The sequence below is a fragment of the Geotrypetes seraphini genome, chromosome 1 (assembly GCF_902459505.1).
Source record: "Geotrypetes seraphini chromosome 1, aGeoSer1.1, whole genome shotgun sequence".
NCBI lineage: Eukaryota > Metazoa > Chordata > Amphibia > Gymnophiona > Dermophiidae > Geotrypetes > Geotrypetes seraphini.
The window spans coordinates 96,631,781-96,775,959 of NC_047084.1; the positions used below are offsets into that span (position 1 = coordinate 96,631,781).

A 144,179-nucleotide genomic window follows, 5' to 3' on the forward strand; every position below is an offset into this window, starting at 1 on the left:
AGATCGGCTAGGCGCACCTGATCTAGAATCAGGGCCTAAATGCTCACCCCCAGTTATCTTACTGCTAACACAGGTTACAAGTAACGCTATAGAAATAAGTAGTAGGGCGGAGAGGAGGGCACAGGGGGCATCTCTGCCACGGGGGCTTCCTACCCTCCCTATGCCGCTGCATGCATGCCTAAGTCCCAATTTTTCCTGGCAGCGACATGTGCAATTGGAGTGTAACTGAAGGCTCGACTACCACTAGGCATACAGTGCAGGGTGAAATGACTTGCTCGGAATCACAAGGAGCTATAGTGGGAATGAACCCAGTTCCCCAGGACTAAACATTAGACTGGCGGAGTCAAGCGATACTGTCAACATGGAAGAGAGAAAATACCCCGAGCTAATGAAATAGCTGCCTCCACAATTTGTGTACACATGTTAACTGCCCATGGTATAGAATTTACCCCTAAAATGGCATTGCCTACCTTTCTTTACCTACACAGAGTCATGCATAACAACTTAAGAACATAAGAATAGCCTTACTGGGTCAGACCCAAGGTCCAGCAAACCCAGTAGCCCGTTCTCACGGTGGCCAATCCAGGTCACTAGTACCTGGCCAAAACCCAAGGAGTAGCAATATTCCAGCATCTCAAAGAATAGCAAGATTCCGGAACCCCCAATGAGAGCAACATTCCAGAGCTGAGATTGTGACGTCATAATGCCTCATTGCACAGTGCCTCAGAGCCAACCTCATCAGTGATGTTGATTCTCCTATACATGGCTCATATTAGAACATAAGAATAGCCATACTGGGTCAGACAAATGGTCCATCTTGCCCTGTAGCTGTACCTGGCCAAAACCCAAAGAGTAGCAACATTCCATGCTACCAATTCAGGGCAAGCAGTTGCTTCCCCATGTCTTTCTCAACAACAGACTATGGATTTTTCCTCCAGGAAATTGTCCAAACCTTTGTTAAAACCAGCTACACTGTCCGCTCTTACCACAACCACTGGCAACGCCTTCCAGAGCTTAACTATTCTCTGAGTGAAAAAATATTTCCTCTTATCGGTTTTAAAAAATATTTCCCCGTAACTTCATCGAGTATCCCCTAATCTTTGTAATTTTTGACAGAGTGAAAAAATCGATGTCTTGGCGCTATCCACGCTCTTCAATCTCTCCCTTAGTACGGGTAAGGTCCCGTTGGACTGGAAGACGGCTAACGTCATTCCACTCCACAAGAAAGGCTCCAAGATGGAGACAGCAAACTACAGATCGGTGAGTCTCACATCAATAGTGTGCAAACTAATAGAAACTCTAATCAAATGCCAATTGGATACGATCCTGAATGAGGAGAATCTACGGGATCCCCGTCAACATGGATTTACTAAGGGGAGATCCTGCCAATCCAACCTGATCAGCTTCTTTGACTGGGTGATGAGGAAGCTGGATGTTGGGGAGTCCCTGGACATCGTATACCTGGACTTCAGTAAAGCATTCGATAGCGTACCACACCGCAGGTTGCTGAGCAAGATGAGTTCTATAGGATTGGGCGACACATTGACAAAATGGGTTGGGAACTGGCTTGGAGGTAGGCTTCAGAGGGTAGTGGTGAACGGCACCCCCTCCGAAATGACAGAGGTAATCAGTGGAGTGCCGCAGGGCTCGGTCCTGGGCCCGATCCTATTCAACATCTTTATAAGAGACTTGGCAGAAGGGCTGCGAGGTAAAATAACATTATTCGCCGATGACGCCAAACTAAGCAATGTAGTGGGCAAAAGCACAACAGACATAAATTCAATGTCCGACAACATGATGCACGACCTACTCCTACTGGAGCGCTGGTCTAGGTCCTGGCAACTCAGCTTCAATGCCAAAAAATGCAAAGTCATGCACCTGGGCAGCCAAAATTCATGCAAGACTTACACCCTTAATGGCGAGATCCTAACAAGAACTGAAGCAGAACGAGACTTAGGGTGATCGTCAGTGAGAACATGAAGACTGCCAATCAAGTGGAGCAAGCTTCATCCAAGGCAAGGCAAATCATAGGTTGCATACGCAGGAGTTTCGTCAGCCGTAAGCCTGAAGTCATTATGCCATTGTATAGATCCATGGTGAGGCCCCACCTGGAATACTGTGTGCAATTCTGGAGGCCGCATTACCGTAAGGATGTGCTGAGACTGGAGTCGGTCCAGAGAATGGCCACCCAGATGGTTTCGGGACTCAAGGATCTCCCGTACGAGGAACGGCTGGATAAGTTGCAGCTGTACTCACTCGAGGAACGCAGAGAGAGGGGTGATACGATCGAGACATTCAAGTATCTCATGGGCCACATCGAGGTGGAAGAAGATATCTTCTTTTTCAAGGGTCCCGCGGCAACAAGGGGGCATCCGTGGAAAATCAGGGGCGGGAAACTGCACGGGGACACCAGGAAATTCTTTTTCAATGAAAGGGTGGTTGATCGCTGGAATAGTCTTCCACTTCAGGTTATTGCGGCCAGCAGCGTGCCTGATTTTAAGGCCAAATGGGATAGACACGTGGGATCTATTCACAGAGAAAGGTAGGGGAGGGTCATTGGGGTGGGCAGACTAGATGGGCCGTGGCCTTATCTGCCATCTATTACTATGTTTCACTTATACCCGTTCTACTCCACTCAGGATTTTGTAAACTTCAATCATATCTCCCCTCAGCCGTCTCTTTTCCAAGCTGAAGAGCTCTAACTTCTTTAGTCTTTCCTCCTACAAGAGGAGTCCTATCCCCTTTATCAATGTTATAACAAGTCATATTCATGCATAAACATCTGTGTTATGTGACTTAACAGCTTTTAAAATTACCCCTTAAGTGATAGTGGTTTTCAGTGAAATTTCCTTTCAATAATACCTTTCAAGACTTTATTTTTGGCATGGATTTAAAGCATCCATTGAAGAGAACAAAATCACATTATTTTCCTACTCAGTAGGTTGTCAGCCACCCTGCAGCTTTGAAGCAAAGATTGCATTGTCGAGTGTGAAGACACGGATACATAAAAGGCTTTTGTTGTACTGTATATAATTCACTGGTGGAGACAAGTGATACTGTCAACATGGAAAAGATGAAATATCCCGAGCTAATGAAATCGCATGAAGCATAAACAACTCCAGTTGAACAACTGCACATTAGATATACTACTTTGTGCGTTTCCACAGAACCGATGCACTAATTAGAGAAACAAACAAGACCCCAAGAACTTTCTTTCACAGACAGAATAATAACCAGAGAATGCCACACAGGGCATTACTGCAGCATCAGTTTACATACAATGAGACGTTTAAATATATCACGAGCCGTATCGAGGTGGAAGAGGATATATTCCGTCTTATAGGACCCTCGTCCACCAGAGGGTAGCCGCTGAAAATCAGGGGAGGGAAATTTCATGGTGATTCCAGAAAGTATTTCTTCGCCGAAAGGGTGGTCGATCGTTGGAACGAACTCCCACTGCAGGTGATTGAGGCCAACAGCGTGTCAGATTTTAAAAATAAATGGGATATTCACGTGGGATCTCTAAGGGTGTAAAGGCAGGGGGGTGGATCAGTATAATCAAGGGAGGTGGGTCCTTAGAGTGGGCAGACTTGATGGGCTATGGCCCTTTTCTGCCGTCATTTTCTATGTTTCTATGTTACATGGTTAATAAAGTGTAACAGAAAAATATAGATTTACTGACTCAAGTATATTTTTATTTATTTTTCATGTATTTCTATACCGCCTATCAAAGTTACCTATGTGGTTTACAGTTAGATACACAAGCTTTTTTCCCCTTCTGTCCCGATGGGCTCACAATCTATCTATCGCACCTGGGGCAGTGGAGAATTAAGTGACTTGCCCAGGGTCACAGGGAGCAGCATAGGATCTGAACCCACAACCTCAGGGTGCTGAGGCTGTAGCTTTAACCACTAGGCCACTTCTTCCAAATATTAAAGTGCAGTCAAACCTCGGTTTGCAAGTGCCGGGGTTTGCGAGCGTTTAGCAAGACGAGCAAAACACTCCCAAAAAATCTTACCTCGCAAACCGAGCGCCGTCCAAATACACGAGTGAATTAAGCTGGCTGCCGTCCCGATAATGGCTCGGTTGAACCTGTTTTCCGGACGCGTTTCATTTTGAGTTTCAGAGATGAGTTCTTGCTTCACTTTTCAGTTGAGTCACTCTTTTTTGATGTTTTGATTTGGCGCTGGGGTTTTGGCTGGTAGGGTTCACTCAGGGGTCGCTTGGGTTCCACCTGTTAATTTATCTGTTCTTGATTTGTGAACGTTTTCTACTTGATTTATTGCACGCCCAGGGTGCTCAGTGATGGTGTGCGGGTGGGGGTATATTACCTCTACCTGAGTTATGAAGTATTGGAGCTAGTCTCCCTTTACTGCTTGCTCACACTGAGAGCACCCTTAACTCTCGATATTATCTTGGCAGCCTTCACGCGGCTTGCGTGGTGTGCACAGGTTTGGTTCCTGAGCGCTCCCTTTGTGAACCCTTTTTGGACTATTTCTGCCTTATTGTTGTGTTGAGTCCCGATAACGGAAGCAGTCTCCTCCCTACTCCTGACTCTCCCAGCACGCTCCCTTTGGCAATTGGCAGGTGCTCTTTCTCGTGCGCATGTGCCTACGTTCCACGCAATCTTTTTCTTTCTCAACTCCCTCCCCTTCCATCACCAGTCGCACCCCCAGCCATGTGCGCTCACTTTTAACCAATGAGCGTGGGACGGTGAGCTGCAGCTGTGACTGTATAGGAGCATGCCCCAGAAATCAACGGAGAGGGAAGGTGTCTCTGCCCGGGACTGTTCTCCGTGTTGCCTGGCTGTGATAAACGGCTGAGGTGGAGCGGATGGATGCACCATGTCCGCCAGCCCGGGGCTGTCCTTTCCTGCAAGCCTCGCCGCCGGTGCCGGTGGTGACAGCAGTAGAAGAGAGGGGTTGGGGCTTCGCTGACTGTGCTGCTGAGATTGGAAGGGAGACGAGACATGTCGGTGAGGAACCGGTACAACCTGGTGGAGGATGGAGGAGATGCATCGTTCTGAAGCAGGATGCAGCTGTACGGGGACCCCGACGGAAGGAAGTGACCCTGCTGAAGGGGCTGCGGCACCCGGACATCATTCAGGCAGGTACCCACCGCTGGGCCACCATAGCAAACCTTGGTTGTGGAACGAATCGTTTGAGTTTACATTGTGGCCTATGGGGAACTTTGCTTTGATATACGAGTGCTTTGGATTACGAGCATGCTTCTGGAACGAATTATGCTCGTAAACCAAGGTACCACCCCTCCCCCTATACACCCCAAAGCTATGGTGAGGTAAATGTTTAAAGGAGGGGGCTACAACTTAGCTGAGCTCCCTCATCGTTTCTTTGAAGTTGCCTTTCATGGGAAGGGAGGGGGGAGTATCAATGGGACTGTGCTGAGTGAATACTGAGATCAGAACTGAGGGCTTGAGGTTCCCATGAGTAACCATGTGAGGGTGGCTTAGGTTTGGCCTGAATTTATTATAGTTTGTCACAACAGTGCGGGACAGAGCTACGGCTTTGAGCAGTGAAGTCCAGGAGGGGTGTGTAGGAGTTGGGCTAGTTCAATTCACAGAGCTGTATGGTTGGAACTGGCAAATAGAAATGAGCAGCAGAGTTGCTGACGGGTCTGGTGGCCTGTCGAATTTGGCAAGATTGAGTGGATTAGAGGTGATTGGAAATGTTAAGTAAGTGAATTGGGGGTTGGGGAGTAGAGGAAGCTGATGGGGAGCAAACACAATGGTGGTTCTACTAGTCAAAATGGAAGGGTTTGGAGTGTGCAAGGAGTGAGATTTTAAGGTTCAGGTGGAAGCATGTTTGTGAAGTATGCGTTCAATTCTGGTCTCCTTATCTCAAGAAAGATATAGCGGCACTAGAAAAGGTTCAAAGAAGAGCGACCAAGATGGTAAAGGCGATGGAACTCCTCTCGTATGAGGAAAGACTAAAACGGTTAGGGCTCTTCAGCTTGGAAAAGAGACGGCTGAGGGGAGATATGATTGAAGTCTACAAAATCCTGAGTGGAGTAGAACGGATACAAGTGGATCGATTTTCACTCCATCAAAAATTACAAAGACTAGGGGACACTCGATGAAGTTACAGGGAAATACTTTTAAAACCAATAGGAGGAAATATTTTTTTCACTCAGAGAATAGTTAAGCTCTGGAACGCATTGCCAGAGGATGTGGTAAGAGCGGAGAGCGAAGTTGGTTTTAAGAAAGGTTTGGACAAGTTCGTGGAAGAAAAGTCCATAGTCTAAAATTGAGAAAGACATGTGGCTCGGGCTCAGTACTCTTCCAGTAAGGCTATTCTTATGTTCTTATGGAAGACTCTGAAGAAAGGGCATGGGATTCTGGGCAGAAATTTATCAAGGATATGGTGATGGTGTGAAAAAAAAAGACCAATTTAGCTACTAAAACAAGTCGCTGCTGTGAGTGACTTCACTGGTGGTGTATAATGATAGAAGGGAAATGGTAAAGAGAATTTCAGGCAAATTGAGATGACAATGGAGTGCTTGTCTGGGGCTGTAAGGCTAGGCCCTCCAACCCAGCCTGCTGATTAACTGTTCCCCTTAACTATATCCATGACATCCTGTTTCAATCTTTGGAAATCAGAGCTGAGACTGTGATGTCATAATGCCTCATTCCACCAATAAGAGCCAACGTCATCAGTGATGTCACAATGGCTTGATTGTCCTGTACTCCCCTCTGCCCTACAACCCAGCCAGCTGATTAACAGTTCCCCTTAACTGCATCTATGACATCCTGTTTGTCTGTCTTGCCAGTTTAGATTGTAAGCTCTTTCAAGTAGGGACTGTTTTCTTACTCTTTGTGACTCAGTACATGCTGCGTGCGTCTGGTAGCGCTATAGAAATAATTCATAGTAGTAGTAGGTAAGCTGGAAGCAGATAGAAGGATAAAGCACAAGGCAAAGGGTTGTATAGAAATCATAGACAGTGAAAAGTATTTCCTGTTGTACAAGAGGCTTCGGCTTCTGAGCCCAGATTCAAAGTTAGCAACAGTATTTTGCTTTTATTAATGACAGAAGGTCAATTTGCTGCGGAGAATGTTGGGAGAAGTTATTGAGCAGGAAAGCAGGTCTAAGTCCGATATGAAAAGAGAACAAAATTGCTGCATAGCAAGAAATGTTTACGGAATCAAGAATTTACATAGAGAGAAGCTTTGGGAATTATTGGATGCTAGAGACTAAGGGCCCTATTCTATATATGATGCCCATAAAATTGGGACCGCCTATATTGCACTTTGCACAATTCTATAAAACTGCGCATATCTTATAGAATGTGCTAAGTATCTTAAAACTTTTAGGTGCACCCATTTAGCCAAAGGAAAGCCAGGCCTAAATACCTAGAAACATGATGACAGATAAAGGCCAAATGGCCCATCCTCAGCGTCCACTATCTCCTTCTCTTCCAAAGAGATCCCACGTGATTGTGCCACGCTTTCTTGAATTCAGACACAGTCTCTGTCTCCACCACCTCTGCCGTGAGACTGTTTCACGCATCTACCACCCTGTCTGTAAAAAAAAAGCATTTTCTTAGATTGCTCATAAGAACATAAGAAATGCCTTCATCGGATCAGACCTTAGGTTCATCTAGTCCGGCGACCCGCACACGCGGAAGCCAATCCAGGTGTTCCCTGCTGAAGACCTTGCTTACCCGTATCCCTTAATGTGTTTTGCAAGAAGGTGTGCATCCAACTTGCCCTTGAATCCCGGAATGGTGGTCTCCATCACAACCTCCTCCGGGAGAGCATTCCAAGCGTCCACCACTCGTTGTGTGAAACAGAATTTCCTGATATTTGTCCTGGGCCTGATGCCCCTGAGTTTCAGTCCATGACCTCTTGTCCGAGTCACATTTGACAATGTAAATAACGATGTTTCTTGCTCTATTTTGTCGAATCCTTTTAGTATTTTGAAAGTCTCTATCATATCCCCTCGCAGCCTTCTCTTCTCGAGGGTGAACAATCCCAGTTTTCCGAGGCGCTCTTTGTAGCTCAAATTCTCGATACCTATTACTAGCTTCGTGGCTCACCTCTGCACCCTCTCCAGCAGGGTTATATCCTTCTTTAGGTAGGGAGACCAGTGTTGGATACAGTATTCCAAGTGTGGTCTGACCATTGCTCTGTAAAGCGGCATTATGATGTCCGCCGATCTACTCATGATTCCCTTCTTTATCATGCCCAACATCCTGTTTGCTTTCTTTGCCGCCGCTGCGCATTGAGTCGACGGCTTCCGGGTCTTGTCTATCAGTACCCCCAGGTCTCTTTCTTGTTCGCTCTTGCCCAATGTTGCTCCTGAGCCTATCACCTCTTAACTTCATCCTATGCCCTCTCATTCTAGAGTTTTCCTTCATTTAAGAAAGATTCACCTCCTGTACATTAATGCTACAGAGATATTTAAATGTCTCTATCATATCCCGTTTCTTCCAAATTATTGAGGTAACTAAGTCTGTCCCCATATATTTTATGACAAAGACCACTAACCAATTTTGTAGTAGCCCTCTGGACTGACTCCATCCTGTTTATATCTAGATGAGGTCTCACCAGAATCTGGGGCATCAATAATTCCTTTTTCCTACTGGACATTCCTCTCCCTAGGCACAAAAGCATCCTTCTAGTTTTCACCATTGCCTTTTCAACCTGTTTGGTCACCTTAAGATCATCACATACTGTCACACTCAAGTCCAGCTCCTCTTTCGTGCCCAAAAGTTCTTCACCCCGTAAACTATACTGTTCGCTCAAGTTTTTGCAGCCCAAACTCCTGACCTTGCATTTCTTAGCATCAAATCTTAGCAGCCGAATTTCAGACCATTCCTTCAGCTTCATTAGTTCCTTCCTCATGCTATCCAAACCATTAAGAGTGTCTACTCTATTGCAGATTTTAGTATCATCCATGAAGAGGCAAATCTTACCAGACAGCCCTTCAGCAATATCACTTACAAAAATATTAAAATAAGAACAGGCCCAAGAACTGAACCTTGAGGCACACCACGGGTAACATCCCTTTCCTCAGAGAGATCTCTATTGACCACCACACTCTGTTGCCTTCCACTCAACCAGTTCTTGACCCAGTTCATCACGTTGGGGTCCATACCAAGGGCACTCAGGGGATTAATAATAGGAAGGAACCGTATATGCTGGGAGGAGAGAAGCTGATATGCACGGACGGGGAGAGGGACCTTGGGGTGATAGTGTCCGAAGATCTAAAGGCGAAAAAACAGTGTGACAAGGCAGTGGCTGCTGCCAGAAGGATTCTGGGCTGTATAAAGAGAGGCGTAGTCAGTAGAAGGAAGAAGGTGTTGATGCCCCTGTACAGGTCATTGGTGAGGCCCCACTTGGAGTATTGTGTTCAGTTTTGGAGACCGTATCTGGCAAAAGACGTAAGAAGACTTGAGATGGTCCAGAGGAGGGCGACGAAAATGATAGGAGGCTTGCGCCAGAAGATGTATGAGGAGAGACTGGAAGCCCTGAATATGTATACGATTCAGACGTTCAAATACTTAAAGGGTATTAACGTAGAACAAAATCTTTTCCAGAGAAAGGAAAATGGTAAAACCAGAGGACATAATTTGAGGTTGAGGGGTGGTAGATTCAGGGGCAATGTTAGGAAATTCTACTTTACGGAGAGGGTGGTGGATGCCTGGAATGCGCTCCCGAGAGAGGTGGTGGAGAGTAAAACTGTGACTGAGTTCAAAGAAGCGTGGGATGAACACAGAAGATTTAGAATCAGAAAATAATATTAAAGATTGAACTAGGCCAGTTACTGGGCAGACTTGTACGGTCTGTGTCTGTTCATGGCCGTTTGGAGGAGATTGGGCAGGGGAGGGCTTCAATGGCTGGGAGGGTGTAGATGGGCTGGAGTAAGTCTTAACAGAGATTTCGGCAGTTGGAACCCAAGCACAGTACCGGGTAAAGCTTTGGATTCTCGCCCAGAAATAGCTAAGAAGAAAAAAAAAAAAAAATTTTAAATTGAATCAGGTTGGGCAGACTGGATGGACCATTCGGGTCTTTATCTGCTGTCATCTACTATACTATCTATTAGGTGCCTGAGTGGAACACTGTCAAAGGCTTTGCTAAAATCTAAATACAACACATCTAGTGCTCTCCCTCCATCCAATTCTCTGGTCACCCAGTCAAAGAAATTGATCAGATTTGTCTGACAAGACTTGCCTCTAGAGCAGGGGTAGAGAACTCTGGTCCTCGAGAACCGTATTCCAGTTGGGTTTTCAGGATTTCCCCAATGAATATGCATTGAAAGCAGGGCATGCAAATAGATCTCATGCATATTCATTGGGGAAATCCTGAAAACCCGACTGGAATACGGCTCTCGAGGACCGGAGTTCCCTACCCCTGCTCTAGAGAATCCATGTTGCCTCGGATTCCAGAAACTTCACTATTCTCTCTTTTAGAAGAATTTCCTTTCTTTTACTTACCACAGAAGTCAGACTTACCAGGCTGTAGTTCCCTTACTTCTTCCTTACTTCCACTTTGGTGGAGATGGAACACATCCGCCCTTCTCCAGACAAGCATTGAAAAGGTTAGCCAGTGGAGCTGCCAGAACTTTCCTAGGTTCCTTCAGTACCCTTGGATATACACCATCCAGCCCCCATCGCTTTCTCCACCTTGAGTTTAGTTACCTCCTCACAAACACAATCCTCTGAAAATCAATCAGAGCCTTGTAGACTCCCTCACAACCCTAAAATTATATAAGATGAAAAGGAAAAGAGCAAGAGCTCAAGTGGCAAGATTTATTCTTATGCTGTCGTCTTGGATCCTCCATGAAACAAGCTTTACACATTGAAAATATTTTTAAAATCCAATGCAGCTTATACACAAACAACTGAGCAGTATATAATAATTTAGCATTGGTAAACGCCCATACTAAATCAATTGCACACTTGAATGCTATAAATCAGGGGTGTCCAACCTACGGCCCGAGGGCCGCATGCGGCCCCGTTTTTTCCTCTGCTGCCCCTGGGTGTTTACCATCTTGCTGGCTCCCTCCTCTGTCTTGCTGCAGCGTTTGCGCGGCCCCAGAAACATTTTTTTCGGCCAATGCGGCCCAGGGAAGCCGAAAGGTTGGACACCCCTGCGTATAAATGATTTAGTAGGCATATGTAAAATATGCAAATAACATTATGCTAATTTTTTGCTATTACTAATTTCTAACGCCAATTAATTTAGGATCTACTGGAAGAAGGAGTTGATTATTATTAGTAGTATACCATCTCTTTCAAAATATTAACCATATCATTAATCTACAAATTAGCGAAAGATACGGGGACAAATTTGTCCCCATCTCCACAGGAACTCAATTTCCGCGTCCCGTCACCATGAGTTTTGTCGCTGTACCCGTCCTTGCCCCATTCCTGCAAGCTCTGCCTTAGCCGCGCAAGCATTGAACACTTACGGCCTCTTTTACATAGCCACACTAGCGACTGCGCTGCACTAACGGCCCCGAAGTCCATAGAGATTTAAAGGGCTTCAGGGCTGTTGCCGCGTGGCTTTGTAAAAGAGGCCGTTAGGATTTTAAAGTTTTGAGTTAGAGAATGACACGGTGACAAAATTCATCACCGTTCCCGTCCCCGTGGATAACTGCAGGAAACCATCTTCATGTCATTCTTTAAGGAGAGAGGGAAGAATCAGAGTATGAATGGCCACAACCACTGACCCTCAAGCTTTGCTTTGAAGAATGCTGGTGTAGAAGGACCGAGGTTGAAACAGACACTAAAGAATGACAGTCTCTGGTATCCAGAGCAGATATTGTGATGTCATAATGCCTCATTCCACCAGTGCCTAAGAGCCAATCACATCAGTGATGTCACAATGGCTTCATTATCCTTGGCTCACATAAGAATCAGAGTATGAATGGCCACAACCACTGACCCTCATGCTTTGCTTTGAAGAATGCTGGTGTAGAAGGACCGAGGTTGAAACAGACAATACAGAATGACAGTCTCTGGTATCCAGAGCAGATATTGTGATGTCATAATGCCTCATTCCACCAGTGCCTAAGAACCAATCACATCAGTGATGTCACAATGGCTTCATTATCCTTGGCTCACATAAGCACAGCCACTGACCTGCAAGCTTTGCTTTGAAGAACGCTGGTGTAGAAGGACTGAGGCTGAAATAGACACTAGAAAATGACATGGGATTATTTCCCGCGGTTATCCGCGGGGACGGGAACGGTGATGAATTTTGTCACCGTGTCATTCTCTATTTTGAATCTTGTGCAGATGAGGATGGAGATTTCAGGAATGGGGCAGGGACAGGAAAAGAACTCGTGGGGACAGGATGGGAAAATGAGTTCCTGCGGGAACGGGGAAAAATTTGTCCCCTCCGTGTCATTCTCTACTACAAATCTCCTCGCTTAATATTTTTTAAAATAAAGTCACTCCGACTCTGATATCCCCCTTTCCTTAACCTGCATAGCAGACAAAGAACACATTAGTCCTCATTCCTCACACCAATAATGGTGGCGTTCTAGTCCCAAACCCCCAAATATTATTTTGAGGCAAGTTTCTACACACCCCGATAATTTTTCGTGGCAGAAAGAAAAGCTAGGGCCTTCTGTCAGCACATCCGCTAATCGCAGTCTAGTACTGCCTGGCAGTGATTCATGATCCAATGATCTTTGTCAGTTTATCCTCTGTAGAACATTATTTTCTTTGCATGCATCCATCTGGAGGAATATTTCCATTCCACTGTAAATTTCTCTTTGGAAATGGCAAAGATTATCCACTCTTAGTGACACTGGATTTCTGATGGGATTGTTGGAAGTCATCCTGCCACTGTATCGCGCAATGGTGCGGCTGCATCTGGAATACTGTGTCCAATACTGGTCGCCGTACCTCAAGAAGGACATGGCAGTACCTTTGGGAGTCCAGAGAAGAGCAACTAAGCTGATAAAGGGTATGGAAAATCTCTCATATACTGACAGATTGAAACAGTTAGGACTGTTCTCCCTGGAGAAGCGGAGACTTAGGGGAGACATGATAGAACCCTTCAAGATCCTGAAAGGCATAGAGAAAGTGGACAGGGACAGATTTTTCAAACTAAGGGGAACCACAAGTACAAGAGGGCACTCGGGGAAATTGAAAGGGGACAGGTTTAGAACAGACGCTAGGAAGTTCTTTTTCACCCAGAGGGTAGTGGATACATGGAATGTGCTTCCAGAGGCTGTGGTGGACAGGAGCACATTTCAGGGCTTCAAAGAAGGTTTGGATAGGTTCCTAGAGGAAAAAGGGATTGAGGGGTACAGATAGGTAGAGATGGGTTATAGGGATAGGAGTAGAGGTAAGTTATAGGAATAAGAGTAGAGATAGGTTGTAGAGCTAGTCAGGGACCACTGCTCAGGCAGTGGGCCTGATGGACCGCCACGGGAGCGGACCGCTGGGCGAGATGGACCTCTGGTCTGCCTCAGTGGAGGCAACTTCTTATGTTCTTATATTCTTATGTTAGACCTCAATGTCATCCTTCACATCCATAATTAAAGAAACGAGTCTAGTAATAATAATAATAATAATAACTTTATTCTTGTATACCGCCATACCCAGTGAGTTCTAGGCGGTTCACATTAGTTAAACAAGGATTACATGCGGTTAAGAATTGGTTGAACAGATTTACATTGATTGAATATAATTACATGCATCGTTACATTAATTAAACCTAGTTATGTACAGTTAGGTAATAATTGAACATGCATCGTTACATTAATTAAACATAGTTGTGTGCAAGGGATATCCCTGCCGTGATTACTATAGTGGCCGCAGTTGTGGCTACGGCCACCAGTCTCCCTCTCCCCTCCCCGATGATCGTGGCAGGAGGGTGCCCAACCCCTCCTGCCCACAGAATCCACGATCGCTGGCAGGAAGGTGCTTAACCCTTCCTACCGGTAGGTCCTGCCCCTCGAAGATTGCCAGCAGGAGGGTACCAGGTTTGCACCTGCTGGATCCCCCCAATGACTCCTCATCTGCACAAGCCTCAAACACTTAAAATCTTAAGTAGCAACATTCTAGAGCTCAGATTGTGATGTCATAATGCCTCATTCCACCAATGCCTAAGCTCTGTCCTCATCTGCACAATCATAAGTAGTAACTTTCTAGAGCTCAGATTGTGATGTCATAATGCCTCATTCCACCAATGCCTAAGCTCTGTCCTCATCTGCACAATCATAAGTAGTAACTTTCTAGAGCTCAGATTGTGATGTCATAATGCCTCATTCCACCAATGCCTAAGCTCTGTCCTCATCTGCACAATCATAAGTAGTAACTTTCTAGAGCTCAGATTGTGATGTCATAATGCCTCATTCCACCAATGCCTAAGCTCTGTCCTCATCTGTACAATCATAAGTAGCAACATTCTAGAGCTCAGATTGTGATGTCATAATGTCTCATTCCACCAGTTCCTAAGCTTCCCAGCTCTAACTTATTTTCCCATTTTCTTCCTCTCTATGAAATCCCATTTAATTTATTTTTTTGTGCTGTTGTAAACCTCTCTGGTTTGCCCCTGTATAGGGTAGCATCAAACATATTTTAATAAACTAAGCAAAATGTAATACACTTTAGCAAAAAAAGACAAATGCACATAGATTGATGTTTCTCTGAGCTAATTTATTTTTAAGTGAAATAAGCTTTCTCACTTGTTTTTCTCTTCCCACTTTCACAGAACCAAACATGCAACTTGATTAAAAAAACAAAACAAAACCTAAACTACACTAACTTGTACTTTCTCAGACAGCTTCTGCTAGATTTAATTATCTGTCACTCCCAAAGCTCTGACAGGTAGACTCCAACTGCAGTTCAGTGAATATGGTCACACAGGCAATTTTGTCTTCAGACTGCTACTTTTTTTTTGTTGTTGTTGTTCAGATTCTTTTAAATTGTTTCAGTGGAGCAAGGAAGAAACAGACTGCCGGAAGTGACTCAAGCAAGTTTTTACCTTTGCCATTGGCTTTTTGACATTCAAGTTTTCAAGTTTCCAGCTTATATAAGATTTGATAAAATCGCTTTTTTCATAGATTACAAAGCATTGAACAGTAAAAAAAATGGAGGAGGCCAGATGATTACCAAAACCTCACCTCCAGACTACGGAGAACCCAGACCCCATTCTCCTACCCACCACTCAAGGGAACTCAGCGCAAGAAGATGTATGACACCCTCCTAGCGACGCAGGCAGCGAAACTGGACCCCTCTATCTCCAACCTGCTGACAGCAGCAAGAGACTTTAAATCATTTTGAAAAGATATCAAAACTCTGCTATTCAAAAAATCTTTAGAGTCCTCTTAACTCTCTTTATCTTTAGAGCTCTCCTTCCCTTCCCCGCAATCTCCCCGGTGTCTCCCTCCCCTCTTGCTATCTTTCCTCAATTACTCCTCAAAGCCTCTAATATGCATCCAACCCATTTTGTAATCTCCTGGAAACGTCCAGCCATCTTCTAATGTAATCCGCTTAGAACTGCAAGGTACAGGCGGAATAGAAGTTACTAATATAATGTAATGTAATGATTATTGGGGCAATCACTGACATACTGTCAACGACAGGGAATCAGAGGGAGGAACTACAAATTAGTATAGGAAAGAAACCGAAGAAGGGAGAAAACAAAAGGGAATTTAATTGATCAAGGCTTGCCTACTTTACGTGGAGATGTCAAATGGCTTCCTGTTCGTTTTAGGATCCAATTTAAATATGCAAGCATTATTTTCAAACTTCTTTAAGGAATATTTGATCCTTTGATTCCTTTATACTAGAATGCTCACAGATCCCCCTACTTGAGGAACACCCAGAAGTACAAATTATCGTTTCCCTCTTTCAAGGGAATTAAATCAGCCGGGAAACTTTGTCAGTCCTATGCTTTCAAGTTGGTAGAGATTTGGAATGGACTTCCTGGTTCTATTAGAGCGATAGACCAATTACAATTATTTTGAAAAAACCCTTTAAAATCCTGCTATTCTCACAATACCGAAATAGTTTACCTGCAGAATCTACTAATCGCTAGCATTGCAAGATCTACTTTTATGATAGACTAAATTAAATTCTTCTATCCTTAGTTCTCCTTATTTTATGTATATGCTGGTCTCCTGACTACTTGTAAATCGAGTCGAGCTCCAATGAGAGATGACCCGGTATATAAACCAAAGACTAGATTAGATTAGAGATTAGACTCCAGCTAATCCAGAACACTGCAGCCAAGTTGATCTTCGCAAAACGCAAATCTGATCATGTCTCCCCACTTCTGTCCAAACTTCACTGGCTCCCAATGATTTCCAGAGTTCATTTCAAATGTACCTGCCTGGCTTTTAAGATCATTCACGGCATCCTCCCCCACCCCCCCCCAATCCCACTATTTTATAACTCCTCGAGTCCTGACTCCACCAGGTCCACCCAAAAACATAAACTCTACATGGTATAATCTATGCGGGTAAACTGGGAAAATCCCTCCTTTTCAAAATCACAGGGCTTTGGAACAATCTTACTGTCCTACTGCGGAGCCTGAGCTCCCTCCAATTGTTCCGTAAGCACCTGAAAACTTGGCTTTTCACAAAAATGTAATTTTTCTCTTCCCTCCTTTACGCAACCCCAACCCTTTATTCTGCTCTTCCTATATTTAAGTTCTTGTAAACCGTGCTGAGCTCTACATCTGTGGAGAAGATGCAGGTGGAATAGAAGTCACTGAATAAACTGAGGCTGTACTCACTTGAGGAACGAAGAGAGAGGGGAGACATGATTGAAACGTTTAAGTACATCACGGGCCGTATCGAGTCGGAAGAAGATATCTTCTACCTCATGGGACCCTCGACTACCAGGAGGCATCCGCTGAAAATCAGGGGAGGGAAGTTCCATAGCGACTCCAGAAAATACTTCTTCACTGAAAGAGTGGTGGATCATTGGAACAAACTCCCACTGCAGGTGATAGAGGCCAACAGCGTGTCAGATTTTAAGAGAAAATGGGATATTCACATGGGATCCCTAAGGGAGTGAAACCAGGGGTCGGGTAATTGGAATGGGCAGACTTGGTGGGCTATAGCCCTTTTCTGCCGTCTTTTTCTATGTTTCTATGTTTCTATATAAACTTAAGGTTTAGTTTAGTTTAGTTTAGATTAGATTAGGATTAGATTAATTAAAGGTGTCCCTGAATAGGTAGCTTTTTAATTTTGCTTTGAACTTTTCAAGGGTTTTTTCTTCCCTTACTAGGGCTGGTAGCAGGTTCCAAATTTGAGAAGCAGTAACTGAGAAAAAAGTGTGATAGACAACTGTAGATGGGGTCACGACTGGGGTAGGGATCAGTGTGGGGGGGGGGTGGATGTGAGAAAAAGATTCCCCTGATTATTCTTTCTGCCAAAACATCCACTATCCAGTGCAGTGCAGTGGTTAGAGCTACAGCCTTGGCACCCAGAGGTTGTGGGTTCAAATCCCACACTGCTCTTTGTGACCTTGGGCAAGCCACTTAATCCCCATTGAACCAGGTACATTAGATAGAGTGGGAGCCCGCCGGGACAGTTGAGGAAAAAAGCTTGAGTACCTGAATAATTTGTAATCCACATAGAATTGTAGGATGTGCAGAATATAAATTAAAAAAATAATAAAGAAATAGAATATAAATTAATTATCCTAGGGTCTCATCTTATCGTCTGTCTCTCCCTTCCATCGTCTCTCCTGCATTCTCAGATTCACTTAACTTAATCTTTAATGATTCCATCAGTCTCCTACTTTGCCCTCTCTCTCACTCCTCAATCCTCCATTTCCCCTTCAGTCTCTTTCGCCTTGTCCTCTTTTCCTCTGTCTCTCTCCCTCATTCTCTCCTGTTTTCCTTTCTCATTTCTGCACTAGTGCTGCCCGATTTCCGATTCAAATCGATTCACCGATTCACTTTGGGTGAATTGATTTGAATTGATTCGTTTAAAAAAAAAAAATTGGCCTGGCCAATTCAGAAGTGCTACAGCCAGGCGGGAGGTGGGGCCACAGGACGAGCCTAGCACACCCTCCTGGTCGCCCGAAGATAAGCTGGTGTATAAGATCGCCGCCTTGCGTGGCCTGGAGGAGACCAAGAAGCTGGCCAACAAGTACCTGGTGGAGGACATGCTGCTGCTCAACTTCAATGAGCCGTGCGCCCTGCTCAACTCACTGCCGCTGCCCGTCGAGTCCGAGTTAGCTCTTCCGGATGTCCGTGTTCTGGCTGGAGCACGAGCGCGAGATGCGCATGCAGCACGCGCCGGACCTTATGAAGCGCCTCTGCTTTGCCCTCAAGCCGGCGCCCGAGCTCATGGAGCGTGTCTAGTCAGTCGACTTCATGCGCTCCAATCCCATCTTTCAGAAGCTGCTGCTCGATGTCATGGACTACCATCTCATGCCCTTCAGGCACCACTGCCGCCAGAACCTGGCTAGCAGGTAAGGGGAGGGGGTTTACTCCAGAATGTGCCTATGTGTGCGGTTTGTGTATAGAATCAGCACTGCCCTCATGTGTGTATGTGTGTGCAGTCTGTGTATAATATATGTGCATACAAACTGCATACAGTCACTTTCATGAGTATATAGTTTGAGGTCATGTTTGTATTGTCAGCACTGTTGTCTGGTATGTACAGTACATGCACACTACAGATCTTTGTGTTCCTGTATGGTACATGCATATGTGTGTACTGACCCTTGTGTATAAAGTGTTAAGTGTAGAAAAGATACATCAGTGCTATACCAAAGGTCTTCAGTGAGCAGGGGCCAATGTTTACATTTGTTCTGGCACCCCCCAACACACACATTCACACATAGGTATCAACTCTGACAACCCCCCCTCCCCGCCTGCCTCCCAAATGGTCTAATAATCCTAGTTGGACAGCAGTACAGTCAGATGACAGTGCAGTGAGCCTAGTGCTTCTCTGACCTGCTCTTCCTGTTGCTAGTGCCTAGTAGAGAATGACACGGGGAAAAATTCTGTCCCCGTCCTCGGACCACCCCGTCCCCATCTCTGCCGTCCCCTTTACCGCCCCGTCACCGTTCCCGCTGTCCCTTTCACCGCCCTGTCCCCGTCTTCAGCATCTTCTCCTCTCCATCCCCCCACCCCCAGCACCCTTCACGCGGTCCAGCAGCTCCCTCCCGCCGGCCAGCCGTGCATTTCCCTCCCTCCCTCCCTCCCTTTCCCTTACCTTCTCTTGTGGCGAAACTGGCAATTTGTATAAGGCTATGCGCTGTATTACAGCTGGAGCCTTGACGTTGCGTCGGCTTGCCTGCTAGAAAAGTCTCCTCCGATGTAACCGGAAACAGGAAGTTGCGTCAGAGGAGACTTAGCCAGCAGGCAACGCGACACAACTTCAAGGCTCCGGCTGTAATACAGCACATAGCCTTATAGAAATCGCCAGTTTCAACAAGAGAAGGTAAGGGAAAAGGAGGGAGGCAGGGAGGGAGGGAGATGCATGGCTGGCCGGCCAGCAGGAAAGATGGGGCCGCCGGATTGAATGCTCATTCACCGCGCGTTCACGCTTATTCACCGTGCGTGCTAACCATTCACCGCTCCACCGTGTCATTCTCTAGTGCCTAGTTCACAGTTCCCATGTGATTACAATATGTTAGATTTGAAATGTGTATCCTGCCAGAGCTGGTGTAAGACCGCGAACGTGAGCTAGGATTTAACAGAGAGGAAAAATCTTTTTTGTTTGTTTATTTTGTTTACACCACAGCGCCAGTGTGGGTAGGAGAGGGCAAAGGGGGTGAAGAGGCTATAAAATAAACCCACCAGAATGTTTGAAAAAAACACCCAATTGGGCAAGAAAATCGAATCGAATCGAAAAACCAATTCAATAGGTTGAATAGAATCGAATCTAATCAAATTTTTTTTTTTCTGAATCGGGTAGCACTACTCTGCACTATTGCTTGGTTACATGCAGAGTGCATCTGACCAAAGGGGAACTTTTAAAGTGGAGCTCAAGACAGAGCAGAGCTGCATCCCAATAAGAAACATTGGCAATGCTTTATTAGCGCATTTTCTCTCGTAAATGAGTTTAACAGGCTTTGCAGGGGCCCTTACAGCCTTATAAAGTCTGCCACCGTTGCCATGACTCTAATCTGCCTCCTAGGACCACTGGCAGGCCGGCCGGCTAGTTCAAAAGGTGCAATAGAGTTGGCAGCAAAGACAAGATCAATAGCACCTGCCGGGCAATTTTTGACTCGTGGGTTCTAGTTTAGTCAACACTGCCTTAAGCCATTAAATTAGTCATACCGTTTCCAGAACTATTCTTAAGGGAAGTAAAAGGTAGTAAAACTGCAAAATCACTTCCTTGCACACCTATATCAAAATGTTCTATTTTTTTATGTATATTATGCCATGCCTCAGAGACCAAAGAATCAAACAACACTTGTTGAATCTTATATCGGTCAAAGCTCTCAATCATTGGCAAATGGCATTTTTTTAGTTGCTTAAACTTTTGCTTAAACTTTTTATAGAAAAGATTTTATACTTTTAATAAATTATCTTATGACTTTTAAATATAGATGTCAAAACATCTTTTTTTGCCACAAATATCATGAGGGTAATATCATAAGTGTCTCTATTTAAAACATGAGCACTTATCTTTGTAAGATGTTTGCACTGCTTTAATCCCTACGGGGCCACCGTTTCACCTGGCTTGGCTTCATCAGGGGAACGTGGACAGTGCCTGTAAAAGATGTTAAAGTGCATTTTTAACAACACTCAGATATTTGTATAAAAATTCAATACATACTTTAATTTTAGGTATTGTAAACTGCAGCAGACTTACGGAAACAGAAATTCCCTCAGCATACAAACTCATGAAAATGGCGCCGGAACCACCCGACGCTGAGCCCTTTAAATTACCAGCTGATTGAATGCCGGTGCGCCGTGAAAAACGTCAAAGACGCCGAAAACGTCCTGACGTTTGGTGAAATTCACCTGATCAGAAGGATCCAAAAAAAAAAATTTTTTATCTTCAGCCTGAAAGGCCAAAGTAAAAAACCAAAGTGAAAAATCTGAAACCAAATTTTTCTTTTGCTTTTTTCTTTTTTGTTTTTCCCAAATCAATATCAGTAGTAAGGTGACCAATCTATTTTGTCATTTAAACCCGTAGGATGTAAAGATTTTAGGGTAAATATCCAAAATGTCTCTCTTCGTTTTAGTGCTGCCCCTCTATCTCCTCCCCTATGGTTCTTTTTGATGACATCAATAATTACTCCTTTCAAATTATTGAAAGAGTGAGAGGCGTCTATACAATGTTGTACAAGTGGTTCCTTGATTTGTAATCTTTTAATATTAGACTTATGTTCGGCTAGACGCATTTTAAATGGTCTTGTCGTCATGCCAACATAAATTTTCTTACACGGGCATATGATAATGTAAATGACATGATCTGTTTGACAAGTACTGAAATGTTTAAATTTATAACTTGTCTGGGTAACTGGATCGATAAATTCTTTGGATGGAATAGAAAAGTCACAATATATGCAGTGACCACACTTGTAGTGGCCTATCGGTGTCAGTGAGGAATCCTTTTTCTGAAACCCTGAGTTCGTTAAAAATTCTTTCAAGTTCTTCCCTCTTGAATATGCGAAACGTAATCTGCTTTCACCAAAATTTGGAATCGCTTGTACAATGTCCCAATGTTTCTTGATAATTTTTGTCAATTGGGAACTATTGGATGAATGTTTTAGAACACAGGTCATACAAGGATCTTCTGCTGAATCTACTTGTCTGTGGTCTTTTAATAACAAGTCTCTGTTATTATATTTAGCCCTTCTATAGGCGTTTTTTACTATCTTTGATGGATAACCTCTCATCTTCAGTTTTTTACTCAAATTTTTTGCTTGAATTTTAAATTCTGATTGTAATGTGCAGTTACGTCTCAGTCTAAGCATTTGTGAAAATGGAAGACTGTCTTTGAGATGTTTGGGGTGACAACTTGAGTATTCTAAAAAAGTGTTTTTAGCTGCAGGTTTTTCAAATGTGCGTGTGTTGAACCCTTGTTGTTCCATAGATATTTCAATGTCGAGATAATGAATTCTTGTCCTGGAATATGAGAATGTAAATTGGATGTTATTATTGCAGGTGTTAAGCCAAACTACAAATGCTTTAAGTTGACTGTCTGAACCCTTCCAAATGAGAAATACATCGTCGATGTATCTCCACCAAATATATATCAGATGGTCAAAAGGAGATTGTGTGATCCATTCATTCTCAAAAGCAATCATAAACAAATTCGCCACTGAGGGGGCAAACGTTGCCCCCATGGCTACTCCTTGTATTTGTTTAAAAAGGGTTCCTTCAAAGTCAAAAAAATTTTCTTGCATGGCCAACGTCGCAATAGAAATTAGAAATTCAGTTGGAACTGGTTGAGGTTTAGGCTGAGAATCTAAGACATTTCTAATAACATCAATGGCATCACACTGTGGAATAGAGGTGTAAAGAGATGAAACATCCAGAGTTGCCATTATAAAAGGACCTTCCCTAAAATCTACTGAATCTAATTTATTCAGAAAATCCTTAGAGTCTTTAATATAGGATTTACATTTAGGAACCTCAGATTTTATAAATTGGTCCACATACCTCGACAATGGTTCTAGTACAGACCCTCTAGTAGAAGTTATTGGTCTAAAAGGCGGGTTTAAAGGATCCTTATGTAACTTTGGTAAAAAATATATGTTAGAAGTTACAGGATACTTAGTGTTAAGAAATCGATAATCACGATTTGTGATGTATCCAGCTTTTAATCCTGCATCTGTGAGTTTTCTAATACGATTTTGGATCTTTTTTGTAGGATCTAATTTAATCTGAATATATGCATTGGTATCATGAAGATGGGCTAAGGCTTTTGTTGTATAAATTTCCTTGTCTTGAATAACAATTGCACCTCCTTTATCAGCTGACTTTATGATAATCTCAGTATTATGTTGGAGATTTGCTAGAGCTTTATGTTGATCTCCAGTTAAGTTGGACTTGTATTTGTGTTCCTTGGGGTTTTTGAACAATCTTTGTGAATCCTGTCGTACTAAATCCTTAAAAACAGTCAATCTTGGATCCAAAGGTCCCCCTGGTTTCCAAGTGGATTTAGGTGCAATAACTGTTTTATCTCCATGATCTATTTTCGTTGAAAAAAATAACTTTACTTCCAGAAGTCTACAGAATTTCTCAAAGTCTATATTGAATTGAAATTCATTACTTGGTACTGTTGGAACGAATGAAAGTCCATGATTCAATAATTCAATTTCCGATGATTCTAGGTTTTGGTGTGATAAGTTAATAGTTACTGTTGATGTCGTACTTGTTGTTGTTGGGATCTTGTCCATGGTCTGCTTCTGTTTTGCATCCTGCCTCGCCTGTTTTTTCGGGTTTGATAACCCCCTCTTGACCCTAAAAAAGTTTTAGATGAATTGGTGCTGCCTGAAGAGCTAAGACTACTGGAAGAATGACTTAAATCACCACTAATATTGGGAACTGTTGCACTCAATGTCTCCCGGGTGTTCATCCAATGATACACCCTGTTGTTTGTATAGTCTTTCTCGTCTCTATAAAACTTTTTGAGTTTAAATTTTTTAATATTTTCTTTAAACTTGTCAAGATTTTCATTAGTTTTAATTAACTGATTTTGATAGGCTTCAATCGTATGTGTGGATTTTAGCGTGGACATGGTTTTTTCAAGATCATCTTTTAGACTATCAACCTGTTGTCTGCTTTTTTCGATTATCAGCAGCATTAGATCAAAGGAACACTTATTTAGAATCATGTTCCATTTTTTAAGAAATTCTGCATCTTCTTTGAAATTTTGAGGTTCCTTGTTGATCCGCAAACCTCTAGGAATTCTTTCAAATTTGCAATATTCAACTAAAATTCCACTATTGAGTTCATTCTTTATAATTTTTTTGTTCTGATTGAAAAAAAGGGCCCAATCAGTAGTATTGTTGTCACTACCAGCTGAACTAATGTCAAACTGGGACGGTATGCTAAGTATGGATTCTGTTTGTTCAATGTTGAATCCAAAAGTGGTGTTCCAACTGCTTGAAGTCATGTTTAGTAAAGTATGGTAATACCACAAATCAAATACTATAGAAGTGTGTAATATCCAGTAAAACTGCAAAATCACTTCCTTGCACACCTATATCAAAATGTTCTATTTTTTTATGTATATTATGCCATGCCTCAGAGACCAAAGAATCAAACAACACTTGTTGAATCTTATATCGGTCAAAGCTCTCAATCATTGGCAAATGGCATTTTTTTAGTTGCTTAAACTTTTGCTTAAACTTTTTATAGAAAAGATTTTATACTTTTAATAAATTATCTTATGACTTTTAAATATAGATGTCAAAACATCTTTTTTTGCCACAAATATCATGAGGGTAATATCATAAGTGTCTCTATTTAAAACATGAGCACTTATCTTTGTAAGATGTTTGCACTGCTTTAATCCCTACGGGGCCACCGTTTCACCTGGCTTGGCTTCATCAGGGGAACGTGGACAGTGCCTGTAAAAGATGTTAAAGTGCATTTTTAACAACACTCAGATATTTGTATAAAAATTCAATACATACTTTAATTTTAGGTATTGTAAACTGCAGCAGACTTACGGAAACAGAAATTCCCTCAGCATACAAACTCATGAAAATGGCGCCGGAACCACCCGACGCTGAGCCCTTTAAATTACCAGCTGATTGAATGCCGGTGCGCCGTGAAAAACGTCAAAGACGCCGAAAACGTCCTGACGTTTGGTGAAATTCACCTGATCAGAAGGATCCAAAAAAAATTTTTTTTTTTTTTGGATCCTTCTGATCAGGTGAATTTCACCAAACGTCAGGACGTTTTCGGCGTCTTTGACGTTTTTCACGGCGCACCGGCATTCAATCAGCTGGTAATTTAAAGGGCTCAGCGTCGGGTGGTTCCGGCGCCATTTTCATGAGTTTGTATGCTGAGGGAATTTCTGTTTCCGTAAGTCTGCTGCAGTTTACAATACCTAAAATTAAAGTATGTATTGAATTTTTATACAAATATCTGAGTGTTGTTAAAAATGCACTTTAACATCTTTTACAGGCACTGTCCACGTTCCCCTGATGAAGCCAAGCCAGGTGAAACGGTGGCCCCGTAGGGATTAAAGCAGTGCAAACATCTTACAAAGATAAGTGCTCATGTTTTAAATAGAGACACTTATGATATTACCCTCATGATATTTGTGGCAAAAAAAGATGTTTTGACATCTATATTTAAAAGTCATAAGATAATTTATTAAAAGTATAAAATCTTTTCTATAAAAAGTTTAAGCAAAAGTTTAAGCAACTAAAAAAATGCCATTTGCCAATGATTGAGAGCTTTGACCGATATAAGATTCAACAAGTGTTGTTTGATTCTTTGGTCTCTGAGGCATGGCATAATATACATAAAAAAATAGAACATTTTGATATAGGTGTGCAAGGAAGTGATTTTGCAGTTTTACTGGATATTACACACTTCTATAGTATTTGATTTGTGGTATTACCATACTTTACTAAACATGACTTCAAGCAGTTGGAACACCACTTTTGGATTCAACATTGAACAAACAGAATCCATACTTAGCATACCGTCCCAGTTTGACATTAGTTCAGCTGGTAGTGACAACAATACTACTGATTGGGCCCTTTTTTTCAATCAGAACAAAAAAATTATAAAGAATGAACTCAATAGTGGAATTTTAGTTGAATATTGCAAATTTGAAAGAATTCCTAGAGGTTTGCGGATCAACAAGGAACCTCAAAATTTCAAAGAAGATGCAGAATTTCTTAAAAAATGGAACATGATTCTAAATAAGTGTTCCTTTGATCTAATGCTGCTGATAATCGAAAAAAGCAGACAACAGGTTGATAGTCTAAAAGATGATCTTGAAAAAACCATGTCCACGCTAAAATCCACACATACGATTGAAGCCTATCAAAATCAGTTAATTAAAACTAATGAAAATCTTGACAAGTTTAAAGAAAATATTAAAAAATTTAAACTCAAAAAGTTTTATAGAGACGAGAAAGACTATACAAACAACAGGGTGTATCATTGGATGAACACCCGGGAGACATTGAGTGCAACAGTTCCCAATATTAGTGGTGATTTAAGTCATTCTTCCAGTAGTCTTAGCTCTTCAGGCAGCACCAATTCATCTAAAACTTTTTTAGGGTCAAGAGGGGGTTATCAAACCCGAAAAAACAGGCGAGGCAGGATGCAAAACAGAAGCAGACCATGGACAAGATCCCAACAACAACAAGTACGACATCAACAGTAACTATTAACTTATCACACCAAAACCTAGAATCATCGGAAATTGAATTATTGAATCATGGACTTTCATTCGTTCCAACAGTACCAAGTAATGAATTTCAATTCAATATAGACTTTGAGAAATTCTGTAGACTTCTGGAAGTAAAGTTATTTTTTTCAACGAAAATAGATCATGGAGATAAAACAGTTATTGCACCTAAATCCACTTGGAAACCAGGGGGACCTTTGGATCCAAGATTGACTGTTTTTAAGGATTTAGTACGACAGGATTCACAAAGATTGTTCAAAAACCCCAAGGAACACAAATACAAGTCCAACTTAACTGGAGATCAACATAAAGCTCTAGCAAATCTCCAACATAATACTGAGATTATCATAAAGTCAGCTGATAAAGGAGGTGCAATTGTTATTCAAGACAAGGAAATTTATACAACAAAAGCCTTAGCCCATCTTCATGATACCAATGCATATATTCAGATTAAATTAGATCCTACAAAAAAGATCCAAAATCGTATTAGAAAACTCACAGATGCAGGATTAAAAGCTGGATACATCACAAATCGTGATTATCGATTTCTTAACACTAAGTATCCTGTAACTTCTAACATATATTTTTTACCAAAGTTACATAAGGATCCTTTAAACCCGCCTTTTAGACCAATAACTTCTACTAGAGGGTCTGTACTAGAACCATTGTCGAGGTATGTGGACCAATTTATAAAATCTGAGGTTCCTAAATGTAAATCCTATATTAAAGACTCTAAGGATTTTCTGAATAAATTAGATTCAGTAGATTTTAGGGAAGGTCCTTTTATAATGGCAACTCTGGATGTTTCATCTCTTTACACCTCTATTCCACAGTGTGATGCCATTGATGTTATTAGAAATGTCTTAGATTCTCAGCCTAAACCTCAACCAGTTCCAACTGAATTTCTAATTTCTATTGCGACGTTGGCCATGCAAGAAAATTTTTTTGACTTTGAAGGAACCCTTTTTAAACAAATACAAGGAGTAGCCATGGGGGCAACGTTTGCCCCCTCAGTGGCGAATTTGTTTATGATTGCTTTTGAGAATGAATGGATCACACAATCTCCTTTTGACCATCTGATATATATTTGGTGGAGATACATCGACGATGTATTTCTCATTTGGAAGGGTTCAGACAGTCAACTTAAAGCATTTGTAGTTTGGCTTAACACCTGCAATAATAACATCCAATTTACATTCTCATATTCCAGGACAAGAATTCATTATCTCGACATTGAAATATCTATGGAACAACAAGGGTTCAACACACGCACATTTGAAAAACCTGCAGCTAAAAACACTTTTTTAGAATACTCAAGTTGTCACCCCAAACATCTCAAAGACAGTCTTCCATTTTCACAAATGCTTAGACTGAGACGTAACTGCACATTACAATCAGAATTTAAAATTCAAGCAAAAAATTTGAGTAAAAAACTGAAGATGAGAGGTTATCCATCAAAGATAGTAAAAAACGCCTATAGAAGGGCTAAATATAATAACAGAGACTTGTTATTAAAAGACCACAGACAAGTAGATTCAGCAGAAGATCCTTGTATGACCTGTGTTCTAAAACATTCATCCAATAGTTCCCAATTGACAAAAATTATCAAGAAACATTGGGACATTGTACAAGCGATTCCAAATTTTGGTGAAAGCAGATTACGTTTCGCATATTCAAGAGGGAAGAACTTGAAAGAATTTTTAACGAACTCAGGGTTTCAGAAAAAGGATTCCTCACTGACACCGATAGGCCACTACAAGTGTGGTCACTGCATATATTGTGACTTTTCTATTCCATCCAAAGAATTTATCGATCCAGTTACCCAGACAAGTTATAAATTTAAACATTTCAGTACTTGTCAAACAGATCATGTCATTTACATTATCATATGCCCGTGTAAGAAAATTTATGTTGGCATGACGACAAGACCATTTAAAATGCGTCTAGCCGAACATAAGTCTAATATTAAAAGATTACAAATCAAGGAACCACTTGTACAACATTGTATAGACGCCTCTCACTCTTTCAATAATTTGAAAGGAGTAATTATTGATGTCATCAAAAAGAACCATAGGGGAGGAGATAGAGGGGCAGCACTAAAACGAAGAGAGACATTTTGGATATTTACCCTAAAATCTTTACATCCTACGGGTTTAAATGACAAAATAGATTGGTCACCTTACTACTGATATTGATTTGGGAAAAACAAAAAAGAAAAAAGCAAAAGAAAAATTTGGTTTCAGATTTTTCACTTTGGTTTTTTACTTTGGCCTTTCAGGCTGAAGATAAAAAATTTTTTTTTGGATCCTTCTGATCAGGTGAATTTCACCAAACGTCAGGACGTTTTCGGCGTCTTTGACGTTTTTCACGGCGCACCGGCATTCAATCAGCTGGTAATTTAAAGGGCTCAGCGTCGGGTGGTTCCGGCGCCATTTTCATGAGTTTGTATGCTGAGGGAATTTCTGTTTCCGTAAGTCTGCTGCAGTTTACAATACCTAAAATTAAAGTATGTATTGAATTTTTATACAAATATCTGAGTGTTGTTAAAAATGCACTTTAACATCTTTTACAGGCACTGTCCACGTTCCCCTGATGAAGCCAAGCCAGGTGAAACGGTGGCCCCGTAGGGATTAAAGCAGTGCAAACATCTTACAAAGATAAGTGCTCATGTTTTAAATAGAGACACTTATGATATTACCCTCATGATATTTGTGGCAAAAAAAGATGTTTTGACATCTATATTTAAAAGTCATAAGATAATTTATTAAAAGTATAAAATCTTTTCTATAAAAAGTTTAAGCAAAAGTTTAAGCAACTAAAAAAATGCCATTTGCCAATGATTGAGAGCTTTGACCGATATAAGATTCAACAAGTGTTGTTTGATTCTTTGGTCTCTGAGGCATGGCATAATATACATAAAAAAATAGAACATTTTGATATAGGTGTGCAAGGAAGTGATTTTGCAGTTTTACTGGATATTACACACTTCTATAGTATTTGATTTGAAGTAAAAGGTAGTCACATTTTTTTTTTTTTTATAAAGAAATATTTATGAATAAAATTCAGTAGAGTTTCCTTTGAATACTGAACAGGTGGTCTCACTGCATCTATCTTACCATAGCAACAAAACTAAATTCAAGAACTAAAATTAAACAATAGAAGGAAGAGGAAAATGGGATCGATATAGATTAAAAAAAAAAAATAGTGACTGCAAAAATAAGGACAAAACGCACGATGGATCTCAAAAAGAGGAATTATGTTTAGAAAGGCCGAAGGACCAAGGGAGCTAGTCAGAAAAGAGAATAAAGTATAAATGGAGATAAAATACTTAAGATAAGAAAACAACTCCCCCTTTACAAAATCGCGGATGCGTTTTTTAGCGCAGGCTGGTGCGCTAAATGTTCTGCGCTGCTCCCGACGCTCATAGGAACTCTGCACTAAAAAACACTTCCACGGTTTTGTAAAAAGGAGGGGTGGGGGGTGGAAAGTGACAACAATTTCCTTATTTTCCTTCTTTTTGCTTCCAGTAAAAGTCAGAGTTGAGATTATAAGAACAAGAGTGGAAGGGAAGACTGTGTGGAATGCATCAAGGTACTGAAGATAAGGACAGGTTGTTCACCCTCTCCATGGTAGGGGGAACCAGAGGGCACTCTCTAAAATGAAAGGGGATAGATTCCGTATGAACGTAAGGAAGTTCTTCTTCACCCAGAGAGTGGTGGAAAACTGGAACGCTCTTCCGGAGTCTGTCATAGGGGAAAACACCCTCCAGGGATTCAAGACAAGGTTGGACAAGTTCCTGCTGAACCAGAACGTACACAGGTAAGGCTAGTCTCAGTTAGGGCACTGGTCTTTGACCTGGGGGGCCGCCGCATGAGCAGACGGCTGGGTGCGATGGACCACTAGTCTGACCCAGAAGCGGCAATTCTTAGCGTTCTAACATTTACATATTTTTTACCCACAAATAAAGTAAATAGCTAAACCTGTCTTGATAATAGTTGCAATTTATTTAACATCACCCAGAATGACTAAGAAAATAGCTATTTTCTTTACGGAAGAAATCCCCTAGTGACTCTTAAAGGATGAATTATTCTACAGGTACAAGCAACTTAAAGAAACCTTCAAGTTAAATATCAGATACGTGTCAGACTCTACTCTTGGAACAATTACTATCTTAGAACAAGTCTCCTAACCCAACCTCCTCTTGAAGAACTGATTCTTTGTGTTGTTTTTCTTTTTCTCTTAATACTCAGCACTGTGAACCAGAACCCAGGTAAATATAAAACCCTTCCCATAGTCTTTTCTCTCCTTTCCAGTGTAGATGGCTGAGATGCACTAATGGTGGAATTTTAGTCTCTCTTGTGTGGGGGCCTGGACTTCACACCACTTTTCTTTTCACTCTTATGGGTCACCTATAGCCATCTCTTAAACATTATAACAGGTTACAACACATTGACTTAAGCTTAGGATAAGAATTCTGGCTGGGTACAAATGCAAGAAAGATAGAGCGGCACTAGAAAAGGTTCAAAGTGCGACCAAGATAATAAAGGGGATGGAACTCCTCTGGTATGAGGGAAGACTAAAAAGGTTAGGGCTCTTCAGCTTGGAAAAGAGACGGCTGAGGGGAGATAGGATTGAAGTCTACAAAATCCTGAGTGGAGTAGAACGAGTACAAGGGGATCGATTTTTCGCTCCGTCAAAAATTACAAAGACTAGGGGACACTCGATGCAGTTACAGAGGAATACTTTTAAGACCAATAGGAGGGAATATTTTTTTCACTCAGAGAATAGTTAAGCTCTGGAACGCGTTGCCAGAGGTTATGGTAAAAGCGGATTGCGTAGCTGGTTTTAAGGAAACTGGAAAAAAATTCCTGGAGGAAAAGTCTACTGGGCTTGATGAAACATTGGTCTGACCCAGTAAGGCTATTCATATATTCTTATCTAACTAGACAATAAATAAATAATTTCCTGTTTAGTTACTCACTCCTTCATTTGTTTTTTTACGCTAGGCAAGGACACTCTTTAGATTCTTTTTCAGGACATATCAGACCTAATGCACACAACTCACATATGTATTATTGAGGCTCATGCTCATACAATTAGACCAGTGTCACTCAAGATCATTTGTACCAACACTCTTACACACACTAGCCACATACTTCTCCAAAGAAATTTCTCAAAACATATACCTCTCACACTGAACATTCATTAAAAAAAAAAAAATCCTTACTTTCTTCATACAAATCCTGTCACCCACAGTCACAAACAAGGTTGTCATGGGAGAGCTATCCAGTAACACATCTACTCTCCTTCAGCTCATCTGGAAAACTGCCAATGAAGCCGTTTCCAAGGCAATGAGCTCTGGCTAGCTTTATTGTTTGAGAGCTTCTCTACCACTGCTAATGACCGGGGAGTCAATTCACCGCGGTCTACATGAGCCTCTGCAAAAGCGCTACAATAAATGAGCTTCTGTAAAGGTGTTAGCTGTCCCCAGTTCACCAATCAGAGCTTGATGCGCATCACATTCTGGGGTTTTTTTTCAACTGCATAGAATCCCAAACTTTCCAAAGAAATCTCAAATTTGAAAGCCCCCCTTATCCTATAGAAAATAATGGGAAATATTTCTTTTTTTTTTTTTTTTTTAATTAAAATCCCCATTAAAATTATTAGCAAAATTATTTTGAATGACTCAAAATCCCTTAACCAGTTAAATCATAGATACCATATTTTCTTCCATGTTTTAAAAACATATTTAAAAATGTTTAATAATAATTTATTTCTTATATACCGCTATACCGTGAAGTTCGAAGCGGTTTACAATAAAGATACATTTGACAGTACATGGGATGCAAGTGGTTTACATTAAAGATTCATTTTGTCAGTACATGGGATACACGCTTTTTAATCAAATTTCTCATATAATCACCACAAACTCACTTATATCTCCTTAAGATAAATTAAGCATTGCCCCAGACACCTCCTCAAATGTTGCCAGTGCAAAACAAATCAGCAGATGCTCCAAATTTGATCTGTACCAAAAAAACACAATTTTAACTGAAGAAAAATAACTTTACCATCCTAGCCTACCTCTTAAGAATCTTTAGACCCCGTAACTATCAGAAATATTATTATTAAATTAATCCCAGAACTCCTGCTCAATGCATCCCCAAAACACATTTAAAAATAAAAAAAAAACAGGAGGCCCAAAGAACCTCTTACCTGTCCTGGGATGCTCTTCTGGTAACCCCCATTGCTTAATTGGGTCTGGAAGGAACCACCATGCTACCAGAAGATAGCAGCCCATAGGATACAATCCAAAATCAAGACCCTGGCTTCAATTTCTGTCTACCGGAGGTTCTGATCGCACAATCGCACATGCATGGACTATATACATGTGCTAGAGCTCTGGTAGCCCAGACCTGAGACCAGCCATTTGTCAGCTTTTCTCCTGCCAGTTTATCACATTATGAGCCCAGCAGCCCATATGACCAAACTGTACTGTACCCCAAAATGAGACCCCACTGACCCACCAGCATTCCCAATGGGTCAAACACAGCCAAGGTTATTAGGAATATAGAATTAGCATTATTATTGTAAGAACTAAAGAGTAACAGATTCTGGGCTTAATATGCAGTAATGCAGAATTTTATTGCACTGTAAGCAGAGATTTAATTTAACATTTGGGGAGGAGGAGGGACATTGCCTCTTTTTTTAAAAGGCATTAAGTGGCCCTTCATTAACTTTGCATTAGCTTGTTAGCTGTTGTTGAGTATAATGCACTAACTGACACTTCCACACTATCATCATGTGAATCTCTTGCTCTCTGAAGCGACAAGCTACTTGGATAAAGCAGTCCTTTCTAATAATGGGCTACCTTGATTGCAATCTCTCTATCTCTAAAGCAAATAATTCCCTTTTAAGTCTGTTAGAGAATGGGTTTACTTGGGCTTAATCAAGACATCAGCAGTTCTCCACCAGCAGTTCAACCCAAGTACTCTGGTAGCTTTCCTCCTAGTTTGCTCAGGCCCCAGTTAGGGTGAGTGAAAAATATCACAGTTTGAATGCATTAATTTCACTTCCTAGTCATTCACCATGTTCCAATGATCTGAAGATTCATCCACTAGGACTTCAGTCTCATCTTTTAAGCCTGTGATTAGTCCAAACTTTGACTGCAAGGTATGCAAATTCAGATTACCATTCACTCTGAGCCATACAGGGCATTGAGAAGTTAAAAGGATTGTCAGTTCATAAAGAATTTCAAGTCACTGCCCAGATATATGTATATCCATCTCTAGTACTGCTCCTGTCTACCCATCTAATGTTAAGAGACAAATACACTACTTTCTTAGAACAATCACATGGTTCTCCTTCTCACTTTCTTTTCCTTCATTATTCTAGAGTACCTCAGGGATGCCTCCTCTAGCTCCAGTTCTTTTCCTCCCTCTATGTTTCCCAAATCAGATTCTCTTTCTCTGGGAGAAAGCTTTCCACAACTTAACCATTCCTTCTTTTCCAAATTCTTAAAAGCATTCTCATGAATCTTACATCTGATGTGGGATGACATTTCCCAGGAATTAAGAAGCTTAAGGCAGTGTTTATGGCTCAAGTATAGTCCCTCAGGAGGGCTCTTAAGAAACTGAGGGGCTCTCTGGAGGTTCTCAAAGGAAAGGCTGGGTCTAGCTTCTCCCTTCCAACCTATAATTCTGCCTCTCTTATCACAATGCTCACTCTCCTCCCATGCCATACCCCCAGGTTGAAAGGTCCTAAAAATTAACTATTGTACAGTTTAATAGATGATAATAGGCAAATTACTGTCCCTACAGTAACCATTATCTCTTCCTCTCTCTAAGAGATCTCACTTGCCTATCCCACCCCTTTCTTGAATTCAGACAAAGTCTCTGTCTCCACCATCTCTTCTGAGAGACTGTTTCCCGCATCTACCACCCTTTCTGTAAAAAAATATTTCCTTAGATTACTCCTGAGTCTATCACCTCTTAACTTCATTCTATGCCCTCTCATTCCAGAGCTGCCTTTCAAATGAAAGATATTTGACTCATGCACATTTACTCCATGTAAGTATTTAAACATTTCTATGATATCTCCCCTCTCCCACCTTTCCTCCATAGTATGCATATTGAGATCTCTAAGTCTGTCCCCATATGCCTTATGATGAAGACCACGCGCCTTCATCTGGACCAACTCATCCTTTTTATATCTTTCTGAAGGTGCGATCTCCAGAATTGTACACCATATTCTAAATGAGGTCTCACCAGAGTCTTATACAGGAGCTTCAATACCTACTTTCTCCTACTGGCAATACCTCTTCCTATGCACCCTAGCATCCTTCTAGCTTTCTCCATCACCTTTTCAAGCTTTTTGGAAACCTTAAGATCATCACATACAATCCCACCCAAGTCCCGTTCATACATATGCACAGCATGTGTATGAGTTCACGAAATATTGTTGGTGCAATTACTTAAGTACTGTATATGGGTATACAATTGCATAAAGTCTACATGCAGATAAGACATTCTAAAATAACCTAAACAAAAACCCCCAAGATGAGGTATTCCTGAAAAATGAAGGTCAGTGGTGAACCTAAGGGCTCCTTTTACTAAGGTATGTTAAGGCCTTAACGCGCAAAATAGTGCGCGCTAGACCTTAACGCCAGCATTGAGCTGGCATTATTCTAGAAGCGTACCGCGCAGTTTAGCGCGTGGTAATTTCATGCGTGCTCTAAAAACGCTAGCACACCTTAGTAAAAGGAGCCCTAAGTGTAGTTAGAGGAAATACGATCTGTTTAAATTTTATGCAGGGAAGATGCTGGGTAGAGATATTACAGGCAAAGAAAGCAGTTTAAGATATTCTGGGGCTTAAATAATCTACATTTGGAGGCCTCTCCTACTACTTTAAACTAACATTGCAGATGGGCTGCGGTAAGATGAAGATAATCAAAACTATATGTAATCCACTTTCTACCATTACGTCTGTTTTCTATCATTTTAATTCCATAACACCATATGGGCTAAATTGTGAGTGCCAATCCCTGAGCATAACCGATTCACACATGCAGCTTAATTGTTTAACAAGGCAATCGGTGCTGATATTTGGCAATTAACACCTAATTGATGCTAATTGGTTCTAATTATAAGTTACAGCCACAGCTTTATAGGCACATTCTATAAAGTGGTACGTGTCACTTCTAGTACAAACGTCTCAAAGGGGACATGGGCAGGGGAGGAGCATGGGCAGGTTATGGGCATTCCTAAAAGTTAGGCACGCTATTATAGAATGCACCTGATCCATGCACAACTTAGGCACAGGTTTTTAGGCTTGGTTTTACTTGACCTAAATCACAGGTCTCAAAGTCCCTCCTTGAGGGCCGCAATCCAGTCGGGTTTTCAGGATTTCCCCAATGAACATGCATGAGATCTATGTGCATGCACTGCTTTCAATGCATATTAGAGAATGACACGGTGGCGGTTTACCCGCGGCCACCGCATTTTAGCCGCGGGTCACCGCCGAAAACGGGGAAGAAAACTAGCAGTCGCTGCGGCGACGGGGACAAGGCCATTCACCGCCCGCGGGGCGGTGAATGGGTCTTGTCCCCGCAGTGAGGCATGAAGGATCGCGCGGTCCCCGCAGCTCACACCCGCCTGCCCAATCGATTCTAGTGTTTAGCCAGCTCTCTCCCTTCTCCTCACCTTAGTTTGTAGATTTTCTTTTTCGGCGACCCGCACGCTATCAGAGAGCCGCGCACCCGCTGCTCCTCAGTTTCGATCTTCTGCTCTGACGCAACCGGAAACAGGAAGTTGCAGCAGAGCAGAAGATTGAACACTGAGCAGCCGCGCGTGTGCGGCTCTTTGGGAAAGTGTGCAGGTCGCTGAAAAAGAAAGCCTGCAAATTAAGGTGAGGAGAAGGGAGAGAGCTGGCTAAACACTAGGATCGATTGGGCAGGCGGGTGGGGGCTGCGAGGACCGTGCGATCGCTAGTGTTCCCGGCTCAGACTGTAAGGAGGGAGTGAAAGGGAAAAGGATTCTGGGCCAAGGTGATGAAAACGGAAAGAAAAAACCCCCAGCAGGAAAGAAAGGGAAGGACAGGCAGGTGAGCCAGATGCTAGAAGCAGGGGGGGGGGGGAAGAAAGAGGGAAAAAAGCTAGATGGGGTTGAAAAGAAGAGACACACTGGTATGGAAGAGGAAGATAGGGGAAATCTGGACACAGGAAGGTAACAGAAAGAGGGGAAATTATGTGCATGGGGCATAGGGACAGAGACAAAAAGGGGACATGCCATGGGGATGGAATATGGACACAGGGGGGGGCAATGGCAGATACATAGGGGAGATATTAGAAAAGTATATAAAATCGTACCCATTTGAGGCTTTTATGTATGCAGCGGTGACGGTGACGGGGCGGTGAATGGGGTGGCAGTGGCGGTGACGGGGCGGTGAAGGGAATGGCGGTGACGGGGCGGTGCAGAGGATGGTGAGACGGGGACGGGGCGGTGACGGGGACCAATTTTTTCACCGTGTCATTCTCTAATGCATATTCATTGGGGGAAATCCTGAAAACCCGACTGGACTGCGGCACTCAAGGAGGGACTTTGAGATCCCTGACCTAAATAGATGGGCCTGACTGTATGGCCACTAAGCACAATTCTATATATAGTGGGTTCTTTTTATAGGATCATACATAGGGCTAGATTCACTTACCCACGATTCTGTGTCCGATCCGTGCCCGATTGCATGCAGGCCGACAAATTCACAAAAGGCCTGCATGCAAATGGGGACGATCGTTGACAGCCCCCCCCCCCCCCCCCACTGCACGGATCACTAGAAAGAGATCCTGACGCATGTGCAGACCCTCTGTAGAAGGTCTGCGCATGCATCTAAGAGCCGTCAAAGCCAGAATTTTTTTTAAAAAATAGTTTTACTAATCCAGCGAGCCTGTGGTTTTAACCCTCTTTAAACCTGCGGGTTAAAACCACGGGCTCACAGTGCGGGGAAGGGCAGGAGAGTCAGGGGGGCAGGAGAGTCAGGGGCAGAGCAGCACGGCGATTCGGGACAGCAGGCAGAAGAGATTCGCGGCAGAGAGATAAATATTCGGGGCAGCAGAGGGCAGGGCGTGCAGAGAGCAGGGCGGCAGTGGAGCTGGAGAGTCGAAAAGGACGTTTGCGACTGGTCCCCGGCAGTCGCTTCTTGTGTTGATCGACCAACCCAGTCAGTTTGCTAGATCTCTTTAGTGAATCGGGTCCCTGACTACTTTGCATGCCGTTCCCCTCATTTGCACGTGCGAATCGGAATCCGATCGGCAGAAAGGTATGTGATTCGAGTCGGAGTAAAATCGGGCCGCAAAGGGGTCGCAAACCAATCGGTACACAATCAGTTTGCTTAGTGATTCGAGCCCTGAAGCACCGCTCTGATCGGTGCTGAGCTTTTAGGCACCTTATACTGAATTTGGCCCTAAATGCTGAAACTGAATAAACATTGGTTTGATTGGCAAGAGTAGGAGTTAACTTCTTCTGATGTAGCCAAAAGCGAATTGGTTAGGATTACCAGACGTCCTGATTTCGCAAGACATGTCCTCTTTTTGAGGACATGTCCGGGGGTCCGGACGGCTTTTCAAAACCCGGCACTTTGGGTTTTGAAAAGCTTTCTGACATAATCGCATCGGGAAAGGGCTGACGTCAGACGTCAGAGAAAGGGCTGGACCGCCGGAAGATGAAGCAGCGCAGACGCAGGGCTCACAGAAGGGCCGGGACCGCCAAGAGGAAGCAGCAGGACACCGGTAGGAGCTTCTACATGATGGGGGGGGATCGGGAGGCTGTGGGGGTGCGAGCGGTCCTTCAGGGTGGGGGTGCGGGTGCGGGTGGGAGTGCATGCGAGCGGTCCTTCAGGGTGGGGTGCGGGTGCGTGCGAGCGGTCCTTCGGGGTGGGGGTGCGAGCGGTCCTGCTGGGGGGTGAATCGGACGTCGGGGGGGCATCAAGCTTTCAGGGTGGGGACAGGACTTCAAGGGGGAGAGGAGAGTCGGGTGGCGACGGGAGAGTCGGGGCAGCATGCGCGGTATATGGGTGGGCGCGGTATATAAATTTTTTTTACATATATGTTGGTTTCCCGCGCGCTATACCCGTGTGCACGTTTTACATGGGTGCACGTTATCTACGTGAAAATACGGTAGTACTCAATGGTCACATGAGTCTATTTAAGGAAATTCAAACACGGTGGCAATCTTTCACCCTAGGTTGTCATTATATGGAATGTGTGAGAACTATCGATTCTTTTCCTTTTCTTTTCTTTCTTAGCTGTATCTAGCACACTCAATGGGGGAGGGTGAAGTTGGGGAATAATTTTATAAGATATGTTATAATATTTTATATAACAATTTATCAAAAAGTATACAAGCTGAATATCCAAAAAAAATCAAAAAAATAACCAACAAATATTCAGAATAAAGCTGCTAATAGTGGAAGGAAACAAGCTGAAAGGCAAGTAACTAACATGGAGAAAAAGACCTCAATGTTTCAAGGAAACAACCAAGAAACTATATGTTCAGTTATAAACTGCCATACAAAACACATCCCAGGTCAAAAAACTCCATGGAAAAGATTCATAAAGATACAGTTTAAGATACACAAGTTAAACTGCAAAAAAATAAGCAAAAAACTTGCACTTATCTTCCATTCATGTCCCTCAAGCAGTGGAAATAAATATTTGTTGCTCCAATACGGAACCAAACACACTTTTCAAAGAATGAACTCAGTATTCCCGACAGGCCCTGTTTCGCCAAGTGGCTGCGTCAGGGAAATATCTTTAGATTTCCTGTGGAAGATTTTTTGAAGCAGTTGCTCTCTTTCTAAAGATATTCCCCTGACGCAGCCACTTGGCGAAACAGGGCCTGTTGGGAATACTGAGTTCATTCTTTGAAAAGTGTGTCTGGTTCCGTATTGGAGCAAAGGATATTTATTTCCACTGCTTGTGGGAGATGAATGGAAGTTAAGTGCAAGTTTTTACAGTTTTTTGCTGTTTTTTTTGCAGTTTAACTTGTGTATTTTAAACTGTATCTTTATGAATCTTTTCCATGGAGTTTTTTGACCTGGGATGTGTTTTGTATGGCAGTTTATAACTGAACATATAGTTTCTTGGTTGTTTCCTTGAAACATTGAGGTCTTTTTCTCCATGTTAGTTACTTGCCTTTCAGCCTGTTTCCTTCCACTATTAGCAGCTTTATTCTGAATATTTGTTGGTTATTTTTTGGATAATATTTTATATAACATGTGTATATTTCTATTTCGGTTGAAAATGTGATGAAAGGTGGGTGGATGGGTGGGGGTTATTACATTACTAGATTTTATGTGTTAGATATTATAGTGCTATATTGGAATTACTTGTATAATGTATTTTTGTGCACTTGTTGTTCAATTTGAAAATGAATAAAGATTAAAAAAAAAAAAAAAGAAACACGATTCATGCCAATCCCTGATTGGTTCTTAATATACATTATGCATGATTTTTTAAAAAATGTTTGTGTAATAATCCTTGGACTCCTATGGTATTCTGTGCCAACTTATGCTTGCAGGAGGTACATTCAGATGTAGAAGATGTGAATAAGCAAGTTTACTTCCTCACTTACATGGAGAAACTGGGTTCTGGGACATTGATCCACTGCAACAAGACAGATATAATGGGCTACTCAAGATTTCTCTGTCAGTTTCATGCAAACATTAACCAGAGGGGCAGGTATATTGATTGATTTATTTAAAGGACTTGTTATCCGCTTATCTCCTAAGCGGCTTACAACATAAATTTGCAATAATAAACTCTAGTAGCTTTCAGTTAAGTTAACGTAAAAACTGGAATGACAAGACCCTAGGACATTTATACTAGGGAATAATCAGTATATAAATATAACGATAAATTGCAAATGTTACTGTCAGACCCTGGATTTCAGTCATTAATTGTCAGACTGTAAGCCTGACCAAGAATGTGTTACTCAAATAAGTTCAGTTCAATAATAATATAGAAGGGGTGATGAGATCCAGCTGGAGCTCTTACAGCTTTCAGATAGGATTCCAAACAGCAGGTATAATAACCTTCTCAGTGCTGTATAATAGTCGGGATATATTCGACCCCTTCTGTGTTTAAATTTAGAAGGAGAGAATTATTTTTTCCTTTCTTCTGGAATAATGCATGTCTCTCTTCTCCAAAGAAATTTATTGCAAGTGCACCCTGAGAAATGCGCTCCATACAACAGATACTATTTTGTCTTATTGAGGGTTACAAAGTAACCCTCTTTTTTGAAGGGGGGGGGGTTGCATCCTGGCAAATGCGCCCCAACAATTGCATGCACGTCAAATGCGCCTACCGATAAGTGCGCCCTGACAAATGCGCTCCATACAGCGGATACTATTTTGTCTTATTGAGGGGAACAAAGTAACCCTCTTTTTTGAAGGGGGGGGTTGCATCCTGGCAAATGCGCCCCAACAATTGCATGCACGTCAAATGCGCCTACCGATAAGTGCGCCCTGCCAAATGCGCTCCATACAGCGGATACTATTTTGTCTTTTTGAGGGTTACAAAGTAACCCTCTTTTTTGAAGGGGGGGGGGTTGCATCCTGGCAAATGCGCCCCAACAATTGCATGCACGTCAAATGCGCCTACCGATAAGTGCGCCCTGCCAAATGCGCTCCATACAGCGGATACTATTTTGTCTTTTTGAGGGTTACATTCACTTGGTATCTAGTGTTAGCGTAAGGTTTAGATGAGGATTATGGGAACCGTTTACATAAGGCCCTAATCTGCTCAGACTCCTCAGGTCCCCGTCCCTTGGGAGGGGCTTGAGGCGCCTGAGACAATCAGGGTCTTACAGATATCCACTTCTGTAAATGGTTCCCATAATCCTCATCTAAACCTTATCCTAACACTAGCGCAATTGACGGGGCACAATTGCCATGCACTCACTTGTTGGTGCGCTCATTTGACGGAGCACAATTGATGTGGCGCAATTGTCCAGCGCGCATTTGTCGGTGAACCGTTTTCCTTCACTTCCACTGTCTGCCAGAATCACAGTAGCTAAAGTATCCAGTGGCTGTGTGTTCTTTTGGTGTTGGGGGGGGGGAGGCAGGGAGGGGAGGTGATGAAGTCCAAATAATTTCTGATTCTTCGGTGACAACCCCGCGAAAGACAAAGCCGCGCGCCGACAACTGAGCGCAAGACGGAGGCGTGCGCCGAAGAAAATTACAGTTTTTAGGGGCTCCGACGGGGGGTTTTGTTAGGGAGCCCCCCCAGTTTACTTAATAGAGATCGCGCCGGCGTTGTGGGGGTCTTGGGGAGTTGTAACCCTCCACATTTTACTGTAAACATAACTTTTTCCCTAAAAACAGGGAAAAAATGAAGTTTTCAGTAAAATGTGGGGGGTTACAAGTGCACTGTTCCCTCTAAGCTGAGCAGGAGTCCTCCACCCACAGTCTCACCAATAGAGGGTGCTGTTTTACTGTCACATTTTTCAATTGTGAGGGACATGCAAGTTCTGCAGGACTCCAGGGAACATACCTGTCCTTAGCGACTGAAAATATTCCACCCCCTAGTGGTAGCAATGCAGCTGGAGGACACCTGCTCAGCTTAGAGGGAACGCACCCCCCACAATGCCCCCACAATGTGGCGCGATCTCTATTAAGTAAAGTGGGGGGGTTCCCCCCCCCACGACCCCCGTCGGAGCCATAAAAACTGTAATTTTCTGCGGCGTCTGCCTCCACGCTGCGCTTAATTGTCTGCGCGCGCCTTTGTCCCGGCGCGCTTTTGACCTGACACCGATTCCTCAGGTCCTGTGTGAGTTCCTGACACTGGCTGTCCTCTCTCCAACTTGCATAACCTTCTACAACACTCTCTCCCCTCCCCCCCCCCCCTTTTTCAGACCAGTGTTTCACAAACTGTGCCGTGGCACCCCAGTGTGCCTCCTGAGATTTCAGGTGTGCTGCTGTAGCATGATATGATTTTATAATTCTGCTTATTTTTATCATTCTGCTTGGAGTTAAAGTATATTAATTTGATGGTTTTTGAAAGTGAATTTCTGATTTGGTTTTTGAGCCCAACACTGCTTCAGTCATCTGTTCAGAAAAGTGTTAAATGCACCCATTTCAATACAGCACAAAAGGAAGCCCGACCTTCAGAAAGTGTTAAGTACACCTATTCAATAGAGCACAAAAGGACGGGCAGGGTGGATACCAGTGCTAAACAGAACTATACTACCTCATAATAATAATAATAATAACTTTATTTTTCTATACCGCCATAGTCAGGCGACTTCTAGGTGGTTCACATTGAAAGAAGGCTGGACAGTCAGCGAATGATAAGGAGCCTAAAATAGAAAAGTTATATAAACAAGGTATATACTAATTTAAGTTCCATAGGTAAAGAATACATGAAAATCGGAGCTTCCTGAGAGATTGAATAGCGTTTATGGGGGGGGGGGGTTTGTTTTAGTTTAAGGGTGGTCTGTTTTAGTCAGTGAATTTATCAAATAGGGCGGTTTTTATTGCTTTTCGGAATGCATTGTAAGTCAGTTTGGGTTCATTTATGCAATTTCGCAACCAGACTTGTTGTCTATTCCAGGGGTGCCCACACTTTTTGGGCTTGCGAGCTACTTTTTAAATGACCAAGTCAAAATGATCTACTAACAATAAAATAAAATAAAAAAAAACACAAAGCACACTGTATGAATAGAAAATGTTAATCATCATTCCTATTCCAGGGTTTTTCAAAGAGGTCAAAGCAGATGACTCTAAGCACTATCACCTCAGTAACAACCATACAAAAATAGACAAATATACCCCCTCCCTTTTTACTAAACCACGATCGCAGTTTTTAGCGCAGGGAGCTGTGCTGAATGCCCAGCGCTGCTCTCGACACTCATAGGCTCCCTGCGCTAAAAACCTCTATTGCGGTTTAGTAAAAGGGGACCTTAGTGTAAAATATAGACAGCAGATATAAATTCAGACACATTTTGATCACTAAATTTAAAATAAAATCATTTTCCCTACCTTGTCTGGTGATTTCATGAGTCTCTGGTTGCACTTTCTTCTTCTGACTGTGCATACAATCTTTCTTCCCTTCTTTTAGCCTGTATGCTTCTTCTCCTCCAGACCTCATTCCTTCCCCCCAACTTTTCCTTCCTCTTCCCTGCCCTTTCTTTCTCTCTGCCTCCCTTTCATTTTTTTCTGTTTCTCTTCTTTCCTTCTGTATCCCTGCTTGCCCTTTTTCTTTCTTTCTCCCTGCCCTCCCCCAAGCCACTGCCACTGCCATTACTATATGGGACCAGGACCCAAACACCACCAATAACAGGCCCAAGCTCTCCCTGCTTCGGCCAACCAGCATTCCTCTCCCCGACGTCAATTCTGCCGTCGGGAAGAGGAAGGCTGATCAGCCCAAGATCGTGATCAACCTATTGGGGGAAATGCTGCCGGGTCCTGCCTTCGCGGAAACAGAAAGTAGGCAGGACCCGGCAGGAACAAGAACAAATGCTTCACTAACCTGTCTCCCGCATTAGCCCGTAGCGAACGCTTGCTTCAGGACTCTCAACATGTGCGTGCCGGCTTCCCTTCTCCCCCCCCCCCCCGGTCATAACTTCCAGTTTCGGAGGGAAGAGAAGAGAAGCCGGCACGCACACGTTAGAGCCCAGAGCATAAGTTCGCTAGGGGCTGAAATCTCCAAGCCGGTTTTTTGGTTTTTTTTTTAATGTTCAGCAGTGGCAGATAACAGCTGGGCGGACCGCCCAGCTAAAAGGCCCTAGGGAGAACACTGGAGAGGAAGGCTGATTGGCCCGTAGATCAGGACGGCAACACGAGTGCGATCGACTCAAGTTGCCTTCCTGAGCTACTGGTCGATCGCGATCGACGCGTTGGGCACCCCTGGTCTATTCGCTTGGAACATGAAGGTTCTATCCAGGAAGGATTTGTAGAACGTGTTTCAGTATAACAGGATGTGGGCCAGCATCTCTTCACACCAAACTACCCCAGCCTGCAAGAACAACATAATCTCATCAGATCCTCCATTTTAAGCCATTCAGAAACTCTTAGCACCACATTCAGCAAGGACAGTAACAATACTCTGTACTATGACACCATTTTAAGCCACTCAAAGAAAATTCAATCATGACATCACAGAGGGAATTGAAAGACTGCTCTATGATTGGATGCAATGGGATGGGACAATTGCTATGCATCATGATCCAGTTTTCAAGCCAGGCACATCTATAAAGCCAGACACATGCTCTGCCTTCTCTCTCTTTTTTTCCTTTTCCCTTGGATCCCAACCTGGCTGGACAATCTCTATTCTCCTAGGGATGGCCATTTGCTTCCACCGGTCATGTGCTCAACTAGGCCATGTGGTCTCTTCTCCATTTTAAGGATTATTCACATCGTGAGAAATTTTTGAATCCAGATAAATTGAGCCTTCTGCTTTAGCAACATTTTGTCTTGTGTGGTACTATTTATTATCCTTGCTTAACTATCCTACTTGCTTTACCTGCTTGATTTTAATTTTGTCATTAATTCTGCTCTAAAAAAATAAATTTTCAGTTTGCTTATAAATGTTCTGAGTCTTCGTTTTTTTAAAATAAATATTCACATATATTATAATTAATATATATATACTAGTCTTATAGCCCGTTAATTAACAGGTGCTAGAATATATGTGTGTGTGTCTGTCTTTATTTCTTAATCTATCTCTCTCTCCTTCTCTCCTGTATTTCTATCTTTCTTTTTCCTCGGCTGTCCACCCATTCTCCCTTCCTTTTACCTTCCCTGTGTCCACCACCACCCCTTCACTGCTCCACTTATCCAGCAGCAGCCCTTCTCCCTTTTCTTAATCTCTCCCCTGTCCAGCAGCACCTCTTTCCTGTCCCCCTGTCCAGCAGTAGGCCTCCCTTCCTTTTTCTCCCCCCATGTCTCTTCCCCTGTCCATCAGCACCTCTTTCCTGCTCCCCGTCCAGCAGTAGGCCTTCCTTCCTTTTTCTTCCCCCCTAGCACCTCTTTCCTGCTCCCCCGTCCAGCAGTAGGCCTTCCTTCCTTTTTCTTCCCCCTAGCACCTCTCTCCTGCTCCTCCGTCCAGTAGTAGGTCTCCCTTTCTTTTTCTACCCCCCCCCCATCAGTATGCTGAGGCTGCAGCTCTAACCACTGCACCACCTTGCAAGTCATTCACTAAAGAACACGCCAATGCTATGAAAATTGACCAATTTGTGGTAGGGGAAGCAATGTCGTATCTTAACTGGCTGTATCAATTACTATAGTAAAAGAGCTCCATCACAAAACACTGTTCTGGGCCTGTGCAGAAGAGCTGTGCCTATGGTCTAACTCCTCTGTGTAAGCGCCAGGCACAGTTCCTCCCCCCCCCCTTTTTTTCTCCAGGATGCTCAGCACAAATAGCATGCATTTGTTTTGCATGCTATTTGTCCTGAGCATGCCCTGGAAAATTAAAATCGCTCCCAACCTGGTATGCTTTGCTCATCCTGCCCTAAGTCAATGAAATGTTATGACTCAGCTCTGGGAGAAAAGAACTATTTCTTCCACCAGATGGTGTTTGCCTGCTTTTGCAGACTAATTGCTATCAATAATTAAACACAGGGTCTCTGATTCACAAGCACAGAGGCAGAGATTCTTAAATTAAACATTTTAGAATCATGGGAGTCTATTTTATCTGTTCGGCTAAACAACACACTCAGACTAATTATGATTACGCATTTGGATACTGGATTTCATATTTAGCCAATAAATAGCAAAGAGTATATACTCGTAGAAGCCATGAAAAAAAGATGCCCTGTAACTGGAAGGAGCGACCTTAATTTTGGACCATGAAGGGACATATTTCCCTGCATATTAAAAAAAAGAGGCCCAGTATCTCCTCCTTGATTCAGAATATATAAAGACACACATTTCAGGCTGTCTGGAAAATGTCAGGCACCACCCATTTTCTGTAAGCCTTGCTCAGACTACAGTGAATCAGCAAAGCTGTTAAAACATCGGTAATGATCTCCTGTTAAATTAAATCTGATTTTCTAAAAAGCCTCTGTAGGATGTCTGGGTTGCAGTTGTTCAGTTACGATTTTAAAGCCCTCGTCCTTCTTATCTAAGGGGGAACAAAGCAATGTTCCGACTCAAGTGTTTTCAAAGAAAAGAATAGCAAGGCAAAAAATATAAACAGCTTCCTAATGAGCTGAAGCTCTCCTAAGATACCTTTCCATCTTGCATTAAGGTACTGTAGTGTACAGGGGAGTTAATTTTGAGACAGTCCACAAGTTTCAAGTTTTATTTTGATTTGATAAATCGCTTATTCACATTTACTAAGCGAGTTACAATGGTTCATAGACAACGGCGCGAAAGACAAAAGTGCGCGCCGACAATTGAGCGCAGCGCGCGCCGCAGCGCTGCTCTAAATTACAGTTTTTAGGGGCTCCGACGGGTTTTTTTTGGGGGGAACCCCCCCCAGTTTACTTAGTAGACATCGTGCTGGCGTTATGGGGGGTTTGGGGGGTTGTAACCCTCCACATTTTACTGTAAACTGAACTTTTTCCCTAAAAACAGGGAAAAAGTGAAGTTTTCAGTAAAATGTGGGGGGTTACAACCCCCTCACAACGCCCCCACAACGCGGCGCGATGTCTATTAAGTAAAGTGGGGGGTTCCCCCCCACGCCCCCCTGTCGGAGCGCTAAAAACAGTAATTTAGAGCGGTGCGGTGGCGCGCGCTGCGCTCAATTGTCTGGGCGCACCTTTGTCCCAGCGCGCTTTTGACCTGACACCAGTTACAATAGAATAAAAATAAACATACATTTAGACATACTATTTAAAAATTTAAAAATAACGGGTTGGACCAACAGACCTACAAACTAGTAGATACACAAGGAATGGAGGAATAAAGTTACAAATCAGTGCTTTAAAATAGAAAAAAAAAAAGAACCATTAATGGAAAAAAACATTAGGGAGGGAGTAGTATAATCCTGGAGGGTAACTACTTTACAATTTGAATATACAGTGGTGCCTCGCATAACGAACGCTGCACACAACGAACTTCATGTCTTGATTCACACAACGAACTTCGTTTCACACAACGAACTTCACACAACGAACTTCGTTTCACACAACGAACTTCGTTTCACACAACGAACTTCGTTTCACACAACGAAGTCGCCCGAGCTGCCGATGTATTGCATCCTTCCGCGCAGGCACTGCAGGCAGTCGTTAGTCACTGCGCTTAACTGCCCTCTCTCACTGTATACAGTCGTCCTTTTAAGATAAACTCAATATTTTTTATATATCATGGCTTCTAAAAAAAGCAGGAAGGTGATTTCTGTTGAAATGAAACGGGAAATAATTAGAAGGAGTGAATGTGGGGTAAAACAGTGTGACCTCGTCAAAGAGTTTGGCCTCAGCAAGACCACCATTTTGACAAATTTATCTTTTTTTATGTCATCTTAGCATATTTTATGCTGCAGAACGAATTATTTTTTTTAACATGTATTGTTATGGGAAAACGCGTTTCACATAACGAACTTTTCGCATAACAAACTTGCTCCTGGAACGAATTAAGTTCGTTGTGTGAGGCACCACTGTAATTTAAAGATTAAAAGCGTCTTTAAAGAGAAAGCTTTTTAAGTTATTTTTAAAACGGCTGAGATCATTTTCCTCTCTTATATATTGAGTCAAAGAGTTGTGGGGCCATCACCGAAAACATATCATGGCGTCTGGTTCCGATGACTTTCAAGGAAGGGACTACTACGAGCTTTTGTAGATCGGAGGGAGTGCGGTGTATTATAAGGAATAAGCATTCTATTAATAAATTGTGGTTCATTGGTGGACAGAGCTTTAAATACTAAGAGTAATATTTTAAAGGTGATACGATGGTTGATTGGAAGCCAGTGTGAATTGATCAGGAAAGGAGTAACGTGATCATATTTTTTACCGTTACGAATAAGTTTAACGGCTATGTTTTCTATTATTTGAAGACGCTTCTTTTCTTTTTGTGTGATGTTTATTAACAATGAGTTGCAATAATCAAGTTTAGCGATAATTAGGGAGTGGATTAGAATATTTAGTGATTTTGGCTCGAGAAACTTAGAGATCGAGCGAATCATGCATAACCCATAGAAGCAGAATTTACCACAGATTAGAAGGCCTTTACTTCCATTCTTTGCCTTTGGAAATTATCCCACCATTGCCCATACCCTACTCAGCAGCTTATTGGGCTAGGGCAGGGTATCGCGGCGAAATTCCGGGTGTGCCGTGAGATGCTGGCAAGGAGGAGAGGTGCCGGTACCAGCACTGGCTGACTGCCTACAGGATGTGCCTCTCGCAGCAAGAGGCACATCCTATAGGCCAGTGTATCGTCAACTGTGTACCACGACACGCCAGTGTGCCTCCTGAGATTTTAGGTGTGCCGTGACACACTGGAGAGGAGGGGAGAGTCTTCCGCACCGGCTGACTGCCTACTGAGGAAGGCGTTTTGGCAATGCCAAAACTAGGATCTTTGTTGGGACCATTGTATGAATAAAGGATTTCTCATTGGTTGAACTTGACATCCTTGCTTTTTTTTTTGACAGTCTCGAATTTTAGTAACACCCATGATCCTTCCTTGGGCATGCCCCCTTTTCAGATTGACGCACGAGAACTGGCAAGCAGCACTTTTTAGAATTCACTGACCAAGTTGTGCATGCAATCTCTTCCAAATTGGCCAATTCTCGACTGTTAGGAAATTCTTTATGGAGAGGGTGGTTGATGTTTGGAATGCACTCCTGAGGGAGGTGGTGGACCACCAGGTAAGGTCAGAGATGCAAGAGGGAGGCAGGAGGAAGGCGGGGGTGGATCAGAGCCGGTCCCCAAAATTATTTGCGATTTTCCCTAACCCCCGCGAATATTGAGGGTCAAGTTTCAAGTTTATTTAAAATATTTGATATGATCGCAATATCCAAATTCAATGCGATTTACAAAATCCGCTGTATATTGAAGGAACTAAGGCCAGTACTGGGCAGGTTTGCATGGTCTGTGACCCCTATATGAACATCTGGTTGAGGACGGGCTGGGGAGGGCTTCAATGGCTGCGATGGTGAAGATGGGCTGGAGTGAGTTTTGACGGAGACTCCAGTAGATAGAACCCAAGCACATTACTGGGCAGGGCTCTGGGTTTCTGGCCCAGAAAGATCTAAGAAAAAGGACCATTTACACTAAATTAATTTATGGAGCATGTATGATTGGGCATACTGGATGGACCACTCGGGTCTTTATCTGCCGTCATTTACTATGTTACTATGCTGGGTTGGATTGTTCAAACACCACTTATAAAAAAATATATTGTTGGAAAGGAATCTTCCTTCAAATTATAGACCTGTGGCAAGCTGAATTTGTTGCAGAGTTACTGTCTGAATTTTTTTCTGGAGAAATTTGACTGCTTACAGCATTTTCAGTTTGGTTTTAAAACTTTTCACTCCAATGAGACAGTTTTATTATCTTTGATTTCTGAAATAAAAATTATTGATTGCATATGGCAAGTCTGCTATTTTGCTGCAATTTAATCTTGATGCCAAAGAGCCAACCTCATCAGTGATGTCACAATGGCTTCATTATCCTACACTTGTCTCACATAAGAATCAGAGTATGAATGGACTCAGCCTTCAGGGCTTATTTCCATAGATCGGCATTTCTCACTCTAAACTGGATCATAGTTGAGATCAGACAGAAGGCTTTATGCTATTGCTAGTTTACAGAAGGGACACTGTGAAAACTGATCGAGCATTCCAAATGCAGATTCCTCGGGATCCTTGAGCACAAAAATAGAGGGGGCAGTTTAGTGGTTAGAGCAGCAGGCACAAAACAAGGGAAGCCAAGATTCAAATCTCATTGCTTTGTGATCTTAGCACGCGCCTTTTCTCTACAGCATTTAATCTGCCTTAAGGGCATGGGGAGTTGTTTTCTTTCCTTTGTTTGAATATATCCTATCCCAGTTGGGATTCACTTCTTAATGCCGATTTGATTTTTTAAGTGTTCATCGCTTAGCTAGTCCAAACGTTGGCCATTTATCAAATATTGTAGATAAACATCAACGCAAGTTACAACCTTCCATTGCCTCAGGTAGAACCATAGAGGGGCATTTTCAATAGGACTTCTAAGTCTGAGTTTGGATGTTTTGAGAAAGATGTCCAGAAATCCAGTAGAGAAAATGTTTACCGTATTTTTCGCTCTATAAGACATACTTTTTTCCCCACAAGAGTGGGTAGAAATAAGGGTGTGTCATATAGAGCGAATACTAACTGACCCCCCTCCCCTACCTTAATTTCTCTGGCGGTCTGGTGGTCTGGCAGTCCAGCGCTGTAGGGCAGGCGCTTTCAGCCTCCCGCCCTTCCATCCGGCTTTCTCCCCAGCGGCAGACAGAGTCGGAGCGGCAAAAAGACAGGTGTGAGTTTTTCGCTTCCTGTCTTGCCACTCTGTGAATGGCAGTCCAGCCCTACAGCCTCCTGTCCTTCTCTTCTTTCTCCCCCCGAATGACACTGGCAAAGTAGCAAGCAGGCAGGTGTGAGTTTTTCACTTCCTGCCTTGTCCCACGCTGCTCTGTGAATGGCTGTCTCAGTTCTCGCGAGAACTGGGTCAGCCATTCACAAAGTGGCATGGGACAAGGCAGGAAGCAAAAAACTCTAACCTGCCTGCTTGCCACTGTGCTGCTGCCGGTGCTGTTCAGGGGGAGAAAGGAGAGAAGGATAGGAGGCTGTAGGGCTGGACCACCATTCACAGAGCGGCAAGGCAGGAAGCGATAACTTGCTCCTGCCTTCTTGCTGCTCCGACTCTGCCTGCTGCTGGGGAGAAATCTGAACCGCCGGACCACTGGAGAAATTAAGGTAGGGGGACCTTGCCTGCCTCCGGGTGAGGAACCCTGCCTGCCTTGGTTTGGGGGGCCCTGTTGTGGGGTGGGGGGCATCCTGCCTACCTGCCTGCCCTGCCACTAGGCCTGCCTGTCCTCCCCTGTCCCGGTTCCTGCCTTCCTGCCCTGCCCTGCCACTAGGCCTGCCTGTCCTGCCCTGTCCCCTGTCCCAGCCTACCACTAGACCACCAGAGGGGGGACAGGGTGCAGAGCCTGGCAAGGAGTATGGGGTTGGGTGAAGAGCCTGGCAAGGAGAATTTAGTTCAGAATGGTTTTTTTTTTGTTTTCCTCCTCTAAATCTTGGATGCGTCTTATGGTCAGATGCGTCTTATGGAGCGAAAAATAGGTATTTTCAAAACTGCAAGATGTCTGTCTTTTTTTTTTTTCAATTACTTATCCAGATGTTTTGGCCCTTTTTTAAAATCTTTTTTCTATTGCTTGGGGTGGTGGATGCCTGGAATGCACTCCTGAGAGAGGTGGTGGAGAGGAAAATGGTGACAGAGTTCAAAAAAGCGTAGGATGAATACAGAGGATCTAGAAACAGAAAATAATAGTAAATATTGAAGAACTAAGGCTAGTACTGGGCAGACTTGCACGGTCTGTGTCTGTATATGGCCTTTTGGTTGAGGATGGGTTGGGGAGGGCTTCAATGGCTGGAGTGAGCTTTGACGGAGACTTCAGCAGTTGAAGCCCAAAGCACAGTACCAGATAGAGCTTTGGATTCTTGCCCAGAAATAGCTAAGAAGAAAAAGAAAAATAATTGAATCAGGTTGGGCAGACTGGATGAACTATTCTCCTAGGAGAGCTCAGAATGGTTTACATGAATTCATTCAGGTACTGAAGCATTTTTCCCTGTCTGTGCTGGTGGGATCACAATCTATCTAATGTACCTGGGGCAATTAAGTGACTTGCCCAGGGACTTTTAAAGCCTTCATCACCCCTACTGATCCCATGCCTGCTTTTCTTCTTCTTAGACCCACTTCTTCAGCCTTTATTGTCAATGGTGTACTGCCGACTTCCTCTCATTGTGGAAAAATGCTATAATCCCCCCTCTCAGTGGCATATGAAGGGGGGAGGTGGGGGGCGGTCTTCCACGGGTGCAGCCTTAGGGGGCATGCAGAGCCGGACAGGTCCGGAAAATTCCTGGGCTGCGACAGCACTCAGCGGCATCAGCGCGCCCCCCCTCCGCGATGGCATTCAGTGGCATAGGCACCCCTCCTGCCCTGCGCCACCACTCAAGTTCGGTCTCCTTCTCCCGGCATCAGCAGAACTTCAGATCGGCAATAGGTGCTCAGTCAAAAGCTTCCCCTGATTGAACTGCCTGGGCGGAAACAGGAAGTTGAGTCAGGGGAAGCTTTTGACTGAGCACCTGTTGCCGATCTGAAGTTCTGCTGATGCCGGGAGAAGGAGGCCGAACTTGAGTGCTGTCGCAGAGCAGGGGGGGCGCCGATGCCGCTGAGTGCCATCGCGGAGGGGGGGGGGGCCTTGCCAATCTTGTTGCCAAAATTGGAAAGGTGAGGGAGAAAGATGGGCCTGTGGTAGATGGAGAGATTGAGAGAAGGGGACAGATGATGGAAGTGGGGGAAAGAGAGAGAAGGGGCAGATGATGGAAGTGAAGAGAAGGGGAGAGAGAAGAGGGCAGATGATGGAAGTGGGGGAAAGAGAGAGAAGGGGCAGATGATGGAAGTGGGGAGAAGGGGCAGATGATGGAAGTGGGGAGAGAGAAGAGGACAGGTGATGGAAGGAGGGGGAAAGAGAGAGAAGGGGCAGATGATGGAAGTGGAGAGAAGGGGCAGATGATGGAAGTGGGAAGAAAGAAGTGGGCAGATGATTGAAGTGGGGAAAGAGAGAAGGGGCAGATGATGGAAGTGGAGAGAAGGGGGAGAGAGAAGAGGGCAGAGGATGGAAGGAGGGAATAAATAAAAGGAGAGCACATGATGGGGGAAAAGGATTGAGTTAGGGAAATACTGGAGGGGGTGAGGGAAAGAGGTGGCGAGCTGTAGATAGACAGTAAAAAAGGAAATTGATGAGAGGGTAGTAAGAACGTAATCTAGATGGATGCAGAAAATAAATTATAAAGGAAAATGAGGGAAGAAAGGGATTGCAGAAGAGATGTGTGGGAGAGGGAAGGAGAGGAGACAGATACCAGACCAATGGGGGTGAAAGGAGAGATGGAAGGGGGAGGCATACAGTTTCTGGAAGGGGCATAGAAGGAGAGAAGATGCCATATAGGGCAGAGAGATGGCAGACAGTGGATGGAAGGAAGAGAGTAATAAGAAGATGAGGAAAGCAGAAACCAGAGAAGACAAAGGTAGAACAAAAATTTTCTATTTATTTGTTGCTTTAAGAGACATGTGTCACTGTTTCTGTGGTGTTGCATTGTATGCAGAGTCCAGCTTCTTGCTGGTTCAATGTAACCTTTGTCTATGTATTTCTATTTTATCCCCCCTTTTACAAAACTGTGGCGCATTTTTTAGCGCCAGCCGTGGTGGTAGCAGCTCTGATGCTCAGAATTATATGAGCGTCAGAGCTGTTACCACCGTGGCTAAAATCCACACTACAGTTTTGTAAAAGAAGGAGGGGTTAGTTTGTGATGACATATTCCATACTAGGCGAAGGTATTTTCTGTGTTCTGTGTGTTCGAAAGACATGGTTTTCTGTTAGGATTGACGGTGTAGGATTGATATGTACTAGTCTGGCTTGTTTAGTTTTACAATGGGTGTATTGATGTTGTACTGCTCACTGCATATGTAAGATGCTGCCTTTTCCTAGGTACTCATGTGTGACGTGTGGCTTGTTACTAAAAATCATGTTTTTCGTACAGATGGGTAGGGGTGCCAAAAAATGATGGGCCCCAGGTGTCACATTTGCTAGGTACGCCACTGCCCCCTCTGCTAATGAATCCTACTGTAGTTCTGATCCTGCCATCATAACTAACCATCGACCCATCTCTAATCATCCCTTTGTTTCTAAAGTCATTGAAAAAATAGTCACAATCCAACTCTCAGACTTCCTTTCAAATGCCAATGTGCTTCATCCCCGCCAGATAAGATTCTGTCCCATCATTCTACTGAGCACACATTTTTAGATCTTTTGAACCATACCAGACAAATTCTGAATAGTAACCCTGATGCCACTCTTTTCTCCTTATTTGATAGTAAAAAAATGGGGTATCTAGATGATAAACATGAAAATTTTCTCTATTGAAATTGTTTTTCACCGTTATGATAACAAATAAACTTACTCTATTCATTTCATCGTATATTTTTCATAAATTCAAAGCAGCTTCTGATTGGTGAGGCCCGACTTTAATGCAGGAAGAGGCGGTCGGAACATACCGCGAGTGATTTCCTTCACTCACTGGCGCTCCAGCTGCCCTCTCCTGCCTCTCCGGCTGCCCTCTCCTATCTCCCCTGCTAAAAAACGTATTCAAGGTTTTTCAGCATTCGCAGGGGTTCCTGGAATGGAACCCCCGAAAATATCGGGGAAGTACTATATATATCATTTCAAGTTCATGTCATGTATGTCTCTTATAATCATTTATGCCCACCACCTTCTACCAATTAATATTTTTGCTTTATATCTTTAATTATATAATTCATTGGTTAATAATATTACCCATAAATCTTTCCTCTATAAATTATGTAACAATTAAATTACCTCATTATAATTGAAAGGCAACACTTGGTGGGTGTTACCACCATCAACGTTGATATCTTCCAACTCTGTTCTCCTTAAACACATCTGCCGCATTTGACTTGGTAGGCCACGCCATTCTCCTAAATCATCTGAAAGATTTATAAGCAACTCCAGCACTTTCTCTAGTTCACCTCCTTTGCAATCTGGTATTCCCCCGGGCTCTGTTATGGAACCTATTCTCTTTAATATTTTTCTCACACCCCTGGCTCTTCTTCGATTTCACTTTCATCATTTATGCCAACAATATTCAGCTTCTTTTCCCACTTAATTCACACCCTCCATCCAATTATTCATCCATCTCTGCTAAATTAGATAGGGTTGCTGACTGGATAACCACAAATAAACTAAAAATCAATTTACAAAAACAGCAATAATGATCCTTTCTTCAAGCATACCCTTTCAAAATCTGCCATTTTTTAATATGAAAGGAACCACTCTTTCAGAATGACATGGTGACAGAATTTGTCACCGTCTCTGTCCCCACGGATAACTGCGGGAAATCATCCTGTGTCATAGAAACATAAAGGCCAAATGGCACATCCAGTCTGCCCATCCGCAATAACCATCATCTCTTCCTTTCTCTAAGAGATCACACATACCTATCCCAGGCTTTCTTGATATCAGACCACTTTCTTGATATGTCTCCACCACTTCTACCAGGAGACCGTTCCATGCATCTACCACCCTTTCTGTAAAAAAGTATTTCCATAGACTACTCCTGAGCCTATCACCTCTTAACTTCATCTTATGCCCTCTCATTCCAGAGCTTCCTTTTAAATGAAAGAGACTCGACATTTGCATTTACGCCATGTAGTTATTTAAACATCTCTATTATATCTCCCCTCTCCCGCCTTTCCTCCAAAGTATAGATTGAGATCTTTAAGTCTGTTCCCATATGCCTTATGACAAAGGTGCGGCCTGCAGAATTGTACACAATATTCTAACTGAGGTCTCACCCAGAATCTTATTCAGGGGCATCAATACCTCCTTTTTCCTACTGGCCATACTTCTCCCTATGCACCCTAGCATCCTTCTAGCTTTCGCTGTCACCTTTTCAACCTGTATGGCCACCTTAAGATAATTCTTTAGTGTATCTCAACTTCAGTCCTTCTACACCAGCATTCTTCAATACAAGGCTTGAGGATCAGTGGCTTTACTCATTCATACTCTGATTCTTCCCTCTCTCCTTAAAGAATGACATGGGGATGGTTTCCCACAGGGATGGAGATGGTGACAAATTCTGTCACCATATCATTCTCTTTATATTACAGCACCAACCAAGATTGTCGGAGTAGTGATTAATAATGCTCTATTCTTCCATGTCCACATCTCAAAGGTGGCCTCTTCCTCCTTCCTTGCTCTCCTTCGCATCTGTTCTATTTGCTCACTTCTCTAGCAAAGTTCTCTTCATATTCTTCTCCACTCCTTTGTTCTCTCAGAGAATGACTACTGAAACTCTGTTCTTATTGGCCTTCTGAACTATCAGCTCCATCATTTACAATTAGTGCAAAACCTGCAGTCTAAGCTAATCAGGGCCTTAAGCCCCTCTCTGTGCATCCCAGGATGCACCGGGAAGGGGAAAACCCACCGTTTTGGGCAGGAAGGACTGGGTATCCCCCTGCTGTCATCATAATTTGGAGGTACCTGGGATGTTTAGGAGTGATATTGAGACATCATCATTCAAAATTTGACCATATTACCCTCCTTCTAAAAGCTGAGCATATCCTTCCTTTTTCATATTGAATCCCTTTTAAGTACAATATTCTCTCATTCCAGATTCGATCCACTGGTCTTCCTTCTTTTCTGTTTAGCTTTCTAGTTCAAATTTTTTTCCATTGAGAACCCTTTTTTTCATCACAGCAGAACCTATTGACTGTTCCATCCTTTAGACAATTATTTCTTGACATTCATAGGAATTCTTTTTTTTCAGTCATGGTCCCCATTCTTTGGAACTCTCCCCCCCTCTACTTTAGAATTTAAAATTCATTTGTAAGATTTAAAGCCCAATTAAAAGCCTATTATTTCTCACAAGCTTACGATACGTGCAGGGGCATTTTCAAAACATACCTCTAAATCCGATTTGGACGTATGGTGCTAGTTGTCCAAAATGCAGGCTATGTTTATTATATCAATTAATGATTGAGGTTAATGTTACCACCTTTACACAAATCTAGGGACCCGACACGGCCTGTGTTTCGGTTAACACCCCTTCATCAGGGGTCCTAGGTTGGCACGGTATCAAATTAAACCACAAACAGAAAAACAACAATAGCCTGTATAGATTGAAGGTAGACGCTGATCCAAAATCTCTGTGTTTGGATCAGCATTGGGATAAACGTCTACCTTCAATCTATACAGGCTATTGTTTTTTTTCTGTTTGCGGTTTAATTAGATACCGTGCCAACCTAGGACCCTTGATGAAGGCGTGTTAACCGAAACACAGACCATGTTAAGTCCCTAGGTTTGTGTAAAGGTGATAACATTAACCGCAATCATTAATTTATTAATTTTAATCAACGATGGGCACATGCAAATGTAGGAAATTTTCACTGCTGTCCGCTGATCTTTATTTGCATGCACAATTTTTTAAGAATGTCTCGGGTTATTAGATTTGGTATCAAAACGGCTACGGTATCAGACCGTCGCTTTTTAATGCGGGTTTTTGAAAATCCTGGCCTAAGAGAATCAGATGGAGCTTTAAAAAAAATGAGGCAGAAACAAAAGAAAACCAAAATTTAGCTTAGTTTTCTCTCATTTCCCTTTTTCAAAGCAAAAGAGCACGAAGAAGAACATTTTGTTAAAAACAGCTTGCTACATTTCAAATGAGAACATCCTTAATCTTAAAACCCCTAGCTATCGGTGAGGTCACAAGGACATATTTAGGAAGCTCTTCCTATTGAGTTTCCGGATGATTCTGATGTCCTAATAAGAGAACAATAAACTTGAGTGGAAAAGCATCCATTAAACAAGCAAACAAGAACCCCCCCCCCCAAAAAAAAAAAACCAACACAACCAGCAGTCTGAGGAAATGTTTGCACACATTTCAGTATCCAGAATGCACTATCATGAATGAATGAATGAGACTCAGTTTTTGTGCACTCCAATGTGCAAGTTCCCCGTTCAGCCCCTTGTATAAAGTGGATTCAGCCAGCAGTTCTATCAGACAGCTGTGTGGTCACCCAGTGAAGTCAGATGGCAGCTATCTTAAGCCACAGTACTTACATTCTACCATTAGAGGCCGCTATCTCCTGCTCAGAATGAATGCATCAATTCCATACACCATGTAAAATGCTAAACATTCTGAGAGTCTGGCTGAATCATGGAAAGGCTTTTGGCTAACTATGATTGTTAAAATCAATTAAAAATAACCTCCTGCTATGCTTATATTATTTGGATTTAATTTCCTTTTATTTTTTTCTCCTTTCCAAGATATACCCCTAGGTTTCTGATGCCCTCTGTCCACCAATTACTGATATGGGGGTAATATGATTACTTTGTGGAACCTTAAATACTACTTATCAAATTTTCTAAATGAAAGCGTGGACAATATTTCATCTTTGAGAATTGCCCCGGGGCATTTATTCCAGTACACTTACATCTGTGATTTTGGCCAATACAATTTTCTTGTGTTAATGTACACATGCACGCCTACATTTCATAAACTATGTGTTTGAAATGCTTCCTCTTCCCCACCCCCACCACTCAAAATGGTTAAACGTATAACATATAGTCTGTACATATGTGCATAGGTTTAACCACATTCCAGGAGGAAGGCGTGGCCTAGTGGTCAGAGCTACTGCTTCAGCACTCTGAGGTTGTGGGTTCATGCCCTTTCTTGTGATGCCGGGGAAAAAAATCACTTAATCCTACATTGCCTGTGGTACACTAAGAGCTCCTTTTACTAAGTTATGCTAGCGTTTTTAGCACACGCAGGAAATTACCACGTGCTACACCATGTACTACCAGAGCAGGATTAACCAATAGGTCAAGTAGGCATGTGCCTAGGGCCCGAAATGGTCAGGGGGGCCCGATGAAGGAGGGCATCAACATTGTTTTTTCCAAATGGCGATGGGCCCCTCCAGCATCGAGAGACAACGTGGGCCCCCCGATCGGCAATGCAGGCCCCACCCCGATCGGCAACGCGGCCCCCCCATCGACGGAAAGTAAGACAAGCAAGCAACATGGGTAAGAAAGGCAACGGGAACTGTAATTGTGCAAGCGGTGCTGCTTGTTCAAAGCTTCCCTCTGACACAGCTTCCTGTTTCCGTCTGGGCGCATGGTGGGGTGGGCGGGGCAGGGGGGGGCCTAGTGTACTTGTGTGCCTAGGGGCCTTCGACAAATTAATCCTGCCCTGCGTACTATGCTTCTAGAAGTAACACCAGTTCAATGCTGGTTTTAAGGTCTAGCGCGTGGCGATGTAGCCTGCACTATTCCACGCGTTAAAGCCCTAGCGCACCTTAGTAAAAGGAGCCTTAAAGTAGATTGCGAATCAAACAGACAGGGAAAATATTTGAGTACCTGAATATGAAACTACTTAGATAACCTCTATTGATAGGCAGTATATATATACTAGTATTTTAGCCCGTTACATTATCGGTGCTAGAATATATGTCTATCTGTCTTTATTTCTGTCTCTCTCTCCCTCCCGCTGTCTTTCTTTCTGTCTGTCTCTGTTCCTGGGCCCCTTTGTCTGTTTGTCTTTCTGTGTATCTCCCTGCCCCTGTGTCTTTCTTCTTTTCTTTCTCTCTCCCTTCCTCCTGCTGTCTGTCTGTCTTTCTATCTATCTGTCTCTCTCCCTGCCTCCTATGCAGCAGCATTTCTCTCCAACCACTTCCTTGTGCAGCAGCAGAAGCAGCATTCCCTCCCCCTCCATTTCTTTCCCCCCCACACCACTTCCCTGTGCAGCAGCAGTAGCGTTTCCTCTACCCCCCTTTCCCTTCCCGCAGTCTGTCTGGCTTCCTTAGTCCCTTACCGTGCCCCCTTTCCCTTCCCATGGTCTCGACTACGAACCTGGCGATTCCAGCAGCATGTGCAGCAGTCTTCACACGCTGCTTCGGATCCTTCTACTACCCTGATTTACTCTGGCACGTCCCTGATGACATTATCAGAGACGTAGCAGAGCAAATCAGGGCAATAGAAGGGCCCGAAGCAGCTTGTGAAGACTGCTGCACACGCTGCTGGAATTGCCAGGTTCGTAGTCGGGACCACGAGAAGGGAAGGGAAGGGGGGGGGGGGTGGCAAAGGACTCGGGTCCCGGGCAGCGGGATCAGCGCAAGAGCCGGGGTGGAAAGTTGCTGGGCTCCTTGGGTCTGTTGTGGAGGCCAAGCCAGCTCCGTTTCTCGGTTCGTCCCGGGGAGGGGGGGACGGACAGGAGGCGCTCTTTGTGCCCCAGCCCTTCAGAGAGTAGCCGGGAGGCCTAGGCAGTGACAAGGGCTGCGGTGGCCTTCTCCGAGTGACACCAACTCTCACATCTCCTTTTCTGTCACTCCCGGACCGCTGCCCCGCGCCCTCTGACGACTATGGTACACTTTTATTTTCTCCCTCTGTGGCTGCCTCTAAATGTCCCGCCGCCGAACGCGCCTGTCGCGTCTCTAGCGCACCTTCAGATACGTAGTAAGCACGCATGCGCACTCGTGCCACCACATCCCGACAGATCAGGGATCAGGGAACACGTGGCGCGAGTGCGCATGTGCGCTTAGCGTTTTATTGTTATAGATGAAGGAACTTTCACAAAATCATTTTTGTCTTGTAACAGGGTTAGCTTGGGAAAATGTCTCTCTAAAACTGGGCTGCCCAAGTCCGGTCCTCGAGATCGACTGGCAGGCCAGGTTTTCAGGATATCCACAATGAATATGCACGAGAGAGAGATTTGCATACCAAGAAGGCAGTGCAGGCAAATCTTTCTCATGCATATTCATTGTGGATATCCTGAAAACCTGGCCTGCCAGTCGATCTCGAGGACCGGACTTGGGCAGCCCTGCTATAAAATAATCCTCCAGTTGAAGTGTGGTATTGTCTTGCTCTATTGCCTAAGACAGGGGTAGGGAACTCCGGTCCTCGAGAGCCGTATTCCAGTCGGGTTTTCAGGATTTCCCCAATGAATATGCATTGAAAGCAGTGCATGCACATAGATCTCATGCATATTCATTGGGGAAATCCTGAAAACCCGACTGGAATACGGCTCTCGAGGACCAGAGTTCCCTACCCCCTGGTCTAAGAGATCAACCCAAGAGGGAAAACGTCTGCAGTGCATTCAACCAGATTACATACAGAGAAGCAATCGCCATGTGAGTTAAAAGCCACCTCCTCATTTGACCTTTGAAGTTGCTGTGTTTTTTTTTACCTGGTCGGGAAATAAATATAAATGCTGTAAGCGTGTCCATAGAAAAAACGCACAGGGTAGCAGACAGCACCAGCGACGTAACCACGCCCATTTAATAAATCAATCGGTAAATGAAATAGAGCGCACGTGAGAAGTCAAAAATACACGGAGAAAGAAAAAGGGGGGGGGGGACCTTTGCACACATTGATTGGCAGTTTTATGAGCTGGGTGGTCGGGCTGTACTTCAGCAGTCTTGATAGTTAAAATGAGAGGCAAAACCAGAACGCACGAAAAAGGCTGAGTTCAGTACTTAGGTTTTGATATTGCATATTTAGTCTTTTCATTTATTGAACGTCCTGAACGAATCAAAGCGCCGATCATTTGCGCTGGCCAGTTTCATCAGGGATTAAACTCAGGGTGACCGCAGTACGTTTAACCAGCCCAAATATTTGAGCAGTCTGAATTTTAGCGGATTTGATTATGTTAGTGAAGTGCTTTAGCGTCAAGTGGAAAGATGTGGCACTTTCACTATTAAAATTGTCTGTTCGTCCTTCTTTTTTTAAGGGTAGATTGTCATGCACTACAAACCCAACTTTTAGACAAAAGTATTAAATATTTTAGTACAGTAGGATTTTAAACTTTAAAGTCAGGGACTTTCGGGAGAGTTCAACTTGAATTTTTAGCAACATCCCACTCCTAGAAAATCTCTGTGGCTATGACGTCATTATTTGCTTATAATTCAACCAAAATCATAAAGAAAAATGGTACAAAAGGTACTAGGATATTGCAAATCTATTCTATCCCTTTAAAACCAAAACAAAAGCTAGTACATAAGCTAAATGCCACCTCTTTAAACGATAGCTCTTTTAATTTCCATTCTTGACTTTATAAGAAACTAACCCCCTTAATGGATCTTTATGCATACTTTTATAATTTTGCCAGCATGCCTTTGATTTCCTTTAAAATAATAATAATAAAAAATTAGGACTGTGGTCTCTAATCAATGTCTGTGTCTAAGCAAAAATGTGAGCTAGCCTCCTGCAACACAGCAGTTAAAATAATTGATGAGACTGGGCTGAATCCCGGGAGGGAGGGAAGGTGCTGATTCCAGCTCTTGCAGCGTCAGTGTTGCGTCAATTTCGGTTTCAACCACGTCTGGAGCCACAGCGCGCTCAGATGCTCAGAACAGCCTCAACAGGACGGGGGCTTATTGGAAGCACTGAGCTAGATCTACGCCAGCTAGCAAAGCATTTTCATACTTACTGTTTCCTGACGTGAAAATAAGGCGTTTGCTCTCTGGAAGAAAAAAAAAGAGGAGGCACCGCTGTTTCAATCCCCAGCAATCTGCTTTCAGCACCCTGGACAGCATAAAACACAATGGCTCCCATAGCAGCCAGCCGAGAGGAATTTGGTAAGTCCTTCCTTACGTTTATTTAACAAAACAAAAGACTGTTCCAAAACAATAGCAAGAAAACATGATATTAGGCTGCCATCTTTGTCATCTAATAAAGTGGCTCTGATTTTCCAGCAAATGTATGAGAGCACGTTACAAGATCTAACATTATTTTCCCTTGGTAAGACTACTTGAAATTGGACATCTTTGGGGGGTGTCTCTTGAAGTGGTCTCATCTTTCCATAGAAAAGTGCGTTATTTGACAGGTCTGTCTGTTAAAGGGTGTGCATTAAAGGCACGATTATCTTGTACATTCTAATAACTAAAACAATATAAATCCTATTATATTTGTATTATGCATGTTTCAGAGTTCAGTTGTTAAAATTTGAAATTATTGTCTTGCACTTTGATACCACACCATCAGTTCTCCTCATGAAAATAAGTAAGGAAAATCAATTATTTTATATAAGGATATTAATTTCATTTGAAAATGCTGTTCTGCTGAGCCACCACCCTCTTTGGGGCAGTTATCTGTATAGTCTGATAAATACTCAATAGGTGCATAAGAACAATTTTCATTTTATTCTGATAATATACTTTAGTATTAACATTGAACCCAATACTTGTAACAACCAGACCCAGAAATAACTTTTTGCAAAGTGTGATAGAAAAATGGTTCTGGTTTTTTTTTTTTTTTTTTTTCTAAATGTGACTTTCAGAAATGTAGTCATGTTGAAGCATCTGAATATCAAATATTTGTCATTTAGGAATTACAGAAATAATAATGACAGTTGCAAAATTAATATAGTGTTTTCTGTAGTATTGCTTCATGTCAGCACTCATGTACAGTAACTTAGTCTGGAATTTATACCAAAATCAGCTTTGTAAGCTTTCATAGTACATTGGAAAATGGTGACAGTATGAAAGAACTGTGTTGAGCTAGTTGCTAATTTCATCTGTGATGTCTTAGCGTTAGTCACAATGTTATTCATCATTTAGAATAATATTGATAGGGATTTTGACTATGGCACCGCTTCATGGTTGGTTGCATGGCTGGCATTCACGAGCTGTCAGAAAGAAAGCTCTCTGTGTACCTGCTGTCACAAAGTTTTCATCATTTCCATTAGATAGATCCTTTTCAAGATAAAATCATGCAGAATCGGTCATATGCATTTGAGAACCGAATGCATTTTTTCCCCCACTCCACATTTCTTAAAAACTGTCACCTTTAATTTAATTTCAAAGTCTTCTTGAGTATGTATCATTATTTTATTTATTTTTTTTTGCATTCATTTAGTAATGACTATTAACAGTATTGAGAACAAGCATTAGGGAAGAGACAGTGAGACAAAACTACCGTTACAAGGAATGAGTAAGCAGGCCTAACCTTTTACATGTTTTGGTTTTTAAAAAAAAATTTTATACTGTACTATCTGCTTGCTATTTCTGTTCTTCGTAAGTTTGTTCGTGGGCTACCACTTGCTAATTAGAGGAGTTCTACTGCTCTCGTTAAACCATGCACCAAAATTCATATAATTAACTCTCCAGAATTGTCACCTCATATTTTTTTTTTACTATGGTAACTTCATTGTAAAGCTATCGCCCATGCTGTCTCTGCTGCTGTCACTCTGAAATGCATTATATTAGTCTGGCAATGTAAAGTTTGCTCTCGCAAAAATTCATACAGAAATATGGTTAAATTAACACAGGCTTGCACACTCTGGATGTAACATCACGGGGAACAGGTTTTAAGTTATATTACTGTCCATCTAAGCCTTTCATAACCATTTGATCTTTGCTTCCTGTTCATAAGCATTCATGTAAAGGCAGGAAATAAGTTAGTATGTGTGATGAGACTGTTTTAAAAAATTAGATTTTTGTTCTAAGATCGAGAATTTGAATTTTATTATAGCGCCATTCATATTTTGGGTGTGGCATAAGGACAGGGAAAGAAGTGTTATTGCTTTGAGGATTAGAAGAATAACTTAAAAGCCTAGAAGAAATGGTTGACATATTTTTTTTTACTGGTAATTCATATCATCTTCCTATAAAACTTTCTATGATTCTGTTAACTTTAAAAAAAAAAATGTTATACACTGTCCCTTGAAAGTTTGAATACATAGTCATATGGATATCACAGAAAAATAAAATATTTCATCCAATGGAATCCAGGTTCTTTAATTTGTAGACTTGTCCGAAGAAATATGCAAAATATAATTACTTTTTACAGAACACTATAGAATCTTACATGAGACACATCCTATATGGACACAAAAATGGCTAGTTATGCCTTTGCAAAAACAAGCATACAACCTATATTAATTGTCTTTATTTTTAGTATTTATATATCACTTATAAGAACATAACATAAGAATAGCCTTACTGGGTCAGACCAATGGTCCATAAGCCCAGTAGCCCGTTCTCTTGGTAGCCAATCCAGGTCCCTAGTTCCTGACCAAAAACCAAGGAGTAGCAACATTCCGTACAGAATTCCAAAGAACAGCAAGATTCTGGAATCCCAAAAAGTAACAAAAAGATTCCGGAACCCCAAACAGTAGCAACATTCCATGCTACTGATCCAGGGCAAGCAGTGGCTCCCCCCCATCTCTTTCTCAATAACAGACCACGGGCTTTTCCTCCAGGAAAGTGTCCAAACCTATGTGGTTTACGTTCAGGTACTCAAGCATTTTCCCCCTACCTGTCCTGGTGAGCTTACATTCTATCTAATGTAGCTGGGGCAATGGGGGAGTAAGTGACTTGCCCAGGGTCGCAGGGAGCAGCGTGGTATTTGATCCCCACAGCCTCAGGGTGCGGAGACTGCAGCTCTAACCACTGTGCCACACATTCCCCACAATTAGCTAGAAATACCGTCATTCCAGCAGAAAGAAGTTTACACATCACGTGTTTTTATTCTCATTCTTATATGCCCTAGTAGTAGATTGCACATGAAATACCTTGGATATTGATCACGGGAACACATTCTCAAACTGAACCTCGTGCAGCTCCACAACTAACATAATAAATCATTGGCTTCCCTTTGTTTAGTAAACCTTCTACCTAAACCATGTAACACGGAGGAATGAAGTCACCCATTTTCTGCTTTATATAAAGGAGAAATTTATGGCAAATAATTATCGAGGCAGGCCAGTGATGGTTCCAGCCTTGAATCGTAATTAACGAAGGCTGTGCAAGACGATGTATAGAAATAAGTGGGATTTAAATGGGTATATAATAAAGCTGTTGGGGCCTGCACAGTTCTGGGATACGGAATGCACAAGCTATCTTGTTTCTTATTGCATGAGGCTTATAATCAAATAATAGAGATGCAGAGTTACTGACATTAAAGGAAAAGGTAGGGAAATGAGGGGGAGAGTGTGACAGTGTGGCTAAAGCCAGCCTGAGGTTGTGGGTTCAAACCCACACTGCTCCTTGTGCCCCTGGGCAAGTCACTTTAATACCCCCATTGCCCCAGGTACATTAGAGAGATTGTTTGCCCATGACATAACAAATTCATTTATATAACCACAGTAACCTCTCAGTTCAATGCAGTTAACCACAAACAGATTGTATAAGCCGAGTATATTATAATCACATTCAGAAGAATTTGTCAAATAAGCAGGTCTTTAGCATTTTTCTAAAGGAAAGATAGGAATTGGGGTTTGTTATCAGGATAGAAAAGGGTTTATATCCCATGATCCAGCTTGAAAAGATCAAATTCATTGGAAAAATCTTGTACATGCCACCTTTTCAAGTAGGAAATGCAAATAATCTAAAATGCCGAGAAAAACATTGTGGGCTCCTTTAACAAAGGTGCGTTAGGGCCTTAACGCGTGGAATAGCGGTGCGCTAAATTGCCACGCACGCTAGCCGCTACCGCCTCCTTTTAAGCAGGTGATAATTTTTGGGCTAGTGTGCGCTAATCCGGTGCCCTTTCTGTTAGTAAATTTAAAGTAATCAATAATTTAATCAGATATAAGGCCAACGTCTTGTAGCAGGTGCAACCTAACTTGAGTAATATTCATGCCTCAACTGGGAGAGACGGGAAAAAATGCTTGAGTAAGGAGAATTAGTTATCTTCTCTCTAAGATGTCAGATGAGGGTCTTCGTTAATAAGTTATTTTTTTTTTCTCTAATCTAACTACTTTCACTTCGGTTATCGATTTTTATGTGAACCGAGTCAAGCTCCTTTTGGGGAGATGCCACGGAATATAAATCCAAGATTTAGCTTAGATTAGATTTAGATTTAACACCTCTTATACTAAGGTGTGCTAACCGATTAGCGCACGCTAAACGCTAATGCGTCCATAGACTAACATGCAAGCGTTAGCGTTTAGCGCGTGATAAATCGATTAGTGCACCTTAGTAAAAGAGGGTCTAAATAAGTAAATGAACATATTTGGATTATAATTACAACAGGAAAGAAAGGCAAGAAGCCCAAACCACCTACCATCATTTCTATCAGCCCTTCAATTCTATACTTTCTGAAACAAGCATTCATCCCTTTTCCAAAAGAAGTAATGCAGAGGGAGGAGTAGCCCCAATGGCTGGTGGAGTAGACTGGTACCAACAAGAACTGGGTTCAATTCCCACTGCCGCTCCGTGTGACTCTGTACAAGTCATGTAACCCTCCATTGTCCAAGGTGCAAAATAAGTACCTAGGGCAATGCAAAATCATTTTGATTGCATCCACAGAAAGACAGTATATCTAAACCTTATACTCTTCCTCCACCATCAACAACAATTAGCATTTCCAGACATGTGAAATATGCATAACACAGTCAGAACATAAACTGTCAATGCCTTAGCAAGCTTCGGAATATGAAGGACTTGCTGACGTGAAATTGGTTCATGTGATCAATGGACAATTTCTCTGTTATTATCTACACAATATACTGTATATTCTCATATCCTTCAACCATAGCTGTCTTCTCTATAAGAAAGATCATTAACAGGGAAGAAGGGATCGGGGAAAGGGACTGGGCCTTGTATACCGCCTTTTTTTGTAGTTTTACAACCAGACTCAAAGTGGTTTTTCATGCCTATCTGTCCCTGGTGGGCTTACAATCTGTCTAATGTACCCGGGGCAATGACTAGTGACTTGCCTAGGGTCTCACACATTTCAACCATGCATATATTTTCCTTAGAGACAATAAGTTCTCAATCTCTGCATCCCTGTTACGAGTTAACATCATAATTTCACAATCCAGGTTAGCAACACTGGGATATCTTTCTATCCGTCAAGAGCCCCATCGTTGCGTCAGTTACCTTGTAGACTCAAGAGCAATGTCAAAAGAGAAGAGATTCCGTCTTTATCCTTCCCACTCTTGAAAAGTACCCCTCTGTTTTCTGCAACAGAGAACTCAAGATATGTTGATGCCTTTGAGACTATAAAGCTCTGAACTCTTTCTCCTGTCAATATTCTCGACAGGATGCATGCAATGAGGCTAATAGTCACTAGCATTTTATGCCCAGTTAGAGCAAACTGGATGCTCAGACACATTTATGTTAGGTTAGCTTGGTTATTTAATATCGTATCCTTCACACTAAGCTCACATTACTAAATCTGGTCAGTCAAAGTCAACAGAATATCTTATCTGGTTAACATAGATTTGCTGTTTATATGGTCTGACGCGACTGTTGAACACTGGTGCTATCTGATTAAAGTTTTAGCCTGTCTGTGCCATACCTCTAATTCTTAGATACAAAAGCTGTTGATATAAAGCTATGGGGGCTCATTTAAAAAAAAAAAAAAAAAAAAAGACAGACGTCCAAAACATAACATAAGCTGGCACTTAGACGTCTTGCAAGTCAAAATGTCCAAGTGGGCATTTTTGAAACCGACATGCCAGACGTCTTTCTCGTTGCTTTGTCTCCAGTGCACCTACATCTTAAGGGGGTGTGTTAGAGGTATGTTTTGGATGGGCTTAGGACTCGGACGTTCTGCAGAGACAATCAAACTTTTAACAAAACGTTCCTTGGCATCATTTAGACATTTCAAGCAAGACCTGTTTTAAAAATGAATAATGGTCAAAAAGGGGCCCAAATTAACCCTATGACCCCTGGAGAGATTAAGGCATGACCCCTCCATCCCCTTACACTCCCAGTGGTCCCCGACCTCCTCCCACCACCCAATGATGTGAAAAAAATTAGTCCATTTCAGCCTGTTTTACAGCTTCAGATGGTTACACTGACAACTGAGCAGAGGAGCACTCTAGGGGGCAATGCAGTTCCAAGTACATGTGACATAGCAATATAGTAAATGACGGCAGATAAAGACCCGACTGGTCCATCCAATCTGCCCAACCATACCTGCTCTATAAATTAACCATTTAATTTAAATGGTCCTTTTTCTTAGATATTTCTGGGCCAGAAACCCAGAGCTTTGCCCGATAATGTGCGTTAGGTTTTATCTACTGGAGTCTACGTCAAAGCTGACTCCAGCCCGTCTAAACCACCCTAGCCATCACTATAACCTGCTTATATTGTATGGTGAGTTCTCCAAAATCCACCCAAAACCTACTGTGCCTACATAAAGATGACGCCGGCAGGCTTAAAGGCTATTGTGGTGGTGTACAGGTGGATACAGTAAGTTTTAGGTGGGTTTTAGAGGGTTCACCATACAATATACTGTAGTGTAAGCAGGGGTGTCAGGTGAAAAGCGCGCTGGGACAAAGATGCGCGCAGACAACTGAGCGCAACGCGGAGGCACGCGCCAAAGAAAATGACTGTTTTAAAGGGCTCCGACAGGGGGTGTGGGGGGAACCCCCCACTTTACTTTATACAGATCGTGCCGCATTGTTGGGGCATTGTGGGGGGGTTTGGGGAGTTGTAACCCCCCACATTTTACTGAAAATTTCACTTTTTCCCTAAAAAACAGGGAAACAGTTAAGTTTCCAGTATAATGAGGGCGGTTACAACCCCCCAAACCCCCCCACAATGCCCCAACAGCTGCCACGATCTGTATGAAGTAAAGTGTGGGGGGTTCCCCAACAAAACCCCCCATCGGAGCCCCTAAAAACACTCTTTTTCTTCGGCGCGCTTCCGTCTTGCGCTCAGTTGTCGGCGCGCGCCTTTGTCTTCGGCGGTTTTGTCTATGAACCGTAAGCAGGTTATAGAGGTGTGTTCCTGGGACTTTTAAATGTGACATTCACTGCAACACCCCTTAGAGTGCCCCTCTGCTCAGAATCGGTGGGACCAGTTTGCTAAGAATGCCGGCTGTTTGGATCTGTCAATGGCTTGTTACTCTACAATTTTTTTTTTTTATTTGGGCATCTTTGAATTCGAAAATGGCCCCAAAAGATTGACGTACTGAGAACCAAAACATCTAGATAGGCCATTAAAAAAATATGTTTTTTAAAGATATATGTCTCGCTGTTTTGAAAATGGGCGTTTTTCTCTACTGGATTTCTGTAAGTCTTTCCCTAAACGTCCGTGCTCAGTGTTCAAATCCAAGCTAAAGGCCCACTTTTTGGGAAACTGCTCTCAACTCTTAACTCCCCCCTCACTGCTTATCAGATACGTAGACCCACTATAACCTCCCCAACCCTGAAGTGTCCTGTCTGAATTAGATTGTAAGCTCTTCTGCGCAGGGACTGTCTATTGTATGTTAAAATGTACAGCGCTGCGTACGCCTGAAGTCATAATGCCGTTGTACAGGGCCATGGTGAGACCTCGTCTGGAGTACTGTGTGCAATTCTGGAGGCCACATTACAGTAAAGATGTGCGCGGAATTGAATCGGTTCAGCGGACGGCCACCAGGATGATCTCGGGGCTCAAGGGTCTCTCGTACGAAGAGAGACTGAACAAATTGCAGCTCTACACTCTCGAGGAACTTAGGGAGAGGGGAGACATGATCGAAACATTTAAGTACCTCACGGGACGTGTCGAAGTGGAAGATGATATTTTCTTTCTCAAGGGACCCTCGGCCACAAGAGGGCACCCGCTCAAACTCAGGGGCGGAAAATTTCATGGCGACACCAGAAAGTATTTCTTCACAGAGAGAGTGGTTGATCATTGGAACAAGCTTCCAGTGCAGGTGATCGAGGCAGACAGCGTGCCAGACTTTAAGAATAAATGGGATACCCATGTGGGATAAGGAAATTGGGTCATTAGGGCATAGACAGGGGGTGGGTAAGCAGAGTGGGCAGACTTGATGGGCTGTAGCCCTTTTCTGCCGTCATCTTCTATGTTTCTATTTTCTATGATGGGTCATTTGGCCTTTATCTGCCATCATGTTTCTATGTTTCTATAATCAGAAAGTTCTATGACATCACAATGCAGGTGTAAAGAGCCTTAGCCTAAAGGAAGAGGAGATGCAAATGTTAAGAGCCTTAGCCAATAGGGAGAGGAGGAGAGAGTGGCTGCTGCAGACACCAGAAAGTATTTCTTCACAGAGAGAGTGGTTGATCATTGGAACAAGCTTCCAGTGCAGGTGATCGAGGCAGACAGCGTGCCAGACTTTAAGAATAAATGGGATCCCCATGTGTGATCCCTACGAGGGTCAAGATAAGGAAATTGGGTCATTAGGGCAGAGACAGGGGGTGGGTAAGCAGAGTGGGCAGACTTGATGGGCTGTAGCCCTTTTCTGCCGTCATCTTCTATGTTTCTATGTTTCAGTGCTATAGAAATAATAAATAATAGTGGTAGTAGTCCTATTGCAAATGCCCCTCCACCCTTTCAAAATAAAAATGAATTTATTGATTTATTTCTGATTTTAACTAGAGAAATCTGAATATGATATTACAAATAAATCGCTCTTTTCTAAAACGTGGTATTTAAAATTACTAAATGGCATATGGGGCTCCTTTTACAAAGGCGCGCTAGCGGTTTTTAGCGCACGCTAAAATGCCCCGCGCGCTAGCCGCTATGCCTCCTTTTAAGCAGGCAGTCATTTTTGGGCTAGCGCGCGCTCTAGTGCACGCTAATCTTGTGCGTGCGCTAAAAACGTTAGTGCGCCTTAGTAAAAGGAGCCCATGGCATCTCTCAGATGTGCCCAGACAGGACAAACATACCCCGGGATGTGGAAATACTGTTTTGCCTATTTAATGGTAACACTGGGCTCCTTTTATCAAGGTGCGGAAGGCGGCTAACGCGCGGAATACCGCGCGTTCAACCGCCTGCCGCGCTAGTTGCTAATGCCTCCATTGACGAGGCGTTAGTTTTTTGGCGTGCCGCGGGGGTTTGCGCGTGATGAAATGTCAGACGCGCTAACCCCCCCGTAGCGCACCTTGATAAAAGGAGCCCACTGTGTGTAGTCTAACAATGCAAACGTCAGATGTCCTCGTTTATTAAGTAATTGGAAATGGGTAGGTGTCAGCCGGCGTCAGCACCTCGACTTCAATCCCTCCCCGCCGTTCTTCCCTCTTATGTTCTTTTTGCGAACGTTGTAGTTCTTGCCCCTCTCCTTATGTCTGGCGTATGTCCGTAAGTCAAGTAATTTGTTGTACTAACATTCCCTAGTATTGTCCATCTGTGTTAATTTTATATGATCATTCGAGGCTAGAGTTCTGGTCAAATTTGGTTGTATTTGTTTCCAAGCTTTATTTGGACTGATTCCAACCTACTTCTCTTCCCACTTTGAATTTTATAATCCAAACAAGAATACACGAAGCATGCCGCAGCAAGAGATTCTTGGGGGAAAAAAACACCCTTGCATTTCAGGCTAGCGTAATGAATTCATGTTGGAATGCTCTAATTCCTCAAGCTCAGTCTTATTATCTATCTCGAAAAATTCTTAAAACGTTTCTGTTTGAGAAATACTTGACTTAATTGTAATTGTATTTTCTGAGAAACATTTGATGCTATGCTTCTAATTCATTGTTCAACTGTTTTTGTTGTGAACCGCCTTGAACTGAAGGTTTGGCGGTATATAAGAATAAATTATTATTTGTTTTTATTGTATCTATTCTCTGTATTATTAGTATTGTACACCGCCTAGAAGCCTGATTGGATGGTATAAGAATTTTTTTTTTTTTTTTTAAATCTTTATTGAGTTTCTAAAGCTAACAAAAATGCAATACAATATCTATACAAATAATAGTAATCATATATGCACTTATAATCAATCAGAATCCATACAACATTATAAAAACCCCACCCAACCAACATTTTCATAAGGAACCATACAAAAGAAATACCCCCTCCCGCCCTCTCTTTAATGAACTTGAAACTTCTGACAATTTTCTGCACCAATAATGGGATGAGAAGGATAACACTCAGTAGGTTCTCATTCCAGTCTAAGATGTTCTGTTTTCTTTTTGTATAAGAAGAATATGGCATACTCATGTTGTTGATGAGTCCCAAGTGTGCTACTAGAACAGGAGTGAGCTTCTTTTTTCTTTTCTCTAGCTTAGTGCCATCCTGTGCATTTTTTTTTTTTTTTGCGTTCCGCTCACTAATGTGTGTCTCTGGGTACCTTTCAGATTTATTTATGAGGGGCCGCTAAAAAGTTCTCAGCCCAACCAAGAAGAGAATCATGTGGAGCCATGAAACTTAAAAGTTATTCCACACTTCTCTTGACACTTTTTGTTTCAATGAGGCAAATGCATCTAATGAGTGGCTAGAAGCACAGGGAAACCAAGCCACTGTGACATCACCGATGAGGTTGGCTCTTAGGCATTGGTGGAATGAGGCATTATGACATCACCATACGAAGGGACACTGATAAGTTCTCAGCCCAGCCAAGAAGAGAATGATGTGGAGCCATGAAACTTACAAGTTATTCCACACTTTTCTTGTCACTTTTTGTTTCAGTCACATCAAATGAAATGAGAAGAGTGGAATAACTTGTAAGAATACAGGAATAGCCTTAATGGATAGGACCAATGGTCCATTTAGCCCAATATCCCGTCTTCACGGAGGCCAATGCAAGTCACAAGTACCTGGCAAAAACCCAAATAGTAGCAGCATTCCATGCCACCAATCCAGGGCGAGCAGTGGCTTCTCCCATGTCTGTCTCAAGAGCAGTTTATGGACTTTTCCTCCAGGAATTTGTCCAAACTTTTTTTTCTTTTTTGTAACTAGCTACATTAACTGCTCTTACCACATCCTCTCTGCCTCTAAAACATATATATGGCAAGAAGGTCTAGTTCTGAATACTGGTTGTCAGGAAGCTGGGCCCGTGGCTGCTCACTGGTTTGGCCAAGGGTCTTGGAGCAGAAGGGAGATGTGAACTGCCCCAGGTAGTGCCTGTGGAAAGGATGGAATAGGCTTCCTTTAGAACCATTCACCCTCACAGCCAACGCGTACTGGAGGTCAGCGTGGGAGAGAAGTAGAAAGAGGAATTTTTGATGTGGCCATTGGGGGGGGGGGGCCAAAAGGCCTAGCATCCAAACACCTGGTGGCTAAAAGTCCAGTGCCCTAACTGTGGTGCTGAAATGGTGGCACCAAAATGGCACTGCCCAGAAACCCAACTTTGGACCTACCGTGTCCAAGTAGTTATCCAGGTGTCAGTGCAGAATATAGCTTTGTATCCAGACCTATCAGTGCCCTGTGATGAATATCTGAGTTGGTGCTTTAAAGCAGTGCTTCTCAACCCAGACCACGGGGCTCACCCAATAAGTCAGGTTTTCAGGAAATCCCAAGCATGACATAGATTTGTACGCACTGTCTCCTTGCTATGCAACTGCAATATGTCTCAACACTGAAATAAGGGGTCCTTTTATTAAGGCATGCTAACGGATTTAGTGCACGCTAAAGATTAGCATATGTAAATGCTAAGGTGCCCATAGAATATAATGGATGCCTCAGCATTTAGTGTGCACTAATCTTTAGCATGCACTAAATCAGTTAGCACGCCTTAACAAAAAGGGCCCCTAAACGAATAAACAGGAGCGGAGGAACAACAACAACAAAAAAAGCAAATTCCACAAAGCTCCACTGCATTTCAACAGCTTCACTAGCGCCACTGCTGAGAAGCTTGAAATTTAAACAGAGGAAAAAAGCCTAAGATAGGAGAGAGCCAGTGTTAACTCGGCTCAACTCACCAGCATCATTGCCATTAAAAAAACCCAACCCTTTGGAAGGTTTAATCTGCTGCAGAAAAAGATTCAAAGCAACCAAGTGAGCATAACCTTAGCAAAAATAACCCCCACCCCCCTCCCCAGGTGGGCCCACATTTTGCGGCTGCGGGGCTATTGAATGCTGCAAACAAACAAAAACATGTATGTTTGATATATTGGTATATCATTTAAACGCCATGGCACCATGTTTAGAACGCTGGAGCTAACAGATGAAAGCAGCAGTATCATAGTGTGTAAAATCAGCATTGATTCTATCTGCAAATTATATATTAGGATAAGAAACATTGCATGTTTTTGTTTGCAGCGTTCAATAGCCCCGCAGCCCCGAAGAACTGGCGGTCGAGCCACGAAACACGGGCCCCTGGGGGGGGCATGGTTTTGCTAAGGTTGTGCTCACTTGGTTGCTTTCAATCTTTTTCTGCAGCAGATTTAGCGTTCCATAGGTTGGGGTTTTTTTTAATGCCTGTGCTGGTGATTTGAACTGAGTTAGCACTGGCTCTCTCCTTTCCAAGGCTTTTTCCTCTGTTTAATTTTCAGGCTTCTCAGCAGTGGCGCTAGTGAAGTTGTTGACATTTGGTGGAGTCGTTCAATGTAATTTACAATAATATGTCTTGCTTATTCATTGTGGATTTCCTAAAAAAAAAAAAAAACCCCAACAAAAACCCTCATTGGTTGGGTGAGGGTTCAGAAGCACTGCTTTAACAGAGTTTAAATATAATGGTCTCAAACTTTAACCGATCGAGACCCAACGCTCCATAAATCGGGCACATTGGATTCTGTCAGTCATTGATGTACTCCTGTCTACTAATGCAATGTAGGTACCACCCTGAAACTGTATCTATATATATAAAATCGGAGGTATGTATGTGTGTATGTGCCGCGATCACGCAAAAACGGCTTGACCGATTTGAATTTAACTTGGTATGCAGATCCCTCACTACCTGGGTTGATATGTTCTGGGGGTCTCGCGGCCCACCTGCACACGTGGGCGGAGCTACAAACAGAAAATCAGATTTCACCCATTCATGTCAATGGAAAAAATGTAAAAAGCTGCCATTCTCACTGTAAGTCAAAAACGGCTTGACCGATTTGAACGAAACTTGGTATGCAGATCCCTCACTACCTGGGGTGATATGTTCTGAGGGTCTCGCGGCCCACCTGCACATGTGGGCGGAGCTACAAACAGAAAATCAGATTTCACCCATTCATGTCAATGGAAAAAATGTAAAAAGCTGCCATTCTCACTGTAACTCAAAAACGGCTTGACCGATTTGAACGAAACTTGGTATGCAGATCCCTCACTACCTGGGGTGATATGTTCTGGGGGTCTCGCGGCCCACCTGCACATGTGGGCGGAGCTACAAACAGAAAATCAGATTTCACCCATTCATGTCAATGGAAAAAATGTAAAAAGCTGCCATTCTCACTGTAATTCAAAAACGGCTTGACCGATTTGAACGAAACTTGGTATACAGATCCCTCACTACCTGGGGTGATATGTTCTGGGGGTCTCACGGCCCACAACTCTATGTTGCTTGCTCAAGAGTGGGTTCACCCAAGAATTTATATGTTCTTGCTCCTGGAGGTGAAACTAAAATTGTTGTTTATAATCACGTTTTGCGTTAGTTGTATTGTATTCATTTTGTCAAATATTTCACATTATAATTTTAATATTGTACTTTTTATTAATCTGTAAAAAAATAATTTCATTCACCACTATAAAGTATCTTTATTTGAATCCATTTACAGTGTTATTGCTATAATTAAATACCCGTGCAACGCCGGGGCATCAGCTAGTAGCTTGTATAATCTTAGATTCACTAAAGCACATGTGTTCTTAGTCCCCCTTCTGAGACTCTGTAAGCTTGTACCGTATTTTTAATCACCCCCCACCCCCGGTACCTGGACGGCAGACGGCGAATCTCCCACGGTGCAGGGCAGCCGCAATCTCTTCGGCTTGCCCCTGCACCGCTTGCTCAGTGACTGACGTCAACTCTTGTGAGTCCCGCGAGAGCTGACGTCGGCCATTCAGTGGGCGGTGCAGGGGCTGCTCTGCACCGCTGGAGATTTGCCGTCCACCGTCCAGGGGGTTCCGAAAAAGGTACCTGTGGTGGGGTTGAGGGCAACCATAAAGCAAGAAGACCTGGTTCACAATAAAGGCAGCTGGTCTGTGCCCAACAGTACAGGTTCAAGATTAAGATGAGTTACGTAGGAGTGGCCTAGTGGTTGGAGCGGCTGCCTCCGCACCCTGAGTTTGTGAGTTCAAATCCCACTGCAGCTCCTTGTGACTCTGAGCAAGTCACCTGATACTTCATTGTCCCAGGTTCAAAATATGTACATTAACCACTTTGATTTTTTTAAACCACACAGTAAAAGCAGTATATAAGTCCCATCTCCTTTACCCTTATGGGAGCTGTTTCATGCTGTTCTCTAAAAGACAGCTTTACAATGGATACAGAACCCATGGATGAAAAGCAGAAGTGACGTGATCATGGAGGGCATAGAGAAAGTGGAGAGGGGCAGATACTTTCGAAAACTACAAGAACGAGAGGGCATTCAGAAAAGCTGAAAGGGGACAGATTCAAAACCAATGCTAGGAAGTTTTTCTTCACCCAGCGAGTGGTGGACACCTGGAATGAGCTTCCAGAGGGCGTGATAGGACAGAGTACGGTATTAGGGTTCAAGAAAGAATTGGATAATTTTATGACAGAAAAGGGGATAGAGGAGTATAGATAGAGGACTACTACACAGGTCCTGGACCTGTTGGGCCGCCGCGCGAGCGGACTGCTGGGCACGATGGACCTCAGGTCTGACCCAGCAGAGGCACTTCTTATGTTCTTATGACAGCCAGTATTTCAGAACATTATCACTCATGTCCTCTCATCTGACTTCACTTTCATTCACACATTATTTTTACTATAACTTTCCCAAATGTACATTATATGGTGCAACCGTGGTCATATGCACTCACATTCCAGTACTCACTGCCATCATACACGTACACAGGGGCAGCGGAATGCTGTCTTGTTTGGGGGGGGGGGCAAGGTGCTTCAATTTTAAATGATCGGACAGTCGCCGCGCAGCAAGAAGAAGGCCTGCCTCCGGAAGTCTTCATTCTACTTCCAGGGGCAGGCCTGCTCCTTGAAGCTGCATGGCAGTGGCTCCCTGATCATTTTAAGTTCAACCCTAGGGGTCGGGAGGGCAGGTGGTCACCAGTTTTGGGGGAGGCCATGGCCCCTGTGCCTATGCACGTACATAAAATGTATATTATCAAGATTGTAGCAGGTTTCCGGGTCTCGCCACGTCTGTTTAGAGCCGACGTTTCAGCCATCTTGCTGTGGCTTTTTGCAGGATATGCAGTGAGGTCTGCAGTGCGTCTTTATATGCAGTGGGTTCACAGAGGTGATTGAGAAGAGGGCAGTCTGTGGGTCAAGAAATTGGTGAGACTGGACGCACGATAGAGGAGAAGCTGATAGAGCACAAGAGACACCACAAGCTATGCAACACAGAAAAATCAGCTGTAGCCCTCCATGGCAGGGAACCTGGTCATACAATTAGATTTGAAAACTCAAAAGTCCTGGAAAAAGAAGACCACTGGTGGCCAAGAAGAAACAAAGAGGCAACAGAAATTGCAAGACACCCCATTAACTTCAATGCAGATAAAGGGCTTTCCATAAACAAAGCATGGCAACCTCTCATCCAAAAGAAACATAGGGCTCCTTTTACTAAGGTGCGCTATGCGTTTTAGCGTGCGTTAAATATTAGCATGTGGTAACCACGCGCTAAATGCTAACACGTGCATGTTAGTCTATCTAAGTGTTTTCCCTATCTATCCCAGCGGGCTCAGAATCTAACTATGGAATATGGGGCCATGGATGGTTAATTGACTTGCCCAGGGTCACAAGGAGCAGTGCTGGGACTGAACCTGAAATTTCAGAGTACTAAGGCAGCAGCTCTAACCACGAGGTCACTTGTTCACTGTGTAGGCCCTGGCCTCCTAATATTGCCAGCAGCCACATAACTCCTGGCTCTCCCAAGTTCTGCTACCTGCACTACGCCTCACCTGTCTACTTCCAACATGGCCAGTGAGTGCCGATAATCAGTGGAATCATCCAGTTACTTGCTGTTGAGTATCATGGCTAGGCAGGCACAAGCAATTTAAACAGGCAGGAGGGTTTGCCATCTAATTAAATCACTTTGCATATCAACCCAACTATTGGAAAAGAGAAGGCTGAGGGGAGATATGATTCAAGTGTACAAAATCCTGAGTGGAGTAGAAGGGGTACAAGTGGATGAATTTTTCACCGTCAAAAAACTACAAAGACTAGGGGGGACACTCGATGAAACTGCAGGGAAATACTTTTAAAACCAATAGGAGGAAAATATTTTTTTTTTCGCTCAGAGAATAGTTAAGCTCTGGAACGCATTGCTAGAGATAGTGGTAAAAGCGGATAGCGTAGCTGGTTTTAAGAAAGGTTTGGACAAATTCCAGGAGGAAAAGTCCATATTCTGTTAAGACATGGGGGAAGCCTCTGCATGCCCTGGATCAGTAGCATGGAATGTTGCTACTCCTTGGGTTTTGGCCAGGTACTAGTGGCCTGGATTAGCCACTGTGAGGATGGGCTACTGGGCTTGATTAGTCTGACCCAGTAAGGCTATTCTTATGTTGTTATATTTTATATATATCTATACTTTCCCCTCTCTATTCACAGTGGTTAGGGGCAGAGCCGGCCCGCGAATATTAAAAAACCCACGAATAATATTTGGGCCGGTTCTGCCCCTAACCACTGCTTCCCCTGGCTATTTTAAGCCCTGAAAGCCCCCCCTTAAGCCTTACCTGGTTGTCTAGCGGGTTTTTAGGCAGGGGCGATCGTCCCACGCTCCTGCCCCGTGCAGATCGCTCACAGGAAATGGCTGCCTTGAGCGCCCATAATCTTTCAAGCCATTTCCTGTGAGCGATCTGCACGGGGCAGGAGCGTGGGAAGATCGCTCCTGCCCCGAAAACCCGCTAGACCACCAGGTAAGGCTTAAGGGGATGGGGGTGGGGGTGGCTTACAGGGCTTAAAATAGCCTTGAAAAAATGAAAAAGCATTTTTTGTTTTAAAAACCGTGAATAATCGAATCCGTAAATACGGAAACCGCGAATAAGGAGGGGGAAGTGTATATTTATAAGGCTTGATAATCACAACTAGAAATTTCATACCCTTTTGGTTTTCTTTTACTGCAAAAGGAATCTGCATCTGAATTGAGTCCCCAGTCATTAGTAGCGGTATAGAAGCACTCAATAATCAATATCTCACTGAGACTAGCAGATGACATGAAATGTAATGCAGCCTATAGAGCCCAGCTCATGCATTTTTGTTTTGTAGAGTTTGCAATATTTTTTTCAATAGATAAATTCTCTTGCTTCTTATTAAAGTTGATATTATGTTAACACCTTATTAATATTTATTTTCTTACAGAAGAAATTCCTACCGTTGTCGGGATCTTCAGTGCATTTGGCCTCGTGTTCACTGTTTCGTTGTTTGCTTGGATCTGCTGCCAGCGCAAATCTACAAAATCCAACAAGACCCCTCCCTACAAGTTTGTACACGTGCTGAAAGGAGTTGATATTTATCCTGAGAACCTAAACAGCAAGAAGAAATTTGGAACGGATGAAAAACAGCAGAAATCCGAGATACCAAAAAACTCTCTTCATCTTGATCTAGAAAAAAGAGATCTAAATGGCAAACTTCCCCAAAACGGACCTCAAGGTTCAGAATTCTTTGGAGCCTGAGAACTTTTCTCAAAAGCATTTCCCTGAAAAGGAGAGTGACTGTGTATCATTGGAGAGCATAACATCTAGCACGTCATTATCTTCTGTAGATAAGCCCGATAAATTGGGCACCCTCTTCTTCTCCTTAGAATACAACTTTGAGAAGAAAGCTTTTGTAGTAAACATCAAAGAGGCTAGAGGTTTGCCAGCCATGGATGAGCAGTCCATGACCTCTGATCCATATATAAAAATGACAATTTTACCAGAAAAGAAGCACAAAGTCAAAACCAGAGTGCTGAGAAAGACCTTAGATCCAGCTTTCGATGAGACCTTTACGTTTTATGGAATTCCATACAATCAAGTGCAGGACCTGGTGCTCCACTTCATGATCTTGAGTTTTGACAGGTTTTCAAGAGATGATGTCATTGGAGAAGTCCAGATCCCTCTGTTGGGAATTGAACTATCAGATGGAAGAGTCCTCATGAATCGAGAAATCACCAAAAGAACCGTCAAGGTAATATGTTTTTTATTTTCTCTTTCTGAAAATGCATTTAACTACGGAATGTCATGAGTCCAGTAACATAAAAAAAAATATATTATATGATTTCAGCTGAATAATAAGATAAGGTGCAACAGTTCCGTGTGCCATGGACTATTCAAACAGATGTGAACGTGAAATGAATATGAGCAATGCACACTTATTAGGTTTTATTTTATAATGCTGTATTATGTTCATCGTAATCACATAGTCAGTGAATATACATCAATCCACGAAGTATCAGAAATTAAATAACATTCACCCAAGGAATTCTTTACCCCTAGCATGTGAATCAATAAGGCCTAAGGCCTTTTCCCCCCCATTTTATCTCCATAGGAGGAAAAAAAACTAGTGAATTAAGCAGATTATAATTCATACATAATGGAATATTTGCTATCGCATATGGCATAACTTGAGTTATTATATTTTGACTGGTGTACAGTGAATACTTTGAAAAGGCAAATCTAATTGCCCGGAGCAAATATAATTTACATATTTAATTTATGTCCTGGGCTTGGAAAAAGTGACTTCAGCAATACTGTAGTGCTTTTATATGAAACGGCTTTTATTTGTGAAGAATTGGTTATGTTGAGTTGGTTTCTTTCAATCCTGAAAAAAACCCCTGCAGTTTCTTTATTAATCACATCGTCTTAATGTCTATTATTTTTCAGAATAGCAGATGAACTCCTACATTTGAATTAAAAAAGAAATCCTCAGTGACTGATTTGAAGGTGTCAGGTCAAAAGCGCGCTGGGACAAAGGCGCGCCCGAGCCCCTAAAAACTGTAATTTAGAGTGGCGCGGCGGCACGCGCTTTTGTCTTTTGCGCCGTTGTCTATGAACCTTGGTGTCAGGTCAAAAGCGCGCCGGGACAAAGGCGCGCCCAGACAATTGAGCGCAGCGCGCGCTGCCGCGCCGCTCTAAATTTCTGTTTTTAGTGCTGCGACGGGGGGGGGGGCGTGGGGGGGAACCCCCCCACTTTACTTAATAGACATCGCGCCGCGTTGTGGGGGCGTTGTGGGGGGGTTGTAACCCCCCACATTTTACTGAAAACTTCACTTTTTCCCTGTTTTTAGGGAAAAAGTTCAGTTTACAGTAAAATGTGGAGGGTTACAACCCCCCAAACCCCCCATAACGCCGGTGCGATGTCTATTAAGTAAACTTGGGGGGTTCCCCAACAAAACCCCCCGTCGGAGCCCCTAAAAACTATAATTTAGAGCGGCGCGGCGGCGCGCGCTGCGCTCAATTGTCGGCGCGCGCTTTTGTCTTTCGCGCCGTTGTCTATGAACCGATTTGAATTTGGTATGTATTTCTTGCCAAGTAGTTACACGTTATAACCATCTTGTCGTTTACAAAGAGCCAGAAGGGATGGCGTTTAATGACATGACTTTCAGGCTCCAGACGAGAAAACATAACATTTGGACTCATGGCACCTTTCTGTTCATCCCCTTAGAAGTCATCTGGACGTGGAGAATTACTGATTTCCCTTTGCTACCAGTCTACGACAAACACCTTAACCGTGGTCGTGTTAAAAGCTCGACATTTACCCAAAGCTGATATATCAGGCTTATCAGGTAGTGTACTTTTTTAAATGACCTTATTTTCTATACTTTGGTGAAACAATGAACCTGTTTATGCCTCAGTTGGTCTGATGCCCAGAACAAATTTGAAATATTGGAGTGAAAAGAGAATTCTTGTCAGTGAAGTAAAACCGAAAGGCGGTGAACCCAGGGCAGGATTAACCAATAGGTCAAGGGCCCGATGAAGGAGGGCATCAACATTGTTTTATTCCAAACGGTGATGGGCCCCTCCCCAATCGGCAACGCCGGCCCCCCCCCATCGACGGAAAGTAAGACAAGCAAGCAACGCGGGTAAGAAAAGGCAACGGGAACTGTAATTGTGCTGCTTGCCCAAAGCTTCCCTCTGACGCAGCTTCCTGTTTCCGCCTGGGCGCATGGTGGGGTGGGGCGGGGCAGGGGGGCCCAGTGTACTTGTGTGCCTAGGGGCTCTCGACAAATTACTCCTGCCCTGGGTGAACCTCAGATTTTGCAGATTAATGTTAATAAAGTCCTTGTAAAAAGATAGGGGGAATTAATACAAACTGAAATGATTTCGTTGTAGAAAGTCCCCCCCCGCCCCACCCACACACGCAGACACATTTTTCACCTCCAGGTGCATTTTGCCTCCAGAATTTTCACACACACACATTTCACTCTCGGTATCTTTCGCCCACACACATTTTGCCCCCAGGAACTTTCGCCCCCAACATTCCCTGCTGTACTGAATTGCAATATCATAATTGATTTATTTAAAAGATTTCTCAACCGCCTACTTCTAGGAGGCTTTTCAAATAGCAACATACATCCAATAAAAACATACAGAAAAACAAAATTTATACAAGCAACAGCATTTCAGATCTTTTCAATAAGAATAATTCATTTACAGCATATCAATTATATGTCAATCCAAAACCCCGCAGAATAAACCAGAAACATCATTCATCGGAACGCTTCTACGAAAAGCCCAGTCTTAAGCATTTTCTTGGACTTCTGAATATCAGGAAGAGCTCTTTGCAGTCCAGTTAATTTGATCCACAGAGTTACTTCTATGATGGAAATAGCAGTAGATCTCATGTTCTTAGAGCGCACTTTTGAGAAGTCCATCAACGACAATCGTATTGCGCCCTCAGGCCACATTAAGCATTATCATCATTACCAATTTTGTTGGTCTTGCTCATTTGAATATGGCATTGCGTTTGCCACTGAAGTAAATTTTGTTATGTCTATGCAGCTTGTTTCCATTGTCACATTTCAAATCTAGGGTCTAGGACAGTTTCATTGCGGCCTTTTCAGCACATTGAACTGTCCATGATAAAATCTGATTTTCCTCCATACCCTCCCCATTGCAGCATCACCGGTGCACCCCTCCTGGTCGTGTGGAGGGGGGGCAATGTCCCCCATGCCCGCCATGATATGAAAAATAAAATGTATTTGTGTTGGAGGGTCAATGCACCCCCCCCCCCCAAGATATTGTGGCCTTATTGCGAATGGATCAAAAATTTTAGGTCAAGTGAACAAAGATTATAATGGCATGTTCAGATGAACAAACCTTGGCAAAATGAGAGGTCAATACTGGGTCAGTAATTATGATATTGCAATGTAGTACAGCAGTAAATATTGGGGGTGAAACATCTGGAGGTGAAATGTGGGGGGGGGGGTGAAACTTTCAGATGCAATGATTCACTATCTACTCTACAGTATACGTCTAGATCAGTGTTTCTCAACTCAGTCCTGGAGTACCCTCTTGCCAGTCAGGATTTTAGGATATCCACAATGGATTTGCGTGAAAGAAACTTGCATATAATGGAGGCAGTGTATGCAAATCAAGTTTATGCATATTCATTGTAGATATCCTGAAAACCTGACTGGCAAGGGGGTACTGCAGGACTGAGTTGAGAAACACTGGTCTAGGTCAAATTCATGTAAGGAAGACCATCTTCCATGATGCTCAGATCTAGTTGCAGATAAGACTGAAGACAAAATGAACTGGTCTGTTTGAAGATCTCAATCGAGAAAATGACTAGACTCTAGAAGGTTCTAGAAGACTCTAGAAAATGACTGCAACTCTAGAAGGTCCTCAAAATGTAATATCATAAGAGTGTATCTGAGTAGTATAATCTGGATCTTGAAGATCAAAAATGAGTGTACTGAGAAGCAGAAATTTGGTGCAAGATATATTATTGTTTTAATTTCCTTATGGGGTAGTTCTATAAACTCGTGCCTAGAGCTACACACTATTTACATATATCAAAGTTGCCTTTAATTTCTGTTTTCATGTGTAAGTACAGTAAGTACTTTTCTAAAAAGTAGCACCTCGTGTCATAGGGCCTGATTTAATATATAGAGCCAAAAATAGGCACCAACTAGAATGACACATAGGGCTCCTTTTACTAAGCTGCGCTAGCGGTTTTAGCGCGCACTTAGCGCGTGCCGAATTGCCACGTGCGCTAGACACCAGCATTGAGCTGGATTTAGTTTTCCCGCGTTAGAGCGGGGGTTTGCGCATCTTTAGTAAAAGAGGGGGGTTGGTTCAAATCTACAAGGTATGTGTACCTTTTATAGACCTGCACTGAGCACCAGTGCATCGCGCAAATTTGAGGCCTGTGCGTAAGTTGTACGTGGATGAAGCATATTCTATAACAATGCGCATAACCTTTAGGAATGCCCGCAACCCACCCACGATCTATCCCTGGCCACGTCCCTTTTTAAATTCACACACTGCGACTGGTGCATACTTTTTGTAGAATCGTGCTTTCCAAGTTGTGCACGTAACTTTTAATTAGGGACAATTAGCATCAGTTAAGAGGTTTTAATTGCCAATTATCAGCATTAATTAGGCCAATGAAGCTATGCATACAAACTGGCTTTGTGCACCGATTTGCACGCACAACTTAAGGCACCATGGGGCTAGATTCATAAAGCAAACCGATCGTGTACCGATCGGTTTGCGATCCCTTTGCGACCAGATTTCCCTCCTGTGCTATTCACTAACCTCTCCTGCGGTCCGCTTCGAATCCGTGCATGCAAATGTGAAGAAACGCATGCAAAGTGGACAGGAACGCGATTCATCAACCACAATTTTATAACCAACTGGGCAGGCCGATTAATCCAAGAAGCGACTGCTGGGGACCAGTTGAAAATGTCTTTCTGATTCCCCAGCTCCATAGAAGCCTTGCTCTCTGCCCCTATCTGTCTCCTGCCTGCTCGCCCCGAATGCCGTCCTGCTCTGCCCCGATCTGTCTCCTGCCTGCTCGCCCCAAATGCCGCCCTGCTCTGCCCCGATCTGTCTCCTGCCTACTCGCCCTGAATGCCGTCCTGTTCTGCCCCGATCTTTCTCCTGCCTGCTCGCCCCAAATGCCGCCCTGCTCTGCCCCGATCTGCATAAACTGCTGCTGTAGCTTTTGGCTCAAAAACAGGGCTGGAGTAGTTTCTCCATGTTTCACTGGCAGCCCCCAAACATATTGAGTACCAGAAAATAAAATTCTGCCTATTCGGCACTGTCCTGATCTGTCTCCTGCCTACTCGCCCAGAATGCCGCCCTGCTCTGCCCCGATCTGTCTCCTGTTTGCTTGCTCTGAATGCCCCCTGCTTTACTCCGCCCTGCGAGCCCGTGGTTTTAACCCGCGGGTTTAAAGTGGGTTAAAACCAGGGGCTCGCTGGGCTACAAAAGTTTTTTTTAAAAAAAGTTAAAACAAAAAATGTAAAAAACTCGCGGCTCACAGGGGTCTTGACGCATGCGCAGACCATCTACAGATGGTCTGCATATGCACGGGCGGGATCGCACAGTAACGATCCGTGTAGGCCAGATGAAGGCGTTCCTCCCAGCGCCCTCATTTGAATGTTTTCAAGTTGTGAATTCTTTGGGCAAGATAGGATCGGCCACGGATCGCCCAGGAAAAACGGGTTAGTGAATCTAGCCCCATATACAGAATTTGCCAGGGTAAACCTGGGTAGAGCGCGGGGAGCCCATGGGTGTAGTGCCAAGTAGTGGACATAACATAGATTACTATTACTCTGGCATGTCACCTGGCGCACTTAGGCATAGCCATTTGCATGTGCCAATGAACTGGCCCAAAAGGGTCATGCCTAAACTTTGCGCCTCAGCGTGGGTTTGAGCTAGTATTCTATAGTGACTTAGGAGGAGTGTGTGGCGCAGTGGTTGGAGCTACAGCCTTAGCACCCTGGGGGTTGTGGGTTCAAATCCTGTGCTGCTCCCTGTGACCCTGGACAAGTCATTTAATCCTCCAAAGCCCCAGGTACGTTAGATAGATTGTGAGCCCACCAGGACAGATAGGGAAAATGCTTGAGTACCTGATTGTAAAACCGCTTAGATAACCTTGATAGGCGGTATATAAAAAAAAACTTAATAATAAATAAGCCCCATTTTAGCCCTTAAATCAAGGCACCAAATTGTAGAATTGCCTCCTTCATGTTTTTTTTTTTTTTTTAAATCTTCTCTCTCCAAGGGGTCTCTAATAATAATCAAAAGTTATTACAGTCTGAACTATATCCTGTTTATCCAGACACATTTTAAAATAACATTTTGTACAATTTTTTTTTTAGTCATTTTTTTTCAGCTTAGTTCTTTAATCATTTGCTCCATGTTTTAGTCAATTTAATCTGGCGAAAAGTACTTTAGGTAATGAAAGGAAATGACTGCACGGCCCTTGCTGTACGAATGTAAACATTAAAACACTATAAAGCATTGCATGATGTGAGTTAAGTGTGTTCTAATGCTTGATAATTAGGTGTTTGATGAAAGAACAGCTTTCAGAGTAAAAAATTTCAATGATTTCAGTCATTACAATATGGCTATTAAAGACATCAAGTACTTTGGGGTTTGCGACCTACATTGCTTTCTTTTGAGGCCCGTAATTGTATCATGCCTATTCAGGTCCTGATTTAGTAAGGATTTTCTTTGTAGTGTATGCACAAGAGAGAGAGAGAGAAAATAAGCAAATTGGGCCTTTAGATTCCTATAATTCATATGTGTGTTTTTAGAGACACCGCCCAATATTCAAAGCAATTGAACTAGGCAGGGAAAGCTCCTGCCTGGTTGAATCACCTGTTAACTTCCTAAGCTCTTTTATTCAGTGACACTTAAGTGGACGGTACTGCAGAATATCACTACAGACCGCCTTTACACTGCCCGGTTAGTACTGGGCAGCCCAGTGGTAGAACTTGGGCGGAGCCTGGGGAGATCCAGGCCTTAATCAGTTAGCGGCCATGGTTACGTTATGTTATTTTTTATTTTATTTTTTTATTTTGAGTTCAATAGTTTTTTATTGAGTATTTTTAGAAATACTATATGTTATGTTATAACCTGGTTGTATTGTGTTAACCATGGTTAACATGGTTATGTTATGGTTGTGTTAACATGGTTATGTTATGTTATAACATGGTTATGCTGCCATAGTTATATTATGTTATAACTAACTGAGGAAGTAAGCAGGAAAGTTAGGACAGTAAAAAAGCTGTTTTAACTTTAGCTGCAAAGCTAACCAGACACTGGGCTGAAAATTGGCCTCTGGCCAGTTAGCTTCTCAGCAACAGCTTCCAGGCATCTGGTTTTATCCCGACCTGATATCCCTCCTCCTGAAGATAAAGGATCAAGAGTTCTACCTGCTTCTACTCCCCATAGGCCCCCAGGATGATACCGGACTGATGCCTACTCACTCCTATCTGTTATGAATCATGCCTAAGGTGACCATACGTCCCGTTTTCAATAGGACTGTCCCGTTATTGGACCGACCGTCCCGTTGTCCCGACCCACCACTTCGGGACGCCAAAATGTCCTGTTTTCAGGGGCAGCGATTGGATGGCCCGGAAATTCCTCTCCAACGTCCTAATTGACGTCAGGAAGAAGGCTTCTGGGTGGCAAGAAGAAGGTGCAGCAGCGGCGGGTGGGAGGTTTGAATCGGCGCTGGAGGGAGGGAAGGAGGGAGGCTAGCAGGCAGGCAGCAGCGGCAGCGGTTGGGGTGGGGGTTGAATCGGGCGCTGGAGGCAGGCAGGCTTTGGTGCGGCAGGGAGGGAGGCAGGCCGGCTGGCTGGCTTCGGGGAGGGGGTGGGCCAAAGGCTGGAAGGCAGTGAGGGGGACATAGGATGGAGGCACTGAGGACACTTAAGGACATAGGAAGGAGGCACTGGGAGCACTAAGGACACAGGAAGGGGCACTAAGGACATAGGAAGGGGCACTAAGGACATAGGATGGAGGTACTGGGGGCACTAAGCACACAGGAAGGGGCACTGAGGACATAGGAAGGAAGCACTGGGGGCACTAAGGACATGAGAAGGAGGCACTGGGGGCACTAAGGACACAGGAAGGGGCACTAAGAACATAGGAAGGAGGCACTAAGGACATGGGAAGGAGGCACTGGGTGCACTAAGGAAACAGGAAGGGGCACTAAGGACATAGGAAGGAGGCACTGGGGGCACTAAGGACATAGGAAGGGGCACTAAGGGCATGGGAAGGAGGCACTGGGGGCACTAAGGACATAGGAAGGATCACTGAGGACATAGGAAGGAGCACTAAGGACATGGGAAGGAGGTACTGGGGGCACTAAGGACATAGGAAGGGGCACTAAGAACATGAGAAGAAGGCACTGGGGGTATTAAGGACATAGGAAGAAAGGAGGGAGGGAATAGAAAGGGACAATTGTTGGGTCTGAGTGCAGAAAGAAAGATAGAAATGAAATAAAGGATGCACAATCAGAAGGAAACGCAACCAGAAACTCATGAAATCACCAGATAGCAAAAGTAGGAAAAATGATTTTATTTTCAACTAGCTGATGCCCCGGCATTGCACGGGTATTTAATTATAGCAATAACACTGTAAATGGATTCAAATAAAGATACTTTATAGTGGTGAATGAAATTATTTTTTTACAGCTTAATAAAAAGTACAATATTCAAATTATAATGTGAAATATTTGACAAAATGAATACAATACAACTAACGCAAAACGTGATTATAAACAACATTTTTAGTTTCACCTCCTGGAGCAAGAACATATAAATTCTTGGGTGAACCCATCCTTGAGCAAGCAACATAGAGTTGTGGGCCGCGAGACCCCCAGAACATATCACCCCAGGTAGTGAGGGATCTGCATACCAAGTTTCGTTCAAATTGGTCAAGCCGTTTTTGAATTACTGTGAGAATGGCAGCTTTTTACATTTTTCCATTGACATGAATGGGTGAAATCTGATTTTCTGTTTGTAGCTCCGCCCACGTGTGCAGGTGGGCCGCGAGACCCCCAGAACATATCATCCCAGGTAGTGAGGGATCTGCATACCAAGTTTCCTTCAAATCGGTCAAGCCGTTTTTGCGTGATCGCGGCACATACACACACACATACATACACACATACATACCTCCGATTATATATATATAGATTTAGTGATCAAAACGTGTCAGTTTTGAGAATTTATATCTGCTGTCTATATTTTGCACTATATTTGTCTATTTTTCTTTTGTTACTGAGGTGACAATGCATATTTTAAAGTCATTTGCCTTGACATATTTGAAAAAAAACCCAAATATAAATGATAATTAACATTTTATCTGCGTATAGTGTGCTTTGTGGATTTTTTTAAAAAAATTTATGGTTACCATTATGAATTAATAATATATTATGTGTACATGAAAAATGAATGGAAGAGATTGGGGGCGGGGCTAGGGCGGGAATGGGAGGTGGGACTGACAATTGATGTCCCGTTGTTGATGAAAAAAATAAATTGTCACGTTAATCATGCCTCAAAATTGCTGCTGTGAGCTCTAGTGGCAATCTCAGAGGGGCCTGTGGGCTGGGGTTGATGAGGGGGCTTGGGCCCTGATGCATCATGCTCAGGTGAGGGAAGGGATTTGGAACGGGAGGGGGAGGATCTGAGAGGCAGAGGAACCTGGACATGCTTATGTGGGTCTTGGCCAATATTTAGCTGGAGCCAACATAAGTATCCTATGTGGGTCCCAGATGACTATCTGTTTTTCTACTTGGGATCTAGCTAGGTACTTTGGACCTGGGTTGGCCAATGTTGGAAACAGTATACTAGGCTTGATGGACCTTCGGTTTTTCCCAGTATGGCTTTTCCCAGTATGGTTTTTCCCAGTATCTTATCAGCCAAGGCCTGTATAAGATTCAGCAGCAATTAGGCCCAGATATTCACTGATGGTGTCCAGATGTGGCCAAGCATTAAATATCCAGGGCAAATACTGCCGGTAGAGGTAAGCACAAAAAAAAAAAAATTCTCGACTGCCATAGGCTGAATATTAACCAGTCTGTTTATTAAAGTTCACTACTGCATTATCGAGTTTTAAATAGGTCCCGTCTATATTAGTGACAGAAAAAGGAACACAGGCGGGATAGTACGCCTTAGAAGACTGGGCGGAAGTTACATGGAAGCAGATTCTGATAAAGCCGAACTACTGAATGAATACTTCTGCTCAGTCTTCACCTGTGAGGCACCGGGACATGGTCCGCAGTTGAAGGCAACACAAAGCACAGAAGACCCGTTTCAGAATTTTGAGTTCACACCAGGTGAAGTTTACAGTGAACTGGCAAGACTCAAGGTGAACAAAGCCATGGGACCAGACAATTTGCACCCAAGAATGCTCAGAGAATTGAGCGATGTCCTGGCGAAACCGTTGGCTGAGCTATTCAATCTCTCCCTAAGTAAGGGGAAAGTTCCCCTGGACTGGAAATTAGCTAATGTCATTCCTCTGCATAAAAAGGGTTGCAGGGCAGAGGCTGCGAATTATAGACCGGTGAGTCTCACATCAATAGTGTGCAAACTCATGGAAACACTAATTAAAAGCAAATTGGACACGATCTTGAATGAAGGGAATCTTCGGGATCCCAGTCAGCATGGATTCACCAAGGGTAGGTCCTGCCAATCCAATCTCATCAGCTTCTTTGACTGGGTAACAAGAAAGTTGGACTTGGGAGAGTCTTTGGACGTCATGTACCTGGACTTCAGTAAAGCTTTTGACAGTGTCCCACACCGCAGGCTGCTAAGCAAGATGGAATCGATGGGGTTAGGAGAGACACTAACTGCATGGGTCAATGATTGGCTGAGTGGCAGACTTCAGAGGGTGGTGGTTAATGGTACCCTCTCTAAAACATCGGAGGTGACCAGTGGAGTGCCGCAGGGCTCGGTCCTGGGTCCACTCCTTTTCAACATATTCATAGGGGATCTGACTCAAGGGCTTCAAGGTAAAATAACACTATTCGCCGATGACGCCAAACTATGTAATATAGTAAGTGAATGCAGTTTACAGAATTATATGGTGCAGGACCTGCTTACATTGGAAAGTTGGTCCTCAACCTGGCAGCTAGGCTTCAATGCTAAGAAATGTAAGGTCATGCACCTCGGAAGCGGAAATCCATGCAGAACGTACTTCTTGAACGGAGAAACTTTAACTAGGACTTCAGCAGAACGAGATTTAGGAGTAATCATCAGTGCAGACATGAAAACTGCCAATCAAGTGGAGAAGGCTTCATCTAAGGCAAGGCAGATATTGGGTTGTATCAATAGAAGTTTCGTCAGCCGAATGCCTGAAGTCATAATGCCGTTGTACAGGGCCATGGTGAGACCTCATCTGGAGTATTGTGTGCAATTCTGGAGGCCACATTACAGTAAAGATGTGCGCAGAATTGAATCGGTTCAGCGGACGGCCACCAGGATGATCTCGGGGCTCAAGGGTCCCTCGTACGAAGAGAGACTGAACAAATTGCAGCTCTACACTCTCGAGGAACGTAGGGAGAGGGGAGAAATGATCGAAACATTTAAGTACCTCACGGGAAGTGTCGAAGTGGAAGATGATATTTTCTTTCTCAAGGGACCCTCGGCCACAAGAGGGCACCCACTCAAACTCAGGGGCGGAAAATTTCATGGCGACACCAGAAAGTATTTCTTCACAGAGAGAGTGGTTGATCATTGGAACAAGCTTCCAGTGCAGGTGATCGAGGCAGACAGCGTGCCAGACTCGGGATACCCATGTGGGATCCCTACGAGGGTCAAGATAAGGAAATTGGGTCATTAGGGCATAGACAGGGGGTTGATAAGCAGAGTGGGCAGACTTGATGGGCTGTAGCCCTTTTCTGCCGTCATCTTCTATGTTTCTATGTTTCTATATATAACAAGACCTATGGTACATAATTTATCTTAAAAACAAAAAAATGAATCCAACAGTTCTGCAGTGAAAGTTAAGCATCTAAAACAAAAAGGGAACCACAGAGATGATGTACTGAAGTCAGGATTTTTATTAAAAGTCAACAAATGTTGTTTTCCAAATAATGGTTAAGAACATAAGAAGTTGCCTCCACTGGGTCAGACCAGAGGTCCATCGCGCCCAGCGGTCCGCTCCTGCGGCGGCCCATCAGGTCTATGACCTGTGAAGTGGTTCCTGACCATTTCTATAACCTACCTCTGCTTCTATCTGTACCCCTCAATCCCCTTTTCCTTTAGGAACCTATCTAAACCTTCCTTGAACCCCTGCACTGTGCTCTGGCCTATCACAACCTCCGGAAGCACGTTCCATGTGTCTACCACCCTCTGGGTAAAAAAGAACTTCCTAGCATTTGTTCTAAACCTGTCCCCTTTCAATTTCTCCGAGTGACCCCTAATACTTGTGGTTCCCCACAGTCTGAAGAATCTGTCCCTGTCTACCTTCTCTATGCCCTTCAGGATTTTGAAGGTTTCTATCATGTCTCCTCTAAGTCTCCTCTTCTCTAGGGAGAACAGCCCTATCATTTTCAACCTGTCAGCATATGAAAAGTTTTCCATACCTTTTATCAGTTTAGTCGCTCTTCTCTGGACCCCCTCAAGTACTGCCATGTCCTTCTTGAGGTACAGCGACCAGTACTGGACACAGTACTCCAGGTGCGGGCGCACCATTGCACGATACAGCGGCATGATGACTTCCTTCGTCCTGGTTGTGATACCCTTTTTAATGATACCCAACATTCTGTTCGCTTTCTTTGAGGCTATCGCACACTGTACCGATGCTTTCAATGTTGTGTCCACCATCACCCCCAGGTCTCTTTCAAGGTTGCTCACCCCTAGCAATGATCCCCCCATTTTGTAGCTGAACATTGGGTTCTTTTTCCTTACATGCATGACCTTGCATTTCTCTATGTTAAAACTTATTTGCCACTTTTTTGCCCACTCTTCCAGTCTCGTTAGGTCCCTTTGTAGGTTCTTTCTTAAAAACACCGGCACCCGATGTGGTCCGTGTTTCAAAGAAACACTCCTTTCTCAGGGGTCCTAGCTGTTGAAACGTTCCAGGTGGAAGTAGAACCAAATGGAAATAGAAACCATAAAACAAGTAATTCTCAAAAAAGCGCCAAAAGTAGTTCCCATAGGAAACGCTGGTCAGCGAAGAGAATTGTCTCAACGCACGTTAACCTATACCAGGGGTAGGGAACTCCGTTCCTCGAGAGCCGTATTCCAGTCGGGTTTTCAGGATTTCCCCAATGAATATGTATGAGATCTATTTGCATGCACTGCTTTCAATGCATATTCATTGGAGAAATCTTGAAAACCCGACTGGAATACGGCTCTCGAGGACCGGAGTTCCCTACCCCTGCCCTATACTAATGATAGCCCTCTTTTACGAAACTGCGATAGCAGTTTCTAGCACGGGGAGCTGCGCTGAATGGCCAGCGCTGCCCCCGACGCTCATAGGAACTCAATGAGCATTGGGAGCAGTGCGGGTCATTTTGTCTCGTAAAAGGAGGCCATAGTGAATGTTTTAAATAATGGAAATATGCAATATGTTTATGCTTATTAAAATTCTTAACTTGCCAAATAGGATCAAAGCGGTTAACAAAAATGTAGAGGCAAATTTTAGAAAGAATGTAGAAACCAGAATTGACATATCTAGGTCAATATCAATGGGTGTAATTCCAGTAGTAATGCATAATAAGATCTGCCAGTCATAGAGCCTATCAAATAAAATACAAGCGAGGATACACATTTCAGCTCTCTTAGATACTGCATCACTTAACATCTTAATTCATTCGCTTGTCATTACACATCTTGATTACTGTAACTCTTTGTACCAGGCTATTTGTCAAAAAAGAGATGACGCCTACAAGTGATACAAAACACCACTGTGAAACTTCTATATAAGGCTCAAAAATTTGACCTTGTTACGCCTCTTCTCTCGGACGCTCACTGGCTACCCATTACTCACCGTTTGACATATCAAATTTTAATGCTCACATTTAAATCTAGACAAGAACGTTCACCAGCTTTTATATAGTAGATAGGTTACTACTTCCGTATAATAATGCTTCGAGAACATCACACTCTAACGATCAAAATCTCCTGTCCATCCCTTCGCTACGTCACATCGTATATGATACCATTTGCAAATCTATTTCCTCGGTAACGGCCCCTACCTTATGGAACGCCGTGCCCTCTTATCTACGCCAAGAAACTTCCATATCCAAGTTTTAAGGCTAATCTTAAAACTTTCCGATTTAAGGATGGATCTAATAGTGGAGAAATATAATTTTCATAGATGACAATAGGCTAATTTTAAGCTTTTCCTTTGTTGTCTTTTCTATTTAAATATTGTATTTCTCCCATTCATTCCTTATGTATCCACTTGTTTTTGTTTTTTTTTTAATTTAATTTTATTGAGGTCTAAGAAAGAAATAATTTGTTTCTTTAATGCTTAGTTAATTCTGAGACTGTTACTTGTTAACTGTTTTCCTCCGTTTTTCTTGCTCAAGTTGTGATACTTGTATATTGTTTCAAACTAAATAAATAAATAATTTTTTTTTAAATTAATTTTATTATAAATCGCTCAGACCTTTCTGCTGAGCAGTATAGCAATTTTTTAAATAAACTTGAAGCATCAGTAAACTCAAGCATGCGTACACACAGTGGTATAGTAAGGGTGCGTGGTGCCCGGGGCAGTGGCGCCCCCTCCACTTCCCCTCCCACCTCACTGCCACACCTGTGCCCTCTTCCCTTTCCCCATAGCTTTTTAACTTCTCCAGCGTGAGCAGCATGCCCACGTCGGTGTCAGCTTACCCTTTGACGTCACTTCCTAGGCGTGGGTCCCGGAGGTGATGTCTGAGAGAGCGCCGATGCTTACGCGGGCAGCAACCTCGTGCAAGGGAAGTATAAAGAGGTACGGGGAAAGCCAAGGGGTGCGCCTGCCCGGCAAGCAGAGGAGCAGGGGGCGGAGAGGAGGACGGGTGCCATGCCTTTAGGAAGACCGCGCCCAGGGCGGACTGTCCCTCCCCCCACACCCCATTACTACGCCACTGCTGCCATGTGTCAATCACTGACAGGTGCCACTTAGAGAATTGCAGCTCCCAAGGATCCAAGGTGCAGGAAATGTGGGCTAAGGTATTACAGGCCAACATTTCCGGCGCCTGAATCGAGGCCAGTGGTGCATATTAATGCCAAAGTCTGGCACTGCCCCTAAACACTCCCACTTCTAGGCTTTGGCATGACTATGCACCACTAGCCACCAGGGACCTAAACGCCGGTCCTGGAGGCCACATACCAGCGGCTACTTATTTTTGTAATGAGGATTTAATTGAGTTTTAATGGCGTGACCAATTATCATGCCACTTAAACCCAAATAAACCAATGAAGTGAGGTGGCATTAAGGTTGCCACCGCTGCCTAACCTTTGGTGACTTCTGCAGAATCAGACCCTTATTATGCAGGAAGAGAGTCTCTTTTAAAAAAATAGCCTGTTTTTTCAAATTATAAATCCAAACATGGAAAAGATTGTCACATCGAAAACACATGTATCATATCATGACACTTTAAAAAAAAAAAAAAAAAAAAAGGTGGAAAAACCTCAGACACCCTAGCAGAAGCTATAATGAGCAGTATTATGACTGTACGGGGCTGTTTCAATTTGGGTTGAAAATAACCATAGGTCAAAAAAACACCACATCCAATGTAAGTTTGAATATAAATATACTCAACCCTAAAAAGTAGACATTTGATAATAAAGGCTCATAGGGTGAGACACTTAACTGAATTGCATCCCAATGGAGACTCATTTCACCAATGGCTTCTTCTGAGGATAATCAGATCAATAGTGGAGTGTACTGATCTTCAAAAAATGGCATGAACCGTAGGCCAAAAGGTCTTTTTTTTTCTATGCACAGGGAGAGTTTGGAGCAGTGGTTAAAGCTACAGCCTCAGTACCTTGAGGTTGTGGGTTCAAACCCAAGCTGCTCCTTGTGATCCTGGGCAAGTCACTTAAGGCTAGATTCACAAACCCCTGATCCGTGCCTGATTGCATGCAGGCCGACAAATTCACAAAAGGCCTGCATGCAAATGGGGATGATCATTAACGTGCCCCTAACCGACTGAATGGATCGCTAGAGCCGTGACAGGAGAAGCAGCCTCCTTTCAGGGCTTCTGATGGCTTTTTAAATTCATCGAGGCCCCCTAGGCACCCAAGTACACTGGGCCCCCCTGCCCCGCCGCACCCCACCATGCGCCCAGGCAGAAACAGGAAGCTGCGTCAGAGGGAAGCTTTGGGCAAGCAGCACCTCTTGTACAATTACAGTTCCCGTTGCTTTTCTTACCCACGTTGCTTGCTTGTCTTACTTTCCGTCGATGGGGGCCTGCATTGCCGATCGGGAGGGGGGGCCCGCGTTGCCGATCGGGGGGGGGGGGGGTGGGCCTGCGTTGCCGATCGATGCTGGAGAGGCCCATCGCCGTTTGGGAAAAACAATGTTGATGCCCTCCTTCAACGGGCCCCCCTGACCATTTTGGGCTCTACTTGGCCTATTGGTTAATCCTGCCCTGGCTTTAGCTCCAACCACTAGATCCCAATGTGTCATATTAGGATAAAAACCTGTATTGAAAATTAAAAAAAAAAAACAGGCTGTTCAGGAAAACGATGGCAAATTGTAACCTGGAAACTCAATATTTGTTGGCACTGTACCCTTAGTTTGTATCGTTAGGATATACATAGTAACATAGTAACATAGTAGATGACGGCAGATAAAGACCCAAATGGTCCATCCAGTCTGCCCAACCTGATTCAATTTAAATTTTTTTTTTTTTTTTTTTTTTTTCTTCTTAGCTATTTATTAGATATAACCTTGTACTGTAAATATGTCAAATTATAACCTAACGATATAACACGTATGTTTAATCTGTAATCCATTCTGAGGTCTTTGGGGACAACGGGCCAGAAAACGAATTAAATCAATCAACCAATAGGGCTTCTAAAACAAAGACGTGATAAGGTCCTATTATATCAATTGTGTATCTACGACATAAAAGAGAGTAAATGAGAGAGGCAGTGTTGGTAGGCACAAAGACTAGTGGTTAACAGTAGTGTCAAAACACATCCTAAATGATTCACAGTGCAATGCAACTTAATAATAGTGTCTATTGAAAAAGACAGAATGTTTTGATTAGGTAATTTCAATGCCTAGCCCTTTTAATTCATTCATTTCATTAGGGTGTTTACGAAATGATTCACGCACCAACTCAACTGTAGCAATTGTTGTGAAGCTCCGTATGCTGCAAAGCCGAATAACACTTGGCGTTAGTTTCATAAAATGATCAAAACCGGCAAATACATTTTTTTTTTCCTTTATGGCAGTGGTGTCAAAGTCCCTCCTCGAGGGGCCGCAATCCAGTCGGGTTTTCAGGATTTCCCCAATGAATATGCGTGGAGAAGCGGAGACTTAGAGGGGACATGATAGAGACTTACAAGATCACGAAGGGCATAGAGAAAGTGGAGAGGGACAGATTCTTCAAACTTTTGACAAATAAAAGAATAAGAGGGCATTCGGAAAAATTAAAAAAGGGGACAGATTCAGAGCCAACACTAGGAAGTTCTTCTTCACCCAACGAGTGGTGGACACCTGGAATACGCTTCCAGAGGGCGTGATAGGACAGAGTACGGTATCAGGGTTCAAGAAGGGAGTGGACGATTTTCTGAAGGAAAAGGGGATAGAAGGGTATAGATAGAGGATTACTATACAGGTCCTGGATCTTATGGGCCGCCGCGTGAGCGCACTGCTGGGCATGATGGACCTCTGGTCTGACCCAGCAGAGGCACTGCTTATGTTCTTATGTTCTATGTGCATGCACTACTTTCATTGTATGCTAATAGATCTCATGCAAATTCATTGGGAAATCCTGAAAACCCGACTGGATTGCGGCCCTCGAGGAGGGTCTTTGACACCCCTGCCTTATGGTAAACAGTTGTCTCTATACCAGGGGTGGGCAACTCCGGTCCTCGAGGAGCCGGAATCCAGTCGGGTTTTCAAGATTTCCCCAACAAATGTGTATTGAAAGCAGTGCATGCAAATAGATCTCATGCATATTCGTTGGGGAAATCCTGACAACCCGACTGGATTCCGGCCCTCGAGGACCGGAGTTGCCCTGTCAATGCATAGAAACGCAGTAGCAGTCATCGTAGTAACAGTGATAGTACCGGGAGATCGTGTTGTTCGCCAGGACCAGAGGAACATTTCGAACTCGACTCTATTTCAGCCAATATAAAAGTTAATCAACACATTAAGAAGGTAATTTTAGAAATCTTAAGTACCATTCATATTTCTAAAAAAAAAACAGATGGATACTTTTGAAACAACATATGCGTTTATGTTGTGATTTTAGAAAGATGCAACATATAGATTCTATGTGTAGGGAAAGGAGGCGTGGTTTGGATGCAATTTTAACAGACTTTCAACGTGTACATGCGATTTCATATTTTGAAATGACAACAAACAGACACCTCTGCATCTTTACTCATCAGTATTTACGCCTACATAATGTCATGCATAGATCCTACTAACTTGATTTATGAGATGGGGGCTTGGAGGGCTGTGTGCTGGTTGAGATTTGCTCACCTTTCTGAATCATAAATCTACTCTTTTTGGGTCAGCATTTGAATTTCTGAAGAAGGCTGCATTCTTCACAGCTATACTATTTCCACCTTTATCAAATCTGTTATGTAATGAGCAGCATCGGCCTGTCCATTAGGGAGACCTTAAGTAGCCACCTAGGGTGGCACAATGTAGAGGACCGCACCAACACTTGGCCTCTATCATTTCTCCTTCCCCCTTCCCCCACTGTGGTCTTCAGCTTCCTTTTCCTTCCTTCCCTCCATCCCTCCCTCCCTACACTCTCCTAGAGAAGCAATATGGTTGTCAGCCTCTATAGAAGAAGCATCATGGTCAGACTGGGGCCCTGACCATGTTCATATGCTCACGGCCTCCTGATTTCTGTTTCCTCTTAAACAAGAAGTTTTGGTGAAACAGGATCCAGCAGGCCTTGAACATCATTGATAATGAAGGCCCCATTCCTGCCACAAAGCTTCTTTTATAGATCTTGACTGCTGTTTCACTATCCTAGATGAAGGCAGGTAAGTTTCACTGAACACCCCATGAGGCAGGGGAGGAAGAACGGAATGAGAGAGATGATGGATGGGGGAATGAGTAGGGAAAGAGAGATGCTGGACACAGTGTGGGGGGAGTAAAGAAGGAAATGAGAGCAATCCTAGGCATAGCTGGAGAGAGGGGTAGGGAACAAAAGGAGAGAGATTTAATTTAATTTAGTACAGTATATACAGTATGTACTCAAATATAAACCTGACTGGCTCCCACAAATTCTCGCAAATTGAGAATTCATGGGAGTCAATCAGGAAGCTACTCAGCACCGAGCAGCAGCGCCAAAACGTGCTCAGCGGCTGAAGAAACCAGAACTCGCGGCAGCCACCGACCAACTGGGTTAGCAGCGGAGCAGGAGCACAGAAAGCTCTCTCCTGCCCGCTGCACCTCTGGGCCACTAGAGATTGGCAGAGGAGGTACAATGGATAGGGCAGGGAAGGGGGACAGGGTGCAGAGCCTGGAAGGGGAGGGAGGGAGGGATGGAGGGGGGCTGGGTGCAGAGCCTGACAGGGGATGAAGGGAAGGGGACTAGGTGCAGAGCCTGACAGAGGATGGAGGAAAGGGGGCTGGGTGCAGAACCTGACAGGGCAGGGCACTTGAATATTAAGCTGCCCAACTTATATTCGAGTCAACCATTTTTCCTCCTTTTTTGAGTGAAAATGGGGTCTTATATTTAAGTATATACGGTACTTATATTCTTCCTATACTTTGCACTTTGAAGTAGATTATAATAACATTGCCACTTTAGTTATTTGTAAACAGACAATAGATCTAGGATATTGGTCTTCATTGCAAGGCCCTTGAGTCAATGGGGAGCTCTTGGAGGTGGCTCTTTTGAGTGGCTCTTGCTACAGTCAGGGGTTCCATCCCCCTTCCCCATGGGATCCATTGCTGCAGTCGCTCTTTCACTCTTTGGTCTGCCAGCAGCATGAGTGAGGTGAACATACTGCTTTTGATGGCCCAGAAGCTTTCTCTCTGCTACTCTCTCCTGTCCCCCACATAGGCAGGAAGCAGTAGCGGAGGGAAAGCTTCTGGGCTGCCAAAGGCAGCATGTTTACTTCACTCATGCTGCAGGCGGCCCAAAGAGTGCAAGATCCCGTGGCAACGATGATTGTAAGGGGATGCAGGGGGAACACAGGGAGTGGTTATTAGAGAGATGCTGGTCCATGGGGTTGGGGAGGGAAAAAAAAGAAAGAGATGCCAGAACTTCAGAGGAGGGAAGGGAAGGGGAGGACAGAGATGCCAGACCATCATAGGGAGGAGGAGGAGGGAAGAGAAGAGAAGGAAAGAAGAGGAAATACCAGACCACAAGAAGGGGAAAGAGAATGAGAGAGATATCAGACTACTTGAGTGGGACCAGGGAAGGGAAGGAGGAGAGAGAGAGGTAAAGGAGAGGGAGAAGAAAAGGACTGAGAGATGCCAGACATCAAAGGGGGAGGAGGGAAGAAGAGGAGAGAGTGATGCCAGATTATGGAAAGGAGAGGAGAAATGGAGAGAGAAGGAGGAGGTGCTGCAAAGAGAGGGAGTAATATCATATTGTGGGAAGGAGCAGAGGAGGAGAGAGAGGGAGAAGGTGCTACACAAGGATGGGTGGGGAAGGGAAGAGAGGAAAAAAATGTTGCTTATGAAAAAATGAAAAGAGGGGAAAAGAAATAGGGAAGAGATGGAGGGGGAGGGCAGAGAGAGGAGAAGATGGTGCACATGAATAGATGGAAAAGGGAGACATTGAACAGTAGATAGATTTGAGAAGGAAGCAGAAACATTGAAGAAAGTTGAATATTAAAGTGGAAAAGGAGAGAAAGCAGCAAATGGATAAGAAGCCCCTGGACAGAGCACAGACAGAAGACTGGGAAAAGATGATTAGAAAAATAAAATCACCAGGCAACTAAGGTAGGAAAATTATTTTATTTTAAATTGATTGATGTATGACAGTTTTGAGAATTTACTTCTGCTGTCTATATTTTGCACTGTTCAGGAAGAAATGCATTTCTTTCTATTTCTCTGGTGTTGTACTGCTTGCAGAGTCTGACATCTTAGGGTTTTGTTTGTGTATATTAGGACTTTTCATTTGTGGTCCTGTATTTGTATAGGGTTCACCTGTGATCTGCATGTGTAATTAAGGCCAGGTGTTCTGGTAGGAATGAATGTCGAGAAGCGTTATTGGTGTCATGGCCCAAAGTAGGAACATATTTGTCAGCTCTCCTTCACCCCTTTTGGTCCCAAAACGGCCCTCGATTAAAAATTAGAGAAGACCACTGAGCTAGAAGATCTATAGTCAGTCTTGAAATTTATATAATTTAAACTCAGTTTAAATCATCTTTCCTAAAAGTAGAAGCATTTCATGATTTGAGGGAAGGGTCATTTTTAAACAGGTTTCTCTTATGTTTATTATTCAAATAGTATTAAAACGCTTGGTCGTGAACGGCCAGATTTTTAGTGATTTCCTGAACAGTCTGTGTGATGATTGTTTTGGGAAGTTTGTTGGTAGGGAGTAGAGAATGACACGGGGAAAAAATCTGTCCCCGTCACCGCCCCGGCCCCGGCCCACCATCCTCTGCACCGCCACGTCACCGCCGTTCCCTTCACCGCCCCGTCACCGTCACCGCCATCCCTTTCACCGCCCCATCACCGCCACTCCAATCCCATTCACCGCCCCGTCACCGTCCCCGCTGCATCCATATAAGCCTTAGTACTGTAATATTTAGCTTATTCCTTTCTTATAAATCAAAGTTCCTGCTGCTGAACTAGAGAAAGAGATGTTCAGCTGGCAGGGCTTTGTTTATAAATTTTTATCAACACAACTAATATACTACTTTATCCTAAAGCAAAAAATAAATAAATAAATATAATTTTTTTTTCTACCTTTGTTGTCTGGTTTCTGCTTTCCACATCTTCTCATTCAATTCCTTCCATCCACTGTGTGTCTTCTCTCTGCGTCTTCCATTTGCTGTTACTGTGCCTCTCCCTTCATCCCCCCCCCCCCTCCAATTGGTCTAGCACCCATCTTCTTCCCTCCGCTCCCTCATAGTCTGGTATCTTTCTTCTTCCCACTTTGTCTTCCACATTTCCCTTCAGGGTCTGTTCCTCTCCACCCTCCTTCAATGTCTGTCCTATTCCTTTCTACCACCCTTCAGCTCCTATCACGTGACCTATCTATCTACCTTCCTCCCTCTTATTTTCATGGCACATTACAATGTAATTTGTGCAAGCCACTGGAGCCTGCAAGCTCGGTCCCTGTCCCATCCCACAAACCATCTCGCTTCTGTGCTCCTATTTTTTCCCATTTCTAATATCTCCCCTATGTATCTGCCATTGCCCCCCCCCCTGTGTCCATATACCATCCCCATGGCATGTCCCCTTTATGTCTCTGTCCCTATGCCCCATGCACATAATTTCCCCTCTTTCTGTTACCTTCCTGTGTCCAGATTTCCCCTATCTTCCTCTTCCATACCAGTGTGTCTCTTCTTTTCAACCCCATCTAGCTTTTTTCCCTCTTTCTTCCCACCCCCCTGCTTCTAGCATCTGGCTCCACCTGCCTGTCCTTCCCTTTCTTTCCTGCTGTGAGTTTTTCTTTCGGTCTTCATCCCTTGGCCCAGAATCCTTTTCCCTTTTCACTCCCTCCTTCCAGATTGAGCCGGGAACACGAGCGATTCGCACGGTCCCCGCAGCCACCACCCCGCCTACCCAATCGATCCTAGTGTTTAGCCATCTCTATCCCTTCTCCTCACCTTAGTTTGTAGGTTTTCTTTTTCGGCGACCTGCACGCTTTCCCAAAGAGCCGCGCATGCGCGGCTGCTCAGTGTTCAATCTTCTGCTCTGCTGCAACTTCCTGTTTCCGGTTGCGTCAAAGCAGAAGATCGAAACTGAGCAGCAGCGGATGCACGGCTCTTTGATAGCGTGCGAATTGCCGAAAAAGAAAGCCTACAAACTAAGGATCGATTGGGCAGGCGGATGGTGGTTGTGGGGACCGCGCGATCCTTCATGCCTCACTGCGGGGACAAGACCATTCACCGCTCCACTGGGCGGTGAATGGCCTTGTCCCCGTCCCCGCAGCGACTGCTAGTTTTCGTTCCCCGTTTCGGTGGGTTACCCGCGGCTAAACGCGGTCGCCGCGGGTAAACCGCCACCATGTCATTCTCTAGTAGGGAGCTCCTTAAAAAAATGGGATCCATGCCATCCTATGGTCTTTTTTTCTTGTTCCACATTTGTGTAGGCTTCTTGGAAGTGGCAGGGTAAGATAGTTTGAGTCCTGGGTGCCCTGGTTTATATCCACTGCACTGACCACTAGGCTTCCCCCTCTACTCTGCAAGGACATCTGTATGACCATTTCTTAAGTAGAAAAAAACTTGATGGTTACCTATCAATTAAATACAATATATAGAACCACCAAAATAAACCAAAATGACACTGGAGATAATTTCTTTTCTCTATTTATAGATGGGGGTCAAGCCTCAGAATATCGAGTATTAGATTTTCACCCATTCAGGGTTCTTTCAAAGAGAAAGACATTTCTTTTCTCTTATTCACATTCACATCACTAGCTTGAACCTGTCCTCCCTACCTTTTTTTTTCTAACATTAAGTATACATTTTATTTCTTCAAATGTCCTCCAAATGTTATGAAAGTTGCCCCAGTCAACTTTACGGCCAAATTGTTGATGTGAAATAATTTCTTATTATCCATATGGAAGTTTCCCGAGGAAGAGGGTCAAATTGTGATTACACCAATTTAAAAAAAACACTAAAGAATCATCCAGCATTGCATTTAATTTTAGACCTATTTCCAGTATTCCTCTGGCTACTAAGATACAGGAAGGTTTAGTAAATGCTGAATTAGTTACATACTTGGATAAGTTTAGCATTTTGCATGAGAATCAATCTGGTTTTCGGTCAGGATTTAGTACCGAAACAATCATGGCCTCTCTGCTTGATTATTTGCATTCATTATTAGTCAAGGTTCAAGTGTGTTAATTCTAGATCTGAGCAGAGCTTTTGATCTGGTAGATCATACTATTTTGTTGGATTGTTTTGTTGGATTGGAATCCATTGGAGTTGCGGGTAATGTCTTGAACTGGTTTCGTGGCTTCCTGGGTAAAAGATCGTACCAAGTGTTTAAAGAAGATACCTTGTCTTATCGTTGGGAAAACTCCTGTGGGGTCCCACAGGGTTCACCTCTGTCAATTTGTTGCAAAGTTTAAAGCTCAAATTCTACATTTATGCAGATGACATTACTATAGTCATCCCGTTAACTTGTCTGTCACCGGAGTTCATAAATTTTTTAGCGATTATTTTAAGTCAGATTGAACTTTGGATGACTGCTTCTAAATTGAAATTAAATGCGGAAAAAACTAAATTTTTTTTAGCAACTCCCAACGATAAGTTTGAAGAAACAACAATACACGTGAATGGGTTGGACTATAATATAAAACAATCCATAAAAATATTGGGTGTGACTCTGGATAAACATCTCACATTGGAACAACAGACGGATTTATTGTTTAAGAAATGTATCTCTGTGCTTTGGAAGCTTCGTACCATTAAGAAGTATTTCGACAAAACTTCCTTTCGTCAGGGACGCGGCAGAGGAAATTAGGCCAGTAGAAGACCCGAAGCAGCGTTTAGTGTGCCTGTGACGCTGCTGCTCCTGCCGGGTTTGTCAGCCTTGTAGTGGTGGGAGGGTCAACGGGGGGGTCCAGCTCCGACGCGTCGCTAGCAGCGGCTTGAAAAAAAGGAGACTGTGATGTTAAGCGCGCATGTGCACTCGTGCCGTCGCGACGGAACAAGGAAACACAACTTTCGAGCGCGCATGCGCGCTTAACATTTTATTATTATTGATTGTAACATGATGGCAGATAAAGGCCAAAATGGCTCATCTAGTCTGCCCAACAAAGAAAAATGGGGGAGACCCAATGATCCACAGTGAAAACAATCCACCGATGAAAACAAAAACAAAAACTGTGGATACAGATGTTCTGGAGATTAATTTATTAAACACTGACATATAAAACCATGAAAATTCAATGAAAAAAGTACAATGATAAAAAATACAGTGGTAAAAATCCACCCGGACCCTACACGGTCCGTGTTTCAACGAACACGCCTTCCTCAGGGGTCCAATGGTTTGCAACCTCACATATAAGAATTGGACTGAAACAGTCTATTGTCTTTAAACATGTGAGCAAAGAACACCGCAGACAAGTTGAAGTAGCAAAAAAAAAAAATGCTAAGCATGTTTAAAGACTATAGACTGTTTTCAGTCCAATTCTTTATATGCGAGTTTGCAAACCATTGGACCCCTGAGGAAGGCGTGTTCGCCGAAACACGGAGCGTGTAGGGTCCGGTCAGATTTTTATCACTGTATTTTTTATCATTGTACTTTTTTCATTGAATTTTCATGGTTTTATTTGCCTGCTTCAAAGCATTACACGGACTTATGAGGAATTTAGGAAACGTCTGAAAACACACCTGTTCCTAAAGTATCTAGACAACTGATCCTCTCTTCTCTCTACCCTCTATAGCGATTAACTTGTTCTATTGATCACTCTCTCCTCAAAAATGGATTTCCTGTCCTATTAACCCTCTTTCTTCCTCCCCTCTTAAAGTCAATCAATTTGTACCTTTGCTTAATCTTTGTAAACTGCATAGAACTTCATGGTATTGTGATATATAAGCTGTTATTATTATTATTATATCTAATGAGAAACTGCTTGATTTTTCACGGCTGCAACAATCATTTGGTATTTTTAAGTCCCAATAGTATAGGTGGTTGCATTTGAAGTAGGCTATTCCGAGTGGGTTCCCTGAATGGAAAAACTTAAAAACTTATTACAGCTTGCAGATCCTTTGCTACCAGACAAATCTAGTAGGGCATCAGTAGGGCCCAGTGGTACAATTTGATTTCTGAATTTTTAAATAAGAAGCCAAAAAATAGTATTTGAGATATTTGGAGCATCGAGATAAAACAGTATATTTCTGTGTCTCGTTGGCCACGAATCTGGATTTGGAGGTTGAAATGTGCAGCGTCAGCATCTATGAGACAAACATGGTTATTTTTATTACATAGGATTTTTTGGACCCCCGATAATTCTAAATCTAATAGATGCTGGCATTGTCATATTAATATAGGGACTTTGGATCATCTATTATATTTTTGTCCACTGATACTTAGTTTCTGGAAGTCAATTTGGGGACAAATAAATCTCATTCTTGGGTCATCTATCCCCTTATCCTATGAGGCAGTAATTTGTGGTACGTTACTTCATGTTAAGCCTACTTTAGACAAGTATAAAAGTCGCCTTTTCCTGATCATGACAGGAATAGGTGGTCAACTGATCACACATAATTGGAAGAACCATGACAGGATTAATTATACTTTTTGGTGGGTAAATGTGTGTACCACGTATACGTTTGAAAGAATGATGGCGGAAAATTTGGGAACTAGTAAGTCCTTTAATGATGTATGGAGTCCATTTACTACTTTTGTTGCATTATAGTAAGAATCATGTTTCTTCCCTTTTCATTAGATTTCTTTACACATCCAGGGAGGGAAATATACTTTGAAGAGTTAAATTATTTAATTATAATTTTGCAAGTACATTATATGTATTATTGTATTAGTAATTAAGTTGAGGATGGGAGAAAGTGATTGTTTAATGTATCAATTGTATAGTTAATAGTGCGTTTCATGTAGTATTCATGATTAATCAAATGTATTGCGCTATCAAAGTGTGAAAATCAATACAGATTTTTTTATTTAAAAAAGAAAATTATTGAAGAAATAAAATTTATACTTAATGTTAGGAAAAAAAGGTAGTGAGGATGGGCTCAAGCCAGTGATGTGAATGTGAGTAAGAGAAAGAAATGTCTTTCTCTTTGAAAGAACCTGAATGGGTGAAAAATCTAATACTCAATATTCTGAGGCTTGTCCCCATCTATAAATAGAGAAAAAAGAGAAAATAAATTAAATCCAGTGTCATTTTGTTGCATCAGAAAGTCATTCTGCATTCTGATATTGCAACAGTGGTTCAGGCAATTAACAAGCAATCATCGCATTGCCCTTTCTGGTGGAGCTGCTTCGTGGTAGTCTTGTACTCTTTGAATTTAATCGTGACACTTTCACACTTTTCAGCTTGTCATGTTCCTGGTGTTTTGAATGCGATTGCCCTTCTGTAATGACCCTGTTTCGAAAAATGGCGGAGATGCTGATCTTACTGTAATTCAAAAACACAAGGAATGGAGGAACAAAAATTCAAGCTATACAACTCCACTGCTTAGCTACAACAGCAAACAATTTAACTTCAGCGGAGGAAAAAGCCCTCAGGCGTGAAGAGAGCAGCTCGGTTTCTAGAACATCACCGTCTTAAAAAACTCCAGAATGCTTTGGGAAAATGAGGGTCATGCAACCGAGTGAGCACACTAACAAACCCCTTCCTATGGGGAACCTGCGTTTCATGGCAATGGGACACAGGTGTGCTGTGTTGATTCTTCCTGCGCCCAGTTGCACTGAAGAAGTGGTTTTATGCCATGAAATGCAGGTTCCCCATAGGAAGCGGTTTGTTAGTGTGTCACTCGGTTGCATGACCCTCATTTTCCCACAGCATTCTGGAGGTTTTTTTAAGCCAGTGATTTTCTAGAAGCTGAACTGTATGTTCTGCTCTTTTCATGCTTGAGACTTATTCCTCCATTGATCTTACTGTAATGTCAGAGGTGCCATGTCTGGGTGTTCAGTCCATCACTTTGCAGACCCTTCCCACATCCAACAGGGCTTGTTCTAGGCATTTTTGACTTGGCGAAAAGTTGGATGAAAATGTGGTATAAAGATGGACGATTTAGCAGCTTGGATGATCAGATCGGCAGGATGACACATAAATTAAATATCAATAGAGATAAGACCAAATTTTTAGGGTTGGGCCCACATGAGAATGTTAGGAATACTCTGCTATCAAGTTTTGATAACAGAAATTATAATGTTGATATGCAAGCGAGAGTCTTGGGAGCTCAGCTGGATAATCTTCTTTCCGTGGAACACCAACCCCCCTTTTTTACATAGGTGCGCTAAGCTTTTTAGCGCACGCTAAATATTATCACGCTAAACGCTACTGCATGCATGTTATCCTATGTGCGCATTAGCGGTTAGCGCACGGGTTGATGTAGCGCACGCTAAATCTGCACTAAAACACTTAGCGCACCTTTGTAAAAGAGGGCCTAAGTTCAATTGGTCACTAAAAAGGGTTTTGATATATTAAGACTGAGGGCATAAATCCATAAATATATTGAGGAATCCACCTTTATTCTTGTGGTGCAGGCTGTTATACTGTCCCAGATCAACGACTGTAATTTTATAGTGTTCTTACCCTGCCTTTTATGAAGCCGCGTTAGCGTATTTTTATCGCCGGCCATGGCGGTAAAAGTTCCGACGCTCAGAATTCTATGCGCGTCAGAGCTTCTACCACCATGTTCGGCAATAAAAAACCCCACAAATGTGGCTTCATAAAAGGGGGAGGGGGTTAAGTTGTTATAAATATTTTTAAAAAATACTTCAGCCCATTCAAAATGTTGCAGTAAGGTCGATATTTTTCTTTATCTAAATTTGACAGGATTACCCCTTATATGAAAATACTGCACTGGCTTTCTGTTACTGCCCAAATTCATTATAAAACCTGTATAACGGTTCTTAAAATTGTATATGGATTGTCTCCTTTGTATTTATTGGATTCAATCTCTTTACAAATCAGGGAAAACAGGTCATCGGTCTCAAAATTTGTTTAATGTTAAGGCTCCCTTTTACGAAACTACAATAGGCTTTTATTATCGCTGGCCACAGCTGTATTAGCTCTGACCGTGGGCGTTGAAATGGGGGGGGGGGACACAGGGGCCGTGGCCTCCCCCAAAATTGCCACTTTTAAATTGCCACTTTTATCCCTGGTGGTCCAGAGGTGCAGCAGGCAGCAGTGAGCTTTCCATGCTCCTGCTCTGCTGCTAACCCGGTCATAGAAACATAGAAACATAGAATATGACGGCAGAAAAGGGCCAATGGCCCATCTAGTCTGCCCAATCATGATCCCTTCCACCCTCGAGAAACTATCCTCTATCATACCTCAATAGCGACCCCACAGTTGGTTTCTTCTGCCACTGAGCAGCAATGAGCGGGGCCGCGCTTTGGTGCTCCTGCTCGGCGCTCAGCAGCTTCTTTGACTGGCTCCTGTGAATTCTTGTGATTCGTAAGAATTCACGGGAGCCAGTCAAAGAAGCCGCTGAGCGCCGAGTAGGAGCAGGAGCGCCAAAGCGCTCTCTCACTCATTGTCACTCAGCGGCAGAATAAACCAGCCATTACCGACCAGGTTAGCAGCAAAGCAGGAACATGGAAAGTTTGCTCCTGCCTACTGCACGTCTGGACCACTAAGTCAGAGGAGGTAGGATGACGAGGCAGGGTGCAGAGCAAGCGAGGGAGGGAGACTGGGGGCAGGGTTTGACGGGGGACAGCAGAGTCTGGCAGGGGGGGTGTCTGGATGCAAAGTCTGACAGGGGAGGAAAGGAAGGGGGCTGGTTGCAGAGTCTGTAAGGGGAGGGGAGGGGCTGGGTGCAGAGTCTGATGAGGGAGGGAGGGAAGGGGGCTAGGTGCAGAGCCTGGCAGGGAGAAGCTGGGTGAAGGGAGAGGGAGTTGGGAGTTAGGAAGGCAGAGAGGACCAATACTCAGGAGGTTGGGAAAGACAGATACTGCACGTACTGGGAGAGGGTTGGGAAGGACAAATGCACGGGCTGGGGGGTTAGGAAAGGAGGAAAAGAGAGATGCTGCACAGGTGGAGTAGCGGGAAGGGAGAGAAAGAAATGATGCATGTGGGGGAGGGAAAATGAATGGAGAATTGTTGGACATAGGTGTGTGGCATGAGAGGGATAGAGATATGATGTCTATGGGGAAAGGAAGAAAGAGGGAGAATTGTTGGACATGATAGTGGTGGAGAGATGTCCGACCACAGAATGGAAGGGAAGGAGGGGAGAGAGAGATACTAGACTGCATAAAGGAGAGGAAAGAGATGTTAGACCTCGAGAAGAGGGAGGAAAGGAGAGATTCCAGACCATGGGAGAAAAGAGAGATTCCAGGCTATGGGAAGGAGAGGAGAAAGATGCTAGACCATATGAGAGGGGAAGGGGGAAGACAGAGATGTCTGACCATGAGAGAGGGATGAGATGGTGCATAGGGATGTAGGGTAAGGGGAGATAGAGGGAGGAGATGGTACACAGTAATGGGTGCGACAGGGAAGAGATAAGAAGAAATGCTCCTTATGGATAGATGGGAATAGGGGAGAAGAAAGAGGGAGGAGATGGTACACATGGATAGATGAGAAGGGAAGGGAAGGCATGAAAAAGTAGATTTTGAGAAGAAAGCAGAAAAATGGCAGAAAGTTGAATGTTAAAAGTTAATGCTAAAGATGGATGTATGGCTGAAAGTGAAGGAGAGAAAAACTGCAAATGGATAAGGTGGCTTTGGATACACAATTAAGAGCACAGGCAGAAGGACGTGCAGCCAGTGACTGGGAAAGATGGTTTGAAAACAAAAATCACCAAGCAACAAAGGTAGGGGAAATTATTTTATTTTTAATTTAGTGATTGAATTGTGTCAGTTTTGTAAAATTACATCTGCTGCCTATATTTTGCACTGTTCAGGAAGAAATGCATTTGTTTCTATTTCTCTGGGGGTTGTACTGCAAGCAGAGTCTTGCATCTTAGGGCTTTGTTTGTATATATTAGTACTTTTAGTTTGTGGTCCTGTATTTGCAAAGGTGTTATCTGTGTTATGCATATGTGACCAAGGCCAGGTGTTCTAGTAGGAATGAATGTTGAGAAACATACAGTGTGCTTTGCATAGTTTAATTTTTTGGTTAACCATTATGCATTGTTAATAAGATTATATTGTGTGTATGTAAGAAAAATGAATGGAAAAAATGGTATTACTATTATAGGGGTGGGGTCTGGGGCAGAGCTTGCGGGCCCCCCTCCCCCAACAAAAAAGTGTCAGAGTTAATACCACTACACAACTTCATAAAAGGGGGCCAGTGGTGGGGGGTAGAAATTTGCAAGTTCTAAACAGATAAACCAGTTTATTCACTGGTTTACGTCTTTTTTTCTATCAGGCAACTACAGTTTGGAATACAGATAGAAGATTATTAAAAACATATCTATTAAATAACTTTTTAGGTGATTTGTTGTAGAGAGATTGTTCATATTATGATTGTTTAACTGGATTTTGTTCCTAGTCTGTTTTTCTTTCTGATCCGCTATGAACTCTTTGGGGTAATGGCAGAATATAAATCATAATGTAATGTAATATGACATGAGTCTTTACAATAGATAAGTCATAGGCTAATACAGCAGACCCTCAATATTCTCAGCGGTTAGGGGCAGAGCCAGCCCGCGAATATTGAAATATCGCGGATAACTTTCAGGGCCAACTCTGACCCACCCCCGCTTTCCGGACCCTCCCCAGACCTTACCTGGTGGACTAGCAGCAACGCGGGGCAGGATCGATCGTCCTACGCTCCTGCCCCATGCAGAGCTGTCATCAAAATGGCTGCCGCGAGTTCCCGTCGTAGTCTCGAGACTACAGCAGGAACTCGTGGCAGCCATTTTGATGATGGCTCTGCACGGGGCAGGAGAGTAGGACGATCGACCAGCCCCGCGTCACCGCTAGACCACCAGGCAAGGTCTGGAGAATGTCCAGGATGCTGCGTTTGTAAAAATAATTTAAAAAACCCCGCGACTAACCGAATCCACGGGTACTGAAACTGCAGATTCGGAGAGGGTACTGTATATCGAAGTTGTACAAAAATAATGAGTATGTTTGGATTTCGCATCTTTCAAATGACATCTTTTCAGGCTATAAAATCTGGGATAAATAAGATGCTAAAATAAACCCCCTCTTTTACTAAGGTGCGTTATGCTTTTTACGCCTGCTAATTGCGCTAAATGCTAACGCGTGCATGTTATCTTATGGACACATTAGCGGTTAGCGCATGTGTTGATTGAGCACGCGCTAAACACGGGCTAAAACGCTTAGCGCGCCGTTGTAAAAGAGTGCCAAAATATTGTGAATGTTTAAAGCTACACACAAAAAAAAATACTGTAAATATTTTCCCCAGTCCTTAACTATGGCCCATAACATGAAGGATGTTCTCTCCAAGGACTGATGTCTCCTTTCATCGTTGGGATTTATAGGCTAATCAGGATATTGATAACTAGCTGCGTGTGCCTTGCGTTCTGGTGGTGGGGGGGGGGGGAATCAATCTTTCATATTTCATTGAATGGAAGGGTGAAAATAGCTGATGAAGCTCATGGTAATTCTTTTTTGACCTTACACCATTACAATGACTGTTTTATTGTTGTCAAATATCATATCTTGAAGAATGATCCCAAGCTTTTCATTCTAGTCTAGTGACTTATCACCTAACAAACACTTTAATCGTAATATGCCCATTGCAAATAACCTGTGATACTCAGTGATTCATCATTGGAACAGAAAACTTCTTTGACTGGATCAAACATTAAAAAAAAAAAAAAAAAAATTGATGCAAGTAAAATGCCAAGGAATAGGAGCTCATGAAATAGTTATCTCAGGGCTGAAGCAGCGATAGAGCAAAGCAGAATGTAGTTCTCTAATCTAATCTAATCTAATCTAAGCCTTAAGTTTATATACCGCATCATCTCCACGGAGGTGGAGCTCGGCACGGTTTACAAGCTAAGAAATATAATAAGAGGGAGGGGGGAAGGATTTACATGAGCATATATAAATAGAGGGAAGAGAAGGGGGAAAAAAGTATTATATATTAGAGAAAAGCCAGGTTTTCAGTTGTTTGCGGAATAATTGAAGGGAGCCCAGGTTCCGCAGCGGGATAGTGAGGTTGTTCCAAAGACCTGTGATTTTGAAGAGAAGAGAAGTTCCATTGTATCTGCTGGATTTTGGGGGTTTTGATGGATCTTTGTTGGGGTTTGTTTCTTTGCAATATCATTGGTGATGATTAACAAATGGGATGGTGTTTATCGTTGCAGATCCTTATGTCAAGGTGAACCTCTACCATGCCAAGAAGAGAATCTCAAAAAAGAAGACCCACGTGAAGAAGTGCACCCCTAACGCGGTGTTCAATGAATTGTTTGTCTTTGACATTCCTTGTGAGGGTCTAGAAGACATCAGCGTTGAATTTTTGGTTTTGGATTCAGACAGAGGGTCCAGGAATGAGATCGTTGGTCGGTTAGTCCTGGGAGCTTCGGCAGAAGGAACAGGTGGAGAGCACTGGAAGGAAATTTGCGAACATCCTAGAAGACAGATTGCGAAGTGGCACATGCTGTGTGATGGTTAGCGTCGTAGCAAAGAGTTTGGAACTGAACAAATGTTTCCCTAGGCAAGGAGCAATTTTCTTTCTCTGCAACATGTAATTAAAGGCTTGTAACAGGACATCCTTTTAGTTCAGAATGGATTGAATTATCACAAAAGAAGGCAGCTGTAGATATTGACCAACCGAAACAAAATCCTGCCAACAGAAATGACAGAATTCTCAGTTAAGACTCATTTTCAGTTACATAGTCATGACATTGTGTACTAGTGAAGGCTTAAATATGAGTAGAAAATATTTTATGAGAAAAAACAAACATTGGACATCATAAATTGATAATACAACAAACGTAGGTCTAACAGTTAAACGGGTAATTTTATAACTATGCATGCATCTAAAATGTATAAGTGCACGTTTTCCTGTGCAGTTTGACTTTTCAAAACAAAAGTATTTGCATATTTCTGTTTTGAGAATTACCCCCAGGGAATTGATGCCCTTACATGGTCTTTGGCACGCCCAAATTTCCCATTTTGGTTTATGCACACGTATGCGCATTTCCTAACGCAACAACAGAAGAAAGACCACCACAAAGTCCAACCCAAGGAACCAGCGACGGAGACGCGCCCACTGGATGGCAAGAAACAAATACTGTCTTTGGTGTGGAAATCAATGGATGACAATAAAAAAAGACTCGACGCGATTCGTATTTCGGCTCTTGAGGCCTGCGTCAGAAGTCATAAACCAATATTGCATCAGAATTGAAAAAAAATAAAAAAAAATCCTTAACAACTGGAATTGCTGTGAATGATCCAAACACCGGCACATACACAGCCAAACGCTCAGGGGCCGAAACACGAATCGCGTCGAGTCTTTTTGTTGTCATCCATTGATTTCCACACTAAAGACAGTATTTGTTTCTTGCCATCCAGTGGGCGCGTCTCCGTCGCTGGTTCCTCGTGTCACGTATTTTCTAATACGTGTGTATGAATGCGAACTTCACCCCCAATTTCAACCCCAAGAATGCCTTTGTTCAGTCCATGTAAACTTATATATGTACTGGCTACATATGCCTAGATTTATTTGCATATGAGGGGGTCAGTTTTATAAGCGTTTCTGTGTTTAAAGCACTGCTTTGCGTGCTGAAATGCTTTTGAAAACGACCCTCCATTGACTCTTGCTAGAGAAGAAAATGGATTACATGGTGTGACAGAAACCTTCTCTTATGAAAATTCAACCAGTTTTCTAAAGCTAAGAGAAAATATATATTGTACATCGACCAACCCCAAAGACACTTTTGCAAAATTTATTATAACTTGCTTTATATCTCATGCATCTGGTTCTACATGTGAACTGCTCTAATAATGTCCTATGCTTGAAATAGGAAGTTTACAAAAATGTGAAGGGTTAGGGTACAAGAAAACAATGCAAACATGCAAATCTTATTATAGATCAAAGGGCTCGGACACAGGCAAGTAAAGAATTATCCAATGAGGTGAACGGTATATGATCTTTAAAGAATGTATAGCTTCATTTTTTTCAGAGGCTAAAATTCTGGCATTTACAATTGATAAACTATCTCGCACGTAAAACCTATTTTCCCGGAAGATTTAGGGCCCCTTTTACTAAGCTGCGATAGCGGTTTTAGCGCACGCCAGAGGCTAACGCCAGCATTGAGCCGGCGTTAGTTCTAACCGCGTAGCAGGGGTTTAGCGCACGCGGCCATTCTGCGGGGGCTAAAAACGCCATGGCAGCTTAGTAAAAGGAGCCCTTAATTCAAGAGGTCATGCACCGCTGGGTATGGTTAAAGCTGTCTCACGAAGAGGGTTCTTCAAGGTCAGGAACTTCAAGGTCAGCCATACTGAGTCACTAGGTTCATGAGGTTCTATTATCTATCTATTATCTATGTTCACTATGTTCTATCATTAATAGGTATGGATATTAGACAATGCTGGCTTCATTAACAAATACAGCAAATCCATATATTGTAAAAAAAAAAAATGTTTACTTTATATGGATTCAAGGAAATTCAAAGTCCTTCCAGTGTTGGTGGATAGGGAAAGATTAATAAGGTGGATAATGCTAACAAATTATTCATTAAGATGCCCAATTGCCTTCTTTGGGAAGTAGATCCATTTTTCTCTGAAGAACAAATTTGGCAGCCATTTTATAGCTTGTTCCTTTTGATAACCACAAAAACACATTTGACCACTGACAATAGATCGAAGGACAACAGTAAAGTATAAAATTTATTTACACACACGTACCCCCTTTTTACAGAACCGCGCTGAATGTTCTGCCCTGCTCCCGATGCTCACAGAGTTCCTATGAGCGTCGGGAGCAGCGCAGAGCATTCGGTGCGCCGGCCTACGCTAAACATCGCTATTGCGGTTTTGTAAAAGAGGGTTTAATGGCGATTCTAAATAGTGCTCCCAATTTTATCTTTTAGTAAAATGAACATTGAGGAAATACCCCTGATGCAAAAAATAGATCAAACGGTGTTTATTGGGTAAACACTGGGGAAAAAAACTCTCTTTCCTCTGCCCTTTCTCACCCCTCTCCTGGCTTACTTTGTATCCTTCACTCAGAAATTGTGCCTTTTCTGTGCTGATGCAGTGGCGTACCAAGGGTGGTGGGGATGGGGGTGTACCGCCCCAGGGGCAAGCATGAGGGGGGTATTCCCGGCCTCTGGGGTCATGGTCCGGGAACTTCCAGGTGGGGAAGAACCAGCAGGCAGGGATTGTAGCTCTGCTGTGATCCCAGGGCAGGCAGGAGGTTTAATCACGGGCTCTGTCGCAATCCCTCGGATGGCTCCTGGTAGCGCTAAAGATGGAGGCGGCAGTCCGGTTCCCCTAACAGCAGCAATCAGCTGAATGCTGGTCGCTGGGAGACGCTGGAGGATTGATGGCACATGCGTGGATTTCCACGCACGCGCAGAAGGAGCCGGGACTAGGCCAGAGGCGTGGAAGCACATCAAAGACTTTCAGAGGGCCGGGAAGAGCAGAAGAGGGTCCTGGGAAGGAGTTAGAAGGCAGCGGACCCCAGCTAGGTAAATGCTGGGGTCCGGAAGAGTTGTTGGGCCATGGCTGAGACCTGACAGGGTGGGTTCCATCATGTTTTTCGTACAGATGGCGGGGGTTGTCAAAAAATGATGGGCCCCGGGAGTCACATATGCTAGGTACGCCACTGTGCTGATGCCTCCTCAGTGACACAAATGATTCCATTAAAAAAGGTGTGGAAAACACTTATTAAAAACTGATTTTAAGTACCTTCAAAGAACCGCTATTTATGAAGGGGTGCTGGAACGTTCTCAGCCCGACAACCAGCTCCCTAAATTCTGAGCATTATTTCGCCACTGTAGCCGAAAAAGAGTGTGATCTTATTCCGTTCAGTGGCGATTTGAAGAAAAGAAATTCTGTTTTGACATTGCTTCAGATCCCTGATTGGGCTGAGAACTTTTCATCACCCCCTCGTAAGCGTCGCGCTAACGCTATTTTATTTGCAATGCTTTCCCCCCCCCCTTCATAGTTTCCAAATTATTGGCAGCTTAAAATAAGACCTAGGGCTCCTTTTACGAAGCCGCGTTAGCGGGTTAACGCCCGTAATAGCGCGCGCTAAACTGCCGGCCGCGCTAGCCGCTACCGCCTCCTCTTGAGCAGGCGGTAGTTTTTCGGCTAGCGCGGGGTTTAGCGCGTGATAAAAAGTCACTTGCGATAAAGCCGCTAACGCGGCTTCGTAAAGGAGCCCATAGACAATAAAAATCTTGACTTACATCAGCGTAAACAATAAGAACACGTTACTAAACTCTATCATTCAGCCTTAATGCATATAAGGTACACCTTAACCACACTGGCACTATACCATAACAAGACTGCAAAACAGTAGCAACCCCCCCCCCACCCACCACAACCATTAAAAAAAGTGAAAAATTTACCAATTGCAGGTTGAACCTTTAGCTCAAACCTTTTTATGATATTAACGTAAGTGTGAAAGTGCTTAAGAATATACAGAGGCACGCTAGCGGTTTAACGCTTGTAATACTGTGCGTTAAACCGCCGGCCGCGCTAGCCGCTATCGCCTCCTCTTGAGCAGGCGGCGGTTTTTAGGCCAGCGCGGGGGTTAGCGCGTGATGAAAAGTCACGCGCCTTAACCCCGCTAGCACGGCTTCATAAATTGGAGTCATTTATGAATGCCACTGTCGTGAGAAATTGACAAGGACACACGAAGCCCCATGCAATAAAGTTGCATTGTATGTAACTAGTTTGGCTTAGTGGTGTGGGCGGGAATTTTTAACAGGGGAGGGGTGAATCTCCCACCTCCCTTGTCCCCCCCATACATTACAATCACCTCCATAGCCTGCGCCAGGACTTTCTCTCTGAACCATCTTGCTCTTCACAAAACAGGAAGTTGCATCAGAAGGGGCAGAACAATTCGTAGAGAAAATGCCAATACAACCTGTGGGTGTCATTGCCACAGCTTGGATGAAGACAGGAGGTGATTTTAAGGACAGAGTGGTGGTGGTGGTGGGGGGGGGAGGGGAGGGTAGAATTGCAGATTTTTGCTGGGCTGGGAAGAGAGAGATGACAGACTGTGCAGAAGTCAGGAGGGAGAATACAGATTGACTGTCTGATAGGGTGGGGGTGTATGCAATACCCACACCTTGAAAGCATATGCCCCTGGTTTGGCATGTAAGTGCTAAGGGGCAGGTCAATATGCAAAACACGGGCAGAGCGCCAATTGATATACTCATTCCCTTGGCGTCTGTCGAAGGCAGGATTGATATGGGCAACACGAGGTTTGTATGAAACTTTATGTGTAAGAACTTTAAAATTTTGGAGAAGTTCTTTGACACGCAGCTCCTGATTGGATAAGGCCCGACTTAGTGCAGGAAGAGGCGGTTGGAGCATACCGCGAGTGATTTCCTGCACTTGCAGCGCTCCGGCTGCAATCCCGCTGCCCTCTTCGCCAACAGATTGGGTGCATGCAGCAGCGACTGTACAAGCCTTTTCCTCCCCTCCCTCCGGCAGGCCCCGTGGCACTCTGGCTGCTCTTCCGTTGCCCTCTTCAGTCTCCCCCGTAAAAAAACGTATTTGCGGTTTTTCAAGATTCGCGGGGGTTCCTGAAACGGAACCCCTGCGAATATCGGGGGAGTACTGTATATCAAATCCCATCCCCTTATTCCTTAACATCAATAACTGTACTAAGAGTTGTGATTATAATTTGTGCATAGAGCATGTTTTCCAGCCCAGCCACTCTACTTGGCCAGGCTGATTCCTTTCTTATATCTTTATGTTTGAAATCCCTTTCAACTTTGTAAGAAATACAGATACAATCTTGGAAAAGTTTTGTAGAAGAATACCGTATTTTCACGCATATAACACGCGCGCTATACACGATTTTACAAACCGTGCATAACCATGCGCGTTATAGGCGTGAGCGCGTTTTACAACTTTTTTTTACATAGTTCCCCCCCCCCCGGCGTCTGATTCAACCCCCCCCCGCAGGACCGCTCGTACCCCCACCCCGAAGGCCCGCTCGCACTCGCACCCCGAAGGACCGCTCGCACCCCCACAGCCTCCCCACCTCCCTCTCCATCATGGAGAAGCTCCTACCGTTGTCCTGCTGCTTCCTCTGCCGGCGGTCCCGGCCCTTCTGTAAGCCCTCCGTCTGCTGCTTCCTCTTCCGGCGGTCCCGGCCCTTCTGTGAGCCCTGCGCCTGCGCTGCTTCCTGACGGCCGGGACCGCCGGAAGAGGAAGCAGCAGACGCAGGGCTCACAGAAGGGCCGGGACCGCCGGCAGAGGAAGCAGCAGGACAACGGTAGGAGCTTCTCCATGATGGGGGGGGGAGTGGGGAGGCTTTGGGGGTGCGAGCAGTCCTTCGGGGTGCGAGTGCGAGCGAGCCTTCGGGGTGGGGGTGCGAGCGGTCCTTGGGGGGGGGTGAATTGGACATCGGGGGGGGCATCAGGCTTTCAGGGTGGGGACAGGACTTCAAGGGGGAGAGGAGAGTCGGGGCGGGCGAAAGGAGAGTCGGGGTGGCCAGAGGAGAGTCGGGGCAGGCGAAAGGAAAGTCGGGCGGCGACGGGAGAGTCTGGGCGGCATGCGTGGTATACGGGTGTGCGCGGTATATAAAAATTTCTTTACATAAATTTGTGTTCCCTGCGCGCTATACCCGTGCGCGTGTTTTACACGGGTGCGCGGTATATGAGTGAAAACACGGTAAACATCCTACCCCGACCCTATAAAATGTCTACCCCTTGCTCCCTTAAATGCTCCCAAGACACAACTTCAAATTTATAAAACCAAAAAGTACTGGAGCAAGGAATTACTTCAGATACTCTTTTCGATTTGGCTGACACAAATCCTTTCTCTTTTCTTCAACCTCATCTAACACATAGGATGTATATATAAATGCGAAATACAGTGTTAAAACTCCATTGTGATCTATTTTCCATTGTCTAATAATGTATTCCATTGTATTCAAAACTGCAGAATTCTGAGCCTTTGCATGCTATGTTCAACAACCTGTCTCTGTCATATACTGAATTAGGTATAAAATTGTCATATTACTCAAACATTTATAATGATTTCTATTTAATGTGGTATGCAAAATATGTCCTATAATACTTTGGAAAAAAATGTGATATCAAAGCATATAATACAAAAATGTACGGATTACATTTTACAAAAGTGATTCTTTAATCTCAAAGTTGTTCATTTGTTTTGGACATTCCTATAAAACAGAATGTGTGATCTGGGCTAACTGTGCAATTTTAATATAAGTTATGATTTTAATTTTAAGATCAGCCTTACTGAGTCTGACCAATGGCCCATCTAGACCAGTTTCCTGCTTGGCTACTGTTGGAAACCAGAAACTGGGCCGGTTGTCCCATTGGTCTGACTCAGTATGGCTCTTCTTATGTTCTTATGACTATTACAAAAGGGAGGAAGAACATATGATTAAGCAATCATTTGCATATACTTTGGCATTCAAAGGTTTGCTATGTTAGATTAGAGAATGACACGGGAACAAATTTGTCCCTGTCCCCGCGGGAACTCAATTTCTCCATCCCGTCCCCGTGGGTTTTGCCGCTGTCCCTGCTCCATTCCTGTAAGCTCTGCCTTAACTGCACAAGCCTCGAACACTTATGATTTTTAAGCGTTTGAGGCTTGTGCGGATGAGGACGGAGCTTAGGCATTGGTGGAATGAGGCATTATGACATCACAGTCTGAGCTCTAGAATGTTGCTACTTATGCTTTTAAAGTGTTTGAGGCTCGTGCAGATGAGGACGGAGCTTAGGCATTGGTGGAATGAGGCATTATGACATCACAATCTGAGCTCTAGAATGTTGCTACTTATGATTTTAAAATGTTTAAGGCTCGTGCAGGTGAGGACGGAGCTTGCAGGAACGGAGCAGGGACAGGAAAAGAACTCGCCGGGAATGGATGGTAAAATGAGTTCCTGTGGGGACGGGGAAAAATTTGTCCCCGTGTCATTCTCTATGTTAGATAAGAACCCATCATCCCTAAAGTACTGCATTTTTTGAATAGCTGTTGCCTTTTCAGCTGTTTTACTAAGCCACGGTAAAATCTGGGCTTAACGTGGTTTAACACAAGATGTTCCCACGTGCTCAGCCCAGATTGAATGTGGCATTGTTTAAGGCTTATTCTTTTGTATCGACCGCAGATCATGCAATAATGTTCTCATTAACACGTGGTACCTGCGGAGAAGTAATGCGGAAGCACTTAGGCCCAGATTCTCAAACCAGCGCCAATATCGGCGGCGGCTGTCAATAATGTGTCGGCGCTGGTTTTGGGAATTACTCCAACACAAAAGATAGGCACCAGTAATGTAGGCCAGGGTTTTCCAGCCCTATATTCCTGGTGCCTATCTTCATATAAGAACATAAGAATTTGCCTCCGCTGGGTCAGACCAGAGGTCCATCACGCCCAGCAGTCCGCACCCGCGGCGGCCCATCATGTCTATGACATGTCATGTTAATTTGATTTAGCCCTATAGCCCCTTGTTTTTATCTTTACTCTTTCCATACTCTTATCTACCCTTATCTGTATCCCTCAATCCCCCTATCCTTCAGGAATCCATCCAATCCCTCTTTGAATCCCCGTAGCGTACTCTGCCCGACCACTTCCTCCGGGAGCGCGTTCCATGTGTCCACAACCCTCTGTGTGAAGAAGAACCTCCTTGCATTGGTTCTAAACTTGTCCCCTTCCAGTTTCTCCGAGTGCCCTCTTGTGCCTGTGGTTCCCCGTAGTTTGAAGAATCTATCCCTGTCTACCTTCTCCATGCCCCTCATGATCTTGAAAGTTTCTATCATGTCTCCCCTAAGCCTCCTCTTTTCCAGGGAGAAGCGTCCCAACTTGTCCAGCCTGTCAGCGTAAGAACAGTCTTCCATGCCATTTATCATCTTCGTAGCTCTTCTCTGGACCCTCTCAATCACATATGAATCACACCTACATAGGCGTTTTAGGCCACCTAACACCACTTTCGGTGTTAGCCACACCTACTTCGGCGATCGACGGCCTAAAGTGCCTACGTAGGCAGAATTCCAGCGCTGATTTTCTAGATGCCAGTATGTGCCTCAAATCTCAGATAAAAACATTGTTTGGATGGCATTTTTCATGGAGGTATGGGCATCGGCCAGAGCCTAGAAAATCAGCGCCGGTTCGAGAATCTGGGCCTTATTGCCTCATATTTAAGACATGCTAAGTTCTCCCGCGTTAACTCTGTGTTTTCCAGTTGGCAAGGACGAATCATAATGTGCTAGGTGGATACTACGGGAATGCCCACTCTCCACCCTCCCAAAAATATTTCTAAAAAAAAAAAAAAAAATTGGTAACGCATGGGTTAGTGTATGCAAAGAGACAAGGGGCTCCTTTTACGAGGGCACGTTAGGGCCTTAATGCGTGGAATAGCGCGTGCTAAAATGCCCTACGCGCTAGCCGCTACTGCCTCCTCTTGAGCAGGTGGTAGTTTTTCAGCTAACGCGCACTAATCCGCCGCATGCGCTAAAAACACTAGCGCACCTTCGTAAAAGAAGCCCAAAATATTTCAAAATGGTTTAACATGTTCTGTTACTAAGCGGTAACCCAAGCATTGATGGCTCAACACCCTGTAGTCAAAGGACCCTTAAGCTTCATAATACTTCTGCTGTTTATCATTATTATGACACTACTGGATACTGTACAGTATATGTGGTGATATGTAATCGGCTACAATATGCAACAACCCCAAAGGGCCTGATTCTATAAAGTTTGCCAAGCATTGGCTGCTGCCAGAAGGATGCTGGGCTGTATAAAGAGAGGCGTAGTCAGTAGAAGGAAGAAGGTGTTGATGCCCCTGTACAGGTCATTGCTGAGGCCCCACTTGGAGTATTGTGTTCAATTTTGGAGACCGTATCTGGCGAAAGACGTAAGAAGACTTGAGGCGGTCCAGAGGAGGGCGACGAAAATGATAGGAGGCTTGCGCCAGAAGACGTATGAGAAGAGACTGGAAGCCCTGAATATGTATACCCTAGAGGAAAGGAGAGACAGGGGAGATATGATTCAGATGTTCAAATACTTGAAGGGTATTAACGTAGAACAAAATCTTTTCCAGAGAAAGGAAAATGGTAAAACCAGAGAACATAATTTGAGGTTGAGGGGTGATAGATTCAGGGGCAATGTTAGGAAATTCTACTTTACGGAGAGGGTAGTGGATGCCTGGAATGCGCTCCCGAGAGAGGTGGTGGAGAGTAAAACTGTGACTGAGTTCAAAGAAGCGTGGGATGAACACAGAAGATTTAGAATCAGAAAATAATATTAAATATTGAACTAGGCCAGTTACTGGGCAGACTTGCACGGTCTGTGTCTGTGTATGGCCGTTTGGTGGAGGATGGGCAGGGGAGGGCTTCAATGGCTAGGAGGGTGTAGATGGGCTGGAGTAAGTCTTAACAGAGATTTTGGCAGTTGGAACCCAAGCACAGTACCGGGTAAAGCTTTGGATTCTTGCCCAGAAATAGCTAAGAAGAAAAATTAAAAAAAATAAAATAAAATAAAAATTTAAATTGAATCAGGTTGGGCAGACTGGATGGACCATTCGGGTCTTTATCTGCCGTCATCTACTATGTTACTATTATGGGCCAATATTGGCGTCTAACTTAATTGATCAATAGGTTTAATTGTGGCTGATATTGGCACTCAATAGCTCACAATCGGCTTTAATCGGGCTTAATTGAAAGTTAGCCGCTTACCTCAAAAAAACTAAATTTTATTTTAAAAAGTAGGCGCAAAGCCCAAAGTGCCTACACCAAAAGCGGGCACGGTTAGGGGCATATTATGGGTGGGTTTTCGAGTTAGACTCCTCTTGGAGAAGTTCCTGCTAAACTGGGACGTACGCAGGTGAGGCTGGACTCATTTAGAGCACTGGTCTTTGACCTGGGGGGCCGCCGTGTGAGCGGACTGCTGGGCACGATGGACCACTGGTCTGACCCAGCGGCGGCAATTCTTATATTCTTATGGAAAATTTGGGGTTCATAGACAACTTGGCGAAAGACAAAGGCGCGCACCGACTACTGAGCGCAAGATGGAGGCGCGCGCCGAAGAAAATTACAGTTTTTAGGGGCTCCGACGGGGGGTTTTGTTGGGGAGCCCCCCCAGTTTACTGAATAGAGATCGTGCCGGCGTGGGGGGGTTTGGGGGTTGTAACCCTCCACATTTTACTGTAAACTTAACTTTTTCCCTAAAAACAGGGAAAAAGTGAAGTTTTCAGTAAAATGTGGGGGGTTACAACACCCCACACCCCCCACAACGCCCCCACAATGCGGCACGATCTCTATTAAGTTAAGTGGGGGGGTTCCCCCCCCCACACACCCCCGTCGGAGCCGTAAAAAGAGTAATTTTCTGTGGCGCGCGCCTCTGCGCTGCGCTCAATTGTCTGCGCTCGCCTTTGTCCCGGCGCGCTCTTGACCTGACACCGAATTTAGTACAGTCGACACCTAGTTCTAGGCCAGAGCTGCCCAAGTCCGGTCCTCGAGATCTACTGGCAGGCCAGGTTTTCAGGATATCCGCCATGAATATGCACGAGAGAGAGATTTGCGTACCACGAAGGCAGTGCAGGCAAATCTCTCTCATGCATATTCATGGTGGATATCCTGAAAACCTGGCCTGCCAGTAGATCTCGGGGACCGGACTTGGGCAGCTCTGGCCTAGAGCTAGGTGTCGGCTGCACCAAATTCTCCATAAGGACATAAGAATTGCCGCCGCTGGGTCATGCCAGTGGTCCATCGTGCCCAGCAGTCCGCTCACGCGGCGGCCCCCCAGGTCAAAGACCAGTGCTCTAAATGAGTCCAGCCTCACCTGCGTACGCCCCAGTTTAGCAGGAACTTGTCCAGGTGAACAAGACCCTGGCATAAATTGAGGACACTTAAAGGTTAGGATGCTGAGCGCCACCTATGCACGTTTAGGTGATGGTAAGTGTGATCTTATTCCCTGAAAAAGAGGGGGCGCAACTAATCTCCCCAGTTACTATCCAGAACACCCCACTTGCATCGACTACAACTATAAAAATTTTAGGGGTCCTCATAGATAGCAGGCTTACTTTTCGTCCGCAAATAAGCGCCTTAGTCAAAAACTGCTTTTATAAACTAAGAATGATCCGAACATTGGCTCCTCTTCTTGACACCAGTTCTCTTAATGTACTCATTCATTCACTTGTAATCTCAAAAATAGACTATTGCAATTCACTTTTAAAAGGAATATATCATAAGGATTTGAAACGTTTACAGTTAATTCAAAATACGGCCATTAAGTTAATTTCAAAAGCATCAAAGTACGATCACGTTACCCCTCTGCTAAAAGACGCTCACTGGTTGCCAATTTCACATCGGATAACTTATAAAATAGCTCTTTTAACGTTTAAAACCAGGCAAACTAATTCTCCAGCTTTCATTGATCGATTATTGATCCCCTATGACTCACTAAGATCTTTGAGATCCATAACCCAATCTAACCTTAATATACCATCATTGAAGATGATTGGTACACGTCGTACTACCATTTTTTCAGTAACAGCCCCAACAATCTGGAATTCTCTTCCGTTGTATTTAAAAATAGAAAATAATCTAACATCATTCAAAAGCAAATTAAAATGCTTTCTATTTAAAGATGCTTTTAACTGAAGTTTTACTCTATCTTAAATTTAATTTTAACTGACGTCTTAATTTTAATTTTTCTTTTTAATTTTTTTTTTTTTTTTTTTTTTTTAATCTCCCTACCCTTTTGTTTTTTTCCATTAATGTCTCTTCCATTTACTATAACTATTGTATTTCTCCCCTCTTTACCTTGTGTGTCTTTTGTTCGTTTGCCCATAATAACTTTGAGTGTATTATAGTTCATTTGTAGTATGTTTTAACTGTAATATTGTTTGTCAAAAGGAAAAAAAATTTTTTTATGTACAACGCTTTGTAGAATCGATAAGGCGTTTAATCAAATAAATAAATAAACAATAAACAATAAACAATAATCCTGTAATGGGCACCTACGTTTTATCGAATTGGTGCCGATATCAGTGTCTAACTTTAGGCAGACTTTATACTGTAGAATCATGACCAAAGAGTTTCAAATCTACGGGGCAATTCTATAACTGAGCTCCTCCTTTTAAGTAACCCAAGAGGGCACAGTGAGAACCTATTTTATAATGGCATCTCAATGGCCAGATTCTATTATAGAATTCTACCGAAACCAGGTATGAGTGCACCTAACATTTATGCACCCACTGGAACACCAGCCACAGATATGACTTAACTGCAGTCTCAGAAATGCCGAAAAGAGCAGATGTAACTTACAGTATTGTGTACGTTACATGTGTAAGTGGCAGCTCTGTCCTATTTTGTAAGGATCAGAACATACACATTTGAGATTAAGCAACTTCACACAGTGATTATTGCCATTGTTGCCTCACAATGATCGTCACAAAATTGGACTCCTGCGGAAGGCATATATAGCTGAAACATGGACCGTATTAACTCCTATCCTTCAACGTCATTATTCACATTTGAGATTGTAGTCAATAAATTCCTTGATTAAGAGCATAAGACTAATCTAAATGGGTCAGACCAAAGGTCCATCTAGTCCAGTAGCCCGTTCTCACGTTGGCCAATCCAGGTCACTAGTACCTGGCCAAAACCCAAAGAGTAGCAACATTCCATTCAGAATCCTAAAGAATAGCTAAATTCCGGAATCCCAAAGAGTAACAAAAGATTCTGGAACCCCAAACAGTAGCAACATTCCATGCTACCGATCCAGGGCAAGCAGTGGCTTCCCCCATGTCTGTCTCATGGACTATGGACTTTTCTTCCAGGAACTTGTCCAAACCTTCTTAAAACCAGAAACTGTGGTTGTTTCCCCACTTTTGTTGCACTTTCCTGTTATGGGTGAGATTTGTTTGGTTTTTGTGGTTGTTGGCATGACTCTTCATGCTCCACCCTTCTGCATGCCATTCTTGCATTTTATGTGCTATGCTACTTCAGCACAACTGTATAAATGACTACATTATTTACACTTACACACAAAAGTGACAGTATTATGTACATTTTACATGTGGAAATGGTGCATATATCCAGGCGTTCAATTATAGAATTGCCCTTCCTTTATATGACTACCAGATGGAATAGGAGATAAAATAATCTCAAGGTCACAAAGAACATTGGTGGCAGAAGTTGGAATTGAATGTTAACTTTCAGCACATGGCTTTATCCACTAGATCATGTTTTCCTCCATACTAGGGTATATTATATAACTTTATGCTCCCAGCATAATAAGCATATCTTCAGTGACACAACATTAAAAAGAGTTTAGGGGGGAAGAACTAAGTGAACAACAGAAAAGCGGGACTTGGATGTGTTTGTATGTGATGATCTTAAGTTGGCCAAACAGGTTGAAAAGGTGATGGTGAAAGCTAGAAGGATGCTAGGGTGCACAGGGAGAGGTATGGCCAGTAGGACAAAGGAGGTATTGATGCCCCTGTATAAGACTCTGGTGAGACCTCATTTAGAATATTGGGTACAGTTCTGGAGGTCGCACCTTCAAAAAGAAATAAAAAGGATGGAGTTGGTCCAGAAGAAGACTACTAAAATGGTGCGGGGTCTTTGTCATAAGGTGTATGGGGACAGACTTAAAGATCTCAATCTGTATACTTTGGAGGAAAGGCGGGAGAGGGGAGATACGATAGAGACGTTTAAATACCTACGTGATGTAAATGCCCATGAGTCAAGTCTCTTTCATTTGAAAGGAAGCTCAGAAATGAGAGGGCATAGGATGAAGTTAAGAGGTGATAGGTTCTGGAGAAATCTAAGGAAATACTTTTTTACAGAAAGGGTGGTAGATGCGTGGAATAGTCTCCCTGAAGTGCTGGTGGAGACAGAGACTGTGTCTGATTTCAAAAAAGTCTGGGATAGTCACATGGAATCTCTTAGAGAGAAGAAGAAATAATGGTTACTGTGGATGGGCCATTTGACTTTTTATCTGCCATCACGTTTCTATGTTTCTATAAAAGGAATCCATGGGGTTTATTTATAATATGTTTGTGCCTTCATTAAAGATGTGGCACTGGTACAAAAGGAGTGACCATATTTACAAATAAGTCATAAAATAGAACAAAAAAACATCAAGATAACAAATCTAAGAATTTTAACATAAGCTATAAAAACGGAATATCCCATGCATATATTTGCCATGTTTCTGTGGAGTCCCTGCATCAGGGGTACATATACATTTTGTTATATAATAAAAACAACAACAGTGACTAAATGGTATAGAAATATATGGATAAATGGACCAGAAGTGCAGCTCTGTCATGATCCAGACTTTAGTAGGAGGCGGGGGGGGGGGGGGGGAGAGGCTGGTTTGGTCACCTCTGATCACCCTGGTCACTGTGGGTCACTTTAGGTCCTTTAGATCACTTTGTTCATTCTAAGTGCACTTTCATTCTCTGGTCATTTGGAATATATTGGCCTTTGGCCACGTTCTGGCCATAAAAGATTCTCTAGCCCTTTGTCATTCTCCGGCCAGCATTCTTCCCCCTGTGGGTCACTTGAGAGCTCCTGACAAGCTCTCTTCGTCAGGTTGATTGCCTTGGATGTCCTCTTCACTCATCCCTTTTCCATTCAGAGTGAAACTTAGGAGGCTTTGTAACCACTTCGGAAACTTGTCAGTTCCCATCTGCTAAGGTTCAGAAGATGGACTTGCTTCAACACAGATGATCGCCCCCTTTGTTCTGAAGTCCTGTGAACAGATTTCTTGTCAATATGTAAATTCATATACAAATATGCTGTTTTTAGCTTTCCCCAAGGGCTCTCGTTCATGGCTTTTAGACCCAGGTTGTCCTTTGATAACAATTTCCTGGTAGAAAGTCCCCCTTCAGGCTTAATGTTCTGGGTGACGGGATGTAGACCCATCACAAGCTCCAATAATTCAGTACTGAGGCTCTTGGAATTTCAGAGAGAAAATATAATGATATGGAACCACTTTGTGAAGATCTGGCTAGAAGAACTGCCTTCACATCCAACCAGGACACAAGGTCACTGATTGGTTGTGAAATATATAGACTCTTTCAACTATGAGGATTCTGACAGAAAAACAAAGGCAGATGGAGACCATGTAGCCTATCTACTGAGCCCATCCATGCCGTCTACTCTTCCTTAAAGATTGTATGTGATAGAAATTTTCTTCTATATTTAGCTCACATTTTTTTCCAGGGCAAGTCACATTTAGATATGCACTTTCCAAAGTGGGCTCACAATTTAAGCTTGCACCTGAGGCTAGGGAGGGCTAACTGACTTGACAGTGTTATCAGGGAGATTCACTACTATGGAGCAATGGTATCAAGTCCCTTACTTACAAGAAGTAACCAAAAAAGCGGACTGAATAACTTTTGGTTATAGAATGAAGCCCTCAGATACCTGTGCTGCAGTGTGATTCTTTAAAGCAGCTTAATACAGGTCGGCACTTTGTCTTTCATTGGGCATTCAAACCAATTTTTTAAGTGTTTTTGCAATGCTTATAAAACTAATGATATTAGGTGTTCAAGCCAAAAAACTACAAGCGACACTTATCTTTTTTGCAGAGTCGCTTCGATAGAGCAAGAACTATCGGCCTGACGGGACCCGTTTCGCCAATAAGGCTTCTTCTGGGGTCAGTGAGTTTGAGCTGCAACGTTAAAAGAAATGATCAAAATAAAGCATTTAAATATATTGTGCTATAAAAATTACTTAACCAAGCTTTAAACATTAAAGACGGTACTCACCGCTGAACAGCATGACCTGCTCTCACAGATCAAAAAAATGGCGTCGGCAAACATTCGGTTGTGCGCCTGCGTTTTATTTCAAACATACTGTGACGTCATGTGTTCTAAAACACGTCAATTTTAAAAAATATTTTACATGAATATTGAGTTAAATTAAACTGAATTAAATTACAGGAAGGCATACCTGTTATCAGGGAGCCACAGTGGGATTTCAACCCTACTTCCCTGTTTCTTAGCTTACTATTTAAACCATTAATCCATTCCTCTACTTCAATATTGGTATCTTATATGATAAAATATATATGTAACTCTGTAACCATGTTGGGTTTTGGTTGGCTTGGTACTGTAGCTATCTGTTTGCCATTGATCAATCCGCATGGGGGTTTGCATCTTTGTTTCCTCTTTATTTACTAGTTCAGTTAGCACCAGAAATCAAGCTCTTTGGAAGAAGTCACAATTTATGACCTAATTTCAGTCTTTAGAGGTACACCTTGAGTTACACATTCCACTCAAGAGGTAATGATGCCGAACGGCTGCTTAACAGAATGGCAATGCAGCACCAGCCCAGACTTCATAATGATATGCAGAGTAAATAGTGTTTGAGGGCAGTCTTATGTGGGCCATAAATTACTACTCTGAATTTCTAAACTTCTTCACCATGAGTAATTTCATAACAAATTTCAAAGGTGGAGAAGTCATGTGGGCACCTATTCTTGAGCTCATTTTATAAGGACACATGTTCTCATGAATCTTTATAAAAGAGCAATAACCAAAAGCGGGGGAAAAAATAATGGTCTCGGGAAACATCAGCAGTCATTCTGAAGAGAGGAAAAGGATCTCAGCAACCCTGACAGGCATGCAAAGGAAGCATTTTAGGCTGTTCTTCAAGGGTTCCATTGTCACTCGTTGATCCTACAAAAACCTCTCAAAATATCAGCCACTCAAAACACTTTAATATTTATCATCAAAATCAATCAACTTCTCAAAATATTAGCTAAAAGTAGCACTTAGCTTAAATCTTAGATGCCCTGATTCAAACTCGCCACAATAAATGGCTTTATCAAGGGTCAATCGCAAGGATAATTATTTAGAAACATGTGCACCAGGTCAGGAGCTGGTGTAATTATAGGGGTTGGCCATGTATGTTTTATCAGCAATGTAGTAAATATTGACTACACTCATGCTTTGACTAATTTCTACCCTGAATATTACCAACTCCATACTGCATTCAAGTACACCTTTTCTTGTCATTGTGCCTATTTGTATGCATGGATCGAATTTATAAGCAGCATTTTGTCACCTTTACAAAGAATATAATTTATAAAATCAATCTCAATGTATTAAAAGATGTCCTCGATTTTATTTATTAAAAAAAATGTATACTGTATACCGCCTAAGATCTAAGTGATTTCCATAAAATCCCCTCCAGGGATTCAAGACAACGTTAGACAAGTTCCTGCTGAACCAGAACGTACGCAAGTAGGGCTGGTCTCAGTTAGGGCGCTGGTCTTTGACCAGAGGGTCGCCACGTGAGCGGACTGCTGGGCACGATGGACCACTGGTCTGACCCAGCAGCGGCAATTCTTATGTTCTTATACACAGCTTAAACACATAACTTAAAATTAACAAACATTCATTCACTCCAAACTGAAATTATAACTTCACTCACTCTCAACTAACGACCAATTCACAACCTAGAAGTTCCTACAAACAGCTTATCCACAACATAGATAAACAAAACTGTCTGCTTGTGGGCTCCAAAAACCAATAAGGAAACTATTTTCTATAAGGAACAAACGTAACCTGAGCTGGAGTGGCTCTACAAATAAGCTTGGTTTCTTAAAACTACAATGGTCAATAAATAATCGTAGGTGTCCAGACAACTTATTCCAGAGGGACGCTCCAGCAATTTTGAGAAAAACATTATTTCAGTATTTGAGTGTTATTATATAAACATGTCCTTATTGGTACCAGTTTAGATAGAACATGAAGGCCCAACACAAAACGAACAAACAAAAATCTTTGGCCTATCTCATCTACTTTAGTTCCAGCAAGTTCTAAGCTGTGTGGTTGATGTGATGCTGGTCTTTATGTTTACTTTTATTAAAATGTGATATATTGTCTTAGCATACAACTGTTCACAGTGGTTTACAATAATAATAAAAAAATACATTATATAAATAGAAAGGAACTCAATTAAATATAAGAACAGGCCTACCTAAATCCAGAAATACAATTTTATCTTGCTGTGTTTGAAGGCCAATCCTTGAATAACATTAAGTATGAGATCATTCTGAGGAATATCTTGTCCAAATGCTGAATGAAATAAATATGTTTTCAAAAGTGTTTTAAAAGCCTTTAAGTCCAATCCCAAACAAATCTGACTTGGAAGCTGATTCCATAATATTGGCGCTAAATAGGAAAAAGCTTTTGATCGGGTGAATTTGTCCTTTTCACTGATGATATTACCAACGTATTATCCTGTAATGATCTCAGCGTTCTCAATGGAGAATAAAGAATAGAATTTAAATAACTTGGTTGCTGCAAATGAAAGGATTTATGGTACTATTTATTGTATCGAGATATAGAACATGAGAATCAAATCCACAAACTCAAAGACACAAAGTAAGGAGTGGAAATGTCCTGTATAGACTTGTGGACTGGTGGACTCAATCTATTTCATATGTGTCCTTTTTTTCATCCAAAAGCTCCTGCTACTTCTTTCAGAAGATTTAACACTATATATCAGTGACTCAGAATTCTGTACATTAGTGGATATATCATATATATGACCTTGAAGACTCTCAAGACTCCTGAAGCAGGCCATTTTGGCCGAAACATGTACATGTTGAATCATTGAGTTTTTGGATGAATAAAAGGACACTTATGAAATAGATTGAGTCCACCAGTCTAAATATGTAGGACATTTCCACTCCTTTGCACTATTTATTCTATCTACATCAGATCTAGTTCTTTTAAACAGAGCTTCAACAGTATTGTGTATAATCTCCTATTTAAGGGCCCCCTTTATCAAGCCACGCTAGAGGTTTTTAGTGCGAGACGGCGTGGTAAATGCTCTGATGCTCATAGAATTCCTATGAAAAAATACTGAAGGGGTAACAAAATCAACAAGTACAATGTTGCTGTTGAGTGGCTAAATAAAGTTAGTTATATACCAAAAAGTCACTGGAGTAAAAATGTTTTGAACACTGCAATGATTGGGTGCTGAGGCGGAACATATTGCCTTCATGTCTCTGAGCAGAGTTCTACTAGTTAAGAATTGACAACTGTTGAATTGTTATTTGAGAAATATTATCCATGAATATCTTCTACATAGAATTCCCATGAGCGTTGGATCACTTACCTTGCTGGCCAGTGCTAAAAACCTCTAGCGCGGTTTGATAAAAGGGAGGAGGGGAGAGGGATAAGTTTGCTTGATATCATAAATAACATTTTAATATGTACTACTGCTATTTAACACTTTATGATGAAGATATTATAGCTGCATTTCATAAAGAGCCCGTGGATCTGTACTAAGAGAAAAAAGATGACTGTGTTGTTTCTATTCATTCATTCAGTTTCCTATACTGTTCTCCCAGGGGAGCTCAGAACGGTTTACATGAATTTATTCAGGTACTTAAGCATTTTTGCCTGTCTGTCCCGGCGGGCTTACAATCTATCTATTGTACCTGGGGCATTTGGGGTATTACGTGACTTGCCCAGGGTCACAAGGAACAGCAATGATTTGAACCCACAACCTCAGGGTGACAAGGCTGTAGCTTTAACCATTGAACCACTCTAAAAATCAAAATGTAGTAAAAGTGAGCCAAGTAAAGGACAATCAAGCCATTATGACATCACTGGTGAGGGTCTTTCTTAGGCATTGGTGGAATGAGGCATTATGATGTCACAATACCAGCTCTGGTTATCGGAGGCTAGAACTTTTCACCCTTTTTATGTATTCAGTTTTCTAAACTGTTCTCCCAGGGGAGCTCAGAACAATTTACATGAATTTATTCAGGTACAGTGGTGCCTCGCATAACGAACGCCTCGCACAGCGAACGCTGCACACAACAAACTTCATGTCTTGATTCGTACAACGAACTTCGTTTCACACAACGAAGTCGCCCTAGCTTCCACGATCGCTGCCGATGTATTGAATCCTTCCGCGCAGGCACTGCAGGCAGTCGTTAGTCACTGCGCTTAACGCGTTTCACATAACGAACTTTTCGCATAACAAACTTGCTCCTGGAACGAATTAAGTTCGTTGTGTGAGGCACCACTGTACTCAAGCATTTTTCCCTGTCCGTCCCGGTAGACTCACAATCTATCTAATATACCCGGGGCATTGGGGGGTATTAAGTGACTTGCCCAGGGTCACAAAGAGCAGCGTGGGTTTGAACCCACAACCTCAGGGTGCTGAGGCTACATCTTTAACTGCTGTGCTTTTAAAAAAAACACATAGGTTTTCATTCCCTATCACAACCTCCATCTACCAGATGAGGTGAGTCTTTAACATAAATTGCTATATAAATTTAATTCCTCCTTTGTCCTTTGATGTTGAAGAAATATCCATTTTTTCATGTCTTCCCTCCTAGGTCTGCATTTTGAAAGCATCTCCATGTGTAAATAGCAATATTATGATGTGTAGATCTCGTGTGATTTCCGACAGCTGCTATTTGCAAATAGAGCTCATCAGTGCACAGAGATTTCAAGGGACAGGCCACATATCTGCATGTATATTCCTCTTCCTACATAGGAAGCATACATCTATGCTAAAAAGTCTACCTGTCAAGTTTTGCACCAACTTGCTGGCATGTATAGGTTTTTAACAAATGTTCGTTTTCCCATAGCTTTAAATTAGGGATGACTCCCCCACCCCCCTAACCACAGTAGAGGTTTCTACCATGACCCTGAGCACTAAATACTCCAATGCTGCTTCGGCACGCATAGAATTCTATGAGCGTCAAAGGATTTACTGTATTTTCACCCATATAACGCGCATACGTGTATAACACGCATATGCGTATAGCGCGCGGGTCCAAAGCATGTCTGTAAAAAGTTTTTTTATATAGAACGCACACGCGTATACCGCGCATGCTGCTATAACCTCCTCCCACTCCCGCTTACTCTTCTGGCCTGCGAACCGGCATCTTCCCCCTTGCTCGCGTTACTCCCCACCTCCCCTGCGATCCTACAACCCCCCCAGCACTGCAAAACATCTCTTACCCGACTGGGCACCGGCACCAGCACCAATGCACAGGACTTGCCAGTGCCAGTGCCCAAAGATCCTCCCTCGTTGGGCTGGGCTGGGCTGGGCTGTGCGAGGGAGATCCTCCTTCTTCCCTGTGCCGGGCTGGACTGGGCTTTGAGCATTTGCGCATGCTCAAAGCCTTCTGGTCTCGATCTCTCCAAGATTCTCAATCTCAATCTGCGCAAATGCTCAAAGCCCAGTCCAGCCCGGTACAGGGAAGAAGGAGGATCACCCTCGCACTGCACAGCCCAGCCCAGCCCAACGAGGGAGGATCTTCAGGCACTGGCACTGGCACGTCCTGTGCATTGGTGCTGGTGCCGGTGCCCAATCATGTAAGAGATGTTTTGCAGTGCTGGGGGGTTGTGGGATCGCGGGGGGGGGGGGTGTGATGCGAGCGGGGGGGAGGATGCTGGTTCGCAGGGGGGATGCCGGATCGGAATGAAAAAAAAAAGTTGTAAAATGCGCTCACACGTATAACGCGCACATTTATGCACGGTTTGTAAAATCGTGTATAACGCGTGCGTTATATGCATGAAAATACGGTAGTGCTCTGGGCCGCAGTAGAAACATCTACCGTGGCTTAGTAAAAGGGGGTGGAGTAAGTGAGTCATTTTCCTTAAGCCCTTGTTCGTTCTGCATTCAGAAAAAAAAAAAAAGCGCAATTCGATGTGTCATGAGATTGGGAGCAGTTTCACATTTAAGTGTTGGCATTAACACGTGGAAGTGAGTATTCTGAAACGCCCATGTGTGAGTGCCAACACTTTCACATGGGAAAAGGCTGACTTGCCGCTACGCTTGTGGCCATCTAAATTTTCAAACTATCCGGGAAGGTGTGGCTCGCTGGTCCCAGAGATTGTGAGATCAAATGCTGGTGCTGTTTCTGGTGACACTGGGCAAATTACTTAATCTTCCAGTGCCCACCTCGTTAAATGCCAGCTTGAAAATGCCAAAGCCACAAAATGGCAGAATACAAGTCCCCATTCCCTTTCATCAAGCCCAGTATCCTGTTTCCAGCAGAGGCCAACCCAGGTCCCAAGTACCAGGCAGAACCCCAAAGAGTAGCAACATTCCAAAACTGAGATTGTGATGTCATAATGCCTCATTCCACCAATGCCTAAGAGCCAGCCTCATCAGTGATGTCACAATGGCTTCATTGTCCTTTACTCAACTCATATAAGAATTGCCATAATAGAACAGGCTGAAGGTGTGGCTCATTGGTAGAGCTACTGCCTCTGCACCCAGAGCTCAAATCCCAGTGCTGTTCCTTATGGCCCTGCACGAGTCACTCAATCCTCCAATGCCCTCAACTTTGAATGCCAAAGGCGGTGTAGAAGTCCCCCATTCCCCTTCACTTTTTATGGTGGCAAATACCTGTGCATTTACAGATATTACATTACATTACATTAGGGACTTCTATTCCGCCTATACCTTGCAGTTGAAGGCGGATTACAAAAGAGCTAACTGGACATTTCCAGTGAAGTTACAACAGTTTTGGGGTTTTTTGGGTTTTTTTTGGTTACAAGGGAGGAGAGGTACCTGGATTAATTCCGGAAGAACTTGCAAATTGGATATTAAATTGACTGTACGTTACTGTGTGATATAACAAATAGATTACAGTTAGAGTACAAATAAGATTACGTTACATTTCAGGGATCTGAATACTTGGTTGGTGTTTTGGGGAGGAAGAGATTATTTAAGTGGAGGTTTGGGGGGAGAATTTATCTAGGAGGAGGGGGAAGGGTTGGGTTAAGATAGCTGGATACATTTTTTTGAAAAGTAGGGTTTTGATTTCTTTTCGAAAAGTTTTGAAGTCGCCCGTTGCCGTCAACAGGTTGGAGATGGAGTGGTTAAGTTTTGCTGCTTGCGTCGCCAGAAGGTTATCAAACGTCTTTTTGCGCTGAGTGCCCTTGAGTGGAGGGCTATTCCTCAGAAGGCCCTGCGTTTGGCAGAGCCATTTGTAAAACACTGCTGGAATACATCTTGACCTGGTCGTCTGAATTCCCATTTGAACATTCTATATAAAATAGTCTTTATAATGTCCTCTAATTACTTCTTTTTTTTTTTTTTTTTCCATTCTCCCTCTGTCCATCTTATATGTTTGCTTGCTTCTCCAAATGTCAAATAACAAAGCAGGGGATTTTATTAGATAAAGGGGAGAGAACATTCGTTATCTGAAAGCAGGGCTTGCTCCAATTCTTCAGGTTCTTTGGCTCTGCAATTAATCTGTTAGCGTGCCACCCAAAGCAGAACGATTATGGGAGAGGGCTGCTAGAATAATAGCCTTCCTATCATGAGCTCAGTAGATAAAATCTTGTACAACAAACACTAAGTGACATAGTGAAAGCGGCATGTCCAATTCGGCAATAAAGTAAATCGAAATCACAACCCTTTTGTTCTATCTTTTTTTACAAACCAATGGTGTGAAACTGGTTTAGCAACATTTGTGGCAATTACTGCTGCTACCACTAATTACTTATATAGCACTGAAAGGTGTATGCAATGCTGCGCCTTTTCACATTTAATAGATGGTCCCTGCTCTGACGAGCTTACAGTCTAACTTGGACAAACAAGCATGACATATAAGGCGAGGGTTGGAGAACCCAAGGTGAGAGGAGTTAGGAGTCGAAAGCACTCTCGAAGAGGTGGGCTTTTAATCGGGCCTTGAACACTGCCAGAGACGGAGCCCGCCCTAGCGATCTAGGCGGTTCCAGGCATACAGTGCAGCAAGGCAGAAAGGACGGTCCCTGCTCAGAAGAGCTTACAATCTAACTTGCACAGACAGACACGACATATAGGGTTGGGGGATGGGTGAGGTGAGAGGAGCTAGGTGTCGAAAGCACTCTCGAAAAGGTGGGCTTTTAATTGGGTCTTGGACACTGCCAGACGGAGCCCGTCCTAGCGATCCAGGCAGTTGGTTCCAGGCATACAGTGCAGCAAGGCAGAAAGGACGGTCCCTGCTCAGAAGAGCTTACAATCTAACTTGCACAGATAGACACGACATATAGGGTTGGGGGATGGGAGCTAGGAGTCGAAAGCACTCTCAAAAAGGTGGGCTTTTAACTGGGCCTTGAACACTGCCAGAGACGGAGCTCGCCGTAGGGATTCAGGCAGCTTTATCAATAATGAATGGTATAAAAATTGTGGGATTTGAATTGACTTCATTACTTGGTTAGTTGCACCTATGTTTTGTTACGGTTTTTTTCCCCCCTGTTTGTGCAATGTCTCGTTACAGTTGGTCGGGTACATTGCCATCCGATTTTATTTTTTTTAACTGATATTACTGTTGAAGAAGATCTATGTAGGCTTTTTTATGCTGTTGGACTAGGAAAGTTCTGCATCATGCCGGCCAATAGGATCAATTTCTCAGAAAACTTCCCTGCCACAATCAGGTGAAGGTTATAGGCCCCAGATGTATGGCAATGCTGAACTTTAAATGTAAAAGAAAGCAAAGCAAAGCACTTTCACAAGCAATGTTTAGTGCTAGAAAGGAATAAAAAGGAACATGAAATATGCAAGGTAGAAATAAATATGTAAGACTGAAAGGCTTCACTTTGGACTCTTTCAGATTTTCTCGCAGTGCTTTATTTGACTTTTATGTTTGATATCGCAGTGTTTTAAAACTATATGGAAAGGCATTTTTCCAAACAGGTTCTACATGCTTTTTATGGGCCTGGTCAGTCTGAAATGTATATTATATGATGAATGCCGAGATTAATTTTTTGTATGTTTATGTTACTTTTATAGGTTTGTTTGTGTGTGTGCACCGTATGTGTGTGTTGTGTGTATGTGTGTGTGTTGTGTGTTCTCAGTTCTTTTAGTACCCTTGGGTGGATGCCGTCCGGACCTGGTGATTTGTCGCTCTTCAGTCTGTCTATCTGTCGGAGGACATCCTCTTAGCTCACCTCTAGTTGGACCAGCTTTTCATCCTGATCCCCACATATGATTTCCTTGGGTTCTGGAATATTGGATGTGTCCTCTCTCGTGAAGACTGACGAGAAGAACTTGTTTAACCTGTCAGCTATCTCTTTTTCCTCCTTCACCACTCCCTTCCTGTCTCCATCATCCAATGGTCCCACTTCCTCCCTGGCCGGTTGCTTCCCCTTCACGTACCTGAAGAATGGTTTCAAGTTTTTTGCTTCCCCTGCCAGTCTCTCTTCATATTCTCTTTTTGCTTTCCTAACCACTCGGTGACATTCCTTTTGGTGTCTTTTGTGCTCCTTCTGGTTGAATATATTCACCTGAGGAAGCAAAAATGATGTCTTAGACCTCTGTCAATGTGATGAGCTCGGGGGATAAAGCATTTATTCTTCTTTCCTGAAAATGTTATGGATAAATTGTAAATAGAATCACCAATTTTTAATTTTTTTTTTTTAATTTCAAGCTATTTCTCATCACAAGCTGAGTGAAGAAAAATGATCTGCAGCCAATTAATCGTAAATCTTAGAACGTAGAGCTGAAAGTAACCTTGGAAACGCTCCTGGCCCACGGTGACATGCACTTTTACGCTGACGATATTGACCTGTGCTTTTCATAGCTGTCCGCCATACTATAGTGAACGCGCCTTGTTGAACGGTTGCTAAGCAAAGCAACCTATGGATACAATAACGAGGCTTCCCGTACAGTTCAGATGTCAGTTTAAAATTGGAGGGGTCTAACATTTAAAGCTCTTCATCTCTCACAGCCATCTTACTTAGGCCCTCTTTTTACAAAGGCGTGCGAAGCGTTTTAGCGCGGATTTAGTGCACGCTGAATCAACGCGTGCGCTAACCGGTAATGTGTCCATAGGATAACATGCACACGTTAGCGTTTAGAGCGTGATAATAGTGCGCGCTAAAAAGTATAGCACACCTTTGTAAAAGAGGGGGTTAGCTTCTGTTACTGTACCTTAAACTCTTTCATGTTTGCTTCTTTCACTGGATTCCAACAGACTTGTTATTCCCTCTCCAAGAATGGCTCGCTACGAATCTACGCGCTCCTCAGCGTACTATTTTTTAAAATTTCTCCATTTTTGGGGAATAATCTTCCACCTTTTATTAGAGCTGAGTAGTCCTTTTTAAAATTTAAATCACTTTTGAAGACTTATTTTTTTCTAGAAAGCTTTCCCAGGGGTAATCTGAATTTCAAGGCATTAGTATGTTTATAACATTGGGACTGAAATTTCAGCCACACTCTTACATGCCTTCTCATATTCCCTTACTCACCCCCCATTCTTCTCACTTCCCCAATAATACAAATATACTCTTTTATTGGTAAGAAATTGGCCGTAGCTTTATTTAACATCATTTTCAATAAAATTCTATTATAAGATTTAATATACAAGCAAATGTCAACATTTCCTAAACTTTTTGCAAATCGGTCTCCTGGAGCTAGTCAGTATCGAACTAGCCCCAGTATCAACTTCACGTTCCTGTATAATCTCCGGTGACTCACGGTATCGTCGAGCCACTTGCACTCATGGCGGTACCACCTACGAGGACATAATTTGACTCCCCCATATCATATGTCCTAAAATTTCAACCACTTTTGATCAAATGCTCACCTCTAGGCCCCATCCCCTAGCTGCGACCCACACCCCATCATCCCCCCCTCAGATCCCCATCCCTCCCCACCCAACCCAGCATTAAGCATCCTCCCTTATCACCGTCCTCGTCTTCCTCCCTCCCCACACAAAATTATTTTTTGCTCTCCAATTATTCACTCCGTGATCCCTATCCTATTCCCTCCCCCCTTCTTATCTGCCAATCCCTGCCTCCCGAGCTCTACCAATCCTATTTCCCCCTTCTTTGTAGCCTAACTTTCTTTCCCCTTCCCACCCCCTCCATACTTTCTTTTCCATTGGGGCTTCGACTTCGCCCAATGTTATTAGCCACCCAGCTTAAACTGGGTGGCCCCTTTTATAAACTTTATTTTTAATTATTTATTTGTATATTGATTTATTTTGATTGTATGAATGTTTCTTTTCTTTTATTATTGACATTCCTTTCAATTTGATTTGATTTTTGTAAGCCGCTTTGACCTTTACCATTAAGCAGGATATGAAATGAAAAATAAACATTACAGCTACAGTCACTTAATATGGATCTGAGTTTTGGCTTCTCAACCCCTTCCTTGGTGGCTGATGTTTTGAATTGGTGACCATTGTTTTTTTTGCTATGGGAAGAACACTTTTTTGTTGTTTTGCTTTGGTTCAGTCTTGTCCGAATTTTGTTTGGAATTTTGTTGGAAATTAGAGCAGGTGGTCATTGGATTGGATGGCTAGGGAAGTTGGGTGGTGGAGGTATACATTCTGGTGGAGGTGTACATTCATCATTTGTGTGGCTGGCTTCAAGTCGCTGCCAAGGTCTGTGAGGTGCCAGCAACTTTCTAAATGGTAGCTGGCGCTCCGTTTCAGAGCCAGAGCAGTTACACACTTGAGAGATACTGTTTGGGCTACTGTAAATCGGAGGTGTATACTTTTTTTTTTATTATTATAAATTTAATGATTAACAATATCAAGTGATACCGAGCCCGTGCAGATTGCCATGAGGAAATGGCTGCTGGGAGTTCCCTTAGTCTCTCGAGACTATGTCGGGAACTCCCTACAGCCATTTCCTCATGGCGATCTGCATGGGGCAGGAGCGTAGGAAGATCGCTCCTACCCCAAAAGCCCTCTAGGCCACCAGGTAAGGCCGGGAAGGCGGCAGGGAGGTGGAGGTGGGTCAGAGCCGGATATTCACGGTTTTTCACCATTCTCTGCCCGTATCCCCCCGCGAATGACGAGGGAGAAGTGTAAATACTTATACAAACACAAAACAATCCTTTTCAAGCCCACAATATTGGGGAAACCTGCTACTTTTCAACCACATAAATAAAGGAAAACAACGAAATTGGTTTCGATTCCTATGAATCCTAACCATTCCCTACTATATGGAACTCTAACATCCTACCATTTTCTCAGTAATGAATCTTAAAGGCAAAAGAAAAAAAAAAACCACCTCACTTCTGTTCTCGAGCAATCAAAAATTGTTGCAATTGAATAGGATCCCAAAATACATATTCAATGTTCAAGGGGTTCAAGGAGGGTCTAGATAGGTTCCTAAAAGAAAAGGGGATTGAGGGGTACAGATAGAAGTAGAGGTAGGTTATAGGAATAGTCAGAAACCACGTCGCAGGTCATGGACCTGATGGGCCGCCGCGGGAGCGGACCGCTGGGCACGATGGACCTCTGGTCTGACCCAGTGGAGGCAACTTCTTATGTTCTTAATGTCTTGTACCTTAACAAGACATTTGCATGGAAATTTTAAGTAAAAAGATGCCTCAAGAGCTAGGACTCTTGTTCTTAATTTCAGAAATTCTTTCCTCCTTAGTTGCGTAGCTCTTGAGACATCAGGAAAAATTCTAACCAAATCTCCACAAAATTTAGTCAATCTATTTTTAAAGTAAAGTTTCATTATCAACATTTTATCTATCTCACTCATGCATGTTATTACCATGGTGGTCCTGCTCTGGATAACATCCTGAGTGTCTTCCAAGAACTCTGTCAGATTTATTTCGTCTGTTACCAGGTGGTCCACCCACCTGGTCGGATTGTATTTTCTTTTGCGGAATATAATAACAGTTATTTATTGGGAAGTTTTCCGCATTGGGTAATCCCAGTATTTCTTTAAAAAATTTCCTTAACAATATTTCCGGAGATAACAAATGAGTCACTGGGAAATTAACCAAGTGGAGATTCCTCGCTCTGTGCATATTTTCCAACATTTCCATTTTAGAGTGTAACACCATAGAATCCTTAACAGCAGCTACTGAGGCAGCTTGCAATGTGTTACTTTGAGTTTCAACCACACCTAATCTTTTATCCAAGCTGAGGTGTATACTAGGGACATTTTTATTAGAGAATGACACGGTGACAAAATTCATCACTGTTCCCGTCCCCAACGGATAACCGTGGGAAACCATCTTCTTGTCATTCTTTAAAGAGAGAGGGAAGAATCAGAGTATGAATGGCCACAACCACTGACCCGCAAGCTTTGCTTTGAAGAATGCTGGTGTAGAAGGACCGAGGTTGAAACAGACACTACAGAATGACAGTCTCTGGTATCCAGAGCAGATATTGTGATGTCATAATGCCTCATTCCACCAGTGCCTAAGAGCCAATCACATCAGTGATGTCACAATGGCTTCATTATCCTTGGCTCACATAAGAATCAGAGTATGAATGGCCACAACCACTGACCCTCAAGCTTTGCTTTGAAGAATGCTGGTGTAGAAGGACTGAGGCTGAAATAGACACTAGAAAATGACATGGGATTATTTCCCGCGGTTATCTGCGGGGACGGGAATGGTGATGAATTTTGTCACAGTGTCATTCTCTAATTTTTATTTGTGCAATGCTGTGCTGTAAGTCACAAAGAGAATAAAGTTGCAGCCCTGTTGAGCCATAGCTAGTTGTTGGTATCTTCGTAGGCAGCAGAACA

General features: G+C 43.2%; 1 protein-coding gene across 1 annotated transcript; it reads left to right on the forward strand.

Annotated features, from left to right (window-relative positions):
- Window positions 1-26,218: 26,218 nt before the first annotated feature.
- SYT4 (synaptotagmin 4) lies at window positions 26,219-114,357 on the forward strand. Its single transcript, XM_033958097.1, is given in 6 exon segments — window positions 26,219-26,958; window positions 30,536-30,555; window positions 80,070-80,335; window positions 80,337-80,876; window positions 82,353-82,473; window positions 113,896-114,357. Coding segments are annotated over 6 exon segments (1,995 nt in total). The 3' UTR covers window positions 114,204-114,357.
- The last annotated feature ends 29,822 nt before the right edge of the window (window positions 114,358-144,179 follow it).